We start from the raw sequence: 144179 nt of genomic DNA on the forward strand, positions 1-144179 counted from the left end.
GAAGTGGCAAGAGCAAAATAGGACCAAATGCAGGAGGTGCTGACCCTGCGTCATCGTCTGTCTACATAAGGCCTCGAACGCTTAGTTTTCTAGGAGTTGGCAAACCGCTTTTAAAGGCAGAGCATCAGGAAAAAGTTTTGTCTTACATTGCTGACTCAGCCTCCAGCTCTATCGCCTCCTCTTCTTCAGTTGTAAAAAGTAAAAGCACTGAGTCGTCATTGGAGGCTCATGTTCATGAACCACACCTTTCCTTGTGTCCTTCACCCCAACCAAGATTGAAGGATGACGCAGGCCATACTACTGATTACTCCATGGAGCTGTTTTCACATACCATGCCTGGATTATCAAGTCAAATGGTGAATTACCCAGGCCAAGATGAATCTGACATGGAGTGCACTGATGCACAGCCGCTGATGGATGATTCTGCTGGTACATTCACTCAGAGCACTACATTGTCCTCGCAGTGTACAGAGCCAGATTTTGACCCTGATGAGACTCAGGTGCCCCTTCCCGCACACTATACCACCATACACGGTGACACAGAGAAAGGTGCACATGACATAGAAGAGGAGGTGATGGATGACCCAGTTGTTGACCCAGATTGGCATCCATTGGGGGAAGAGGGTGCTGCTTCCAATAGCTCAGATGAGGAGCATCCACAGCAGACATCGACATCGCAACAGCTGTTATCTGGCAGGTCCGGAGCACTCCAAAGACAGGTTCCAAACATCAAAAGAGTTGCTGGACAGCTTGTCCAGAGGGTCAAAAGATCACAGCGTGCTAGGCCGCAAAATGTCTGCCAAAGTAGGAAGAGTGCAGTGTGGCAGTTTTTTGACCAAAATCCTCATGATCAGGCCAAGGTTATCTGTAAGAAGTGCGCAAAGACCTTTAGCCGAGGGAAAAATCTGAAAAATTTGAATACCAGTTGCATGCTTAGACATTTAACCAGCATGCACTTGCAAGCATGGACACAACACCAAACCTCAAGTGCCACATGTGCAACTGATCACAATGAAGGTAGTCAGCAACGCTACATTGTTTCCCCCACTGTAAGCCCACCGGTTAGCACAGCAGCAAATGTTGAGGTGTCGTTGCAAGGCCACAGCAGTCAGGGAATCCCACTGTTATATCAACGAAAGACTGATTCTAGGCCATCAGAAAGAACACCAACTCCATCACCATCATCAAGCCTCTCTCAGTCCGCCCTGTCCACCGCTACTTCCACCATATGCAGCTCTCAAGTCCAGCTCACCCTCCCAGACACTATGAGTAGGTCAAGAAAGTACTCAGTCTCTCATCCGCGTACACTGGGTTTGAACGCCCACATTGCCAAACTAATCTCGTTTGAGATGATGCCCTTTCGGTTGGTGGAAAGCACAGCTTTCCGCGAACTCATGGCCTATGCAGTACCACGCTATGACCTACCCAGTCGCCACTTCTTCTCTCGCAAAGCCATCCCAGCCCTCCACCATCATGTGAAAGACCGCATTGTCCATGCACTCAAGCAGTCAGTGAGCGGAAAGGTGCACCTCACAACTGATGCATGGTCCAGTCGGCATGGCCAGGGCCGTTACGTGTCCATCACTGCGCACTGGGTTAATGTGGTGGATGCAGGGTCCACAGGGGACAGCGGTGGTGGGACAGTGCTGCCTAGCCCACGGTCTAGGAAACAGTTGGCTGTAGGCGTTCGACCATCCTCCTCCTCCTCCTCCTCCAGAAGCGACAGCTCGTCCACAGAGCGCAGTCGTACGAGCACTCCAACTGCAGCTGCCACTGTTGCACACGATGTGGCCCCCTATCGAGCAGCTAGTGGAAAGCGTCAGCAGGCTGTGTTGCAGATGATGTGTTTGGGCGACAGACACACCGCCGAGGTGCTGGCCGAGTACTTGAAGCGACAAACTGAGTCATGGCTGGGCAGTGTACATCTTGAGGCAGGCAAGGTAGTTAGTGATAACGGCCGTAATTTTGTGGCAGCCATAGCCCTTTCAAAACTCAGCCACATACCTTGCTTGGCTCACACCTTGAACCTGGTGGTGCAGTGCTTCCTCAAAAATTATCCGGAGTTAACAGCCCTGCTCCAGAAGGTGCGAAGACTGTGCGCGCACATCCGCCGGTCGCCTGTACACTCCGTTCGTATGCAGAAGCTGCAGCGATTGCTCCACCTTCCCAACCACCGCCTCATTATCGACATTGCAACAAGGTGGAACTCCACCCTGCACATGGTGGAGCGGCTGTGCGAGCAGAGGCAGGCCATAATGCATTTGTGGGAGGATACACGGCCAGGCACTTTGAGAGCAGACATGGAGTTGACAGGCATGCAGTGGTCGAAGCTGAAAGACCTTTGTAAAGTCCTTCAGTGTTTTGAGGAATGCACACGGCTGGTAAGCGCAGACGACGCCATCCTAAGCATGAGCATCCCACTTATGCGTCTGCTCATGCAAACTTTGACGCACCTTAAGGAGCAGGCGTCTGCAGCCAATGTTGATGAGGAGGAAGAGGAGGAGGGAATCCTTGATGACATTCAGCCATTGTCTGCTCAGGGACCTCTCCTGGACGAGGTGGAGGAAGAAGAGGAGGAGGAAGAGGAGGATGATGGGGATGATTACTTAGGGGAGGAGGATGCATCTCGTGGGGCAAGTGAAAATGTTGGCGTGGCAAGGTCTGGTACAGGGTTTGTGCATGACTGGAGGGATGTGGATTTGCCAGAAAGTGCTCCTCCACCCAGCACTCGCAGTGCATCATTGACACCGGGAACATTGGCCCACATGTCAGATTATGCCTTGCGGATCCTAAAAAGGGACCCCCCGCATTGCCAAAATGATGAACGATGACGACTACTGGTTGGCCAGCATCCTGGATCCACGCTATAAAGGCAAATTACAAAACATCATGCCACAGGAGAACCTTGACCTAATATTGGCTAATAAACAAGCAACTCTGGTAAATCGGTTGCTTGAGGCATTCCCAGCACACAGCAGCAGTGATGGTTCTCACACGAGCCGTACGGGCCGGGGGCAGCTTGGCAGAGGTGTTCGTGGTGCACACAGCAGAAGTGGCGTTGGAGACAGGGGTTTCATGACAATGTTGTGGACTGATTTTTCAAATACCGCTCACACAACTGGTAATACTGCATCGATGGAAAGTGACAGGAGACAGCAGTTGTCAACTATGGTTACAAACTACTTTTCCTCCCATATCGATGTTCTCCCACACAGGTCATTCCCCTTTGACTATTGGGCCGCTAAACTGGACACCTGGCCTGAATTGGCCCAATATGCCTTACAGGAGCTCGCTTGCCCAGCTGCAAGTGTGCTATCGGAAAGAGTCTTCAGTGCAGCTGGATCAATCCTGACAGAAAAAAGGACCCGTCTGTCAACCCAAAATGTGGATGATCTAACCTTCATTAAAATGAACCACGCATGGGTTTCCAAGGATTTTGTCCCACCTTCCCCTGATGACACATAGGGTGACAGAAAAATGGCTTGCTTTGGTCCACCTCTTCCTGGTACTTCACCTATTTCGCCTTTTGCATCAGTTGAATGTCCAACATCAACATATGCCATTCTAAAACTCCCTAACTGTGCTGCCTCCCCCCCCATGGCCGGGGTCACCACCTAGCGCACGACACCGTGCGAGTGCCGTTGCCCTGGACAGGTGGGTAGGCCGACTCTTGGGCGCGGGCACTGGCACAGGGTCCCTCATAGTGCAATCAAGTGTCTCTGACGGTGGTGGTGCACACCCGCCGTCAGACACACCGCCGTACTATGAGGGGCCCAGTGCCAGTACTGACGCCCACGAGTGGGCCCCCCTTGCTTGGCCAGGGCCCCAGCATTTGCAATCTTTACCTCTCCCTGCTCCTCCGCTGTGTAATCTGGGCCATCAAATCCATACTGTGCCTGACACCGTCTGAGCCTGCCTCCTGATGTATAGACATATATTTTGAATGTGTATGCTATCCATACATGTTATCCAGGGATACGGTACCCTTTCTAACCTTTGTGCAATGACGTGCAATCCATACTGGGCCTAACACCGTCTGAGCCTGCCTCATGCTGTATAGACATATATTTTGAATGTGTACGCTATCCATACATGTTATCCGGGGATACGGTACCCCTTCTAACCTTTGTGCAATGACGAGCAATCCATACTGGGCCTAACACCGTCTGAGCCTGCCTCATGCTGTATAGACATATATTTTGAATGTGTACGCTATCCATACATGTTATCCGGGGATACGGTACCCCTTCTAACCTTTGTGCAATGACGTGCAATCCATACTGGGCCTAACACCGTCTGAGCCTGCCTCATGCTGTATAGACATATATTTTGAATGTGTACGCTATCCATACATGTTATCCGGGGATACGGTACCCCTTCTAACCTTTGTGCAATGACGTGCAATCCATACTGGGCCTAACACCGTCTGAGCCTGCCTCATGCTGTATAGACATATATTTTGAATGTGTACGCTATCCATACATGTTATCCGGGGATACGGTACCCCTTCTAACCTTTGTGCAATGACGTGCAATCCATACTGGGCCTAACACCGTCTGAGCCTGCCTCATGCTGTATAGACATATATTTTGAATGTGTACGCTATCCATACATGTTATCCAGGGATACGGTACCCTTTCTAACCTTTGTGCAATGACGTGCAATCCATACTGGGCCTAACACCGTCTGAGCCTGCCTCATGCTGTATAGACATATATTTTGAATGTGTACGCTATCCATACATGTTATCCGGGGATACGGTACCCCTTCTAACCTTTGTGCAATGACGTGCAATCCATACTGGGCCTAACACCGTCTGAGCCTGCCTCATGCTGTATAGACATATATTTTGAATGTGTACGCTATCCATACATGTTATCCGGGGATACGGTACCCCTTCTAACCTTTGTGCAATGACGTGCAATCCATACTGGGCCTAACACCGTCTGAGCCTGCCTCATGCTGTATAGACATATATTTTGAATGTGTACGCTATCCATACATGTTATCCGGGGATACGGTACCCCTTCTAACCTTTGTGCAATGACGTACAATCCATACTGGTCCTAACACCGTCTGAGCCTGCCTCATGCTGTATAGACATATATTTTGAATGTGTACGCTATCCATACATGTTATCCAGGGATACGGTACCCTTTCTAACCTTTGTGCAATGACGTGCAATCCATACTGGGCCTAACACCGTCTGAGCCTGCCTCATGCTGTATAGACATATATTTTGAATGTGTACGCTATCCATACATGTTATCAGGGGATACGGTACCCCTTCTAACCTTTGTGCAATGACGTGCAATCCATACTGGGCCTAACACCGTCTGAGCCTGCCTCATGCTGTATAGACATATATTTTGAATGTGTACGCTATCCATACATGTTATCCAGGGATACGGTACCCTTTCTAACCTTTGTGCAATGATGTGCAATCCATACTGGGCCTAACACCGTCTGAGCCTGCCTCATGCTGTATAGACATATATTTTGAATGTGTACGCTATCCATACATGTTATCCGGGGATACGGTACCCCTTCTAACCTTTGTGCAATGACGTGCAATCCATACTGGGCCTAACACCGTCTGAGCCTGCCTCATGCTGTATAGACATATATTTTGAATGTGTACGCTATCCATACATGTTATCCGGGGATACGGTACCCCTTCTAACCTTTGTGCAATGACGTGCAATCCATACTGGGCCTAACACCGTCTGAGCCTGCCTCATGCTGTATAGACATATATTTTGAATGTGTACGCTATCCATACATGTTATCCAGGGATACGGTACCCTTTCTAACCTTTGTGCAATGACGTGCAATCCATACTGGGCCTAACACCGTCTGAGCCTGCCTCATGCTGTATAGACATTTATTTTGAATGTGTACGCTATCCATACATGTTATCCGGGGATACGGTACCCCTTCTAACCTTTGTGCAATGACGTGCAATCCATACTGGGCCTAACACCGTCTGAGCCTGCCTCATGCTGTATAGACATATATTTTGAATGTGTACGCTATCCATACATGTTATCCAGGGATACGGTACCCTTTCTAACCTTTGTGCAATGACGTGCAATCCATACTGGGCCTAACACCGTCTGAGCCTGCCTCATGCTGTATAGACATATATTTTGAATGTGTACGCTATCCATACATGTTATCCGGGGATACGGTACCCCTTCTAACCTTTGTGCAATGACGTGCAATCCATACTGGGCCTAACACCGTCTGAGCCTGCCTCATGCTGTATAGACATATATTTTGAATGTGTACGCTATCCATACATGTTATCCGTGGATACGGTACCCCTTCTAACCTTTGTGCAATGACGTGTAATCCATACTGTGCCTAACACCGTCTGAGCCTGCCTCATGCTGTATAGACATATATTTTGAATGTGTATGCTATCCATACATGTTATCCGGGGATACGCTACCCCTTCTAACCTTTGTGCAATGACGTGCAATCCATACTGGGCCTAACACCGTCTGAGCCTGCCTCATGCTGTATAGACATATGTTTTGAATGTGTACGCTATCCATACATGTTATCCGGGGATACGGTACCCCTTCTAACCTTTGTGCAATGACGTGCAATCCATACTGGGCCTAACACCGTCTGAGCCTGCCTCATGCTGTATAGACATATATTTTGAATGTGTACGCTATCCATACATGTTATCCGGGGATACGGTACCCCTTCTAACCTTTGTGCAATGACGTGCAATCGATACTGGGCCTAACACCGTCTGAGCCTGCCTCATGCTGTATAGACATATATTTTGAATGTGTACGCTATCCATACATGTTATCCAGGGATACGGTACCCTTTCTAACCTTTGTGCAATGACGTGCAATCCATACTGGGCCTAACACCGTCTGAGCCTGCCTCATGCTGTATAGACATATATTTTGAATGTGTACGCTATCCATACATGTTATCCGGGGATACGGTACCCCTTCTAACCTTTGTGCAATGACGTGCAATCCATACTGGGCCTAACACCGTCTGACCCTGCCTCATGCTGTATAGACATATATTTTGAATGTGTACGCTATCCATACATGTTATCCAGGGATACGGTACCCTTTCTAACCTTTGTGCAATGACGTGCAATCCATACTGGGCCTAACACCGTCTGAGCCTGCCTCATGCTGTATAGACATATATTTTGAATGTGTACGCTATCCATACATGTTATCCGGGGATACGGTACCCCTTCTAACCTTTGTGCAATGACGTGCAATCCATACTGGGCCTAACACCGTCTGAGCCTGCCTCATGCTGTATAGACATATATTTTGAATGTGTACGCTATCCATACATGTTATCCAGGGATACGGTACCCTTTCTAACCTTTGTGCAATGACGTGCAATCCATACTGGGCCTAACACCGTCTGAGCCTGCCTCATGCTGTATAGACATATATTTTGAATGTGTACGCTATCCATACATGTTATCCGGGGATACGGTACCCCTTCTAACCTTTGTGCAATGACGTGCAATCCATACTGGGCCTAACACCGTCTGAGCCTGCCTCATGCTGTATAGACATATATTTTGAATGTGTACGCTATCCATACATGTTATCCGTGGATACGGTACCCCTTCTAACCTTTGTGCAATGACGTGCAATCCATACTGGGCCTAACACCGTCTGAGCCTGCCTCATGCTGTATAGACATATATTTTGAATGTGTACGCTATCCATACATGTTATCCAGGGATACGGTACCCTTTCTAACCTTTGTGCAATCACGTGCAATCCATACTGGGCGTGAGAACGGCTGGCGAGCTGTTAAGCAAGCTACAGCACCTGTCCAGACAAGTACAGGGATTCCCTAGCGAGGAGACTTATTTGATTGTTTTCTATGTTGGGACAGCAATTTTTGGGGAGCACTATACTCTGGAGAATGATAGATGGGGCCCACCATACACTGGAACATTCCAAAGGTGGACATCAGACACTGGAGCAGCATTTACAGGGCCCATTATACACTAGAGCATTAGAAATGGGGCCCATTATGTTTGGAGCATTATTTGGGCCCATAAGACAGTGGAGCTTCATCCATGGGGACCAACATATACTGTAGCATTATGTGGAGCTCATCATATACTGTTTCAAACATTATATGGGACCAATGATTTTGTATGGAGAAATAGATGGGCCTCGTCATGAGATGTAAAAAGTGAGGTATTTTTCATTGTACTATACCGCTATTTCTCTGCCGTATCGGAGCATGATGAGTTGTGGTATGTGTTAAAGGGGCGCTCTTTCGCCCAGGGCACATGAAAACCTGCCAGCCAGGGAGCCAGCCCTCCCCCCCCCACAACTTTAGCCAAATAACCCCCATTTTTCAGTGCGTAACTTGTATTATGAAGTTAATTAAGGTTGACAAGCTTAAGTAAGAAGAATTGATGCTTTTGGCATTCAAATGGGCACTGTAGGTGTGTTTCCTGTCCTCCTCTCACTGCTGACTTTTATTCCCCATTGACTTACATTGGGTTTCGTGTTTCGGGACGACCCCGACTTTTCCCTATAATCGGACGATCTTGCTCGACCCGACTTTTGGAAAAGTCAGGTTTCACGAAACGAAACGCGACCCTAAAAAAGCAAAAGTCGCTCAACTCTAGTCGCAACTAATGCAGCTACCTCGGTCTTCACTGGAGCCTCTAATGGTGAGGTCAGTCTTTTGCAGCATGTAGCTGCCAGGTGTCACTCCAGGGTGGTGTCTGGCTGTGGCTGTTGATCCCACTGGGGAACAGTACGCTAGGACTGGTGCAGGCGGCAGGCACGACTAGCAGACAGGCAGGTCAGCACAGCAGGTACAATTGAGACACAGGAAGGCAGGCACGGCTGAGAAACAGGCAGGTGGGCACGGCTGAAACACTGGCAGGTGGGCATGGCTGAGACAGTGGCAGGCGGACACAGCTGTGTTGTGAGTTTATTTTCCTCTTCGCCATTGAGGTCTGATGAACTCCCTCTTCTGGTGAAGGAAGGTAGTGAGGCTGATTACCAAGCACCTGGGTATGATGATGATGACTGGGTGACGGGAATTGCTGACTGGATATAAGGCAGCCTACGCCCTTCTGCCTTGCTGGTGATCTCTCTGAGGGATTCTAGGAGACCAGTCTGATTCCTGCTCCTCAAAAGCTAAGTTTTCTGCACTGCTTTTTGCATTTGTGTTTTGTTTTGTTTTGTCTTGTTTTTCTGAATTTCTGCCATTCCTTGCTGGGGTGAGTTGAATTCCTTTTTGCTCTGTCTTCAGAAAATACCTGAGTGCTGATATAGTCTTTGTGAAGCCTAGCATCTTCAGGGCCTTTTTCCCTATCAGCCTGTTGGCCCTTGTTTTGATAGGGTTTTTGGCAGATTGCAGACAGCAGCTTTCCTATCCTGTCCTATTTAGTTAGCTTGGGCCCCATCATTTGCTCAGCCTATCTTTCTATCTGTGTGAGTGTTTTTTAATCTTGCTTCACCGTCATTATATGTTGGGGGCTGCCTATTGCTTTGGGGTCTGCTCTGGGGCAGTTTAGATTTCCCTTTCTGTCTTTAGGCTATGTAGTTTTCCGGCTGTGATCGAGGGGTCTAGGGCACCGTAGGAACCCCCCATGGCTACTGCTAGTTGTTGCTGATAGGTTCAGGGGTCTGCAATCCGATAGCTGCCAACTTCTCTGGTTTTCTGGACTTAGCTAGTATTTCTGTTTTTGCCTCCTACGGTGACTCATCATAATAGAATCACCAGCCATACCGCAGATTCTAGGGTACTCAATAGCAGGAAAGAATTGTAAAAAAAAAAAAAAAAATGCGTATATTCTTTCCTCTATATCTCTGAGGCTGTAGGGGGAATTTTTTTTCTCTCAATGGAGATAAAGCAATTGTCTGATCGTGTGGAGCAGTTCGCTGCGGAAGTGCGGGGAATTTCCACCTACCTTGCTTATTCACATGCGGCTGAACCAAACATCCATACTCCTGATGTGTTTTTTGGGGATCGGTCTAAATTTTTGAATTTCAAAAATAATTGTAAATTATTTTTTGCCTTGAAGCCTAACTCATCAGGGAGCTCTGCGCAGCAGGTTAAAATTGTCATCTCTTTGCTGCGTGGCGATCCCCAGGATTGGGCGTTTTCTTTGAAATCAGATGATCCTATTCTGACTAATGTGAACGTATTTTTTCAAGCCTTGGGGTTGTTGTATGACGAACCTAATGCTATTGATCAGGTTGAAAAGACCCTGTTGGCATTGAGCCAGGGTCGAGATTCTGCAGAATTGTACTGTCAAAAATTCCGAAAGTGGGCGGTTCTTACTACCTGGAATGATAATGCCTTGGCAGCTCTCTTTCGGAAGGGTTTGTCAGAAGCCATAAAAGATACTATGGTGGGATTTCCTGTTCCCTCTGGTCTTGACGATTCTATGTCATTAGCCATTCAGGTTGATCGGCATTTACATGAACGCAGGACTGCATGAGAAGTGTTGCCACCTGTTGAACAAGTGTCTGAACCTATGCAATGTGATAGAGTTTTGTCCAGGGAGCAACGTCAGAAGTTCAGAAGGCGTAATAAGCTGTGTTTTTTTTGTGGAGATGCCTCGCATATTATTTCTGTCTGTCCTAAACGAGAGAAACGTTTTGCACACACGTTTTCTGTGGGTGGTGTTCAACCTAAGTTTCTTCTGGCAACTACTCTGATCTGCTCCCTGTCCACATTTTCCGCCAAGGCTTTTGTGGATTCGGGAGCAGCCCTGAACCTAATGGACTTGCATTTTGCTAAACGTTGTGGATTTCCGATGACATCTCTGCGGACGCCTATCCCTTTGAGAGGGATTGATGCCACTCCTTTGGCGAAAAATAAACCTCAGTTTTGGACCCAGGTGATAATGCGGTTCGCCCCAGACCATCATGAAAATTGCAGATTTTTGGTGTTGCATAATTTGCATGATACCATTGTTCTGGGGTTTCCCTGGTTGCAAATTCATAATCCAGTTTTGGATTCGAAACCTGTGTCTGTGGTGAGTTGGGGTTGTCGGTGTGCCCTTAGTGAGGCTCCGGTTTTTTCCACCTCTCCTCAGTCGCATGATGTTCCTGACTATTTGGTGGACTCTTATGATGTATTTAGTGAGAATGAGTCTGCTTCTTTGCCTTCTCATAGGAATTATGACTGTGCAATTGAACTGAGCCCGGGGTGTAAATTTCCCAAGGGTCGGCTCTTCATTTTATCTGTACCCGAGCACGAGGCTATGCGATCCTATATTAAGGAGGCGTGGGAGAAGGGTCATATTAGACCATCCTCTTCACCCTTAGGTGCCCGTTTTTTTTTTTTTCGTGGCCAAAAAGGATGGTTCATTAAGGCCTTATATTGATTATCATGCCCTCAACAAAATTACTATTAAATATCAGTATCCGTTACACCTGATTTCGGATCTATTCTCCAGAGTTAAAGGTGCTTGCTGGTTTACCAAGCTTGACCTCAGGGGGGCGTATAATCTTATCCGCATTAAGCATGGGGATGAATGGAAGACAGCGTTTAATACTCCGGAGGGACATTTTGAGTACCTGGTGATGCCTTTTGGGCTCACTAATGCCCCTTATGTCTTCCATTGCTTCATGAACAACATTTTCCGAGACTTTGTGGATACATTTTTGATTATCTATCTGGATGATATTTTGATCTTCTCCAAGGATTGGGATTCTCATGTGGAACATATTCGGACTGTGTTCCGGATCTTGAGGGAGAATTCCCTGTATGTCAAAGGATCGAAATGCCTTTTTGGGGTACAGAGGATTTCTTTTTTGGGATTTATTTTGTCTCCGTCAACTATTGAAATGGACCCGGCCAAGGTACAGGCCATTTATGATTGGGTTCAGCCCACTTCTTTGAAGGCCCTCCAGAAGTTTTTGGGTTTTGCTAATTTTTATCGGAAATTTATAGCAAAATTTTCTAGTATTGCCAAGCCATTGACTGATCTGACTAAGAAGGGTGCTGATGTGTTGAATTGGTCTCCGGAGGCTGTTTCTTCCTTTCAGGAACTGAAGCGAAGATTCACTTCTGCCCCGGTTTTGCGGCAACCTGATGTCTCACTCCCGTTCCAGGTAGAGGTGGACGCTTCTGAGATTGGTGCAGGAGCTGTTTTGTCCCAAAAGGATCCTGTAACATCTAAAATGAATCCCTGTGCTTTCTTTTCCCGAAAGTTCTCTCCATCTGAACGTAACTATGATGTGGGGAATCGGGAACTGTTAGCCATGAAATGGGCATTTGAGGAGTGGAGACATTGGTTGGAGGGAGCTAAACATCAAGTCATGGTCCTCACTGACCACAAGAATTTGATTTACCTGGAGTCGACCAAACGCTTTAACCCTAGACAGGCTAGGTGGGCCTTGTTTTTTACACGTTTTGATTTTGTGGTCTCTTTTCTTCCTGGCACTAAGAATGTCAAGGCTGACGCTCTCTCTAGGAGCTTCTTTGTTGATTCTCCTGTGGTGACCAAGCCTGCTACCATCTTAGGCGAAGGGGTAGTTCTTTCTGCCATCTCGCCCGATTTGAGACGTGCTCTGGAAGAGTTCCAGGAAGACAAACCTGAGCGTTGTCCCAGGGAAAAGTTGTATGTTCCTGACCAGTGGAAGAAGAGGGTGATGTCTGAAGTTCATTGCTCTGCATTGGCTGGTCATCCAGGTATTTTTGGTACTAGAGATCTGGTGAGTCGCTCTTTTTGGTGGCCCGCCTTGTCTCGTGATGTCAGGAATTTTGTGTAGTCCTGTGGGACTTGCTCCCGGTCTAAACCTTGTTCTCGCTCTAGTGGGTTGTTGATGCCTTTGCCGGTCCCCAGGAGGCCATGGACCCATATTTCAATGGATTTCATCTCTGATATGCCTGTCTCTCAGAGAATGACTGTTATTTTGGTGATTTGTGATAGGTTCTCTAAGATGGTTCATCTTGTACCACTCCCTAAGTTGCCATCTTCCTCTGAGTTGGTGCCCCTGTTTTTGCAACAGGTGGTTCGCTTACACGGGATTCCTGAGAACATTGTATCTGACAGAGGAGTTCAGTTTGTGTCTAGATTTTGGAGGACTTTCTGTTCCAAGCTGGGAATTCAGTTGTCCTTCTCCTCTGCTTTTCACCCTCAGACCAATGGGCAGATGGAGAAAACAAACCAGACCTTGGAGTCATATTTGAGATGTTTTATTTCCGCTGATCAGGATGATTGGGTTTCATTTTTGCCCTTGGCCAAATTTGCTTTAAATAATAGAGCTAGTTCTGCCACTTTGATGTCACCATTTTTTTGGAACTTTGGGTTTCATCCTCGATTTTCTTCAGGGCAGGTGGAGACTTCTGCCTGCCCAGGTGTTGACACTGTGGTGGAGAGAATGCACCAGATCTGGGACCAAGTGGTGGATAAGTTATCTCTCTCCCAGGAAAAGGCCCAGAGGTTTTCCAACCGACATAAGACCATTGGTCCCCAGTTTAAGGTTGGTGATATGGTTTTGTTATCATCAAAAAATATCGCTATGAAGGTGGCTTCTCCTAAGTTTAAGCCTAGATTTATTGGACCTTATAAGATTTTGGAGATTATTAATCCGGTCTCTTTTTAGTTGGCTCTTCCTGTCACATTTAAAATCCATAATGTGTTTCTTAAGTCCTTGTTGAAGAAGTTTGTTGAACCAGTAGTTCCTGGGGTGGTGTATTGGTTGAAGGTAACATGGAAAATGAGGTAGAGAAGATACTGGATTCCCGTCTGGCTAGACGGAGACTCCAGTATTTGGTTAAGTGGAAGGGTTATTGTCAGGAGGATAATTCCTGGGTCTCTGCCTCTGATAGTCATGCCAAAAGATTGGTGCGTGCCTTTCATCGGGCTCACCCTGATCGCCCTGGTGGCGTGGATGAGGGTTCGGTGACCCCTCCTCAAGGGGGAGGTACTGTTGTGAGTTCATTTTCCCCTTCACCATTGAGTTCTGATGAACTCCCTCTTCTGGTGAAGGAAGGTAGTGAGGCTGATTACCAAGCACCTGGGTATGATGATGATGACTGGGTGACTGGAATTGCTGACTGGATATAAGGCAGCCTACGCCCTTCTGTCTTGCTGGTGATCTCTCTGAGGGATTCTAGGAGACCAGTCTGATTCCTGCTCCTCAAAAGCTAAGTTTTCTGCACTGCTTTTTGCATTTGTGTTTTGTTTTGTTTTGCCTTGTTTTTCTGAATTTCTGCCATTCCCTGCTGGGGTGAGTTGAATTCCTTTTTGCTCTGTCTTCAGAAAATACCTGAGTGCTGATATAGTCTTTTTGAAGCCTAGCGTCTTCAGGGCCTTTTTCCCTATCAGCCTGTTGGCCCTTGTTTTGATAGGGTTTTTGGCGGATTGCAGACAGCAGCTTTCCTATCCTGTCCTATTTAGTTAGCTTGGGCCCCATCATTTGCTCAGCCTATCTTTCTATCTGTGTGAGTGTTTTTTCATCTTGCTTCACCATCATTATATGTTGGGGGCTGCCTATTGCTTTGGGGTCTGCTCTGGGGCAGTTTAAATTTCCTTTTCTGTCTTTAGGCTATGTAGTTCTCCGGCTGTGATCGAGGGGTCTAGGGCACCGTAGGAACCCCCCACGGCTACTGCTAGTTGTTGTTGATAGGTTCAGGGGTCTGCAATCCGATAGCTGCCAACTTCTCTGGTTTTCTGGACTTAGCTAGTATTTCTGTTTTTGCCTCCTACGGTGACTCATTCATAACATGGCTGAGACACTGGCAGGTGGGCACGGCTGACTGGGAAGGCACTGGGACACGAACAGGAAGGAGTAGTGCATGGAAGAGGTAGAGGCCTGTTCACGCAGGAGGTGCTGGTACTGGTACAGGAAAGATGGAATTATAGATGGGTATGAAGGAACAGGTTTGGACCTGTTCACACTGGAGAAGAACAACAAGGCTGCAGAGCGGAGCTGCAGTTAGCAGCAAGAGGTTCTGCAGTGGCAGAAGCAGAATGAAGCAGAAGCGCAGGAGTGCGGAGCACAGGCAGAGCCGGAAGAGTGTGGACCACAGGCAGAGCTGCAAGAGTACAGAGCAGGCAGAGCCGCAAGAGTACAGGGCAGGCAGAGCTGCAAGAGTGCAGAGCACAGGCAGAACCACAAGAGTGCGGAGCACAAGCAGAGCCACAAGAGTGCGGAGCACAAAAAAGACGGAGAGGACACAAGGAAAGACACAGCGGGGAAAGGAGCCACAGACCATGAGACCGAGAGACAGAGGTAGGACTGAGTTCAGACAAGGTAATGGTGCGAGACAAGGTACTAGAACAAAGACACAGAGACTCGGATATAGTGCCTCCTGAAGGGAAGAGAGAACAGGTACGAGACAAGTCAAGGAGCTATAGCACAGGGACCTCTTATGAATGGGCACCAAGGAGAATAGCAGGCCCAGGCTAAGCCAGAGAAAACCAGAGAGGTTGGTAACTAAGCGGATGCAGACCCCTGATCCTGTCCACACAACTAGCAGTAGCCGTGGAGCGTACCTACAATGATCCTAGACGCCTCGGCACAGCCGGAGAGCTAACTAAACCTAAAGCAAGAAAGGGGAAATCTAAACTGCGCCTTGGCAGACCCCAAAGGAATAGATAGCCCCCAAACATATATTGTCAGTGAGACAAGATGAAAACACAAACGCAGGCAGAAAAATAGACTGAGCAAACGATGGGGCCCACACTGACTAGACAGGACAGGAAAGGAAAGACACTGTCTGCAAACACGCAAAAAACCCTGCAAAAGTCCAACACGTCTGATGCAAAAAACACTGAAGTCACACGACTTCGCCCCCCACTATATCACCACTCTGGCATATTCTGAAAGCAAAGCCAAAAGAGACCAATATAAAACGGGACAAAACAAACTGGCACATGCAGTAACATATGGGCGGTGATTCAGCATAGCCCCAGCCGGAGCTAGCTGACCCACACAAAGCAGAGATAAACAAAACCAGATCAAATGCAAGCAGAATAGCAAATCAACCACTTAGCTGAACATGCAGAGAAAAATCAGGAGACATCAGACCTCAGGAGGCGCAGGAAAATATCACCAGCAGGGATAGAGGAGTCAGCAGTCTTTAATTCCAATCAGAAACCCCAGATCTCCAATCATCTTCCTCATTATCAGGTGGCAAGCCTCTGTCAAGCAGATCAGCTCCACTACCTCCAGTAACCACCAGAGGGAGCCCAGAAAGAGAATTCTCAATCTGACCAGCTCCACTATCTTCAGTAGAGATGAGCGACTTTGCCTTTTTTCAGGTCGAGTCGGGTTTCATGAAACCCAACTTTCGCAAAAGTCGGGTCGAACGCAATCGGCCGATTATCGTGAAAAGTCGAAGGCCGACTGAAACACGAAACCCAATGCAAGTCAATGGGGAAGAAAAGTCGGCAGTGAGTGGAGGACAGGAAACACACCTACAGTGCCCATTTTAATGCCAAAAACATCAATTCTTATTAATTAAGCTTGTCAACCTTAATTTACTTTATAATAATAGTTAGGCATTGAAAACGGGGGGTTAATTGGCTAAAGTTGTGGGGGGGGCAGTAGGGCTGGCTCCAGATTTTCGTGGGCCCAGGGCCAAAGAGTGTCACTGGGCTCCTTTAACACATGCCACAATTCATGATCCTCTGATACGGCAGAGAAATAGCCGTATAGTACAATGAAAAATACTTCTCTTCTTACATCACATGACTGATATCCATTTTAAATTCTACAATAGCTCCAAAAATGGACAGTATATTTCTTCATACAGTATTATGGCCACCGCATAGTGCGCCATACAGAGTAATGAGGCCCATATATTTCTCTATTCAGGATCATTGGTCCCATATAATGTTCGATACAGTATATGATGAGCTCCACATAATGCTACAGCATATATTGGTCCCGATGGATGAAGCTCCACTGTCTTATGGGCCCAAATAATGCTCCATATATAATGGGCCCCATTTCTAATGCTCCAGTATATAATGGGCCCTGTAAATGCTGCTCCAGTGTCTCATGTCCCCCATTTGGAAAGCTCCAGCATATGATGGGCCTCACGGATGATGCTCTAGTGTACGATTGGTCCAAATAATGCTCCATATATAATCTGCCCCATTTACAATGCTCCAGTATATGATGGGCCCCATGGATGATGCTCCAGTGTCTTATGGGCCCAAATAATGCTCCATATATAATGGGCCCCATTTCTAATGCTCCAGTGTATAATGGGCCCTGTAAGTGCTGCTCCAGTGTCTGATGTCCACCTTTGGAATGCTCCAGTGTATGGTGGGCCCCATATATCATCCCCCAGAGAATAGTGCTCCCCAAAAATTGCTCCCAACCTTTAAAACAATTAAATAAGTCTCCTCGCTAGGGAATCCCCGTACTCTGGACTCCTTGTTGTCCCCATCTTCCATCTCTCTGCACTTGGACTGTTTAGGCACATTTTTTTTTCTTCTTCCCTGCCTAACGCTCTCCCTTATTCAGAATCAGCAGCAGCAACCTCTCCCTATGCTAAGATCGGCAGAAGTCACCGGATCTCTTTGGGACAAAACGGCTCCTGCACCAATCTCAGAAGCATCTACCTCCACCTGAAATGGAATTGAGACATCAGGTTGCAGTAGAACGGGAGCAGAAGTGATTCTCCGCTTAAGCTCCGGAAATGCTGAAACTGCTTCTGGAGGACAATTCACCACTTCAACGCCCTTTTTGGTCAAATCAGTCAGTGGTTTAACAATACCAGAAAAATTACTTATAAATTTATGGTAGAAATTAGCAAAACCCAAAAACTTCTGGAGAGCCTTCAAAGAAGTGGGCTGAACCCAATCATAACTGGCCTGTATCTTGGCCGGTCCATTTCAATAGCCGACGGGGACAAAATGAATCCCAAAAATGAAATCCTCTGTACACCAAAGAGGCACTTCGATCCCTTAACATACAGAGAATTTTCCCTCAAAATCCAGAACACAGTCCGTACATGTTCCACATGAGAATCCCAATCACTGGAAAAGATCAAAATATCATCAAGATAAATGATTAAAAACTTATCCACAAAGTCCCAGAAAATATCCTTCACATTGCAGCCATTTACGACCAAAGAGTGGTCGTAAATGGCTGCACATCCAGTTGGAAGAATGTCTCAAGTGGGGTACCACAGGGCTCTGTCCTGGGCCCTGTATTGTTCAACATCTTTATCAATGATTTAGATGAAGGAATTGAGGGTAAACTGATTAAATTTGCTGATGACACAAAGCTAGGAGGGATAGCTAATACTAGAGAAGAGAGAGAGAGGATTAAAAAAGATATAAATAAACTGGAGAAGTGAGCAGCAACTAACAGAATGGTTTTTAACAGGGAAAAATGCAAAGTACTACATCTGGGCAATAAAAATGAAAAAAGCATATACTGAATGGGAGGAACAGGGCTAAGCAACAGCACATGTGAAAAAGACTTGGGTATACTAATAGATCACAGACTGAATATGAGTCAACAGTGTGATGCAGCAGCAAAAAAGGCAAATGCAATTCTAGGATGTATTAACAGTAGCATACAGTCTAGATCACGTGAAGTCATTATTTCCCTCTACTCCTCTTTGGTCAGACCTCATCTGGAATATTGTGTCCAGTTTTGGGCACCACATTTTAAAAAAGACATCAACAAACTGGAGCAAGTTCAGAAAAGAGCGACCAGAATGGTGACCAGTCTGCAAACCCTGTCTTATGAGGAAAGGTTGCAGGATTTGGGAATGTTTAGTTTGCAAAAGAGAAGACTGAGAGGAGACTTAATAGCTGTCTACAAATATCTAAAGGGCTGTCACATTGTAGAGGGATCAACTTTATTCTCATTTGCACAAGGAAAGACTAGAAGCAATGGGATGAAACTGAATGGGAGGAGACACAGATTAGAGATTAGAAAAAACTTTTTGACAGTTAGAGTGATCAATGAGTGGAACAAGCTGCCACGAGAAGTGGTGAGTTCTCCTTCAATGGAAGTCTTCAAACAGAGGCTGGTGTCATGTCGGACGCTGTTCACACCACAGCGTCCGGCAGGCAGAGGTAGTTCCACCTCCAGCCACTATAGCCTCAGTGGCACCGGCCTGATCTTCAGGCTCTCGGGGGTTAATCCTGCTGGAGACCAGGTTGGATGGTTAGTCACGCCCACGGTCTTTAAATAGTCATGCTGGCCTATGGGCGTCGCCGATTATAGCTTGTGTTTCATACCAAGTTGTTCCGGTCTGGAGTGGAGGTGTTGCAGAGAGAGAGATTCGTATCTGGTGTCGTATGATCCGTCGTTATCTTTTCTCCTTCCCATATTTGTGTTTAGTTGTGCCCTGTTCACATTACTGTATATTCCTGTGTGTGTGTGGCGCAGTGCAGTTTAAGTTCTCCCTGTCTGTCTTTATTTGTGTGGGGGCTTTGGTGGTGTGTCTCCTCACTGGGTGGAGGGTGGAGGGTTAAGTGCAGGGCTGAGCAGGAGACAAGGAAAGGTTGGAGGCTCAGGCATTTGCACCATCAGCAAAAACCCTGGGTTGAGGGTCAGACAGGGTTTTCCCTAGTTATAGGGACATCACAGGGCCCCCGGGTATTATAGCCTTAGTGGGACTAAGCCCCACGTGACAGCTGGACAGACATCTGACTGGGATGATTTAGCGAATCCTGCTTTGTGCAGGGGGTTGGACCAGATGGCCCAGGTGGTCCCTTCCAACTCTACGATTCTATGATTCTATGAAAAGATTGGAAGACAGAAGGGGCATTAGTGAGCCCAAAAGGCATCACCAGGTACTCAAAATGTCCCTCCGGAGTATTAAACGCCGTCTTCCATTCATCCCTGTGCTTGATGCGAATAAGATTATATGCACCGCTAAGGTCAAGCTTGGTAAACCAACAGGCACTTTTAACTCTGGAAAATAAATCAGAAATCAGGGGTAATGGGTACTGATATTTAACAGTGATTTTATTAAGGGAACGATAGTCAATACATGGTCTTAATGAACCATCTTGGCCACACAAAAAACCCAGCACCTAAAGGTGAAGAGGATGGACTAATATAACCCTTCTCCAATGACTCCTTGATGTAAGATCACATAGCATCATGTTCGGGTACCGATAAGTTGAAAAGCCGACCCTTGGGAAATTTACACCCGGCCATTAACTCAATTGCACAGTCATAACTCCTATGAGGAAGCAAAGACGCAGACTTACTCTCACTGAATACATTAGAAAAATCAGCCAAATAGTCAGGAATATCATGAGACTGGGGAGAGGTGGAGAAAACATGAGTGTTACTAAGAACACATTGACAACCCCAACTCACCACAGACACAGATTTCCAATCTAAAACAGGATTATGAGTTTGCAACCAAGGGAAACCCAGAACAATAGTATCATGCAAATTGTGCAACACCAAACATTTTACAATTTTCTTGGTGGTCCGGGCCGACCAGCATTATCACTTGGGTCCAAAACTGGGGTTTATTCTCCGCCAAGGGAGTAGCATCAATACCCCTCAAAGGGATAGGAGTCCACAGGGGTATCATGGGAAAACTACAATGGTTAGCAGAGTCCAAATCCATCAGATTCAAAGCTGCTCCTGAATCAACAAAAGCCTTAGGCTACTTTCACACATCAGGTTTTCGGCGTCAGGCGCGATCCGGCGTCGTGCCGGAACGCCGGATCCGGCAAATGTTTAGTAAAACCGGATGTGACGGATCCGGTTTTCTGCCGGATCCGTCTTTTTCTTGACAGACAAAACCGGATCCGTCTCATCCGGTTCATCCGTTTTTCTATCCGTTTTTCGACGGATTACGCCGGATCCGGTTTTTAAAATTGACCCTTGTGGCCTTCCGAACGGGATTGGCTACTGGAAAACTATATATAGCATGTTCCTACAGCCCTTCTTTGACAGGTTGTAGAGGAGAAAGTGCAGGTTGGAGAGAACAGCAAGTTACTGGCGAAGATGGATGTTGTCATTGGAAATATTTTGAAGAATTTGGCGGATTTTACAGCGGAGGCAAATCGTTTGAGGGTGATTGTTCTGGAGAAGGAGAGAGCGAGACAGCAGCGCATCAGGCATCGTAGACGACGTTTGTGGATCCACCCCATCACAGCCAAGAGAATGACGCGTGGGGTCTATTCTACACTATGCATGGACCTTCGACGAAACCCGGATAAATTTTTTGGATATGTTAGGATGAAAATGGAGAATTTTGATTACTTGGTGGAGCGCATTGCACACCTCATAAGAAAAGCGGACACCTATTGCCGCTTCTCTGTTTCACACGCAGAGCGTCTGATGGTGACTTTAAGGTAAGCCACATTTATTGGATATGATCGCATCAGAGCACACTTTCACTGCAATCTTGTTGGTGGTAATTTGTATCTCCAAGTGTTATAGGTCAGTTTTGGTATGTAATGCTGTGATTTCAAACTAATTTATTGTTTTTTAATTCCCCACAGATTTCTTGCAACTGGAGAATCCCTTTCGTCACTGCATTTCCAGTACAGACTCGGGATTTCCACCATATCTGGAATTGTGAAGTACACATGCCGTGCACTGTGGGACTCCTTAGCTGAAGAGTTTTTACCAGAGCCCACAACAGAGAGGTGGATTGAAATTGCTGACAAGTTTCAACAGATATGTCAGTTTCCAAACTGCTTGGGCGCTGTGGACGGGAAACATATCCGCATTGTAAAGCCAGCTGGATCGGGATCGGAATATTTCAATTACAAGAAATATTTTTCAATTGTCCTCATGGCCATCGCTGACGCGGAATACAAATTTATTGCGGTTGATATTGGGGCCTATGGCCGCTCCAATGACTCTCAAGTTTTCAAACTGTCTGCCATGGGGCGTAAACTGTATGGAAACACCTTCCAGTTCCCACCACCTAGACCGCTGCCGCAAACATCTGGTCCACCTATGCCATTTGTCTGTGTAGGGGATGAAGCCTTCCAGCTGTCAGAACACCTTTTGAAACCGTACTCTAGCAGAGGATTGACAAGACCAAAACGCATTTTTAATTACCGCCTCACAAGAGCAAGAAGAATGGTTGAATGTACCTTTGGTATTCTGACAGCCAAATGGCGGGTCCTATTGACTGCGATCAACCTCAAGACAGAAACTGTGGACGAGGTGATCAAAGCGTGCGTGGTACTCCACAATTTTGTTATCTGCAAGGAACCCATTTCCATTGAGGACACCTCTGAAGAAACCACCTTGCAAGATTACCATGACATTACCACTAGAAGTTCTGTGACGGTTTCAGTAATGAGGGACAATTTTGCACTATACTTTATGTCACCTCAAGGCAGAGTACACTGGCAGGATGACAGAGTGTGAAAGATTTGTGCCCTAACCAAACTTGTGTACCTTCTGTACCAACAGTATATACCTTTGCCAACCAAAGTTGGCTATCTTGTCATGGTCTCTATTTTTAGCTTTAGGCCACAGGTGTGTACCTGGTTGTGTTTTATGCAAAGTATTTCACCTTTTAACAAAAGTTGTGTACATTGTTAGGAAATCACCAACAATAAACACAACTTTTTAGGTGAAATACTTTGCTTCAAACACAACCAGGAACACAACTGTGGCAAAAAGCTAAAATTTACCCAGTTATATACCTAGTTTTGAATACCATTTCACCTTTTAAATACCCTGTATTTAACCTTTTTCGCCGCAGAAAGAAATGACAGACAACCAGTGTAAAATAATTTAACTTTTATTGAAAAATGTTTTTTTTAGTAAACTTTTTTAAAATTTTAATAAACTTGTTTAATAAAACTTGGAAACTATAAAACTGAAACCATAAAACTGGTCATTTTTATTTAAATACACACATTATAATTCTGTGTAGTGTGTGGTGGAAATACTGCTGTAGGGGCTGCGGGACACTTCGACACTGGGAGTGTGGAGAGAGGACTGGGATCGTGGTGGGGAAGGAACAGTTAGAGGTGAAGGTGTGGAAAAAACTATAGAATGGGTGGACATGTGGGAAGCAGAAGAGGTGGTGGGTGGTGGAGTGGAGGGTTGGGCAGGGACTGTAGGAGCAGATGATGTTGATGGCAAGTTGTATGGGGAAGGAGTTTGGTACGGGGCAGGTTGCTGGAAGTGGGGAGATGTCTGGTACGGGGCAGGTTGCTGAAAGTGGGGAGATGTCTGGTACGGGGCAGGTTGCTGGAAGTGGGTAGATGTCTGGTACTGGGGAGGTTGCTGGCACTGGGGAGTTTGCAGGTACTGTGGAGGTTGCTGGTACTGGTGAGGTTGCTGGTGCTGGGGAGGTTGCTGGTGCTGGGGAGGTGGATGGTGCTGGGGAGGTGGATGGTGCTGGGGAGGTGGATGGTGCTGGGGAGGTGGATGGTATGTAATAGGAGGGGGAGGATGGAAAGTGGCTGGAGGTGGATGGTATGTAATAGGAGGGGGAGGATGGAAAGTGGCTGGAGGGGGTGTAGATGTAATAGGAGGGGGGAGGATGGAAAGTGGCTGGAGGGGGTGTAGATGTAATAGGAGGGGGAGGATGGAAAGTGGCTGGAGGGGGTGCAGGTGGAGGAACTACTGTGGTGGGAGGAGGAGGAGGTTGGGAGGTAACTTGCTGGAGAGCAGCGTGGCATGAATGCATTACATGCATCTGCTGGGCAGGAGAGAGCGTTTCCATGCGCTCCACAACAGACCTGAAAAAGGTGTGGTTTGGCGAAGATCTTGCTTCTGAATGCATGGTTTGCAGAAGTGTCTTCACCTCCAGAATGCTGGAGTTGATCTGCTGATAGCCTGCGGAGATTTGCTCTGACAAGACTTTTAGACAGTTCTGGAAAGATGCATTCAGATGCAAGAACTCTGGCGCATAAGTCTTTTCCTGACCCCTCTGCCGCTGCTGCCCAGTACCCGCAGGTGTACTAGAGGTGGCAGGGGCAGAAGGGTGGGGTAAAGGGAAAGCGATCTCCTCACGAGCAGCTTCATGTAATGTAGGCGGCCACGATGCTCCTGTGCTGGTGGATGGGACAGATGGGTCGAATGTGTTGGAAGGCTGGGAAGGTGCAGATGTACCGGGGCGGTCGAAGTGTCCCTCGGTGCCGGTCTCCTCAGGGATCGCCTCAGAAGGGTCCAATCTTGCCGGCTCCCGAGTGCTGCTCACCGTGCTGTGGAATAAAGAGAAAAAAAAACAATTAAAATACTGACATGGTATGGCCCTGGCTGAAAAAAAAATTTACATCTAACATTTTTTTTCACATGTGGTGTGTAATATTTACCTTCTGGTGACCATTGTTTCCCGGAGGAACGACAGGGCTTCTGCGTACTTGTACTTGCTCCTGCGTCCTCCAGATCCACTCGGGGCCCGCATCTCTTTATTGAACTCCTTCTTGAAACGATCTCTCACAGACCGCCACCGATTCACAATTCTGTTCCCTGAAACGAGAAAGGAGTGGTTAGTATACAACATCAGTGTTTCCCAAACTCCAGTCCTCATGGTCCCCAGGGGTCATGTTTTCAGGATTTCCATAGTAAATAGAAATCCTGAACACATGATCCGTGGGGACCACGAGGACTGGAGTTCGGGAAACACTGGTTTACATCAAGCAACCGGTACTGTATATACTTACGCTTTTTAATCTGGGCCCGAGCTTCGAGGTCCTCCCAGCGGCCCACAAGGAGCGAACAGATTTCCTCCCAGAGTCGTCGGGTAACGATCAGGTCAGCGTGGCGGCGGTCAGCCATATTCCAGAGCGGCTCCCTTTCTCTGACGAGATCGATGAGGCGGTCCACATCAATCCCTCCATCCTCACCGTCAGAGTCGGGAGCACGCTGTGAAGGCTGTTAAAGAAAAAGACAAAAATAACATAATTAGCCTCCACAAAAGAAATGAAATAAAAAGTGCAAAAAAACAAAGCAAAAATATTTATACTTACACGCTGGTGACCGCCGCGTTGCTGTCGCCGACGACCCTGGGAGGCACTGTGAGGACCTCTTGGCCAAGCACCAGATTGGGAAGACTAGAGAAGAAAACAAAAAATGTTATGTCTTTGGATGTAGGCATTTGTTTGCTGTGTGTGGTCTGCAGAACATTGTTTTCTATGTGTTGTGTGTAGTGTGATGTTGTGTTTCTGCGTTTGATGCAAAAAACTTACCAATTGTGAGCCCACTCCAGGTGTCTGTCCACCCCTTCCTTCTTCTTCTGGGAGCTCCTCTTCATCTTGTGATTCCTGTTTTGAAATAAAAGGCAATGAATAGACATATATTACAGAGAAGATGGATTTTGGAAATAAAAACTTACCGTCAAACGCTGACGATGCGAGGGAGGGCTCCCAGAAGATGATGTGCTGTCTTCCTGGTGGCCACACTCCATGCCTGTGGGTGGTGTTCCAGCTGCTGCCATTGCTGCTGCTGCTGCTGCATCTATTGGGCGGCTGTTGAATAAAGAGAAACAAAGGGCCAATGAATATCTTGATATTCAATAGCCCTAGTTTGGAGGAATGGGTGATTTGATAATTACCGTCTCTCATCTGCTGCTGGACTCCCCTCCCGTTGTTCAGCATGCTGCTCCAATTGGGGTGGTGCTGATGGTGCTGCTGCAGATGTCTCCTGCCTTCTCCTGCGCCTGGTTGCTGTCTTGGGTGGCATGTTGGGTGTGGCTGTGGGTCCCACTGTCTTGCTTTTATATATGTCTTGTGGGCAGAGCTACTGAGCTTTCGCCGGATCCGGCGCATTGCGGCGCTCATAGGCTTTCATTGTGTGAAAAAGCCGGACACGCCGGATCCGGCGTGTCCGGCTTTTACGCCGGAGACAAAAACCGTTACAGTCACCGTTTTTTCCAGACGCCGGATCGCGACACATTGCGACACATTGCCGGATCCGGCGAAAACCGGATGAAACGCATGGCCATCCGGCGCGATCCGGCGCAAATGCAAGTCAATGGGGGGGGAAACCGGATCCGGCATTGCATTTCGCCGGATCCGGTTTCTGTCAAAAGCGCCGGATCGCGCCTGACGGCGAAAACCTGATGTGTGAAAGAGGCCTTAGTGGGAAATGTAGACAAGGAGCAGATCAGGGTAATCGCCAAAAGGAACTTAGGCTGTACACTGCCCACCGCAAATGTGTGAGCAAAACGCTTTTCTCGTTTAGGGCAGACAGCAATAGCTTGATAGGCGTCCCCACAGAAAAAACACAACTTATTACGCCTTCTAAACTCCTGACGTTGCGCCCTAGAAAAAACCCTATCACATTGCATGGGTTCAGAAGTTCGTTCCAAAGGCGGCAACGCCTCTCGTGCAGTTTTACGTTCACGTAAACGCCGATCAATTTGAATGGCCAATGACATAGAGTCGTCAAGACCAGAGGGAACAGGATATCCCACCATAACATCTTTTACGGTTTCTGCCAAACCCTTCCGAAAGAGAGCTGCTAGGGCATCGTCATTCCATTTAGTAAGGACCGCCCACTTTTGGAATTTTTGACAATATAACTCTGCAGAATCCTGACCCTGGTTCAATGCCAATAAAGTTTTCTCAGCTTGATCAATAGCATTAGGTTCATCATACAACAACCCCAAGGCTTGAAAAAACGCGTCCACATTAGCCAGAATAGGATCTCCGGGTGTCAAAGAAAAGGCCCGATCCTGGGGATCGCCGCGTAGTAGGGAGATAACAATTTTAACCTGCTGCACAGAGCTCCCCGATGAGTTGGGTTTCAAAGCAAAAAATAGTTTACATTTATTCTTAAAATTCAAAAATTTAGACCGATCCCCAGAAAACACATCAGGAGTAGGGATTTTTGGTTCAACAGCAGATGATTGAGCGAGATAGGCAGAAATTCCCCGCACTTCAGCAGCGAACTGCTCAACACAATCAGACAATTGTTTAGTCTCCATTTAGACAGAAAAAAATATCCTCCTACAGCCCCAGAAAAAAGAGGAAAAAATATATGAAAAAAAAAAATTCTGACACTTTTTTTAAAAATTCTTTCCTGCTTTAGAGTACCCTAGAGTCTACAGTTAGGCTGGTGATTCTGTTATGAATTGGCACCGAGGAGGATGGCAGGCCCAGGCTAAGCCACAGAAAACCAGAGAGGTTGGTAACTAAGCGGATGCAGACCCCTGATCCTGTACACACAACTAGCAGTAGCCGTAAAGCATACCTATGATGATCCTAGAAGCCTCAGCACAGCCGGAGAGCTAATTAAACCTAAAGCAAGAAAGGGGAAATCTAAACTTCCCCGGAGCAGACCCCAAAGGAATAGATAGCCCCCAAACATATATTGTTGGTGAGACAAGATGAAAACACAAACGCAGGCAGAAAAATAGACTGAGCAAACGATGGGGCCCACACTGACTAGACAGGACAGGAAAGGAAAGACACTGTCTGCAATCACGCAAAAAACCCTGCAAAAGTCCAACACGTCTGATGCAAAAAACACTGAAGTCACATGACTTCGCCCCCACTATATCAGCACGCTGGTATATTCTGAAAGCAAAGCAAAAAGAGACCAATATAAAAGGGGACAAAACAAACTGGCACATGCAGTAACATATGGGCAGTGATTCAACACAGCCCCAGCCGGAGCTAGCTGACCCGCACAAAGCAGAGATAAACAAAACCAGATCAAATGCAAGCAGAATAGCAAATGAACCACTTAGATGAACATGCAGAGAAAGAGCAGGAGACATCAGACCTCAGGAGGCGCAGGAAAAAATCACCAGCAAGGATAGAGAGGAGTTGGCTGTCTTAAATCCCAATCAGAAACCCCAGATCTCCAATCGTCTTCCTCATTATGAGATGGCAAGCCTCTGTCAATCAAATCAGCTCCACTACCTCCAGTAACCACCAGAGGGAGCCCAGAAAGAGAACTCTCAATCTAACCAGCTACACTATCTTCAGTAATCACCAGAGGGAAGCCAGAGAGGGAATTCACAACAGGGACCAGGATATTCTGCCTCCTGGAGGGCGGACGGACAGGTTCAAGGCAAGGCTAGGAAGAAGGACACAGAGACCAGTATATTCTGCCTCCTGGAGGGCAGACAGACAGGTACAAGATACAGGACTAGGAACCAAGCCTCCAGAGAAGGCGAAACACAGGACAGGACCTGGCAACTCAGCAGCAAGACACTAACTGAGTAAAGGCATTGCACAGGCAGCTTCCACCGGGTGGAGCTGCCCTAAATACTAGAGGCCTCTTGGTGATTGTCCGGGAGCACATTAGGCAGGTGCACACTGATTCCATAAGAACCAGAGTGTGCCGGTACCGCCCCCCTATGTACACAGCCAGGAAGCATGCAGAGAGCAGGCAGGAAGCAAGAGGCACACAGCATGAACTCAGAGTATGGCTTGGAGCAGTGAGTAAGTTGGTGTGTGGGGGATGGGAGGCCATGCAGTGTTGTTACACAGTCGCCGGGTGATAGGACTGCTATCCAATCATTGCTCATGCTGTTACTGTATATGTGACAGCAGATATAGCCAGATGGCAGTAGAAGTCCCATCAGACGATGCCTCCCTACACACAGACCCGCAAACAGCCGTGCACACACCTGCAGACCCTCACATACACATGCAGACACACATAGGCACCCGCAGACAGACTCGCGCATATTCTCCGCTCACACATAGACTCCACCCACACACACAATTCTCCTCCCACACACTCTTCCTCCTGCCTTTTTGCAGCGTTTTTAGCACGCACATCCACAGCAAATCCGCAAACCTTTTTACATCTGAGGTTTTGCTGCGGATTTGACTGACGCAATGGAAGTCAATGGGTGCAGAAATGCTGCAGAGCCGCAAAAAGAATTGACATGCTGTGGAAAATAAAGCGCTGCGAATCTGCACAGATTTATCTGCAGCATGTGCACATCAATTCTGGATTCCCATTGATTAACATTGTTTGGGCACTACATTGCTGATTTGGTGCAAATGCGCTCATCAAAGACACTGCGGATCTGCAACAAAATCAGCAACGAGTGCACATAGCCTATGACTTCAGAAGGAGTAGGAGACTGCTACCTCCACTGTTCAGTTTCCTCAGCACAAAGAAGAAGGATCCCAGTAAAGGATGTTCTCTATGTTCCCAGCCTTGAAAGCAATCTTCTGTCAGTAAAAAAGCTCATGCAAAAGGGGAATGTAGTTACTTTTAAAGATAACAGCTGCATCATCTCAAAGAAGGGTCACACTCTTGCAGAAGGAAAAATCCAAGATGAACTTTATCAGCTAAATTGCAAATAGAGAGTGTACAGTGCTAGACAAGATCTACATAAGAACTGTAACCATGTATGGCACAGACGTCTTGGGCACAGAGACCTAGAAGTAGTAAGGAAGCTAGCTCAGCTTGCAAATGGTATTGAAATCAATCTGTGTAGTCAAATGATGAAGTGCACTAGCTGTCTTAATGGGAAAATGTCCAGAAAATCCTTTCCTAAAATAAGCACCACTAGATCTGCACAGCCTCTGGATCTGATACATACAGATGTATGTGGTCCAATGAGTGTTGAAACTCCTAGCAAGAAGAGAGATTTTCTCACATTTATTGATGACTACTCCAGATATACAGTCACCTACCTGCTTCACAGTAAGGATGAAGTTCCACAGAAACTTGAAGAATATCTTACTGTAGTGTTTAACAAATTTGTAGGAATACCAGAAGCTCTGCGTTCACATAATGGAACCGAATATGCAAGTGGTAAGGTGCAAAGTAGAGTTGAGCGAAACGGGTCGAAAAAATTCAAAAGTCGCCGACTTTCACCAAAGTCGGGTTTCATGAAACGAAACCCGACCTCATCATGAGGTCGGCCACGAGGTCGGCAACTTTAGCGCCAAAGTCGCGTTTCAAAACATGCTTCAGCGCCCTTTTTCAGCCAATGAGGAAGAACGGACACTGTGGGCAAGGTGATGACATAGGCAGCGGTCCCCACCATCTTTGAGAAGGGCAAGCAAGTGATTGGCTTGCTTTGGGGGGCGTCACAGGGGGTATAAAAGGGCGTGCACGCCGACCGCCATCTTACTTCGGCTGATCTCAGTATAGGGAGAGATGCTGCTGCTGCAGATTCTGTAGGGAGAGCGTTAGGCAGGGAAGAGGAAAAAAATTCAGCTGCTGCTGCTAGCGATTTTGCCTGTACAACACACCAGTCACTGTGCAGTGCAAGGGGAGGCTATATTTTGGTGGATCAGCTCTATTGGTTGTTAGGCTGCCTTATAAGGCTACCAGATAGCTGCATTGCTGGTTTCACACTGCTTTGCAAACTGCTTTTTTAAAAGCAATCCTTTTTTTTTGTCCTGTGAGATACTGAGCGTGCATTTTTTCACACCGTACAGCGGTGTACGCTCTTCTCTCAGTACCGTGTAACGGCTGTTATCACGGCCACAGTGAAGCTAAGGGTGTGACTCTGTAAGGATATGTCGAGGAGTTGTTCCATTCTTACAGACCTCCACCTTATAGTTTTGTCTGTTTTTCAAACAGTCTAGTCTATTTGCTGTTTGATTACATTCAAAACTATAGAGAGACAGCGTGTGTCAGTCCGTATACTAAAAAACACGGAGCTTGACAATTTAACATACACCGGACAGCGGTGTACGTGCACGCTGCTCTCTCAGTACCGTGTAACGGCTGTTATCACGGCCACAGTGAAGCTAAGGGTGTGACTCTGTAAGGATAAGTCGAGGAGTTGTTCCGTTCTTACAGACCTACACTCTAGGGAGATTCCAATCCTGCCCTGTCCTATATAACATTTTTCACACCTGCCAAATTCATCCTGTCATACAGCGGTGTGATATACACTGGGCCTGACACAATACACCAGTGTCCAGAAGTGTGTAAGGACATTCCATTTCTCCCGTCCAATATAACATTTTTCACACCTGCCAAATTCATCCTGTCATACAGCGGTGTGATATACACTGGCCTGACACAATACATCAGTGTCCAGAAGTGTGTAAGGACAATCCATTTCTGCCGTCCTATGTCACATTTTTCACACCAGCCAAATTCAGCCTGTCATACAACGGTGTGATAAACACTGGCCTCACACAATACATCAGTGTCCAGAAGTGTGTAAGGACATTCCATTTCTCCCGTCATATATCACATTTTACACACCAGCCAAATTCAGCCTGTCATACAGCGGTGTGATATACATTGGGCCTGACACAATGCATCAGTGTCCAGAAGTGTGTAAGGACAATCCATTTCTGCCGTCCTATGTCACATTTTTCACACCAGCCTAATTCAGTCTGTCATACAGCGGTGTGATATACATTGGGCCTCACACAATACATCAGTGTCCAGAAGTGTGTAAGGACAATCCATTTCTGCCGTCCTATGTCACATTTTTCACACCAGCCTAATTCAGTCTGTCATACAGCGGTGTGATATATATTGGGCCTCACACAATACATCAGTGTCCAGAAGTGTGTAAGGACATTCCATTTCTCCCGTCATATATCACATTTTACACACCAGCCAAATTCAGCTTGTCATACAGCGGTGTGATATACACTGGCCTGACACAATACATCAGTGTCCAGAATTGTGTAAGGACAGTCCATTTCTCCCATCATATATCACATTTTACACACCAGCCAAATTCAGCCTGTCATACAGCGGTGTGATATACACTGGCCTGACACAATACATCAGTGTCCAGAAGTGTGTAAGGACATTCCATTTCTCCCGTCATATATCACATTTTACACAACAGCCAAATTCAGTCTGTCATACAGCGGTGTGACATACATTGGGCCTCACACAATACATCAGTGTCCAGAAGTGTGTAAGGACAATCCATTTCTGCCGTCCTATGTCACATTTTTCACACCAGCCTAATTCAGTCTGTCATACAGCGGTGTGATATACATTGGGCCTCACACAATACATCAGTGTCCAGAAGTGTGTAAGGACAATCCATTTCTGCCGTCCTATGTCACATTTTTCACACCAGCCTAATTCAGTCTGTCATACAGCAGTGTGATATACATTGGGCCTCACACAATACATCAGTGTCCAGAAGTGTGTAAGGACAATCCATTTCTGCTGTCCTATGTCACATTTTTCACACCAGCCTAATTCAGTCTGTCATACAGCGGTGTGATATACATTGGGCCTCACACAATACATCAGTGTCCAGAAGTGTGTAAGGACATTCCATTTCTCCCGTCATATATCACATTTTACACACCAGCCTAATTCAGCCTGTCATACAGCGGTGTGATATACACTGGCCTGACACAATACATCAGTGTCCAGAAGTGTGTAAGGACATTCCATTTCTCCCGTCATATATCACATTTTACACAACAGCCAAATTCAGTCTGTCATACAGCGGTGTGATATACATTGGGCCTCACACAATACATCAGTGTCCAGAAGTGTGTAAGGACAATCCATTTCTACCGTCCTATGTCACATTTTTCACACCAGCCTAATTCAGTCTGTCATACAGTGGTGTGATATACATTCGGCCTCACACAATACATCAGTGTCCAGAAGTGTGTAAGGACAATCCATTTCTGCCATCCTATGTCACATTTTTCACACCAGCCTTATTCAGTCTGTCATACAGCGGTGTGATATATATTGGGCCTCACACAATACATCAGTGTCCAGAAGTGTGTAAGGACATTCCATTTCTCCCGTCATATATCACATTTTACACACCAGCCAAATTCAGCTTGTCATACAGCGGTGTGATATACACTGGCCTGACACAATACATCAGTGTCCAGAAGTGTGTAAGGACAGTCCATTTCTCCCATCATATATCACATTTTACACACCAGCCAAATTCAGCCTGTCATACAGCGGTGTGATATACCCTGGCCTGACACAATACATCAGTGTCCAGAAGTGTGTAAGGACATTCCATTTCTCCCGTCATATATCACATTTTACACAACAGCCAAATTCAGCCTGTCATACAGCGCTGTGATATACATTGGGCCTCACACAATACATCAGTGTCCAGAAGTGTGTAAGGACAATCCATTTCTGCCATCCTATGTCACATTTTTCACACCAGCCTAATTCAGTCTGTCATACAGCAGTGTGATATACATTGGGCCTCCACAATACATCAGTGTCCAGAAGTGTGTAAGGACATTCCATTTCTCCCGTAATATATCACATTTTACACACCAGTCAAATTCAGCCTGTCATACAGCGGTGTGATATACACTGGCCTGACACAATACATCAGTGTCCAGAAGTGGTAGGAGAATTAAATTCTCCCCTGTCCTATATACACCTTGTACCTTGTTTTACAGTTCCATATTGTTGGTGGAATTGTGGGTACATTTTTCAAAAAAATGAGGAAGTGTGGTGTAAGAGGCCGTGTTAGTGGGCGGGGGTTGCCAGATGTTAATGATGGTGTTGGTGTTGGATCTGCTGGTAGTGGCAAAAGCAAAATAACACCTAATGCAGGAGCACGACATTGTCCTCGCAGTGTACTGAGCCAGATTCTAACCCTGATGAAAGTCAGGTGCCCCTTCCCGCATACTACACCACCGTACACGGTGACACAGAGGAAGGTGCACATGACATTTAAGAGGAGGTGATGGATGACCCAGTAGTTGACCCAGATTGGCATCCATTGGGGGAAGAGGGTGCCGCTGCCAATAGCTCCGAAGAGGAGGAGGAGCATCCGCAGCAGGCATCGACATCGCAACAGCTGTTATCTGGCAGGCCCGGAGCAGTCCAAAAACGGGTTACAAAAGCCAAAACGTTGCTGGACTGCTTGGTCAGACGGTCAAAATAGCACCGCGTGCAAGGCCTCAAAATGTCTTTCATAGTAGGAAGAGTGCAGTGTGGCACTTTTTTGAACAAAATCCTAATGATCAGGCCAAGGTTATCTGTAAGAAGTGCGCAAAGACCTTTAGCCGAGGGAAAAATCTGAAAAATTTGAATACCAGTTGCATGCTTAGACATTTAACCACCATGCACTTGCAAGCGTGGACAGAACACCAAACCTCAAGTACCACATGTGCAAATGCTCCCAAAGAAGGTAGTCAGCAACGCTACATTGTTTCCCCCACTGTAAGCCCACCGGTTAGCACAGCAGCAAATGTTGAGGTGTCGTTGCAATGCCAAAGCTGTCAGGGAATCACAATGTTATATCAACGAAAGACTGAATCTAGGCCATCAGAAAGAACACCAACTCCATCACCATCATCAACCCTCTCTCAGTCCGCCCTGTCCACCGCTAGTTCCACCATAGGCATCTCTCAAGTCCAGCTCACACTGCCAGAGACTATGAGCAGGACAAGAAAGTACTCATCCTCTCATCCGCGTACACTGGGTTTGAACGCCCACATTGCCAAACTAATCTCGTTAGAGATGATGCCCTATCGGTTGGTGGAAAGTGCAGCTTTCCTCGAACTCATGGCCTACGCAGTACCACGCTATGAACTACCCAGTCGCCACTTCTTTTGTCGCAAAGTCATCCCAGCTCTCCACCTTCATGTGAAGGACCGCATTGTCCATGCACTCAAGCAATCAGTGAGTGGAAAGGTGCACCTCACAACTGATGCATGGTCCAGTAGGCATGGCCAGGGCCGTTACGTGTCCATCACTGCGTACTGGGTTAATGTGGTGGATGCAGGGTCCACAGGGGACAGCGGTGGTGGGACTGTGCTGCCTAGCCCACGGTATAGGAAACAGTTGGCTGTAGGCGTTCGACCCTCCTCCTCCTACGCCTCTAGAAGCGAAAGCTCGTCCCCAGAGCGCAGTCGCAGCAGCACTCCACCCGCAGCTGCCAGTGTTGCACACGAGGTGTCCCCCTATCGATCAGCTAGTGGAAAGCGTCATCAGGCTGTGTTGAAGATGATGTGTTTGGGCGACAGACACACCGCGGAGGTACTGGCCGACTATTTTCAGCAACAAACTGAGTCACGGCTGTGCAGTGTACATCTTGAGGCAGGCAAGGTAGTTAGCGATAACGGCCGTAATTTTGTGGCTGCCATAGCCCTTTCAAAACTCAGACACATACCTTGCTTGGCTCACACCTTGAACCTGCTGGTGCAGTGCTTCCTCAATAATTATCCAGAGTTAACAGGCCTGCTCCAGAAGGTTCGAAAACTGTGCTCGCACATCCGCCGGTCGCCCGTACACTCCAGTCGTATGCAGAAGCTGCAGTGATTGCTACACCTTCCCAAGCACCGACTAATTATCGACGTTGCAACAAGGTGGAACTCCACCCTGCACATGGTTGAGCGGCTGTGCGAACAGAGGCAGGCCGTAATGCATTTGTGAGAGGATACCCGGACAGGCACTTTGAGGGCAGACATGGAGTTGACAGGTGTGCAGGGGTAAAAGCTGAAAGACCTCTGTAAAGTCCTTCAGTGTTTTGAGGAATGCACACGGCTGGTAAGCGCAGACGACGCCATCATAAGCATGAGCATCCAACTTATGCGTCTGCTCATGCAAACTTTGATGCACATTAAGGAGCAGGCGTCTGCAGCCGAGGTTGACGAAGAGGAAGAGGAGGAGGAAATCCTTGATGACAGTCAGCCATTGTCTGCTCCGGGACCTCTCCTGGACGAGGTGGAGGAAGAAGAGGAGGAGGAGGGTGATGATGGGGATGATTATTTAGGGGAGGAGGATGCTTCTCGTGTGTCCAGATAAAATGTTGGTGTGGCAAGGTCTGGTACAGGGTTTGTGCGTGACTGGAGGGATGTGTATTTGCCAGAAAGTGCTCCTCCACCAAGCAGTCGCACTGCATCATTGACACCGGGAACATTGGCCCACATGTCAGATTATGCCTTGCAGATCCTAAAAAGGGACCCCCGCATTGCCAAAATGATGAACGATGACGACTACTGGTTGGCCAGCATCCTGGATCCACGCTAAAAAGGCAAATTACAAAACATCATGCCACAGGAGAACCATGACCTAATATTGGCTAACAAACAAGCTACTCTGGTAAACCGGTTGGTTGAGGCATTCCCAGCACACAGCAGCGGTGATGGTTCTCACACGAGCCGTAGGGGCCAGGGGCAGCTTGGAAGAGGTGTTCGTGGTGCACACATCAGAAGTGGCGTTGGAGACAGGGGTTTCATGACCATGTTGTGGACTGATTTTTCAAGTCCCGCTCACACAACTGGTAATACTGCATCGATGAAAAGTGACAGGAGACAGCACTTGTCAACTATGGTTACAAACTACTTTTCCTCCCATGTCGATGTTCTCCCTCACAGGTCATTCCCCTTTGACTATTGGGCCGCTAAACTGGACACCTGGCCTGAATTGGCACATTATGCGCTACAGGAGCTCGCTTGCCCAGCTGCAAGTGTGCTATCGGAAAGAGTCTTCAGTGCTGCTGGATCAATCCTGACAGAAAAAAGGACCCGTCTGTCGACCCAAAATGTGGATGATCTATCCTTCATTAAAATGAACCATGCATGGGTTTCCAAGGATTTTGTCCCACATTCCCCTGATGACACATAGGTTGACAGAAAAATGGCTTGTTTGGTCCTCCTCCTCCTGGGACTTGAACAATTTCGCCTTTTGCATCAGCTGAATGTCCAACATCAACTTATGCCACATTCTAAAACTCCCTAACTGTGCTGCCTCCCCCCCATGGCCGGGGTCACCACCTAGCGCACCAAACCGTGCAAGTGCCGTTGCCCTGGACAGGTGGGTAGGCCGAATCTTGGGCGCGGGCACTGGCACAGGGTCCCTCATAGTGCAATCAAGTGTCTCTGACGGTGGTGGTGCACACCCGCCGTCAGACACACCGCTGTACTATGAGGGGCCCAGTGCCAGTACAGATGCCCACGAGTGGGCCCCCCTTGCTTGGGCAGGGCCCCAGCATTTGCAATCTTTACCTCTCCCTGCTCTTCCGCTGTGTAGTCTGGACCGTCAAATCAATACTGGGCCTGACACCGTCTGAGCCGGCCTCCTGATCTATAGACATATATTTTGAATGTGTACACTATGCTATCCATACATGTTATCCGGTGATACGGTACCCTTTCTCACCTTTGTGCAATCACGTGTAATCCATACTGGGCCTGAGAACGGCTGGCGAGCTGTTAAGCAAGCTACAGCACCTTTGGTTTGCACACGTAAGTTTTTCATTTTTTCAGGAATGATGGTTAGGCCTAATTCCGGAACTGCTGTTGACCTGCACTTACTGGGAAATCATCGTTCACGGGTAATAATTGTAATCCCAGATCCCCATCACTAACGGTGTTCAGCGGGTTATCTGCACCTGTAAGCGACAAACGCTGGCCCTTTCAGTGTAGTGCACATGCAGCCACGGACATGTAAGGGCATGACACACCAGTTATTGGCCAATCTCATGTGCCAGAGCCTCGCGTGTCCCTCTAGTAAGCCGGACTCGGACCGCGGGGCATGACGGAGTCTCGTTCGTTAACGGAATTAAGCTTGCAATGTGTGCATCTTTTTTGTTGCTGGATGGTTGAGGTTGCCCGTGTTGAGTCAAATTACGCCGCAGGCTCCACTCCTGGTGGTGCCCTTCTGGACATTCCTTTAAGGTTCAGCTTTGCAACCATACTGCCCACATAAAACAAACACTTTGCCTTCATGAACACTGTTTGGAGGGTCGTGACTCGTGGGAATAACGCCGCCCAATCAGTTAACCTGCTAGAGAGATCTGTTGTGAGTTCATTTTCCCCTTCGTCACTTGGGTCTGGTGAACTCCCTATTCTGGTAAAGGAAGGTAATGAGCCTGATTATCAGGCACCTGAGTCTAATGAGGATGACTGGCTGAGTGGAGTCACGGACTGGATATAAGGCTGCCGACGCCCTTCTGCCCTGCGGGTGAGTTCTCTGTAGACTTCTAGGACACCAGTCTGATTCCTGCTCCTCTAAAGCTAAGTTTTCTGTTTTGCCTGTTAGCTTTTTTGTTTTGTTTTTTGTTTTCCTTGCTTTTCAGTATTCTGCCATTCCCTGCTGGGGTGAGCTGAATCTCCTTTTGCCTGTAGCTCTGTCTTCAGTATATTCCTGAGTACTGACATAGCTTTTTTGAAGCCTAGCGTCTTCAGGGCCTTTTTCACTGTCAGTCTGTTGGCTCTTATTTTCATAGGGTTTTTCACGGATTGCAGACAGCAGCCTTCCTGTCCTTTTCTATCTAGTTAGCTTGGGCCCCTCTTTGCTCAGTCTATCTTTCTGTCTGTGTTAGTATTTTCATCTTGCTTCACCGTCATTATATGTTGGGGGCTGTCTTTTGCTTTGGGGTCTGCTCTGGGGCAGTTCAGATTTCCCCTTTCTTTCTTTAGGCCTATTTAATTCTCCGGCTGTGATCGAGGGGTCTAGGGCATCGTAGGAACCCCCCATGGCTACTGCTAGTTGTGTTGATAGGTTCAGGGGTCTGCAATCCGATAGCTGCCAACTTCTCTGGTTTTCTGGACTTAGCTAGCATTTCTGTTTTTGCCTCCTACGGTGACTCAATGATAACAGAGATCCTTTGTTGCTCCCAAGCATGACATCACACTCCCTAGGAGGAAGGTAATGCCACTGTGGCGACCGTACTCCAGGGGGCGACACAAGTGCACTGATACCCAGCCACTGCTCGATGAATCTGCTGGTACATTGACCCAGACCACTACATTCCCCTCGCACTCTACACGGCCTGAATCTGACCCTGATGGAACTCAGGTTACCCTTCCCATATACTGTTCCATCTTACACGGTGACAAAGAGGAAGCTGCAAATGAAAGTGCAGGTTCGGCCCACCCGCCGTCAGACACACCACCGTACTATCAGGGGCCCTTTGCCAGTGCCGTCACCAACGAGTGGGCCCCCCCTGCTTGCTCAGGATCACAGCACTTGCAAGGTTGAAATACTGTGCAGTGAGATGGAAGATGGGGATGACGAGGAGTCCAGACTAGTACAGGGATTCCCTAGTGAGGAGACTTATTTAATTGTTTTCAATGTTGGGACAGCAATTTTTGGGGAGCACTATACTCTGGAGAATGATAGATGGGGCCCACCATACACTGGAACATTCCAAAGGTGGACATCAGACACTGAAGCAGCATTTACAGGGCCCATTATACACTAGAGCATTAGAAATGGGGCCCATTATGTATGGAGCATTATTTGGGCCCATAAGACAGTGGAGCTTCATCCATGGGGACCAACATATACTGTAGCATTATGTGGAGCTCATCTTATACTGTTTCAAACATTATATAGGACCAATGATTCTGTATGGAGAAATAGATGGGCCTCGTCATGAGATGTAAAAAGTGAAGTATTTTTCTTTGTAGTATACCACTATTTCTCTGCCGTATCGGAGCAGCATGAGTTGTGGTATGTGTTAAAGGGGAGCTCTTTCGCCCAGGGCACATGAAAACCTGGAGCCAGCCCTACCCCCCCACAACTTTAGCCAGATAACCCCCATTTTTCAGTGCGTAACTAGTATTATGAAGTAAATAAAGTGTGACAAGCTTCAGTAATAAGAATTTATGCTTTTGGCATTCAAATGGGCACTGTAAGTGTGTTTCCTGTCCTCCTCTCACTGCCGACTTTTCTTCCCCATTGACTTACATTGGGTTTCATGTTTCAGTCGGACCCCCGACTTTTCCCTATAGACGGCCAATTTCGTTCGACCCGACTTTTGCGAAAGTCGGGTTTCGCGAAACCCAACTCGACCCGAAAAAAGGCAAAGTCTCTCATCTCTAGTGCAAAGCATTTTGAAAAAGGATAGAATCGTGTTCCAGAATACCATTCCATACAACCCAGAACAAAATGACACTGCAAAGAGAAAGAACAGTACTCTCTGTGACAGTGGAAGAAGTATGTTGTTTGATGCGAATCTACCTACAGCGTATTGGGGAGAAGCCATCCTGACTGCTTGCTATCTTCAAAACAGAGTGCCAGGTAAAGCCACAAATAAAACTCTATATGAGCTATGGAACTGCCAGAAGCCTAACCTGAAGCACGTCAGATATTTGGAAGAAAAACGTTTCTGTATGTTCTGTGAGAATCATGTGGGAATAGTGGATGAGGGCAGGTATATCTCGCCCAGATTCCTTTCCTATGTGGCCTAGTCTGGTCAGTATCGCACCTGCTTACTAATGGATAATGGGAGGTGGATATAAAAGGATGCCAGGTGGTTGTGTGAGTGTCTCAGCCTGGGAACACAGAGAGCCTGTCTGTGTGTGAGACACACGTGAGTGGAAGCAGTGCCCACTGCAACTGTGGTTTGGCTGGACGGGAGAAGCCCGCCAGTTGGTAGTTAGGTTGTCCATTATTTAGTTAGTGCCGGACAGGCAAGGATTTGTTTTATGTTTTATTTCTTTATGCATTGCTTTACCGTTAATAAACCTGACCCAGGGTCAGTTATACACGAATCCCAGCTCTGCGCCTGAGTTTCATGCTGAACGCACGTGACCTTTGACCCCAGCAAAGGCGATCCCGGAGTGTTTTATCACATTGTGGTGGAGAACGCGGGCATCACGTTGCAAGCATGAGCATGGAGGACGTGGTGAAAGCGCTGGTACAGTCCACCGCCGTCCAGCAAGAAGCTAATCGGGTGATGATGGCCCAGCTGAAGTAGTTGGTGGACATGACAGCTACCGATCGTTCGCTTCTCCAGCAGGTGGCGCAGCGCCTGGCAAGCCTACATGAGGTTAACCTGGAATCCGAGTCGAGAGTGATTCATGTGAGTCGGTACTGGCAGAAGATGACGACCGAAGATGACGTCGAGGCATACCTGACCACGTTTGAACGGACGGCGGTACGAGAAAAATGGCCGAAGGCACGATGGGCTGGCCTGATTGCCCCGTTTCTTTCCGGTGAGGCCCAAAAGGCTTATTATGACTTAGAGCCTGAAGCTGCGCAGGACTTTGACAAATTGAAAGCTGAGATCTTGGCCCGGCTGGGAGTGACGACCGCTGTCCGTGCACAGAGAGTGCATCAATGGACTTATCAGCCGGATAAACCACCGCGTTCCCAGATGTTCGACCTGATCCACGTGACGAAGAAATGGCTACAACCCGAGGTGTTGACAGCGCCAGAGATAATCCAGAGAGTCGTCATGGACAAGTACCTGAGAGCTCTACCACCAGCCCTGAGGAAGTGGGTAAGCCATGGAAATCCTACGACGGCAGATCAACTGGTGGATCTGGTTGAACGTTACTCCGTGGCGGAAGGACTCCGAGACGACGTTACCCCACCTCGTTCTTCATCATCTCCACGTGGAACCGGTAAGACTGTTCCAGGGAGTAGGGGAGATGGAAAAATCCCTAAGACAGTGGGGGAGGAAAATGGAACTGCCCGCACTGCGAGGCCGAGAGTAACGAACTATGGTCTAAGCAAGGGGCCCGTTAGGTGTTTCCGCTGCCAAGAGATGGGACATATTGCTGCGAACTGTCCGGTCACTACTGAACCCATGCAGTGCGACGTCACAGACTCTAAAAACCGCATGTCTATGGTTGCACGGGTAGTGAGTGTGAATGCCGGTCAAAAGGATGCGGAAAAACACTTGTGTGATTTAACTGTTGATGGCAAAAATGTGGTGGCATTGTTAGACTCGGGAAGTGTGGTGACTCTGGTGAAGGCCAGTCTGGTGTCAGCCCCGACTGGACCATCAGACAAATTTTCTGTAACGTGTGTGCATGGAGACACCTGTTCGTACCTCACCACGGTCATATATATTACTACTTCCTATGGGTCTGTGCAACATAAAGTGGGACTCGTCCCGGCGTTATTGCATGATGTTATCCTGGGCCGGGATTTTCCCCACTTCTGGCAATTGTGGGAGAATCAGTTGATGCCCTCGGGTAATAGTGTACATGATTCTTCTCCCAGGGAGCGTGTGGGTCCCGAACCCCTGGAAGAGGTCTCCCCGGAAGACTCGGGGGAAGAGTCTGCGGGAAATGACCTGCAGTTCCCGTTTTCAGTCATGGCGGGTGATAATGAGGAGACCGGGGAAGAGGAGGAGGCCGACAGCCGTCCACCTCCCCGTTTGCCGGATTTAGAAGTTCAGAAAGATGACTTCCAAAGCGAGCAAATAAAGGATCCTACCCTTTCTCAGGCTAGGACAAATGTAAAAGTGATAAATGGGGTACCCGTAGAACCTGGCTCTAGGCTGGCATATCCTTACATGGTTCTGGAGAATGATTTACTCTATCAGATAGAGAAAAAGGGGGAGGATACGGTGCAACTATTAGTCGTGCCAAAACCCTACCGGCGGCAGGTGCTGGACCTGGCCCACGGACATGTGATGGGAGGTCACCTGGGAGTCCAGAAAACCACCGAAAGGACATTACACTGTTTTGTTTGGCCAGGCATGCATCACGATATTCGTGTATATTGTGAGTCTTGTCCTGACTGCCAAGCCTCTGCACCTAAGCCCCGGTTCTGTAGCCCTTTGGTACCCCTACCTATTATTGAAGTCCCGTTTGAGAGGATTGGGATGGATTTAGTTGGGCCCCTTCCACGGTCTGCACGTGGACACCAACATATCCTGGTCATCTTGGATTATGCCACTCGTTACCCAGAGGCCATCCCTTTCGTAACACGGCCACCAAGACGATTGCCAAGGAACTGGTGCATGTGTTTAGTCGGGTCGGTATACCGAAACAGATACTCACCGACCAGGGGACCCCCTTTATGTCCAGGGTAATGAAGGAGCTCTGCCGGTTGTTACAAATCGAACCGTTACGCACATCCGTGTATCACCCTCAAACAGACGGGTTGGTCGAACGGTTCAATAAAACTCTGACGCAGATGCTGAGAAAGGTGATAGACAAGGATGGGAAGAACTGGGACTATTTACTTCCGTATTTGCTTTTTGCCATCAGGGAAGTACCCCAGTCTTCCACGGGATTCTCGCCTTTCGAGTTATTGTACGCCCGACGTCCTCGCGGACTATTAGACGTTGCAAAAGAAACCTGGGAGGGTCAGGTCACTCCGTTTAAAACAGTGATAGATCACGTCACACAAATGCAGGACCGTATTGCGGCTGTTTTGCCTATCGTCAAAGAACACATGATACAGGCTCAAGGAGCCCAAAAAAGAATCTATGATAGGGGCGCCAAGATCCGTACGTTTGCACCCGGAGATAGGGTGTTGATCCTGGTCCCCACGGTGGACAGTAAGTTCCTGGCAAAGTGGCAGGGCCCCTTTGAGATCAAGGAAAGAGTTGGTGAAGTAAATTACAAAGTATACCAGGCAGGTAAACGGAAACCTGAACAGATTTATCATGTAAATCTGATAAAGCCCTGGAAGGATCGGTCTGCCTTGTCAGCGGAGCTGGCCCGTCCCGTCTGCTCACATACCGTACCGGAGATACGGGTTGCAGAGACTCTCTCGGAGCGGCATAAGACTGAGGTCAGGCAGTTTTTACTTCACAACCAAAAGTTTTTCTCAGAAAAACCCGGGCAGACTACGCTAATGAAACATGACATCATAACGGAACCTGGTGTCACAGTTCACGTGAAACCCTACAGAATTCCGGAAGCGCGCCGTGAAGCCGTTTCCCGAGAAGTGAAGGCAATGTTAGAGTTAGGTGTCATTGAGGAATTGCACAGTGCTTGGTCCAGCCTGATTGTGTTAATTCCTAAACCGGACGGCACAATCCGGTTCTGCAATGACTTCAGGAAACTGAATGCGGTCTCAAAATTTGATGCCTACCCTATGCCCCGGGTCGACGAGTTAATAGATCGGTTAGGTAAAGCCCGATATATTACGACCCTAGACCTAACAAAGGGGTATTGGCAGATCCCTCTGGCGGAGGCTGCCAGAGAAAAGACGGCATTTGCTACGCCGGAAGGTCTATTTCAGTATGTGTATATGCCGTTTGGACTGCACGGAGCACCGGCGACCTTCCAGAGACTGATGGATCGAGTCCTGAGGCCACATAGGCAGTACGCTTCGGCCTATTTGGACGACATTGTCATTTACAGCTTGGACTGGGAGACTCATCTCCAGAAAGTACAAGCTGTGATTGACGACCTGTGGGAGGCAGGTCTAACCGCGAACCCCAAGAAATGTCACATCGGGCTAGAAGAAGCCCGGTATTTGGGGTATGTAATTGGGAGGGGTGTTGTTAAACCCCAGGTTGATAAGATTCAGGCGGTTCAGGACTGGCCACAACCTGTCAACAAGAAGCAGGTGCAAGCCTTCCTGGGGATCGCCGGCTATTATCGCCGGTTCATACCCAATTTTGCAGCCATCGCTACCCCCCTGACGGATCTTACAAAAGGGAAAGACTCCATCATGATTAAATGGAGTTTAGCGGCTGAAGAAGCCTTCCATAGCCTAAAACGGGCACTTTGCTCTCAGCCCGTACTGGTGACTCCGGACTTCCGCAGCGAGTTTGTGGTACAAACGGATGCCTCTGATACCGGTATCGGGGCCGTACTCTCACAAGTGAGGGACGGAGTGGAACACCCAGTCCTCTATCTCAGCAGGAAGCTGAATAAACACGAGCAAAGGTATGCAGTCGTGGAAAAAGAGTGCCTAGCCATTAAGTGGGCTCTAGAGGCCCTCAAATATTACCTGGTGGGCCGAAAGTTCAAGCTGATCACTGACCATGCCCCTCTCAAGTGGATGCACTTGAACAAGGAATGGAATAGTCGGGTGACCCGGTGGTTCCTTGCCCTGCAGGCCTACACTTTTACGGTGGAGCACCGCCCAGGGGTACAGATGGGGAATGCAGATGCCCTGTCCCGAGTGCACTGTTTGGCGGGTGTCATTGCTCGACCGGAGTGGTCTGAGCAGAGGGGGGGGATATGTGAGAATCATGTGGGAATAATGGATGAGGGCAGGTATATCTCGCCCAGATTCCTTTCCTATGTGGCCTAGTCTGGTCAGTATCGCACCTGCTTACTAATGGATAATGGGAGGTGGATATAAAAGGATGCCAGGTGGTTGTGTGAGTGTCTCAGCCTGGGAACACAGAGAGCCTGTCTGTGTGTGAGACACACGTGAGTGGAAGCAGTGCCCACTGCAACTGTGGTTTGGCTGGACGGGAGAAGCCCGCCAGTTGGTAGTTAGGTTGTCCATTGTTTAGTTAGTGCAGTTCAGGCAAGGATTTGTTTTATGTTTTATTTCTTTATGCATTGCTTTCACCGTTAATAAACCTGACCCAGGGTCAGTTATACACGAATCCCAGCTCTGCGCCTGAGTTTCATGCTGAACGCACGTGACCTTTGACCCCCAGCAAAGGCGATCCCGGAGTGTTTTATCACAGTTCCCAAAGAAAACGTTCCAAGTGGGAATCACATGCAAAGCAAAGAGTCCTGGTGGACTATAGCGAAACTCAAATGGGATACAGAATCCTACATTCAGAGAGCAACAGAGTAACAATCAGCAGAGATGTAGTGATTGATGAAATCTCTGTATCGCTAAAATTCCATGAAGTTACACCAGTTATTCAACCTAAGAAGCAAGAACAAGAATCTCAATTACTAAACCTAGCCGCCGAAAAGGAAAACACTGAAGTATGGATAAGCTCTGAAGCCACTAAGGAAGACACAGAAGAACCAAGTCACCCTCCAGTCAGGAGATCAGAAAGGCCAAACAAAGGTATCCCAGCTAGACGCCTTTCTTATATGGTCAGAACACTTCCTGAACCAGAGCCACAGTCATGGCAAGAGATGCAAAAACTGCCTGTTCATGAGAAGCAGAGGATAAATGCTGCTAATGAAGAGATGGAGTCCCTTCACCAACTCCAGACATGGGAGCTTACTGAGCTACCACAAGGAAAAAGAGCTATCGGATTTAAGTGGGTCTTCAAAAACAAATGACTCAGAAGGTAAAGTTCACCGGTTTAAGGCAAGATTGGTCGAAAAAGGGTACTCACAAAAGTATGGTGAAGATTATGATGCTACATTTTCTCCAGTTGCGAAGCAAACCACATTCAGAACTTTAACCCCTTACTGCCATGTGACGTACTATCCCGTCCATGTGCCCTGGGACTTAATTCCCAGGGACGGGATAGTACGTCACAGCGATCAGCCGCGCCCACGTGGTGAGCGCCGCTGATCGCGGCCGGGTGTCAGCTGATTATCACAGCTGACACCCGACACAATGTGTCAGGGGCGGTCACAGACCACCCCCGACACGTTAACCCTTTACACACCGCGATCAAACACGATCGCGGTGTACCGGGGGTTAAAGGGAAGCATCGGCAGGGAGGGGGCTCCCTCCATGCTTCCCTGATCCCCCCACAGCAGCGCAATGTGCAGCGCTGCTGCAGGGGCTCCATCCCTGCAGGTCCCCGAGCTGGCTTCCTCAGTGCCTGCAAAGCGCAGGCATGAGGAAGCCAAATGCAGTGCCTGTGACAGATCGCTGATCTGTCACAGTGATCTGTGATGTGACAGATCAGCGATCTGTCACATGACAGGTATGTCCCCCCTGGGACAATGTAATAAAGTTAAAAAAAAAGTGTAAAAATAATTTTAAAAAAATCGCTAAATAAATTAAAAAAAAAATATTCCCTAATAAATTCATTTTTTGGAAATAAAAAAAAAAACAATAAACGTACACGTATTTGGTATCGCCGCGTCCGTAACGACCCGCCCTATAAAACTGTCCCATTAGATAACCCCTTTATTGAAACCCCTTAAAAAATAAAAATAAAAAACGAAGCAAAAAATAATGATTTATTATCATGCCACCGAACAAAAAGTGCAATAACGCGCGATCAAAAAGACGCATATAAATATCCATGGTAACGCTAAAACTTCATCTTGTCCTGCAAAAAACGAGCCACCATACAGCATCATCAGCAAAAAAATAAAAAAGTTATAGCTCGCAGAATAAAGTGCTGCAAAAATAATTATTTTTTATATAAAATTGTTTTCATTGCATAAAAGCGCCAAAACATAAAAAAAGATCTAAATGAGGTATCGCTGTAACCATATTGACCCGAAGAATAAAACCGCTTTATTAATTTTACCGCACGCGGAACGGTGTAAACGCACCCCCCAAAAGAAATTCATGAAAAGCTGTTTTTTTGTTCATTCTGCGTCCCAAAAATCGGAATAAAAAGCTATCAAAAGATGTCACATGCCCGAAAATGGTACCAATAAAAACGACAACTCGTCCCACAAAAAATAAGACCTCATATGACTCGGTGGGTCAAAATATGGAAATATTATAGCTCTCAAAATATGGTGATGCAAAAACTATTTTTACAATAAAAAGCGTCTTTTAGCGTGTGACAGCTGCCAAATATAAAAACCACCATAAATAGTAAATGAACCCCCTGTCATCACCCCCTTAGTTAGGGAAAAATAATAAAATTAAAAGAAAATGTATTTATTTCCATTTTCCCATTAGGGTTAGGGCTAGGGTTAGGGCTGGGACTAGGGTTAGGGCTGAGATTAGGGTTAGGGGTGTGTTGGGGTTAGGGTTGGAGTTATAATTGGGGGGTTTCCACTGTTTGGGCACATCAGGGGCTCTCCAAATGCAACATGGCGTCTGATCTCAGTTCCAGCCAATTCTGCGTTGAAAAAGTCAAATGGTGCTCCTTCCCTTCCAAGCTCTGCCATGCGCCCAAACAGTGTTTTACCCCCACATATGGGGTATCAGCCTACTCAGGACAAATTGGAAAACAACTTTTGGGGTCCAATTTCTCCTGTTACCCTTAGGAAAATAAAAAATTGGGGGCAAAATTATCATTTTTGTGGAAAAAAATGATTTTTTTATTTTCATGCCTGGGCGTTATAAACTTCTATGAAGCACTTGGGGGTTCAAAATGCTCACTACACATCTAGATAAGTTCCTTGGGGGGTCTAGTTTCCAAAATGGGGTCACTTGTGGGGAGTTTCAATAGTTTAGGTACATCAGGGGCTCTCCAAACGCACATGACACCCGCAGAGCATTCCATCAAAGTCTGCATTCCAAAACGTCACTACTTCCCTCCCGAGCCCCGACGTGTGCCAATACAGTAGTTTTCTCCCACATATGAGGTATCAGCGTACTCAGGACAAATTGGACAACAACTTTTGGGGTCCAATTTCTCCTGTTACCCTTGGGAAAATAAAAAAAAATTGGGGACTAAATGATCATGTTTGTGGAAAAAATATGATTTTTTTATTTTCATGTCCGGGCGTTATAAACTTCTGTGAAGCCCTTGGGGGTTCAAAGTGCTCACCACACATCTAGATAAGTTCCTTAGGGGGTCTAGTTTCCAAAATAGGGTCAATTGTGGGGGTTTCCACTGTTTAGGTACATTAGGAGCTCTCCAAAAGCAACATGACACCCGCAGAGCATTCCATCAAAGTCTGCATTCCAAAATGTCACTACTTCCCTTCCGAGCCCTGACGTGTGCCCGTACAGTAGTTTTCTCCCACATATGGGGTATCAGCGTACTCAGGACAAATTGGACAACAACTTTTGGGGACCAATTTCTCCTGGCACCCTTGGGAAAATAAAAAAATTAGTGACTAAAAGATCATGTTTGTGGAAAAAATACGATGACGCAGGCTCAACACCTCCTGCCTTAGCTGCTACTGTGCTTTTGCCACTACCAGCAGATGAACCACCACCATCAGCACAGCTGGCCCCACCACGCCCACGTCCGCGGCCTTTTCCTCCAAACTTCAAAATTTTGCAGAAAATAGACCCAAAATAACATCAGATATATGGCACTGTATCAGAAGCGTACAGCTCTATTCAGTCAAAGGATAATTGTCAATCTCCCTATATATTCCATCAGTCACACAGAGACGCTCACAGGCTCAGTATGGATTAGACAAGAATATAAAAATTAGACAAAGTGTACAGTATCATTAGATAGCAGGTATATATAGTATAGTTTAAACATTCTAAATCTCCGTAGATATTTGAGGAGGCACACACAGACACTCTCAGGCTCAGTATTGGATTACAACACAATCTAAAAAGCCGTAAAACGGTAATGGATCTCAAGAGTACAGCTGTACACAGTGTAGGTGTCATTGTTGTCAATTTCAGTATTTATTTCCACAGTCAGAAAATAACTCTCACTTGGTCAGTTTGGATTAGACCAGAATATAACAAGCAGTAACTGGGTAATGTATCCCAAGCGTAGAGCTGTATACAGTGTTGGGGTAATTTTTAAATGTACATCTAAATTGCAGGAGTAACCCATAGACACTCACACGCTCAGGATGGATCACACCACAATATAACAAGAAGATCCGCAAGAAATAATCACACATGTGGGACAATGTTCCAGGTGTCAATGATACACTTAGAGTGTTGGTTGGAGGAGGACTTCCTGGCAGAAAAGGTACAGTATCACCAGATACCAGGTATATATAGCATAGTTTAAACATTAACAATGTACTTCGATATATCAGGAGTAGTGTTGAGCCACCCCGCTAGTGTTTTGGTTCGTCGCACAGGACGCAAGTTCGTCGAATGTTCGTCGAACGTTCGAAGAACACCGTCGAACCCCATTCAAAACAATGGCAGGAAAACACAAACACATAGAAAACAATTACAAAACACCTTTAAAGGTGTCCCAAAGCAGACAAAATGCTCAGAAGACAAAAATAACATATGGAAAAGGGCAACTACATTTAGAAAAGAGGTGGAGGAGTAAAAGGAGGAGGTGGAGGAGACAGAGATATAGGCTTGTCATGCCCTTATGAAGTCCAGAAAGGCTGGAATAAAAATGTAAAATACAAACCAAAAAAAAAAAAATTTCTGAAATCGAACACGATCATATACCGTCGGACTGCCCACCAATAAATTATGGCAACTGCTGATGGGGCGGCGTTATTCCCACGAACCTCCAAACAGAGTCCATGAAGGCAAAATGTTTGGTTTTCGGGGGCTGTATGATTGCAAAGCTGAACCTTAAAGGAATGTCCAAAAGGGCACCACCAGGAGTGGAGCCTGTGGCTTAATTGGACTCCACCCAGGAAATCACAACCACACAAGCTACAGAAAAGATGGACAGATTGCAAGAAAAGCTTTTGATACGGTGCCACACAAAAGGTTGATACATAAAATGAGAACAATGGGGATAGGGGAAAATATGTGTAGGTGGGATAAGAGCTGGCTCAGGGATAGGAAACAAAGGGTGGTTATTAATGGAGCACACTCGGACTGGGTCACGGTTAGCAGTGGGGTACCACAGGGGTCAGTTTTGGGCCCGCTTCTTTTTAACATATTTATTAATGACCTTGTAGGGGGCATAGAGAGTAGAATTTCAATATTTGCAGATGACACTAAACTCTGCAGGGTAATTAATACAGAGGAGGACAATTTTATATTACAGGAGGATTTATGTAAACTAGAAGCTTGGGCTGATAAATGGCAAATGAGCTTTAATTGGGAAAAATGTAAGGTCATGCACTTGGGTAGAACGAACAAGTTGTATAATTATGTGCTTAATTGTAAAACACTGGGCAAAACAGTCACTGAAAAAGACCTGGGTGTATGGGTGGACGACAAACTCACATTTAGTGGCCAGAGTCAAGCAGCTGCTGCAAAGGCAAATAAAATAATGGGATGCATTAAAAGAGGCATAGATGCTCATGAGGAGAACATCATTTTACCTCTATATAAGTCACTAGTGCGACCACACTTAGAATACTGTGTACAGTTCTGGTCTCCGGTGTATAAGAAAGACATAGCTGAACTGGAGCGGGTGCAGAGAAGAGCGACCAAGGTTATTAGGGAACTAGGGGGTCTGCAATACCAAGACAGGTTATTACACTTGGGGCTATTTAGTTTGGAGAATCGAAGGCTTAGGGGTGATCTTATTACAATGTATAAATATATGTGGGGACAATACAAAGACCTTTCTAATGATCTTTTTACTCTTAGACCTGTGACGGGGACAAGGGGGCATCCTCTACGTCTGGAGGAAAGAAGGTTTAAGCATACTCACAGACGCGGATTCTTTACTGTAAGAGCAGTGAGACTATGGAACTCTCTGCCATATGATGTTGTAATGAGTGATTCACTACTAAAATTTAAGAAGGGACTGGATGCCTTTCTTGAAAAGTATAATATTACAAGGTATATACACTAGTCTCCTTAATATTGCGTTGATCCAGGGAGCTAGTCTGATTGCCGTATGTGGAGTCGGGAAGGAATTTTTTCCCCCAATGTGAAGCTTACTGTTGCCACATGGGTTTTTTTTGCCTTCCTCTGGATCAACATGTTAGGGCAAGTTAGGATAGGATATGGGTTGAACTGGATGGACTTAAAGTCTCCCTTCAACCTTAATAACTATGTTATGAAGGCTGCTGTCTGCAGTCCATGAAAAACCCTATGAAAATAAGAGCCAACAGACTGACAGTGAAAAAGGCCCTGAAGACGCTAGGCTTCAAAAAAGCTATGTCAGTACTCAGGAATATTCTGAAGACAGAGCAACCGGCAAAAGGAGATTCAGCTCACCCCAGCAGGGAATGGCAGAATCCAGAAAAGCAAGGAAAACAAAAACAAAACACAAATGCTAACAGGCAAAGCAGAAAATTTAGCTTAAGAGGAGCAGGAATCAGACTGGTGTCCTAGAAGTCCACAGAGAAATCACCCGCAGGGTAGAAGGGCGTCGGCAGCCTTATATCCAGTCCGTGACTCCACTCAGCCAGTCATCCTCATTAGGCTCAGGTGCCTGATAATCAGGCTCATTACCTTCCTTTACCAGAATAGGGAGTTCACCAGACCTCAGTGACGAAGGGGAAAATGAACTCACAACAGAAGCCATTGATCATCTGAAGCTAGAGCCCGGCCAGCGGGACAGGGCATAGCTACGTCTTAACCATCATCTATCAGTTCAACAAATTTGTAGTGGCAGTCCCAGTGAAGGATTTGACAGCCCAGACTACACAGCGGAGGAGCAGGGAGAGGTAAACATTGCAAATGCTGTGGCCCTGCCCAAGCAAGGGGGCACATTCGTGGGTGTTGGTACTGGCACTGGGCCCCTCATAGTACGGCGGTGTGTCTGACGGCGGGTGTGCACCCCCACCGTCAGAGACACTTGTTTGCACTATGAGGGACCCTGTGCCAGTGCCCGCGCCCAAGATTCAGCCCACCCACCTGTCCAGGGCAACGGCACTCGCACAGTTGGGTGCGCTAGGTGGTGATATGGCATATGTTGATGTTGGACATTCAGCTGTTGCAAAAGGCGAAATTGGGCAAGTGCGAGGAAGAGGAGGACCAAAGCAAGTCATTTTTCTGGCAACCTAGGTGTCATCAGGGGAAGGTGGGACAAAATCCTTGGAAACCCATGCATGGTTCATTTTAATGAAGGTTTGATCATCCACATTTTGGGTAGACAGACGGGTCCTTTTTTCTGTCAGGATTGATCCAGCTGCACTGAAGACTCTTTCTGATAGCACACTTGCAGCTGGGCAAGCGAGCTCCTGTAAGGCATATTGTGCCAATTCAGGCCAGGTGTCCAGTTTAGCGGCCCAATAGTCAAATGGGAATGACCTGTGCGGGAGAACATCGATATGGGATGAGAAGTAGTTTGTAACCATAGTTGACAACTGCTGTTTCCTGTCACTTTCAATTGATGCAGTATTACCAGTCGTGTGAGCGGGACTTGAAAAATCAGTCCACAACATGGTTATGAAACCCCTGTCTCCAACGCCACTTCTGATGTGTGCACCACGAACACCTCTTCCAAGCTGCCCCCGGCCCCTACGGCTCGTGTGAGAACCATCACTGCTGCTGTGTGCTGGGAATGCCTCAACCAACCGGTTTACCAGAGTTGCTGGTTTGTTAGCCAATATTAGGTCAAGGTTCTCCTGTGGCATGATGTTTTGGAATTTGCCTTTATAGCGTGGATCCAGGATGCTGGCCAACCAGTAGTCGTCATCGTTCATCATTTTGGCAATGCGGGGGTCCCTTTTTACCATCTGCAAGGCATAATCTGACATGTGGGCCAATGTTCCCGGTGTCAATGATGCACTGCGAGTGCTGGGTGGAGGAGCACTTTCTGGCAAATCCACATCCCTCCAGTCACGCACAAACCCTGTACCAGACCTTGCCACGCCAACATTTTCTCTGGACACACGAGAAGCATCCTCCTCCCCTAAATAATCATCCCCATCATCATCCTCCTCTTCCTCCACCTCGTCCAGGAGAGGTCCCGGAGCAGACAATGGCTGACTGTCATCAAGGCTTCCCTCCTCCTCTACCTCGGCTGCAGACGCCTGCTCCTTAATGTGCGTCAAAGTTTGCATGAGCAGACGCATAAGTGGGATGCTCATGCTTATGATGGCATCGTCTGCGCTTACCAGCCGGGTGCATTCCTCAGAACACTGAAGGACTTTACAGAGGTCTTTCAGCTTCGACCACTGCACACCTGTCAACTCCATGTCTGCCCTCAAAGTGCCTGCCCGTGTATCCTCCCACAAATGCATTACGGCCTGCCTCTGTTCGCAAAGCCGCTCAACCATGTGCAGGGTGGAGTTCCACCTTGTTGCAACGTCGATAATTAGGTGGTGCTTGGGAAGGTGGAGCAATCGCTGCAGCTTCTGCATACGACTGGAGTGTACCGGCGACCGGTGGATGTGCCAGCACAGTCTTCGAACCTTATGGAGCAGGCCTGTTAACTCCGGATAATTATTGAGGAAGCACTGCACCACCAGGTTCAAGGTGTGAGCCAAGCAAGGTATGTGTCTGAGTTTTGAAAGGGCTATGGCTGCCACAAAATTCCGGCCGTTATCACTAACTACCTTGCCTGCCTCAAGATGTAGACTGTCCAGCCATGACTCAGTTTGTCGCTGAAAGTAGTCGGCCAGTACCTCCGTGGTGTGTCTGTCGCCCAAACACATCATCTGCAACACAGCCTGCTGACGCTTTCAACTAGCTGATCGATAGGGGGACACCTCGTGTGCAACACTGGCAGCTGCGGATGGAGTGCTCGTGCGACTGCGCTCTGTGGATGAGCTTTCGCTTCTGGAGGAGGAGGGTCGAACGCCTACAGCCAACTGTTTCCTATACCGTGGGCTAGGCAGCACTGTCCCACCACCGCTGTCCCCTGTGGACCCTGCATCCACCACATTAACCCAGTACGCAGTGATGGACATGCAACGGCCCTGGCCATGCCTACTGGACCATGCATCAGTTGTGAGGTGCACCTTTCCACTCACTGATTGCTTGAGTGAATGGACAATGCGGTCTTTCACATGAAGGTGGAGGGCTGGGATGGCTTTGCGAGAAAAGAAGTGGCGACTGAGTAGGTCATAGCGTGGTACTGCGTAGGCCATGAGTTTGCGGAAAGCTGCGCTTTCAACCAACAGGTAGGGCATCATCTCTAACGAGATTAGTTTGGCAATGTGGGCGTTCAAACCCAGTGTACGCGCATGAGAGGATGAGTACTTTCTTGTCCTACTCATAGTCTCTGGTAAGGTGAGCTGGACTTGAGAGCTGCATATGGTGGAACTAGCGGTGGACATGGCGGACTGAGAGAGGGTTGATGATGGTGATGAAGTTGGTGTTTTTTCTGATGGCCTAGATTCAGTCTTTCGTTGATATAACATTGTGATTCCCTGACTGCTTTGGCCTTGCGACGACACCTCAACATTTGCTGCTGGTGGTGTGCTAACCGGTGGGCTTACAGTGGGGGAAACAATGTAGCGTTGCTGACTACCTTCTTTGGGAGCAGTTGCACATGTGGTACGTGAGTTTTTGTAGTCCATCCACGCTTGCAAGTGCATGGTGGTTAAATGTCTAAGCAAGCAACTGGTATTCAAATTTCTCAGATTTTTCCCTCGGCTAAAGGTCTTTGCGCACTTCTTACAGATAACCTTTGCCTGATCATTAGGATTTTGTTCAAAAAAGTGCCACACTGCACTCTTCCTGCTATGGAAGACATTTTGAGGCCTTGCACGCTGTGCTATTTTGACCATCTGGCCACGCTGTCCCGTAACCCGTTTTTGGACTGCTCCGGGCCTGCCAGATAACAGCTGTTGCGATGTCGATGCCTGCTGCGGATGCTTCTCCTCCTCTTCTGAGCTACTCGCAGCGGCACCTTCTTCCCCCAATAGATGCCAATCTGGGTCAACAACTGGGTCATCCATCACCTCCTCTTCAATGTCATGTGCACCTTCCTCTGTGTCACCGTGTATGGTGGTATAGTATGCGGGAAGGGGCACCTGAGTTTCATCAGGGTCAGATTCTGGCTCAGTACACTGTGAGGACAACGTAGTGCTCTGAGTGAATGTACCAGCAGATAAATCTATCAGTGGCTGTGCATCAGTGCACTCCATGTCAGATTCATCTTGGACTGGGGAATTCATGATTTGACTTGATAACCCAGGCATGGTATGAGAAAAGAGCTCCATGTAGTAATCTGTAGTGTGGCCTGCCGCATCCTTCACTTTTGATAGGGGTGAAGGACACAAGGAAAGGTGTTGTTCCTGACCAGGAGCCTCCACTGACGAAGCAGTGCATTTATTTTTTGAAACTTCAGAAGAAGAGGCGATAGAGCTGGAGGCTGTGTCAGCAATGTAAGCCAAAACTTGTTCCTGAAGCTCAGGCTTTAAAAGCGGTTTACCTACTCCCAGAAAAGGGAGCCTACGAGGCCTTGTGGAGCCAGACAATGACGCCGGCTCACCACCTCCTGCCTTAGGTGCTATTGTGCTTTTGCCACAACCAGCAGAAGCACCACCACCAACACCACCATCAGGACCGGCTGGCAACCCCTGCCCACTTCCACGGCCTCTTCCACCATACTTCTTCATTTTTTTGAAAAAGGTACCCAAAATAACAACAGCTATATGGTACTGTAAAACAAGGTAAAGGGTCTATAGAGTATTGGTGAGAATTTGAATCTCACTGTAGATTGGAGGACGCTGAACTATTGTCTCGGGCCCAGTATAGATTACACCGCAATGTGACAGGCAGAAATTGGCTGGTGTATGAGAAGGCAAAAGCTGTATAGGGTATTGGTGAGAATTTGAATCTCAATGTAGATTGGAGGACGCTGAACTATTGTCTCAGGCCCAGTATAGATTACACCGCTATGTGACAGGCAGAAATTGTCTGGTGTATGAGAAGGCAAAAGCTGTATAAAGTATTGGTGAGAATTTGAATCTCACTGTAGATTGGAGGACGCTGAACTATTGTCTCAGGCCCAGTATAGATTACACCGCTATGTGACAGGCAGAAATTGTCTGGTGTATGAGAAGGCAGAAGCTGTATAGAGTATTGGTGAGAATTTGAATCTCAATGTAGATTGGAGGATGCTGAACTATTGTCTCTGGCCCAGGACAGATTACACCGCTATGTGACAGGCAGAAATTGTTTGGTGTATGACTAACTACAAGGTGTATATAGAATTGGGCAGAATTGGAATCTCCCTAGAGTGTAGGTCTGTAAGGACGGACAAACTCCTCGGCTTTTCCTTACAGAGTCACACACTTAGCTTCAATTTGGCCGTGATAACAGCCGTTACACGGTACTGAGAGAGGAGCGTGCACATACACCGCTGTACGGTGTATGTAAAATTGTCAAGCTCCGTGTTTTTGTATACGGACTGACACACGCTGTCTCTCTCTAGTTTTGAATGTAATCAAACAGCAAATATACTAAACTGTTTGAAAAATGGACAAAACTGTAAGGTGTAGGTCTGTAAGAACAGACAAACTCGACTTTTCCTTACAGAGTCACACACGTAGATAGCTTCAATTTGGCCGTGATAACAGCCGTTACACGATACTGAGAGAGGAGCGTGCACGTACACCGCTGTACGGTGTATGTAAAATTGTCAAGCTCCGTGTTTTTGTATACGGACTGACACACGATGTCTCTCTCTAGTTTTGAATGTAATCAAACAGCAAATAAACTAAACTGTTTGAAAAATGGACAAAACTATAAGGTGTAGGTCTGTAAGAACGGACAAACTCCTCGACTTTTCCTTACAGAGTCACACACGTAGATAGCTTCAATTTGGCCGTGATAACAGCCGGTACACGGTACTGTGTGAGGAGCGTACACCGCTGTACGGTGTGTGAAAAAATGAATGCTCAGTAGCTCACCAGGACAAAACAATAAAATTTGGATTGCTTTGAAAAAAGCAGTTTGCTCAGCAGTGGGCACACGGCAATGCAGCTACCAGGTAGCCTTATAAGGCAGCCTAATAACCAACAGAGCTGATGCACCGAAATATAGCCTCCCCTTGCACTGCACAGTGACTGCTGTGTTGTACAGGCAAAATCGCTAGCCGCAGAATCAGTTTTTGGTATCTTCTTCCCTGCCTAACGCTCTGCCTACAGAATCAGCAGCAGCAGCTCTCCCTATTCTGAGATCAGCAGAAGATGGCGGTCGGCGTCCCCGCCCTTTTATACCCCCTGTGACGCCACACAAAGCAAGCCAATCACTTGCAGGCCCTTCTCCAAGATGGTGGTGACCGCTGCCTATGTCATCACGTTGCCCACAGTGTCCGTTCTTCCTGATTGGCTGAAAAAGGGCACTGAAGCATCTTTTGAAACGCGACTTTGGCGCGATAGTCGCCGACCTCGTGGCCGACCTCACGCTAAGGTCGGGTTTCGTTTCATGAAACCCGACTTTGGCGAAAGTCGGCGACTTTTGAATTTTTTCGACCCGTTTCGCTCAACTCTACTGGCGTCACTGTCTTCGCCATCGGACGTATTGACCGTCAACAGGAGTCAGGGCTGCGACTGCTCCGACTTCCTCTCCATGTTCCATTTGTTGGAAAGCGGGAACAGTGACGCCAGCGCTGATCGGGCGCCACACTCCGATGTCGCAAGCAACGGGAAAGCGAGTGCTGACACCGCTGGAACGGGAGCGGAGGTGTTTTTCTTTTGGGATGGGGAATGAGGACGGTCAGTCCTAGCAGTACACAACCCCTTTAATTAAAATCTGATGAAAATTAGAAAAAAAATAGTCAAAAATTTGTAGCTGCAACGTAGACGATTTTGCACACGCTCGTCCGCAGTCTGGGGAGGCGGGTGACAGGAGAGCGGTGGGGCAGCACATATAACCGGCCGTGCTGGCCGTGACACGTATGATCGGCCCGGTACTAGCCGGCAGCCCTCCAGCACCACCAGTAACCCGTGAGCTGCCAGCACGAACACTGCACAGATCTCCAGGGTCCATTGCAACGTGGCGCACTGGCCCCGCCTAGTCATTGAGACACAGCTGACCAATCAGAAGCTTTGCAACAATGGCGACGGCAGTATGTGTTCTAGCACGCTATTGGCTGAGAGCAGGTTCCCATCTCTGCCCGGATCAAGTAAGTACAAATCTGTAAATGCTCAGTGTAGGTGTCAGCCCGGCCGGGTGAGCGGGGACCGGGGGCGTGTGAGGGCAGCGGCCGGCATCGGCGTTTGCTAGCTGCCCTGCAGTGCTCACTGACAGACTGCTGGATATCTCCATGTACTCTATGCATTGGGCTGTGCTGAGCGCCCACTGAATGGGTTCATGAATGTGCCGAGGATGGTCGGCGCCAACAGGGGTTTGCTGGTCTGCTCCTAGATGTGTCTGGTGGTATGCACAGAGCGTGCCCAGCTCCTAGATGTGTCTGGTGATATGCACAGGAGTGTGCCCAGGGTGGTCTGTGCCTAGATGTATCTGGTGGTATGCACAGGAGTGTGCCTGGGGTGGTCTGGTGGTATGCACAGGAGCGTGCCCAGGGTGGTCTGCTGCTTGGTGTGTCTGGTGGTATGCACAGGAGCGTGCCCGGGGTGGTCTGCTCCTAGATGTGTCTAGTGGTCTGCAGAGGAGTGTGCCCAGAGTGGTCTGCTCCTAGATGTGTCTGGTAGTATGCACAGGAGCGTGCCCGGGGTGGTCTGCTCCTAGATGTGTCTGGTGGTATGCACAGGAGCGTGCCCAGGGTGGTCTGCTCCTAGATGTGTCTAGTGGTCTGCAGAGGAGTGTGCCCAGAGTGGTCTGCTCCTAGATGTGTCTGGTAGTATGCACAGGAGCGTGCCCGGGGTGGTCTGCTCCTAGATGTGTCTGGTGGTATGCACAGGAGCGTGCCCAGGGTGGTCTGCTGCTTGGTGTGTCTGGTGGTATGCACAGGAGCGTGCCCAGGGTGGTCTGCTCCTAGATGTGTCTAGTGGTCTGCAGAGGAGTGTGCCCAGAGTGGTCTGCTCCTAGATGTGTCTGGTAGTATGCACAGGAGCGTGCCCGGGGTGGTCTGCTCCTAGATGTGTCTGGTGGTATGCACAGGAGCGTGCCCAGGGTGGTCTGCTCCTAGATGTGTCTAGTGGTCTGCAGAGGAGTGTGCCCAGAGTGGTCTGCTCCTAGATGTGTCTGGTAGTATGCACAGGAGCGTGCCCGGGGTGGTCTGCTCCTAGATGTGTCTGGTGGTATGCACAGGAGCGTGCCCAGGGTGGTCTGCTGCTTGGTGTGTCTGGTGGTATGCACAGGAGCGTGCCCAGGGTGGTCTGCTCCTAGATGTGTCTAGTGGTCTGCAGAGGAGTGTGCCCAGAGTGGTCTGCTCCTAGATGTGTCTGGTAGTATGCACAGGAGCGTGCCCGGGGTGGTCTGCTCCTAGATGTGTCTGGTGGTATGCACAGGAGCGTGCCCAGGGTGGTCTGCTCCTAGATGTGTCTAGTGGTCTGCAGAGGAGTGTGCCCAGAGTGGTCTGCTCCTAGATGTGTCTGGTAGTATGCACAGGAGCGTGCCCGGGGTGGTCTGCTCCTAGATGTGTCTGGTGGTATGCACAGGAGCGTGCCCAGGGTGGTCTGCTCCTAGATGTGTCTAGTGGTCTGCAGAGGAGTGTGCCCAGAGTGGTCTGCTCCTAGATGTGTCTGGTAGTATGCACAGGAGCGTGCCCGGGGTGGTCTGCTCCTAGATGTGTCTGGTGGTATGCACAGGAGTGTGCCCAGGGTGGTCTGCTCCTAGATGTGTCTAGTGGTCTGCAGAGGAGTGTGCCCAGAGTGGTCTGCTCCTAGATGTGTCTGGTAGTATGCACAGGAGTGTGCCCAGGGTGGTCTGCTCCTAGATGTGTCTAGTGGTCTGCAGAGGAGCGTGCCCAGAGTGGTCTGCTCCTAGATGTGTCTGGTAGTATGCACAGGAGCGTGCCCGGGGTGGTCTGCTCCTAGATGTGTCTGGTGGTATGCACAGGAGCGTGCCCGGGGTGGTCTGCTCTTAGATGTGTCTGGTGGTCTGCAGAGGAGCGTGCTCAGAGTGGTCTGCTCCTAGATGTGTCTGGTGGTATGCACAGGAGCGTGTCTGGTGGTATGCACAGGAGCGTGCCCGGGGTGGTCTGCTCTTAGATGTGTCTGGTGGTATGCACAGGAGTGTGCCCAGGGTGGTCTGCTCCTAGATGTGTCTAGTGGTCTGCAGAGGAGCGTGCCCAGAGTGGTCTGCTCCTAGATGTGTCTGGTAGTATGCACAGGAGCGTGCCCGGGGTGGTCTGCTCCTAGATGTGTCTGGTAGTATGCACAGGAGCGTGCCCGGGGTGGTCTGCTCCTAGATGTGTCTGGTGGTATGCACAGGAGCGTGCCCGGGGTGGTCTGCTCTTAGATGTGTCTGGTGGTCTGCAGAGGAGCGTGCTCAGAGTGGTCTGCTCCTAGATGTGTCTGGTGGTATGCACAGGAGCGTGCCCGGGGTGGTCTGCTCCTAGATGTGTCTGGTGGTATGCACAGGAGCGTGCCCGGGGTGGTCTGCTCAGGAGCGTGCCCGGGGTGGTCTGCTCTTAGATGTGTCTGGTGGTATGCACAGGAGTGTGCCCAGGGTGGTCTGCTCCTAGATGTGTCTAGTGGTCTGCAGAGGAGCGTGCCCAGAGTGGTCTGCTCCTAGATGTGTCTGGTAGTATGCACAGGAGCGTGCCCGGGGTGGTCTGCTCCTAGATGTGTCTGGTGGTATGCACAGGAGCGTGCCCGGGGTGGTCTGCTCTTAGATGTGTCTGGTGGTCTGCAGAGGAGCGTGCCCAGAGTGGTCTGCTCCTAGATGTGTCTGGTGGTATGCACAGGAGCGTGCCCGGGGTGGTCTGCTCCTAGATGTGTCTGGTGGTATGCACAGGAGCGTGCCCGGGGTGGTCTGCTCTTAGATGTGTCTGGTGATATGCACAGGAACGTGCCCAGCTCCTAGATGTGTCTGGTGGTATGCACAGGAGCGTGCCCGGGGTGGTCTGCTCCTAGATGTGTCTGGTGATATGCACAGGAACGTGCCCAGCTCCTAGATGTGTCTGGTGATATGCACAGGAACGTGCCCAGCTCCTAGATGTGTCTGGTGGTATGCACAGGAACGTGCCCAGCTCCTAGATGTGTCTGGTGGTATGCACAGGAACGTGCCCAGCTCCTAGATGTGTCTGGTGATATGCACAGGAACGTGCCCAGCTCCTAGATGGGTCTGGTGATATGCACAGGAACGTGCCCAGCTCCTAGATGGGTCTGGTGATATGCACAGGAACGTGCCCAGCTCCTAGATGGGTCTGGTGATATGCACAGGAACGTGCCCAGCTCCTAGATGGGTCTGGTGATATGCACAGGAACGTGCCCAGCTCCTAGATGGGTCTGGTGATATGCACAGGAACGTGCCCAGCTCCTAGATGGGTCTGGTGATATGCACAGGAACGTGCCCAGCTCCTAGATGTGTCTGGTGATATGCACAGGAACGTGCCCAGCTCCTAGATGTGTCTGGTGATATGCACAGGAACGTGCCCAGCTCCTAGATGTGTCTGGTGATATGCACAGGAACGTGCCCAGCTCCTAGATGTGTCTGGTGATATGCACAGGAACGTGCCCAGCTCCTAGATGTGTCTGGTGATATGCACAGGAACGTGCCCAGCTCCTAGATGTGTCTGGTGATATGCACAAGAACGTGCCCAGCTCCTAGATGTGTCTGGTGATATGCACAAGAACGTGCCCAGCTCCTAGATGTGTCTGGTGATATGCACAGGAACGTGCCCAGCTCCTAGATGTGTCTGGTGATATGCACAGGAACGTGCCCAGCTCCTAGATGTGTCTGGTGATATGCACAGGAACGTGCCCAGCTCCTAGATGTGTCTGGTGATATGCACAGGAACGTGCCCAGCTCCTAGATGTGTCTGGTGATATGCACAGGAACGTGCCCAGCTCCTAGATGTGTCTGGTGATATGCACAGGAGCGTGCCCAGGGTGGTCTGCTCCTAGATCTGTCTGGTGGTATGCACAGGAGCGAGTCCGAGTGGGTCTGCAAGATGTATCCGATGGTATGTACATGAGTGTGCCCAGTGTGGTCTGCTCCTAGATGTATCTGGTGATATGCACAGGAGCATGCTTGGGGTGGTCTGCTCCTAGATATATCTGGTGGTAGGTATGCACTGGAGCGTGCCTAGGATGGTCTGCTCCTAGATGTGTCTGGTGGTATGCACAGGAGAGTGCCCAGGGTGGTCTGCTCCTAGATGTGTCTGGTGGTATGCACAGGAGAGTGCCCAGGGTGGTCTGCTCCTAGATGTATCTGGTGGTATGCACAGGAGTATGCCCAGGGTGGTCTACTCCTACAGTGCTGTACAAATTTATTGGGACAAAGCATTTTTTTTTAAGTAAAATCTTAAGTTGGTTACCAGTCAGTGATTAAAACCAGTTTGAACTGCTTTGAACTGGTACTCACACCTGTTCAAAGCAGTTAAACTGGTTAGAATCACTGACTGGTAACCAACTTACGATTTTACTTAAAAAAAAAAAAAAATGCTTTGTCCCAATTAATTTGTACAGCACTGTAGATGTATCTGATGGTATGCACAGGAGTGTTCCCGGAGTTGTCTGCTCCTACATGTATCTGGTGGTATGCACTGGAGCGTGCCCGGGGTGGTGTGCTCCTACATGTATCTGGTGGTATGCACTTGAGCGTGCTCGGGGTGGTCTGCTCCTAGATATATCTGGTGGTATGCACTGGAGCGTGCCCGGGGTGGTCTGCTCCTAGATATATCTGGTGGTATGCACTGGAGCGTGCCCGGGGTGGTCTGCTCCTAGATATATCTGGTGGTATGCACTGGAGCGTGCCCGGGGTGGTGTGCTCCTACATGTATCTGGTGGTATGCACTTGAGCGTGCCCGGGGTGGTCTGCTCCTGGATGTATCTGGTGATCTGTACAGGAGCATGCCCAGGGTGGTCTGCTCCTTGATGTATCTGATGGTATGCACAGGAGTGGTCTGCTCCTAGATGTATCTGGTGTTATGCACAGGAGTGTGCCTAGGATGGTCTGCTCCTAGATGTGTCCGGTGGTATGCACAGAAGCGTGCCCAGAGTGGTCTGCTCCTAGATGTGTCTGGTGGAGTGTGCCCGGGGTGGTCTGCTCCTAGATGTGTCTGGTGGAGTGTGCCCGGGGTGGTCTGCTCCTAGATGTGTCTGGTGGTATGCATAGGAGTGTGCCCGGGGTGGTCTGCTCCTAGATGTGTCTGGTGGTATGCACAGGAGCGTGCCCGGGGTGGTCTGCTCCTAGATGTGTCTGGTGGTATGCACAGGAGCGTGCCCGGGGTGGTCTGCTCCTAGATGTGTCTGGTGGTATGCACAGGAGCGTGCCCGGGGTGGTCTGCTCCTAGATGTGTCTGGTGGTATGCACAGGAGCGTGCCCGGGGTGGTCTGCTCCTAGATGTGTCTGGTGGAGCGTGCCCGGGGTGGTCTGCTCCTAGATGTGTCTGGTGGTATGCACAGTAGCGTGCCCAGAGTGGTCTGCTCCTAGATGTGTCTGATGGAGCGTGCCTGGGGTGGTCTGCTCCTAGATGTGTCTGGTGGTATGCACAGGAGCGTGCCCGGGGTGGTCTGCTCCTAGATGTGTCTGGTGGAGCGTGCCCGGGGTGGTCTGCTCCTAGATGTGTCTGGTGGTATGCACAGGAGCGTGCCCGGGGTGGTCTGCTCCTAGTTGTGTCTGGTGGTATGCACAGGAGCGTGCCCGGGGTGGTCTGCTCCTAGTTGTGTCTGGTGGTATGCACAGGAGCGTGCCCGGGGTGGTCTGCTCCTAGTTGTGTCTGGTGGTATGCACAGGAGCGTGCCCGGGGTGGTCTGCTCCTAGTTGTGTCTGGTGGTATGCACAGGAGCGTGCCCGGGGTGGTCTGCTCCTAGATGTGTCTGGTGGTATGCACAGGAGCGTGCCCGGGGTGGTCTGCTCCTAGATGTGTCTGGTGGTATGCACAGGAGCGTGCCCGGGGTGGTCTGCTCCTATATGTGTGTGGTGGTATGCACAGGAGTGTGCCCAGGGTGGTCTGTGTCTAGATGTATCTGGTGGTATGCACAGGAGTGTGCCTGGGGTGGTCTGCTGCTTGGTGTGTCTGGTGGAGCGTGCCCGGGGTGGTCTGCTCCTAGATGTGTCTGGTGGTATGCACAGGAGCGTGCCTGGGGTGGTCTGCTCTTAGATGTGTCTGGTGGTCTGCAGAGGAGCGTCCCCAGAGTGGTCTGCTCCTAGATGTGTCTGGTGATATGCACAGAGCGTGCCCAGCTCCTAGATGTGTCTGGTGGTATGCACAGGAGCGTGCCCAGAGTGGTCTGCTCTTAGATGTGTCTGGTGGTCTGCAGAGGAGCGTGCCCAGAGTGGTCTGCTCCTAGATGTATCTGGTGGTCTGCAGAGGAGCGTGCCCAGAGTGGTCTGCTCCTAGATGTGTCTGGTGGTATGCACAGGAGCGTGCCCGGGGTGGTCTGCTTTTAGATGTGTCTGGTGGTATGCACAGGAGCGTGACCGGGGTGGTCTGCTGCTAGGTGTGTCTGGTGGAGCGTGCCCGGGGTCGTCTGCTCCTAGATGTGTCTGGTGGTATGCACAGGAGCGTGCCCGGGGTGGTCTGCTGCTAGGTGTGTCTGGTGGAGCGTGCCCGGGGTGGTCTGCTCTTAGATGTGTCTGGTGGTATGCACAGGAGCGTGCCCGGGGTGGTCTGCTCTTAGATGTGTCTGGTGGTATGCACAGGAGCGTGCCTGGGGTGGTCTGCTCCTAGATGTGTCTGGTGGTATGCACAGGAACGTGCCCAGCTCCTAGATGTGTCTGGTGGTATGCACAGGAACGTGCCCAGCTCCTAGATGTGTCTGGTGGTATGCACAGGAACGTGCCCAGCTCCTAGATGTGTCTGGTGATATGCACACGAACGTGCCCAGCTCCTAGATGTGTCTGGTGATATGCACACGAACGTGCCCAGCTCCTAGATGTGTCTGGTGATATGCACAGGAACGTGCCCAGCTCCTACATGTGTCTGGTGATATGCACAGGAACGTGCCCAGCTCCTAGATGTGTCTGGTGGTATGCACAGGAACGTGCCCAGCTCCTAGATGTGTCTGGTGGTATGCACAGGAACGTGCCCAGCTCCTAGATGTGTCTGGTGGTATGCACAGGAACGTGCCCAGCTCCTAGATGTGTCTGGTGATATGCACAGGAACGTGCCCAGCTCCTAGATGTGTCTGGTGATATGCACAGGAACGTGCCCAGCTCCTAGATGTGTCTGGTGATATGCACAGGAACGTGCCCAGCTCCTAGATGTGTCTGGTGATATGCACAGGAACGTGCCCAGCTCCTAGATGTGTCTGGTGATATGCACAGGAACGTGCCCAGCTCCTAGATGTGTCTGGTGATATGCACAGGAACGTGCCCAGCTCCTAGATGTGTCTGGTGATATGCACAGGAACGTGCCCAGCTCCTAGATGTGTCTGGTGATATGCACAGGAACGTGCCCAGCTCCTAGATGTGTCTGGTGATATGCACAGGAACGTGCCCAGCTCCTAGATGTGTCTGGTGATATGCACAGGAACGTGCCCAGCTCCTAGATGTGTCTGGTGATATGCACAGGAGCGTGCCCAGGGTGGTCTGCTCCTAGATGCGTCTGGTGGTCTGCTCCTAGATCTGTCTGGTGGTATGCACAGGAGCGAGTCCGAGTGGGTCTGCAAGATGTATCCGATGGTATGTACATGAGTGTGCCCAGTGTGGTCTGCTCCTAGATGTATCTGGTGATATGCACAGGAGCATGCTTGGGGTGGTCTGCTCCTAGATATATCTGGTGGTAGGTATGCACTGGAGTGTGCCTAGGGTGGTCTGCTCCTAGATGTATCTGGTGGTATGCACAGGAGTATGCCCAGGGTGGTCTGCTCCTACAGTGCTGTGCAAATTTATTGGGACAAAGCATTTTTTTTTTAAGTAAAATCGTAAGTTGGTTACCAGTCAGTGATTCAAACCAGTTTGCACTGCTTTGAACTGGCACTCACACCTGTTCAAAGCAGTTAAACTGGTTAGAATCACTGACTGGTAACCAACTTACGATTTTACTTAAAAAAAAAAATGCTTTGTCCCAATTAATTTGTACAGCACTGTAGATGTATCTGATGGTATGCACAGGAGTGTTCCCGGAGTTGTCTGCTCCTACATGTATCTGGTGGTATGCACTTGAGCGTGCCCGGGGTGGTGTGCTCCTACATGTGTCTGGTGGTATGCACTGGAGCGTGCCCAGGGTGGTGTGCTCCTACATGTATCTGGTGGTATGCACTTGAGCGTGCCCGGGGTGGTCTGCTCCTGGATGTATCTGGTGATCTGTACAGGAGCATGCCCAGGGTGGTCTGCTCCTTGATGTATCTGATGGTATGCACAGGAGTGGTCTGCTCCTAGATGTATCTGGTGGTATGCACTGGAGCGTGCCCGGGGTGGTCTGCTCCTAGATGTGTCTTGTGTTATGCACAGGAGTGTGCCTAGGATGGTCTGCTCCTAGATGTGTCCGGTGGTATGCACAGAAGTGTGCCCAGAGTGGTCTGCTCCTAGATGTGTCTGGTGGTATGCACAGGAGCGTGCCCGGGGTGGTCTGCTTTTAGATGTGTCTGGTGGTATGCACAGGAGCGTGACCGGGGTGGTCTGCTGCTAGGTGTGTATGGTGGAGCGTGCCCGGGGTGGTCTGCTCCTAGATGTGTCTGGTGGTATGCACAGGAGTGGTCTGCTCCTAGATGTATCTGGTGGTATGCACTGGAGCGTGCCCGGGGTGGTCTGCTCCTAGATGTGTCTTGTGTTATGCACAGGAGTGTGCCTAGGATGGTCTGCTCCTAGATGTGTCCGGTGGTATGCACAGAAGTGTGCCCAGAGTGGTCTGCTCCTAGATGTGTCTGGTGGTATGCACAGGAGCGTGCCCGGGGTGGTCTGCTTTTAGATGTGTCTGGTGGTATGCACAGGAGCGTGACCAGGGTGGTCTGCTGCTAGGTGTGTATGGTGGAGCATGCCCAGGGTGGTCTGCTCCTTGATGTATCTGATGGTATGCACAGGAGTGGTCTGCTCCTAGATGTATCTGGTGGTATGCACTGGAGCGTGCCCGGGGTGGTCTGCTCCTAGATGTGTCTTGTGTTATGCACAGGAGTGTGCCTAGGATGGTCTGCTCCTAGATGTGTCTGGTGGTATGCACAGAAGTGTGCCCAGAGTGGTCTGCTCCTAGATGTGTCTGGTGGTATGCACAGGAGCGTGCCCGGGGTGGTCTGCTTTTAGATGTGTCTGGTGGTATGCACAGGAGCGTGACCGGGGTGGTCTGCTGCTAGGTGTGTATGGTGGAGCGTGCCCGGGGTGGTCTGCTCCTAGATGTGTCTGGTGGTATGCACAGGAGCGTGCCCGGGGTGGTCTGCTGCTAGGTGTGTCTGGTGGAGCGTGCCCGGGGTGGTCTGCTCCTAGATGTGTCTGGTGGTATGCACAGGAGCGTGCCCAGCTCCTAGATGTGTCTAGTGATATGCACAGGAGCGTGCCCAGAGTGGTCTGCTCCTATAGGTGTCTGGTGGTATGCACAAGAGCGTGCCCGGGGTGGTCTGCTCTTAGATGTGTCTGGTGGTATGCACAGGAGCGTGCCCGGGGTGGTCTGCTCTTAGATGTGTCTGGTGGTATGCACAGGAGCGTGACCGGGGTGGTCTGCTGCTAGGTGTGTATGGTGGAGCGTGCCCGGGGTGGTCTGCTCCTAGATGTGTCTGGTGGTATGCACAGGAGCGTGCCCGGGGTGGTCTGCTGCTAGGTGTGTCTGGTGGAGCGTGCCCGGGGTGGTCTGCTCCTAGATGTGTCTGGTGGTATGCACAGAGCGTGCCCAGCTCCTAGATGTGTCTCGTGGTATGCACAGGAGCGTGCCCAGAGTGGTCTGCTCCTATAGGTGTCTGGTGGTATGCACAAGAGCGTGCCCGGGGTGGTCTGCTCTTAGATGTGTCTGGTGGTATGCACAGGAGCGTGCCCGGGGTGGTCTGCTCTTAGATGTGTCTGGTGGTATGCACAGGAGCGTGCCCGGGGTGGACTGCTCTTAGATGTGTCTGTTATGCACAGGAGCGTGCCCGGGGTGGTCTGCTTTTAGATGTGTCTGGTGGTATGCACAGGAGCGTGCCCGGGGTGGTCTGCTGCTAGGTGTGTCTGGTGGAGCGTGTCCGGGGTGGTCTGCTACTAGATGTGTCTGGTGGTATGCACGGAGCGTGCACAGCTCCTAGATGTGTCTGGTGATATGCACAGGAACGTGCCCAGGGTGGTCTGCTCCTAGATGTGTCTGGTGGTCTGCTCCTAGATCTGTCTGGTGGTATGCACAGGAGCGAGTCCGAGTGGGTCTGCAAGATGTATCCGATGGTATGCACAGGAGCGTGCCCAGGGTGGTCTGCCCCTAGATGTATCTGATGATATGCACAGGAATGTGCCCAGGGTGGTCTGCTCCTAGATATGTCTGGTGTTATGCACAGGAGTGTGCCTAGGATGGTCTGCTCCTAGATGTGTCCGGTGGTATGCACAGAAGTGTGCCCAGGGTGGTCTGCTCCTAGATGTATCTGATGGTGTGCACTGGAACGTGCCCGGGGTGGTGTAAGCCTAGATATATCTAGTGGTGTGCACAGAAGCGTGTCTGGGTTGTTGTGCGCTTTAGCATGCCTGTGGTGGCCTGTGCCAAGATGTCTTTCGTGGTTTGTGACTGAGCAAACCTGGGGTGGTCTGCACCTCAGTATGCCTGGGGTGGTCTACAACTGAGCATGCCCGGCGTGGTCTCTGCCAAGATGTCTGGTGGTCTGCCTCTGATTGTGCCTGGAGTGGTGGTACACCAAGATTTATCTACAGGTCTGCAACGGAGTATGCCCGGGGTTAGGGGTCTGTCTGGTGGCCTGTGCCTGGGTTGGTCTGCACCAGGTTGTGTGTGGTGGAAAGCCCTTAGGGTATGTGCACATGCTGCGGTTTTGGCCCTGCAGAACAGCAGTTCCGCAGACATGGTACTTTACCATGTTAGCCTATGGGTTTTCAAAACCGCAGTGCTCATGCTGCGGTTTTTTACCTGTGGGAAAGCTGCGTTTTTTTTTTCCGCAGCATGTCAATTGTTTCTGCGGATTCTGCTGCAGTTTGCCACCTATTCCATTGTCCAGGTATCAAACGCAGGTCACTTAACCTGCGGTTTTACCTGCGGTTCCGCGGGAAAAAACCCGCAGGTGAATCTGCAGTGCGTGCACATACCCTTAGTGTTCCCATGGTGGTCTGCACTCGAACTTGCTTACTTGTTTGCATTCCTTTGTCTGGTGATCTGTGCCTTTTTCTACTCTGGGATGGTGGTCTACATCCTTTTTTTTTTTTTTTTTTTTTTCATGGATTGCACTTGGTGGTATTAACCTGACTCTAGGGGTGATGTCTCCTGTTTGGCTACTTTCACACGTCATTTTTTTTCCGACAGGCAGGATCTGGCGTAAATTGTGGAAAACTGATCCGTTTTTCCGCCGGATCCGTCTAGCCGGCTTGTAATGGATGAGGGCCTCACTATATCTGTTTCCTGGGGCTGGCCAATTAGATCTGAGCATGCTCAGACTTGAAAAACCAGATCCGGTGGCCGGATCTGTCTTTTTCCGGATTCGGCGCATTCTGGCGCCCATAGACTTGCATTGTAGCAAAAAGCTGGAAGCGCCGGCGCTGTCTGGTTTTTCGCCGCAGACAAAAAACGTTACTTGAGATGTTTTTTCCAGACACCAGAATCAAAATTTTAGCCAGATCCGGAAGAAACGGGAGGCCATGCGGCGCGATCCGGCGTTAATACAAATCAATGAGAAAAAACGTTTCCGGCTGTAGATTTCACCGGTTCCGATTTTTGTAAAAATAGCCGGATCCTGCCTGTCGGAAAAAACCTGATGTGTGAAAGTAGCCTTAGTTGATGAAGTAGTGTAGGGTTGGCATCTTAGCCTAATCATTGGATTGTTCACAGAGTGAGAATGTCATGAATGAAGAGGGTGTAGGAGATTGTGTGAGACTGTACTGAGAAGTGTCCAGGATTATATGAGGAGTGCAGACAGCGCAAGAGAAAGAAGGAAACGATCCATCAAGGTCATAGGCATGTCTAGGATGTTACCTGCCGGTGTATCAGATGTGTCCACATATGTAAGAGCTGAAGACCCATGAGCTGGTTGTACATAGTAATATAGTTATTAAGGTTGAAGGAAGACTTTAAGTCCATCTAGATCAACCCCATATCCTATCCTAACTTGCCCTAACATGTTGATTCAGAGGAAGGCAAAAAAAACCCCATGTGGCAAACGGTAAGCTTCACATTGGGGAAAAAAATTCCTTCCTGACTCCACATACGGCAATCAGACTAGCTCCCTGGATCAACGCAATATTAAGGAAACTAGTGTATATACCTTGTAATATTATACTTTTCAAGAAAGGCATCCAGTCCCTTCTTACATTTTAGTAGGGAATCACTCATTACAACATCATATGGCAGAGAGTTCCATAGTCTCACTGCTCTTACAGTAAAGAATCCGCGTCTGTGAGTATGCTTAAACCTTCTTTCCTCCAGACGTAGAGGATGCCCCCTTGTCCCCGTCACAGGTCTAAGAGTAAAAAGATCATTAGAAAGGTCTTGGTATTGTCCCCGCATATATTTATACATTGTAATAAGATCACCCCTAAGCCTTCGATTTTCCAAACTAAATAACCCCAAGTGTAATAACCTGTCTTGGTATTGCAGACCCCCTAGTTCCCTAATAACCTTGGTCGCTCTTCTCTGCACCCGCTCCAGTTCAGCTATGTCTTTCTTATACACCGAAGACCAGAACTGTACGCAGTATTCTAAGTGTGGTCGCACTAGTGACTTAGATAGAGGTAAAATGATGTTCTCCTCATGAGCATCTATGCCTCTTTTAATGCATCCCATTATTTTATTTGCCTTTGCAGCAGCTGCCTGACACTGGCCGCTAAATGTGAGTTTGTCGTCCACCCATACACCCAGGTCTTTTTCAGTGACTGTTTTGCCCAGTGTTTTACAATTAAGCACATAATTATACATCTTGTTCGTTCTACCCAAGTGCATGACCTTACATTTATCCCTATTAAAGCTCATTTGCCATTTATCAGCCCAAGCTTCTAGTTTACATAAATCGTCCTGTAATATAAAATTGTCCTCCTCTGTATTGATTACCCTGCAGAGTTTAGTGTCATCTGCAAATATTGAAATTCTACTCTCTTATGTCCCCTACAAGGTCATTAATAAATATGTTAAAAAGAAGCGGGCCCAATACTGACCCCTTTGGTACCCCACTGCTAACGGTGACCCAGTCCGAGTGTGCTCCATTAATAACCACCCTTTGCTTCCTATCCCTGAGCCAGCTCTTAACCCACCTACACATATTTTCCCCTATTCCCATTGTTCTCATTTTATGTATCAATGTTTTGTGTGGTACCATATCAAAAGCTTTTTGAAAAGTCCATGTACACCGCGTCCACTGCATTCCCTTGGTCCAGTCCTGAACTTACCTCTTCATAAAAGCTTATCAGATTAGTCTGACAGGAACGGTCCCTTGTAAACCCATGTTAATATTGGGTCATGAGGTTATTCTTCTCCAGATACTCCAGTATAGTATCTCTTAGAAAACCCTTCAGGATTTTACCCACAGTTGAGGTTAAACTTACTGGCCTATAATTTCCAAGTTCAGTTTTTGTCCCCTTTTTTGAATATTGGCACCACATTTGCTATACGCCAGTCCTGTGGTACAGACACTGTTATTATGGAATCTTTAAAGATTAAAAATAATGGTCTATCTATGACTGTGCTTAATTCCTGCAGTACTCGGCGGGTGTATCCCATCCGGGCTCGGGGATTTGTCAATTTTAGTGATTTTTAGACGCCGCCGTACTTCCTGCTGGGTTAAGCAGGTGACGTTTAATGGAGAATTTTATCCCTGATCATGCTATCCGTCATGGGATTTTCTTGTGTAAATACTGTTGAAAATGGTCATTAAGCATATTGGCTTTTTCCTCATCCTCATCCACCATTTCACCCAGACTATTTTTAATGGGACCAACACTATCATTTTTTAGCTTCTTACTATTTATGTAGTTAAAGAATATTTTGGGATTATTTTTACTTTCTCTGGCAATGAGTCTCTCTGTCTTGATTTGCTTTTTACAGAATTTATTTAATTTTCTGTGTTTATTGCCTACAGGCGTACTGTATGGCTTTGGGGCATGGAGAACCGATGCATCTTGAGTGGTAGTTGTTGGGTCAACCATTTGCTGCCCAGCCAGTCCTTATAGGAATCGTCCATGATTCTCACTGAGCATTCGCTTTTATTATTCTTTTATATATCATATTTCACAGTACATTACAGATATCATCACTGTCCCCATTGGTGTTCACAATATACAGTGGGGCAAAAAAGTATTTAGTCAGTCAGCAATAGTGCAAGTTCCACCACTTAAAAAGATGAGAGGCGTCTGTAATTTACATCATAGGTAGACCTCAACTATGGGAGACAAACTGAGAAAAAAAAATCCAGAAAATCACATTGTCTGTTTTTGTTTCATTTTATTTGCATATTATGGTGGAAAATAAGTATTTGGTCAGAAACAAGCAAGCAAGATTTCTGGCTCTCACAGACCTGTAACTTCTTCTTTAAGAGTCTCCTCTTTCCTCCACTCATTACCTGTAGTAATGGCACCTGTTTAAACTTGTTATCAGTATAAAAAGACACCTGTGCACACCCTCAAACAGTCTGACTCCAAACTCCACTATGGTGAAGACCAAAGAGCTGTCAAAGGACACCAGAAACAAAATTGTAGCCCTGCACCAGGCTGGGAAGACTGAATCTGCAATAGCCAACCAGCTTGGAGTGAAGAAATCAACTGTGGGAGCAATAATTAGAAAATGGAAGACATACAAGACCACTGATAATCTCCCTCGATCTGGTGCTCCACGCAAAATCCCACCCCGTGGGGTCAGAATGATCACAAGAACGGTGAGCAAAAATCCCAGAACAACGCGGGGGGACCTAGTGAATGAACTGCAGAGAGCTGGGACCAATGTAACAAGGCCTACCATAAGTAACACACTACGCCACCATGGACTCAGATCCTGCAGTGCCAGACGTGTCCCACTGCTTAAGCCTGTACATGTCCGGGCCCGTCTGAAGTTCGCTAGAGAGCATTTGGATGATCCAGAGGAGTTTTGGGAGAATGTCCTATGGTCTGATGAAACCAAACTGGAACTGTTTGGTAGAAACACAACTTGTCGTGTTTGGAGGAAAAAGAATACTGAGTTGCATCCATCAAACACCATACCTACTGTAAAGCATGGTGGTGGAAACATCATGCTTTGGGGCTGTTTCTCTGCAAAGGGGCCAGGACGACTGATCCGGGTACATGAAAGAATGAATGGGGCCATGTATCGTGAGATTTTGAGTGCAAACCTCCTTCCATCAGCAAGGGCATTGAAGATGAAACGTGGCTGGGTCTTTCAACATGACAATGATCCAAAGCACACCGCCAGGGCAACGAAGGAGTGGCTTCGTAAGAAGTATTTCAAGGTCCTGGAGTGGCCTAGCCAGTCTCCAGATCTCAACCCTATAGAAAACCTTTGGAGGGAGTTGAAAGTCCGTGTTGCCAAGCGAAAAGCCAAAAACATCACTGCTCTAGAGGAGATCTGCATGGAGGAATGGGCCAACATACCAACAACAGTGTGTGGCAACCTTGTGAAGACTTACAGAAAACGTTTGACATCTGTCATTGCCAACAAAGGATATATCACAAAGTATTGAGATGAAATTTTGTTTCTGACCAAATACTTATTTTCCACCATAATATGCAAATAAAATGAAAAAAAAACAGACAATGTGATTTTCTGGATTTTTTTTTTCTCAGTTTGTCTCCCATAGTTGAGGTCTACCTATGATGTAAATTAAAGACGCCTCTCATCTTTTTAAGTGGTGGAACTTGCACTATTGCTGACTGACTAAATACTTTTTTGCCCCACTGTAAATCCCCTATCACTGTCTTTTGGTGTGTGAGAGGAAACTGGAGGAAACCCACACAAACGCGGGGAGAACATGCAGCTCCAAGAAAGAAGATAAAATGACCCTCACCGTTCTTGTATGCAGAGCGACCATCTTGCTCTTGCGTCCTGCTGGCTCCATTGCTGCATGTTTGCAACTGATATTTGGTGAATGGCGCTTTTTCTCCTTACTTGGACTTACTGCCATTGTTTATGTCCAGCACCACGAGATCAATTTCGCTATATTGTGTCTCCTCTCCATTTTGATTATAGCAAGTTTTCAAAGAACTTGTTTGGAAAAAGTCACTTTGCACAAACAAATCTCCTGACACATCATACTGTTCTTGGGGGGAGGATTTGAACCCAGGACCCCAGTAGTGCAAATATTTGCCCCTGTTGCATCAGCAGCTCTACCACCCAACTTGCAGACCACGTTCAGGGTCAGATCAGACCATCAAAGTCTCTTGCTTTCACATGGCTCCACAAGGGTTAACCAGGGTCTGGTCTCTTTTGCCCCCTCCCATGTCCCCCAATCTTTGATTCTCCTCCTTACGTAGTATATACAGTAACATGGACCTGTGCACTTCCAGTTCCAGCACTGCTGTGATGCGGAGGGAGATGCAGCCTGAAAGTCTCCTTTACATCTTGCTACTATGTGCTGGAGAGATCCTCGCCAAACCCATGTTTCGGAAGGAGAGGATCCGCCTGGACCCTGAACTCAAAACACAAATCCATGAAGACAACCAGAGCTTCCAAATGGATCACGAGGCTTTCCTGGGGAAGGATGAGGCCAAGACCTTCGACCAACTTACATCAGAAGAAAGCAAAGACCGACTGGGGTGAGACTCGCAATCCTGTTTATAATGGGGCCAGAAAGCTGCACTAGAAGTTGGGTGGCAGTCAGGAGGCTTGATTTCTGGCTGACCGCCCCTCTGGGAACTGTAGTGGCAGTCATCATGACCGCTCCATATGAGGGGGGAGTCTGTCACCTCAAAATCAGGGCTGTGGAGTCAAGAGTTGGAGTCGGTGTCATGGAAATTTAAAGAGATGGAGTTTTGGCTTACCGACTCCACAGCCTTGCTCAAAATGGCAACTTCCCTGTCTAAACACTTATATAGGGGACCTGGCTCCTTAGGTCATACTAGGCATGTATCGTTTTACTTAAAATTTGATTTTTTTTTTTTTTTAAACAAAATATTATTTGATATGCAAATGAGGACGCTTGTTCTTTCAATAAAATCAGTGTTTTATCAGAAGGAGATGATCGCTACATGACTAGGTATCTTGTGCCTCTTAGTCAACTGCTCTGTATGACCCCACCCCCAACACTGACTACTTTCTGTGTACAGTGTGCATTCCTATTGGTATGGGTGGGGTTACACCGCTCAGCATTCAGAGCACCACTAGATCTGTAGTACAGAAAACTGTCAGTTTTTCACAACTGCTATACCCAGTAAACGAAGTGACGCATCAATGGAATCAGGATCTCTGCCTGTACATCATTTTGCTTTTAGATGAGGTAGCAAAAACCTGATGACGGATTCCCTTTAATACCTCGCCAATTTTGGGCTTTTAGGACAAAACATTTTTTTTCTTTTCATTGTTGCTTTCTAGGAGCCATACTGTATTTGTCAGTAGCGCCATTTTTAGATACATCTCAAGTGAGCTGACCTTCCCCAAGTTACATTTTTTTTCTCCCAAACACTGTTCCCTTTAATTGACATAGGATATTGTCATTATTACAATGACCTGTAGAACTAGATCACTATTTCTTGGTTTTTGTGTTACTACTTTTACACACACATAGGTGTAGGAGCGGCTGCCATATTACAGACTCGATATCATTTTTTATTTTGACATGGATAATGTAGGAAGGATTATTTTTTTTTTTCAGGACTGACTGTACTTTTCATTGATGCCATTTTCGTGTCTATGCAACTTTATCACTTTTTTTTGTTTTCTTTTTTTGTGAGGCTGGATGAGCAAAGCCAGAAATATTTATGTTTCCCCTTAGGCCGGGATCACACATGCGAGAAATACGGCCGAGTCTCGCATGTTAATACCCGGCACTGCTGCCAGCACTCGAGAGCGGAGCCTGCGGCTCCATGTATTGCTATGCGGCCACACGCTCCGCTCCGAGTGCCGGTGGCAGTGCCGGGTATTAACATTCGAGACTCGGCCGTGTTTCTCGCATGTGTGATCCCGGCCTTAGAGTCTTCAGCGCAAGATTAATAATGGTATAGTACGGGTCCATACAATTAAAACGATACTCAATATTCTTCTAGACAGTACAACATGAAGGCTATAGATTGAAAATGGTGCCGAATTTCTTAATGCAACACAATTTAAAAAATGTATTTTTTTGCCCAAAATATTTAAAAACTTTAAAAATGGCCCTGAAAGTGTCAGCCCATGGGGGTCTTTGTAGTGGAAACATGTATAGAAACAAAATAAATCTTCATATTTCTAAATCATATTTTTCTTCCTAGCAATATAGTTGACAGGATTGACAGCGACAGTAATGGGCTAATTAGCACTGAGGAGCTGACGGCCTGGATTAAGCGGGTCCAGAAAAGATACGTCTACGAAAACGTGGCTCGAGTGTGGAAGGACTATGACGTCAATAATGATAACCACATATCCTGGGAAGAGTACAAGCAAGCCACATATGGGTATTACTTGGGTAAGTTGCTTATTGTATGTATTCTATTGCTGACTCACTAATATATCAAGATGGTTTTTGAAGAAGGTGTCTTTTTTATTATTTTTTTATAAAGAAAGCCAATTTTTTGTGATATTTCTTTATTTTTGTTCTTTTATCCCAACATCTCAAAATTCATACTTTTTTTTGTCACTATAGGGGTGTTGGGGATTATTTTTTATTTTTTTTTTTTTTCCATTTTGAGGTCCATATAATGTATTGTATACGGTAGTTTTAAAGGGAATCTGTCACCTATTTTTTCACATATAAGATGTGGCCACCGCCATCAGGGGCTTATCTACAGCATAATGCTGGGGAGGGTGACTGGAGGGATTCTGCTCCCTCTGTAAAACCATTAGCATGAACAGTGGCATGCTACCCTGGCCATCTACAATCCTGGCCATTAGAGCAGCATGTCTGCAGTATATACAGCTGAAACCTTCAAGATATTAAATACTGGTGCGACATGCATCGTTAACTAACCCTCCCACCATGATGTGACAGTAGGACCTTTTACCAAATTTTTCACATTGCACTGGCACACCATGTAATAGTGACGCAGAGAGGAATATGCCTTAACTTTTTTTTTTTTTCTCACTTCTCTATGGTCAAAGTATTTGTGTGCTAATGAGTAAATACACACTTAGACTTCAAAAATGTGTCAGTTTTTCACAGGGGCTATTTACTACTTCATCCTCTTGAAAACCCACTAATCAAAAGCAGGCAGCAACACTCAGAAACACATGCTGCCCACAATAATTTAGGGCAGATTTCTTACTACATGAGCTGTAAGAATACAACTCTGGTCTCCTGGTCTAACCTCCTACATGACTAGAAAGTACAGATCACTAACCCTTTTCAGATAAGGTCCCCATGGGGGGAGAGGCAGCACACCTAAGTTTAGCTATGTGATATTACAAACCCTTTTATTAGCTCTCCTCATCTCATAGTGCTGTTCCCCCACACTGCCTATCTAGATATGTATCAGTAATCACAGTTATGTCTGTCGTGTGTAACTTGTAATCCATTTGCAGTGACATGAGAGCAGGCTGGCATAATACATCATTGAGGAGTGTTCCAGAGAAGTGACTTCTGTGTGAGCTGTAATGACAGCCCTGATCCCGCTGCAGAGTTAGAATTGTGATGCTGACTCGCTCAAAAATCAGGAGAGAAGAAGGCTTTGTAAAATGACACTGCTAAACTCAGCATCACTTTCTAATCATGCAGGGGGTTAGACCAGGAGATCAGAGCTGTATCCTTACATCTAACACTGAGAAACCTGTTCTGAGCTATGGTAAGGGTGTGTTCGTCTTTCCTTTTGAATGTTACTGATTGGTTAAAGGGTTGTACAGATTTTCAAGAACATGGCTGCTTTCTTCCAAAACTGTGCCACCATTGTCTGCACAACTTATTTCAATTGAGCTGGAATACCAGACACCACTAATAAACCGGTGTGGAGACATTACAGGAAGAAAATGGTCATGCTTTGTAATCCTGATCAACCCTCCCACTCAGATGGACATTTGCAGGATGTTTTCACTGACAGCAAGCAGTGATCTTGAATGTGGTTAGGATTGAGCGAGGAATCTATTTGGATGTCAAGAGATGAATCTGTTAGCATAACTTCTCACCCTGCAGTCTTTAAATAAGCCTAGACACCCCCTTGTTTAAAGGTGCTTGTCAGTGAAGATTTCTGATAATCTCATTAATTTCTGTGTCCCTATATCTGTGCAGCAAACCCTGAAGAGTTCCAGGACGCAGCCGAACAGTTTAGCTTCAAGAAAATGCTTCCTCGGGATGAAAGGAGGTTTAAACAAGCTGACCTCAATGGAGATCTTGAGGCAAATCGGGAAGAGTTCACTGCTTTTCTTCACCCAGAAGAATTTGAGCACATGAAGGACATTGTTATATTGGTACGAGCACGTTCCTGGCTTCTAATACTAGCTTTAGGTCAGTGGCTCCACATCTGAAGTAAGCTCAGAATAGTTGCAGGAGCAGGTATAAAAGCGAGCAACTTCAGTAGAGTAATAGCCATTATGTTAAGGGGTTCTCCAGGGCTAGATCACCGATAACCTTTCCTTAGAATAAGACTGTATGTGATCAGGGGTTTGGACCTGCCTCTGAGGTAAGGCGGGTCAGAAGTTAGCTGTGTAGTCATGGAGAGCACCTTAAAGACATTTTAATGTCCATTCCTGTGACTGGGGATGTTAGAGAAAAAGCAAGAGGTGGTGGCAACAAGTGAGGGTGAGCTGGCGGGTCTGTCGCTCACCTGATTAGGTTGTGTAGCGCAACTACGTGAAGAGTGATGTATAATCCAATCATGGCTGCTGCTTTGGCCACTGTAATCCCACCAAATGGAGAGAGGAGTGTGGTGGATCCTGGGCGCTGCCACTGACAAAAGGTTAATCCAGGTAGTAAGTATAAAAAAAAAAAAACTTCCAGTTTATGGACATGTGTTTTAGAGTAGAACCTGCTCCTTCATCAGGCATCTGATGATCATCGGGTGTCTGGGACATCAGTAGGTTCTACTCTGAAACACTGCAATAATTTGTAGTTTTTTGTTTTTTATTATACTGGCCGCCTGCAAAAACCTTTTGTTAGCTGCAGCACCTGTGATCCGCCTAACTCTTCTCCTTTTTACGTGATTGTGATGCTGGGACTCGTCATCGGCTGCCCTAAACAGCTTTGTCTAAATTGTGCAAATCTATTACTTGGGGCCTTTGTTTGCTTAAAAGTTTAGAGTGCCAGGTCATTTAGAGTATTTGGGTCACTTCTTTTATGGCGATGATGAGCATTCATCTTCCCTCCGTATAGGTCTGTTTTAGTACAGTCATGGCCAAAAGTGTTGGCACCCATGAAATCGATCCAGAAAATGAAGTATTTCACTCAGAAAAATTTCACTCAGAAAATTATCGCAATAACACGTTTGTTTCTGTTGGGTGTATTGGAACAACACAAAAAAAAAAGAAGGCAAATTGGACATCATTTGACACACAGCCCCAAAAATAGGCCAGACAAAATTGTTGGCACCTTTCCAAAATTGTGGGTAAACAACTTTGTTTCAAGCATGTGATGCTCATTCAAACTCGCCTGTGGCAAGTAACAGGTGTTGGGCAATATGAAAATCACCTGAAACCAGATAGAAAGGGGAGAAGGTGACTCAGTCTTTGCATTGTGTCTGTGTGTGCCACACTAAGCATGGAGAACTGAAGGAGAAGAGAACTGTCTGAGTACTTGAACAAAAATTGTTGAAAATATCAACAATCTTAAAGGGAACCGGTCACCAGTTTTATAATGGATCAACTAAAGCGATCGCCTTATTCAGCGTCTGTGCTGCATTCCGTATACGGTTATATAACTCCCTGCCTCACCCTGTATACCCTCCAAAAAACCTTTTGAAGTTCTCCTGCGCTTTGTTAATCCTGTCAGTCCAATAGGCATCCTTTCTATGTTCTCTATTCTTCCTCCCTGTTGCTGCTCGCCATCCTCCTGTGTCATCCACATTGCTGGGCAAAAACTTGCCGATGCGCACTATGTTTGCTCTACTGCAGACAGAGCGAAAAACATAAGTGCGTATGCCCACATTAGGGTAAAACATAGTGTGCGAACAGAGATTGCTCTGCAGATTTTGCCCGGCAATATGGATGACGCAGGAGGCATCATTCGCGTCAATCAAAGCAGAAGGATGGCGAGCATCAACCAGGAGGAAGAATAGAGAGTACGGAAAGGATGCCTATCGGACCCACAGGATTAACACATAGTTTGGGATAACTTCAGAAGGTTTTTGGGTGTATATACAGGGGGGGGGGGTAGTCAGGGGGTAGTCAGGGGGTTATACACAGTGCCATGCGAAAGTATTCGACTCCCTGGAACTTTTCAACCTTTTCCCACATATCATGCTTCAAACATAAAGATACATTACCAAATGTAATTTTTTGGTGAAGAATCAACAACAAGTGGGACACAATTGTGGAGTTGAACAAAATTTATTGGTTATTTTAAATTTTTGTGGAAATTCAAAAACTGAAAAGTGGGGCGTGCAATATTATTCGGCCCCTTTAACTTAATACTTTGTTGCGCCACTTTTTGCTGCGATTACAGCTGCAAGTCGCTTGGGGTATGTTTCTATCAGTTTTGTACTGAAATTCTTGCCCATTCTTCCTTGGCAAACAGCTCGAGCTCAGTGAGGTTTGATGGAGATGGTTTGTGAACAGCAGTTTTCAGCTCTTTCCACCGATTCTCGATTGGATTCAGGTCTGGACTTTGACTTTGCCATTCTAACACCTGGATACGTTTACTTGTGAACCATTCCATTGTGAATTTTGCTTTATGTTTGGGATCATTGTCTTGTTGGAAGACAAATCTCCGTCCCAGTATCAGGTCTTTTGCAGACTCCCAACAGGTTTTCTTCAAGAATTGTATTTGGCTCCATCCATCTTCCCATCAATTTTAACCATCTTCCCTGTCCCTGCTGAAGAAAATCAGGCCCAAACCATGATGCTGCCATCACCATGTTTGACAGTGGGGATGGTGTGTTCAGGGTGATGAGCTGTGTTACCTTTACGCCAAACATATCGTTTGGCATGGTTGCCAAAAAGTTTGATTTTGGTTTCATCTGACCAGAGCACCTTCTTCCACATGTTTGGTGTGTCTCCCAGGTGGCTTGTTGCAAACTTTAAACAACACTTTTTATGGATATCTTTGAGAAATGGCTTTCTTCTTGTCAGTCTTCCATAAAAGCCAGATTTGTGCAGTGTACGACTGATTGTTGTCCTATGGACAGACTGTCCCACCTCAGCTGTAGATCTCTGTAGTTAATCCATAGTGATCATGGGCCTCTTGGCTGCATCTCTGATCAGTCTTCTCCTTGTTTGAGATGAACGTTTATAGGGACGGCTGGGTCTTGGTAGAATTGCGCTGATCTGATACTCATTCCATTTCAATATGATCGCTTGCACCATGCTCCTTGGGATGTTTAAAGTTTTGGAAATCATTTTGTTTCCAAATCCAGCTTTAAACTTCTCCACAACAGTCTCACGGACCTGCTTGTTGTGTTCCTTGGTCTTCATGATTCTCTCTGTGCATCAAACAGAACCCTGAGACTATCACAGAGCAGCTGCATTTATACGGAGACTTGATTACACACAGGTGGATTATATTTATCATCATTAGTCATTTAGGGCCACATTGGATCATTCAGAGATCCACAACGAACTTCTGGAGTGAGTTTGCTGCACTGAAAGTAAAGGGGCCAAATAATATTGCACGCCTCACTTTTCAGTTTTTGAATTTCCACAAAAATTTAAAATGACCAATAAATTTCGCTCAACTTCACAATTGTGTCCCACTTGTTGATTCTTCACCAAAAATTTACATTTGGTATCTTTATGTTTGAAGCATGATATGTAGGAAAAGGTTGAAAAGTTCCAAGGAGCCGAATACTTTTGCAACGCACTGTAACTGTTTATGGAATGCAGCACCCATGGTGACAAAACTGGTGACTGGTTCCCTTTTAAGATTGCAAGTCCATCTCCAGAGATCTTAATGTTTCTTTTGTCCATGGTGTGCAACATAATCAAGAAGTTTACAACCCATGGCACTGTAGCTAATTTCCCTGGATGGCAGAGAAAAATTGATTAAAGGTTGCATCGCAGGATAGTCCGGATGATTGATAAGTAGCCCCAATCAAGTTCCAAAGAAATTCAAGCTGTCCTGTAGGCTAAGGGTGCACCAGTGTCAGTTTGAACTATCCGTCAACATTTGAATGAATGAAATGCTATGGCAGGAGACCCAGGAGGACCCCACTGCTGACAGACATTAAAAGCTAGACTGCAGCTTGCCAAAATGTAGGTAAGTAAGCCAAAATCCTTCTGGGAAAGAGTCTTGTGGACAGTTGAAACCAAAACATAGAGCATTTTGGTAAAGCACATCATTCTACTGTTTGTGGGCCTCATTCAGTTTTCCGTAAAGTATAGAACACCGTACATACCGTCAATTATGGTGGAGGTTCAAAGATGTTTTGGGGTTGTCTTGCTGCTTTTGTCACTAGTACCTAAACTGTGTGCAAGGCATCATGAAATCAGAAGATTACCGCAGGATTTGAGGTTACAATGTAGTGCCTAGCATCTGAAAGCTGGGTTTGCGTCCTAGGTCATGGGTCTTCCAGCAGGACAATGACTCCCAATCCTCCCAGAAATGGATGGAAACAAAGCGCTGAAGAGTTCTGAAGTGGCCAGCAATGAGTCCCGATATAAATACCATTGAACATATGTGAATAGATCTTAAGATGTCTGTTGGGAGAAGGCACCTTCAAATGTGAGAGACCAGGAGCAGTTTGTTAAAGAGTGGTCCAAAATTCCAGTTGTGAGGTGTAGGAAGCTTGTAGATTGTTGAAGGAATCTATTGATGTCAGTTATTTATTCCAAAGGGTGCACAACCAAATATTAAGTTGACGGTGCCAACAATTTTATTTGGCTGAATTTGAGGTTTTGCGTAAAATTATGTCCAATTTGCCTTTATTCAGTTGTTTTTTTTTTTTTTGTTTTGTTTTTTTTGTTTTGTGGTGGTTCAATACAGACAAAGGAAATAAACGTGTGTATCAAAACGTGTTTTTGCGATAATTTTCTGGAAGAAATGCTTCATTTTCTGTCACAATTTCAAAGATGCCAACACTTTCGACCATGACTGTAAATATTTATATTCCCTATTAAATAACCATTTCTAGTCTTTTCTGTGTCTTGCTGTCCACGTTATTCTTCCCAGAATTTTATGTGTATAATGACAAATTGATGTTACCATTCTCCTTGTTAAAGGGCGTTTTCCTACCTAGTCCAGGGGCTGCTTAAGACATCCATGAAAATCGGTCTGAGCAAAGACTTTAATGTGCACAGTGGGCACAAGTTGCCGAAACGTAACAGTGTCATATGTCGATTAGGCTGTGATAATCTGGACGGGACAGGCACGACCTGGTTTGCACAGATGTGTGAAGCGGTTCTTACACTGTTACGACTACTTGGATAATGTAAGACTGTGCAGGGACAAGCCTCTAACCGGTAACACCCAGTTACCAATTTACTCAGACAGTTCTAATAGGAATAATAGAGGAAAGACACAACACAAAGGTGTAAGAAAAGTTGCTCTACGATTATATTATGGGGAATGATGTCCGGATAAAAGTTGAGATGTGTGAGAATTTGCCAAAGAAGCATCGTCTAGATAGTTAAATGTTAGAGCATCTGACAACTGGAGATTAACCAATTTTTTTTTTTTTTTTTTTTTTTTACATCTGTGGTAGAGACTTTGTTTAAAGACCGGGAACTAATTAAGTTGAGGAAACGTTTCTAGCAGCAAGAAGTGTATGACCGATATACAATGTGCTTTTGCAGGAAACCCTAGAAGACATTGACAAGAATGGAGACGGGTTTGTGGATGAAGATGAATATATTGGTAAGTTCTCCTGATCTATGTATGGTTTTATAAGAAAGTGCTCTTATTCCACTTTGTGTCCCATGTGCTGTGTGCTGCACTTGTTGAAGTGACTTGAGCCAAGACTCGCTGGAAACTTTTCGGCATGTATAAATTTAACTTTGCGGGTTTTCTCCCCCAATATTGGAGACTGGCTCACAGATGTTGTAGTAAGCCTGCCCTCAGTCATGCAGGAGAGAAGAACATGACTGCATATGTACTGCGAATTGGTGTGGTCTAGTGATGAGTGAGTATACTCGTTGCTCGGGTGATCTCCGAGTATTTGGAAGTCCTCAGAGATTTAGTTTCTGTTGCCGCAGCTGCATGATTTGCGGCTGCTAGACAGCTTGAATACATATGGGAATTCACTAACAAACAGGCAAACCACCCACCCGAACATGCTCAGGAAAAACCCAAGCAACGAGCATATTTGCTCATCACTACTGTGGTCTCAGCATCTGATGCCTTATCGACGGATGAACGGCGACAAACTGGAAGTTGTAAAGGACTTCATCTTACTCCGATCAATGATCACTCAAGATGCAGAGATGACACCGGAAGTCAGTAGGAGAAAAGCTGTGGGCAAATCAACAATGAAGTCACTGGACAAAGATTACAAATTGATTAATATTTCACTGGCAACGGAGACAAGGCTCGTACATGCAGTGGGTACGGAAAGTATTCATACCCCTTTAAATTTTTCACTCCTTGTTACATTGCGGCCATTTGGTTAATTCAAAAAAGTTCATTTTTTTTTTTTCTCATTAGTGTACACTCTGCACCCCATCTTGACTGGAAGAAAAAAAGCAGAAATGCAGAAAATTTTGCAAATTTATTAAAGAAATACTGAAATATCACATGGTCATAAGTATTCAGACCCTTTGCTCAGACACTCATATTTAAGACACATGCTGTCCATCTCCTTGTGATTCTCCTTGAGATGGTTCTACTCCTTCATTGGAGTCCAGCTGTGTTTAATTAAATTGATAGGGCTTGATTTGTAAAGGCGCACACCTCCTCACAGCTCACAGTGCATGTCAGACCAAATGAGAATCATGAGGTCAAAAGAACTGGCCAAGGAGCTCAGAGACAGAATTGTGGCAAGGCACAGATCTGGCCAAGGTTACAAAAGAATTTCTGCAGTACTCAAGATTCCTAAGAGCACAGTGGCCTCCATAATCCTTAAATGGAAGAAGTTTGGGACCACCAGAAGTCTTCCTTGACCTGGCCGTCCAGCCAAACTGAGCAATCGTGGGAGAAGAGACTTGGTGAGAGAGGTAAAGAAGAACCTCAAGATCACTGTTGCTGAGCTCCACAGATGCAGTAGGGAGATTGGAGAAAGTTCCACAAAGTCAACTATCACAGCAGCCCTCCACCTGTCCGGCCTTTATGGCAGAGTGACCCAACGGAAGCCTCTCCTCAGTGCAAAACATATGAAAGCCCACATAGTTTGATAAAAGAAAAAAAACACATGAAAGCCTCCCAGATTATGAGAAATAAGATTCTCCGGTCCGATGAGATGAAGATAGAACTTTTTAGTGATAATTCTAAGTGGTATGTGTGGAGAAAACCAGGCACTGCTCATCACCTGCCCAATACAATCCCAACAGTGAAACATGGTGGTGGCAGTATCATGCTATGGAGGTGTTTTTCAGCTGCAGGGACAGGACGACTGGTTGCAATTGAAGAAAACATGAATGCGGCCAAGTGCAGAGAGATCCTGGATGAAAACGTCTTCCAAGAGTGCTCTGGACCTCAGACTTGGCCGAAGGTTCACTTTACAACAAGACAAACAGCTAAAATAACACACAGCTAAAATAACAAACGCGTAGCTTCAGAACAACTCTGTGACCATTCTTGACTGGCCCAGCCAGAGCCTTGACTTAAACCCAATTGAGCATCTCTGCAGAGACCTGAAAATGGCTGTCCTCCAACGTTCACCATCCAGCCTGACGGAACTGGAGAGGATCTGCGAGGAAGAATGGCAGAGGATCCCCAAATCCAGGTGTGAAAAACTTGTTGCATCATTCCCAAGAAGACTCATGACTCTACTAGCTAAAAGTATGCTTCTACTCAATACTGAGCAAAGGGTCTGAATACTTATGACCATGTGATATTTCAGTTTTTTCTTTTTAATAAATTTGCAAAAATTTCTACGTTTTGTTTTTTTTCAGTCAAGATGGAGTGCAGAGTGTACATTAGTGAGAAAAAATGAACTTTTTTCAATTTACCAAATGGGTGCAATGAAACAGAGTGAAAAATTTAAAGAGGTCTGAATACTTTCTGTACCCACTGTAGTATGGTCTTTTCCATGGTAACTGGAGAAGATCATGATCGGAAAAATAGAAGGAACAAGGCGAAGAGGAAGACTAGCAAACCGATGGCTTGATACAATAAAGAGGTCCACTAGCATCTTTGTCGCCACGACTTACTTTCACAAGATCAATCTTCCTACAGAGCGTTCATACATCAAGTCGCCATGACTCGTGCCTGAGCCGAAGGCTGTCTCTCACATTGCTTTCATATGTCATGTGTTCTTTGAAAGTGCAATTAAAGGGAATCTGTCACCCCCTGGACTAATTTAAGCTATTACAATGGGCTCTTCATCGATCTTCTGTGCTATTGCGCAGTGTCTCGCCTGCACAGAAGATCGCATAGAAGGGCGGATAAGATGCCCATAACTGCGTGAGTGCACAGCGCATGCACTGGATTACGGCACCACAACTGCACATCACAGGGCAGTGTGACGAGCATGGGAGGGTGGTGGTATGAAGAGAGGAGGCACCGCACACCCCGAGCCTGGAAAAAATCATATAGACCACAACTATACAGGCAAGACTGGTCTAACCTTTCTATTACCTGTATGCCCATAGTAATAGCTTAAATTTGTCCAGGGGGTGATGTATTAAAGCAAAAGCAGCCAGGGTTTTTAAATTGGCCAAATTCTAGAAGTTTAAAGGGAATCTAACAAAATTGGTAGCACTTATCTACGTAAGCCCCTACTCCACTGCTCCCCTCTTGTGTTTCTTGACATGACTGCGAGATGTCCCATCTGTAACACGTCTGTTCCATCAATATGCATACGGTCCTTGTCTCCAAAGATGTGTAAAATATGGCTATTTTTTTCCTTTCTTCCTTGAAAAAAATGTTTTTTTTTGCCTACTGATTGTTGCAAATTGGAAGTAATCCCAAGTACAGCACCAAGACAAAAGGGGGCGCTATTTCCAAATAAAGATCCAGTCATTCTGGGATATTCATGGTTGCTATCTTTGTAGACTTGACAAGCAACAGACTTCGTTCCAAAGCCGTAAAAAATAAAATAAAACAAAATTTAAAAAACCCACCCGTACGGAAAGTTTGGACTGCTCACCAGATTTGACTGCTCACACTGAGAAGTCAAACCTGGCTTTTCTTACATATATTTAAATCTATATACATCTGATTTGAAATAATGCAGGTGCGCTTAAATTAGACCTATAATTGTGTCCCTTTTGTATATGATGAAATGAAGCAGAAATCCATCTGACTATAAGAGCAGACAAGCGGTCTCCCAAGATGTTTAATGGGCTTTTGGCAATTAAAATGTTTCTTTGGTCAAAGTTCTCTCTCGGCTGGTGCTTACCTACCGCCCTGCTGTTATCCCAGCGAGCGCAAAGTAGTCCAAATTGTGTATATTGTGTTGTGTACAATGTCACAGTGCTGTAGAAGTCAGCACCCCACTCGGTAATGACAGGATGTGTTCCCAGAGTGGTTTCAGTACTGGAGAGAGGTAAAGTAATTTAATTTAGGTGTTGATCAAGAATGTTGTTTTCGCAGCGGTAGAGAGACAAAAAATGACATTCTGTTATTTCAGGTTTACACATTTTTTTTCTGCGGCCAAATCAAAATTGACATAATGAGACCTTTGCTTCCTGTGTGATTTTCATTTCCAGCCTCACGTTCTTGCAACACAAATGAAGCCGTTTTAATAATGCATATTTTTGTATTTTATGTTTTTTTTTTTTTTTTTTTTTTTTTTTTTTTTTTTTTGCGATGTCTACTAATGGTTGCCATACATGGAAATATTGGCATCACGTTTTGTGTGCATTCTTTAATATTTGGCCACTGCTTATGAGTAATTACAGCATGAGGGTTTTGTAGGCACGGCTTCTGCCTCATAAGTAAGTGTGTGTTCACATGCTGTAGATTTTCGGCGTGGATTCTGCATTGAGGATCGGCAGCAGTTTCCAGCCAATAAGGGTCTATAGGGTTTTAAAAGCATAATGGCAGAAAAGATCTGTGTGGGATTGAGGGCATAATGCAGATTTTCTGATGTGCAGCGCGCCGACGCAACCAAAATGCAGCAGGTTGCGTTTGGCGCAGGTCGGCGCACCGTCAAAAGGACGCATGCGCCGCCAAACGCATACTGCGCACGGCCTGCGCCCCCTGTGATAAAGATAGGGGGCGGAGCTACCGGCGGGGGCGCGGCAGGGGTGGGGCTTAGCGGCGGCCGTGCGCAGGCCGTCGCTGCGCTCCAAAACGCTAGTGTGAAACTAGCCTTACAGATTTTTAGCGTTGACATCACCCTTTGTAATGTCTAGTTAAAGGGGTAGTCCGCAGGCTTGGTTGTAACTTGCTGATCTGTGGGTGTCCCCGGATGGATCAGAGGATTTTTATCCCAGTTATGAAATGTGCTGCAGATCAGGTACCAGACCACCTTTCTGTTCTCTAAGGGGCTGCTGGAAAAATATGGTCACATTGCTTGGTAGCCCTTTAGGGAGTGAATGGATTCGCGGTTGCCCTTCCTTGGTAACAGTGATAAAGGAGCCCCATTCACAGCAGGTGGACTCGCACTGATCAATAAGTTATCACCTATCGCAAGGACAACCAGAGAACCCCTTTAAATCCATCCCAAGATTTTGTTGTGAATTGGCTCTGGTTTACAATGGCTGATCTTATGGCCTTCTGGAGCCGGGTCTATAGCATTATCTCTGCAACCTTGAATGGTCGTATTATTTAATCACTAAATAAGCTTCAGTATTTGATACATGTATCTTCCAGGCTTCCTCTTTGAAGGTGGAGATGAAGAATGTTATTTGTTTGGTAGAATTGCGTTTTTTGTACCATGTGGTTATATGAAGCTTTGTGTAATGTATGTTCTTGGGGAGAAGCGATACTGCTCAGATTCCAGCTACTGTCCTATCTGCAGCCGCTGTACATGTCTGCAAAGCTACAGAGTTGCTTGGAAAAAATATGAACCATTATGATGGAGAGGAGGGAGGTGCAGCTGCAGCGTCTCTCTCTGCTTTGTTTCTGTAACGTGCATGTTGTCCACTGACACAAAGTACATCATAATCACGCATGTTTGGTCTTATGCTTCCTGTTTATCACTAAGGGCTTTTTCACATGTTGCATTTTTGCCAAGTTGTTTTTCCATGCAGGAAAAAAAAAAGCAGTGTTTTTATTGAATCACAAAAGTAAATATTTCTAGGCTCTCGTGCACATGCTGCTTAGTTTTTCCCTGCATATTTGAGCCATTAAAATTTTTTTTTTTTTTTTTTTTTACAAGTGTGCAGCATGTTCCTCCTTTCAGCATTTTTCACCCATTCAAATGAATTAGATAAAAAAAGCATAAAAAATTCTGCAAAAAATGCATGTATTTTACGCAGAGGTTTTACGGTCAGCAGAAAAATCTGCTGCAAAATCCAAACTTTCATATAGCCTTAGGTATGCTACATTCTACTGTAGATCGTATAAGCAATCCTTACCTCACCGCTAATGGCATTACTACTTGTTTGTTGGGATTAGGCCGGGGTCAGACAGGTGAGAAATTCGGTCGAGTCTCGCATGTCAATACCCGGCACTGCCACCGGCACTCAGGACCGGAACGTGCAGTTGCATAGAAATACATGCAGCCGCACACTCCTGTCCGAGTGCCGGCGGCAGTGCCGAGTATTGACATGCGAGATTCGTGAGTTTCTCGCATGTTTGACCCCGGCCTTATATAAAGCCTCTGACTGGGCAGGTCAGGTTTGCTTCATAGATGTAGTCATGCCCCTTGTCAGCAGGAATTCAGCGCAGAAGGACTTGGGTACTCTGGTTACTAGTAAGTAACTACTCAATGTCTGACAGCAGCTGCAAAAGCAAATGAGAAAGGAAAACCAGTGATTGCGATCCCAGTGTTACATTTACTCTTTGTAGATTCCTAGTAAAACCACATAGACACCAGCAGCGTCGGACTGGAACACCTTGGGCCCACCAGAGAAAATCATTCTTGGGGCCCACTATGTAGCTGCATAGAGTTAAATACCAGACCACCAATTATGTGGTAAAACACGCTAATATCCGGGTATAATATAAGGTTGTACATGTCTTAATTATGTAGCAGGAGTTGGGGTAGCCCCCTCATAGAATATAAAGCAGCCCCCTCACATAGTATAATGCAGCCATCTCATAGAATATAATGCAGCCATCTCATAGAATATAATACTGCCCCCCTCATAGGGTATAATGCACCCCCTCATAGGGTATAATGCACCCCCTCATAGGGTATAATACTGCCCCCCTCATAGGGTATAATACTGCCCCCCTCATAGGGTATAATACTGCCCCCCTCATAGGGAATAATGCACCCCCTCATAGGGTATAATACTGCCCCCCTCATAGGGTATAATACTGCCCCCCTCATAGGGTATAATACTGCCCCCCTCATAAGGTATAACACTGCCCCCCTCATAGGGTATAATACTGCCCCCCTCATAGGGTATAATGCTGCCCCCTCATAGGGTATAATGCTGCCCCCTCATAGGGTATAATGCTGCCCCCTCATAGGGTATAATACTGCCCCCTCATAGGGTATAATACTGCCCCCTCATAGGGTATAATACTGCCCCCTCATAGGGTATAATACTGCCCCCCTCATAGGGTATAATACTGCCCCCCTCATAGGGAATAATGCTGCCCTCCTCATAGGGTATAATGCTGCCTCCTCATAGGGTATAATGCTGCCCCCTCATAGTGTATAATACTGCCCCCCTCATAGTGTATAATGCTGCCCCCCTCATAGTGTATAATACTGCCCCCCTCATAGTGTATAATACTGCCCCCCTCATAGTGTATAATACTGCCCCCCTCATAGTGTATAATACTGCCCCCCTCATAGTGTATAATACTGCCCCCCTCATAGGGTATAATGCACCCCCTCATAGGGTATAATGCTGCCTCCTCATAGGGTATAATACTGCCCCCCTCATAGGGAATAATGCACCCCCTCATAGGGTATAATGCTGCCCCCTCATAGGGTATAATACTGCCCCCCTCATAGGGTATAATACTGCCCCCCTCATAGGGTATAATACTGCCCCCCTCATAGGGTATAATACTGCCCCCCTCATAGGGTATAATACTGCCCCCCTCATAGGGAATAATGCTGCCCTCCTCATAGGGAATAATGCTGCCCTCCTCATAGGGAATAATGCTGCCCCCCTCATAGGGAATAATGCTGCCCCCCTCATAGGGAATAATGCTGCCCCCCTCATAGGGAATAATGCTGCCCTCCTCATAGGGAATAATGCTGCCCTCCTCATAGGGTATAATGCTGCCTCCTCATAGAGTATAATACTGCCCCCCTCATAGGGAATAATGCTGCCCCCCTCATAGGGAATAATGCTGCCCTCCTCATAGGGTATAATGCTGCCTCCTCATAGGGTATAATGCTGCCCCCTCATAGGGAATAATGCACCCCCTCATAGGGTATAATGCTATATAGATATATAGATATAGAGTTAGATAGATATAGATAGAAAGATAGATGTAGAAATAGATAGATATAGAGATAGATAGTAGATAATGAATAGAAAGTAGATAATGGATAGATATAGAAAGATTCATAGAGAGAGAGAGAGAGATAGATAAATAGATAGAGATAGATAAATAGATAGAGATAGATAAATAGATAGAGATAGATAAATAGATAGAGATAGATAAATAGATAGAGATAGATAAATAGATAGAGATAGATAATAGAGATATACAGATATATTATTATTATTATTATTATTATTATTATTATTATTATTATTATTATTATTATTATTATTATTATTATCATATATAGATATAGAGATAAATATATATAGATACATGGCTATAAATAAAAATAGATATAGAGATAGATAGAGATAGATAGATATAGAGATAATAGATATAGAGATAGATAGATATAGATAGAAAGATAAATGTAGAAATAGATAGATATAGAGATAGATAGTAGATAATGGATAGATATAGAAAGATTCATAGAGAGAGAGAGAGAGATAGATAGAGATAGATATATAGATAGAGATAGATATATAGATAGAGATAGATATATAGATAGAGATAGATATATAGATAGAGATAGATATATAGATAGAGATAGATATATAGATAGAGATAGATATATAGATAGAGATAGATATATAGATAGAGATAGATATATAGATAGAGATAGATATATAGATAGAGATAGATATATAGATAGAGATAGATATATAGATAGAGATAGATAAATAGAGATAGATAATAGATAGAGATATACAGATATAATATTATTATTATTATTATTATTATTATTATTATTATTATTATTATCATAGATATAGAGATAAATATATATAGATACATGGCTATAAATAAAAATAGATATAGATAGATATAGAGATAGATAGATATAGAGATAGATAGATATAGAGATAATAGATAGAGATAGATAGATATAGAGATAGATATAGAGACAGATAGATATAGAAAGATAGATATAGAGATAGATATAGAGATAATAGCTAGATATAGAGATATGTATAGAGATAGATAGATATAGAGTTAGAAAGATAGATATAGAGAGATATAGAGATAGATAGATGGATAGATATAGATAATAGAGATAATAGATAGATATAGAGATAGATGGATATATCAATAGATAGATAAAGAGAGATAGAGATATAGATTGATAGATAATGAGATATAGAGATAGATATAGAGATATAGTGTTAGATAGAAAGATAGAGATAGATATGGATATAGAGATAGATATGGATATAGAGATAGATATGGATATAGAGATAGATATGGATATAGAGATAGATATGGATATAGAGATAGATATGGATATAGAGATAGATATGGATATAGAGATGGATATGGATATAGAGATGGATATGGATATAGAGATGGATATGGATATAGAGATGGATATGGATATAGAGATGGATATGGATATAGAGATGGATATGGATATAGAGATGGATATGGATATAGAGATGGATATGGATATAGAGATGGATATAGAGATAGATATGGATATAGAGATAGATATGGATATAGAGATAGATATGGATATAGAGATAGATATGGATATAGAGATAGATATGGATATAGAGATAGATATGGATATAGAGATAACGGATATAGAGATAATATATAGATAGCTATAGAGAGAGAGATATAGAGATAGATATAGAGAGAAACAGATATAGATATAGAGATAGATATGGATATAGAGATAGATATGGATATAGAGATAGATATGGATATAGAGATAGATATGGATATAGAGATAGATATGGATATAGAGATAGATATGGATATAGAGATAGATATGGATATAGAGATAACGGATATAGAGATAATATATAGATAGCTATAGAGAGAGAGATATAGAGATAGATATAGAGAGAAACAGATATATATATATATAGAGATAGATATAGAGATAGATATAGAGATAGATATAGAGATAGATATAGAGATAGATATAGAGATAGATATAGAGATAGATATAGAGATAGATATAGAGATAGATATAGAGATAATAGATATAGAGATAGAAAGATAGATATACAGAGAGATAGATATAGAGAGAGATAAATAGATAGATATAGAGAGAAATAGATATAGAGATAATAGATATATATAGAGATAGATAGATATAGATATAGAGAGAGATAGATACAGAGAAAAGATATAGAGATAAATAGATAAAGATAGATATAGAGATAGAAAGATAGATATAGAGATAGAGCGATAGATATACAGAGAGATAGATATAGAGATATATAGATAGATAGCTATAGAGATATAGAGATAGATATAGAGAGAAATAGAGATAGATATAGATATAGAGATAGAGCGAGAGATATAGATATAGAGATAGATAGATACAGAGAAAAGATATAGAGATAGATAACGGATAGATAAATAGATAGATAGGTATAGAGATAGATAGATATAGATATTAGATAGATATATATATATAGATAAAGATAGATAGATATAGATGGTAGCTAGATAGATAATAAATATAGAGATAATAGATATAGAGATAGATAGAGTAAGATAGATAGATATAGAGATAGATAGACATAATAGATATAGAGATATATAGATAGATAGATATAGAGATAGATGTAGGATGTAGAGATAGAAAGATAGATATAAAGATAGAGCGATAGAGATAGATATAGAAATAGATAGATATAGATAATAGATAGAGATAGAAAGATAGATAGATATAAGAGAGAGAGAGATATATATATAGAGATAGATAGATAGAGAGAGACAGAGAGAGCGAGAGAGATATAAAAAAACAAAACAAAACACAATACTCACCTCTCCTCCTCGCTCCCACGCTGATCCCGGCTTCAGTGTCAGGAGCTGCCCCCTCTGCCAGACACACAGCGGGTGCGTGATGTAGTGACGTCATCGCCCACTGGCTGTGAGCCAGGAGCAGAGAGGACTGAGGGTGGCGCCGGCCCTGATTTACAGCTGTAGTCTGCAGAGCGGCTTACTGGGCTGGGGGCGGGGCCTCTGGGGGTGTGGAGTCCTGAAATGATATTCACTGCTTCGCAGTGAATATTCATTTCTCTTTAGCAGCGGGGACAGGGGCTCCTGCCTCCTGACACCCGCTGCTACTCCGCTGGCAGGGGCCCCCATAGCAGCTGCATGGTGTTTGACACACCACTGGCTGGGGCCCCTGGAGCAGCGGGGGCCCTAGGCAACTGCTGGCCCTGTATGCCAGCAGGTGCCAGGGCCCACCAGATGCCAGGGCCCACCGGAGAATCCACCGGTTCCCCGGTGGGCCAGTCCGACGCTGGACACCAGCCTGATTGGGCGCAGGGCTCGCGTGTCATAACATCCGCACGTGAGCTGCTGGAACGGCGCGGTACGGAAATCATGTTTTTTATTGGGTCAAGCATGGGGGAATGAGAAAGGGTTAGTAGTGGTCAATTCCTTGTAAATATGAGACTGTTTTAAGCCCCACATTGTAAAAAGTATATAGGAAAGATGAAGAGATCTTTTTTTATTGAAAATGTAGAAAAATAGGGGTTTGTAGGAAAAAAAAAATAACCCCTATGGGGACATCTCGTTTCCATATATAGCCGCAGATCGGGACATTTTTTTTTTTTTTCCTCCCCCTCTTTCAACAGCCGTAGCGTTTTTTGTTTTTTTTTTAATTATTTTGTAGTCCACATAGATGTATAAGGGCTTCGCTCTTGCAGTACGAGTTATAGTTTTGAATGTCCTCATTCATTTTATCGTCCAATGTACAGGATGATAAATAGAATACAAGTGCTGTGAAATTGCCCCCCCCCCCCCAAAAAAAAAAAAAAACCCAAAAACAAACAAAAAAAAAAAAACGCAATTCTGCAATTTTTTTCTTTCCCACATTCATTGTGTGGGAATAATGACCTGCTAGTATGATTCTTTTAATATATTCACACATGCGGTATATAATTTTAAACCTCGTGAGTGCCATTACAGGACTTGAACCTGCTATCGTCTGATCACTTACAATTTTTAGTTTTTCAAATAAACTCCATAAATGGTATTGTCTCATGGCCAATGGATCACTGCTATCAATATCAAATACCTGTGATAATTAGTTTGCCAGGTGAGCCCAATTAAAGGAAATCTACTAAGTAAGGACATTCCACATTATTAAGCAGACCACAGGTTTCAAGCAATATGGGAAAGAACAAGGATCTGTCTGCTCCCGAAAAGCGTCAAATAGTGCGAAGCCTTGGAGAATGTATGAAAACATTAGATATTTCACGAAAAATTAAGCGTGATCATTGTACTGTGAAGAGATTTGTGACTGATCCAGAGCACTGAAACTTTTCAGACAGATAATGGCATAATAAGAAAAGTTTCTCAGACAAATTCATTGGATTAAAAGAGCAGCTGCAAAAATACCAGTATAAAGTAGCAAAAAGGTATTTGAAGTTGCTGGTGCCTCTAGTTCCACTAACCTCAAGGTTTAGGGTCCTCCAGAGGCTTGCAGTTTTGCATAAACCTGCTATTTAGCCACCCCTAAACAGTGCTCACAAGCAGAAAAGTTGGTTGGTGGTCCCATACATACATGAAGACTAATATTAAAAGTCTAGTCTACTGAGGAGTGGCGTGCGACCCTGGATGATCCCGATTGATGGTTGGTGGATGGACACAATGTCCCAGCAAGGCAGCAACATCTGCAAGGAGGTGGCGGATTCATGTGCAGAAAGCTGGAAGGCTATGTTCCTTCTAGGTTCTCAGACGTCCTGCATCCCGGCAGTCCTGTGGTCCCAGTTCCATACTAGAGCCTTACAATGGGATGTGTTAAGAAACCTATTTTCCCTTAGAGGACACAGAAAGGGATAGGGTCATCCTTCCTGTCATCAATGCAGTCCCTCCCTTGGTGGCTGGATGTCCCTAATCTGTCCGGGGGGGGGGGTTTCCTGGGTGAATGAAATCTCACAGGTGGTCACCACGGATGCAAGCCCCATCTAGAAGACGTATAAATCTAACTTGAAGGGATTGTTTGCAGTTGAATTGGCAGTAAGGAGGCTCCTAGTGTCCCTACATGGTCATCATGTCAGGATTAGAGATGAGTGAATTTATTCGGATTTGGTTCTAAATACGATCGGAATCGAATATTGTTTTAGCAATATTAATCAAACACAGCTGAACGTCATTAGTCAATGGGAGTAGAAATTACCAAATATGTTCAGAACCGATCATAGGACATACTGTATATTCGGGCCGAATAGTGTTCTAATATGGCACCTTTGGAAGAAGGATGCTCCAGGCTGTGGTCCCTCCATAAAGTCTTACTTTTTTCTTTGTAATTCTCTTGTGGTGCTGTCATGGGTGATCATTTAAAGTCTTAGTTGCTTACCGGTAATGGAATTTTTCAGAACCCATGACGGTATCCTTTAGTTTCCCTCCCATCACATATGGGTGAGCACTTTTCACTAGTGTATAAGTTCACATTTTTTATTGTGATATGTCGTGCGGGTAAAAAAAATTTTTTTCTTGCGGTAACCATTGAAGGTGCTCTCGTGCACCATAATCCAACTGATGCGTGAGAGTGGTGCTGCCCTTTTATGCCTGTAGGTTTCCTATCCTTTGAAGGGTGAATCCCGTCTCTCGTGGTGCTGTCATGGGTTCTGAAAAATCCTGTTACCAGTAAGTAACTAAGGCTTTCAGGATTCCAAACTTCAGCTTTGCTTCTGCCACAGAAACATGAACAACGCAAGGTGTTAGGTGACCAATACAAGACCTATATGAAACCAAAACCAATTTTGGGGCAAAGAGCATTTTGATCAAGTTATTTAGTTGAAAAATATTGTCTGAACAAAAGTTACTATTCTGAATGAAAATAATAGTTTATGAAAAAATACATAATTACAAATGCAACAGTGGGGGGACTTGAATTGGTCAGGCATTTACCCAAGACATTGGCAGAAAGCATTTAGTTTGTAGGACACTTTACTTTCACACTTTGGTCGGCCCTTGAATTGGTCAGGTATTGTTCAATTTCACATCTTGGTCAGCCAATGTTGTGTTTTTTTTTTTTTTTTTTTGACATATCACTAATTAAGCTGTACTAATACTAACTGCCTTCCTCAGGTGAGGAGACGAAGACATTATAGTTTAACCACTTAGTGAAGGAGCCAAATTTAAAAAATCTGAACAGTGTCACTTTATATGGTAATAACTCTGGAACGCTTCTACAAATTCCAGTGACTTTAATAATTTTTTTGCAACACATTTTACTTTATGATAATGGTAGATTTAAGTTGATACCGTAAGTTTTTTGTTTATTTATAAAAAATATCAGAGATTTGACAAGTGTAAAAAAAAATTAGCAATTTTCAAACTTTGATTATCCCTTTAATTCTTAGTCCTACCACAGCAAAACATTATTATTAACAATAATAATAATTTTCATTTTTATAGTGCCATTTTTTTCTATGGCGCCTTACATGTGAAAAAGGGGCATACATAGATAAGTATCATAAACATGAGTAATACAAGGCACACACAAGTATAGAGGGAGAGAGAACCCTGCCCGCGAAGGTTCACAGTTTACAGGGGATGGGTGAGCATACACTAAGAGAGGGTAGAGCTGGTTGTGTGGCGGCGGTTCATTAGACTGAAGATCGCAGTAGGCTTGTCGGAAGAGGTGGATCTTCAGGTTCCTTTTGAAAATTTCCATGGTAGGAGAAAGTCTGATGTGTTGGGGTAGAGTTCCAGAGTATGAGGGAAGCACAGGAGAAGTCTTGTATGCGATTGTGGGAAGAAGAGAGTGAGTGGAGTGGAGAAGGAGATCTTGAGAGGATCGAAGTTCGCGTGTAGAGAAGTACCGGGAGACCATATCACACATGTATGGAGGAGACAGGTTGTGGATGGCTTTGTATGTCATAGGGCTTTAAACTGGAGCCTCTGGACAATAGGAAGTCATTGAAGGGCTTGGCAGAGAGGAGAGGTTGGTGAAAAATTGGGAGACAGTTGAATTAGTCAGGCAGCAGAGGTTAGGGTAGATTGGAGTGGTGCTAGAAGGGAGACCAGAGAGAGGTTGCAATAGTCAAGGCGGGAGATGATGTGCACAAGCGTCTTTTCAGTTTCTTGGTCAAGGAATGTACGGATCGGGAAATATTTTTGATTCGGCCGGTAGGAGTCAAGGGCTTGGATATGTGGCTTGAAAGAGAGGGCAGAGTCGAGGATCACCCTGAGGCATCGAGCATGCGGGACTAGGAAAAGTGAGCAGCCATTGACATTGATGGTTAGGTCCGATGGGGGGAAAGATGATGAATTCTGTTTTGTCCATGTTCAGTTTTAGAAAGCGAGCAGAAAAGAAAGATGAAATAGAGGACAGACATTGTGGGATTTTGTTCAGCAAGGAGGTGATGTCAGGCCCAGATAGGTAGATCTGCGTGTCATTGGCGTAGAGATGATACTGCAAACCGTGGGATTCTATGAGCTTTCTCAGGCTGAAGGTGTAGATGGAGAAGTGTAGGGTCCTAGAACTGAGCCTTGGGGGCGAGGTGAGGAGGTGGTGAGGGAGACACTAAATGTCCGGTCTGTTTAGATAAGACGATATCCAGGATAGGGCAAAATCTGTGATGCCAAGAGATGAATCTGTAACAAGAATGGTCCACAGTGTCAAAGGCAGAAGACAGGTCCAGGAGAAGGAGGACAGAGTAGTGTTGCTTGCTCTTGGCGATAAAAAGTAATTGGTGACTTTAGTTAGGGCAGTTTCAGTTGAGTGATGTAGTCAGAAACCAGATTGTAAGCAGTCAAAGAGGGGAGCAGGAGAGGTGGGAAGACAGTTCAAGATGGACATACTGTTCCAGTAGTTTTGAGGCATAAGGGAGAAGTGATATCGGGCGATAGCAAGACACAGAGGATGGGTCGAGGGAGGACTTTTTGAGGATGGGTGTGATCAAGGCATGTTTTAAGGATGAGGGGAAGATACCATTTGCAAGTGAAAGGTTGAAGAGATGTGTTAGAGTTTGGATGAAGACTGGCGAGGTTAGGCATGAGATGGGATGGGAGCTGGTCAAGCGTGCAAGTGGTGAAATGTGATCTTAATAGAAGGGTGAAGAGCTGATCTTCTGTCATAGTGGAGAAGCTTGGAAGAACAGGTGGGCGGAGCTTTGCGGAGGAAGTCCGCAACTCTGCCAAACGCAAATGTGAAGCCGACCATAGATAGTCAGATGACAAGGAAAGCTGAGTGGGTTGAAAGCATACCTCCTGGTTCTGAGAACATGGTGCTTCAAATGTGGTGTTTAGCAATCCACACTGTGGGAAGCCTTGTGTGGGACTCGCCATTCTTACTGTTACAATGTGTGTGAAACATTAATAACATTTCCCTCATGCCTGCTTTACATCAGCACCATTTCTAAAATATTCCTTTATTTTGTTAGCATTTTTGGAGATTTAAAAATGTAGCAACAATTTTTCATTTTTTCATGGAAATTTACAAAATTATTTTGTTTTAGGGACCTATCCAGGTTTGAAGTTACTTTAGGGGTCCTATATATTGGAAAACCCCCAAAGTGATACCATTTTAACCCCTTAAGCCCCAAGGGTGGTTTGCACGTTAATGACCAGGCCAATTTTTACAATTCTGACCACTGTCCCTTTGAGGTAATAACTCTGAAACGCTTCCATGGATACCGGTGATTCTGACATTGTTTTCTCGTGACATATTGTAGTTCATGTTAGTGGTAAAATTTCATTCAAATAACTTGCGTTTATTTGTGAAAAAAACGGAAATTTGGCGAAAATTTTGAAAATTTCGCAATTTTCCAACTTTGAATTTTTATGCCCTTAAATCACAGAGATATAGCACACAAAAAACTGAATAAGTAACATTTCCCACATGTTTACTTTACATCAGCACAATTTTGAAACCAAAATTTTTTTTTGTTAGGAAGTTATAAGGGTTAAAAGTTGACCAGCGATTTCTCATTTTTGCAACACCATTTTATTTTTACGGACCACATCACATTTGAAGCCACTTTGAGGGGTCTATATGATAGAAAATACCCAAAAGTGACACCATTCTAAAAACTGCACCCCTTAAGGTGCTCAAAACCACATTCAAGAAGTTTATTAACCCTTTAGGTGCGTCACAGGAATTTTTTGAATATTTAAAAATAAAATGAACATTTAACTTTTTTTCACTAAAAAAATACTTCAGGTTCAATTTTTTTTAATTTACCAAGGGTAACAGGAGAAATTAGACTGCAAAAGTTATTGTGCAATTTGTCCTGAGTACGCCGATACCTGATATGTGGGGGGGGGGGAACCACTGTTTCGGCGCATGGCAGACCTCAGCAGGGAAAGAGCGCCATTTGACTTTTTCAATGCAAAATTGGCTGGAATTCAGAACAGACGCCATGTCGTGTTTGGAGAGCCCCTGATGTACCTAAACAGTGGAAACCCCCCCCCCCCCCCCCCAAGTGACCCCATTTTGGAAACTAGACCCCCCCAAGGAACTTATCTAGATATGTGGTGAGATCTTTCAACCCACAAGGGCTTCACAGAAGTTTATAACATACAGCCGTACAATTAAAAAATCATATTTTTTCCACAAAAATGATCTTTTCACCCTCAATTCTTTTTCCAAGGGTAACAGGACCCTAAAAGATATTGTGCAATTTGTCCTGAGTGCGCTGATACCCCACATGTGGGGGTAAACCACTATTTGGGCGCATGGCAGAGCTCGGAAGGGAAGCAGCGCCATTTGACGTTTTTGGCTGGAATTGAGATCGGACACCATGTCGCGTTTGGAAAGCCCCTGATGTACCAAAACAGTAGAAACCCCCCCCCCCCATAAATGACCCCATTTTGGAAACTAGACCCCCCAAGGAACTTACCGTGTTTCCCCGAATATAAGACAGTGTCTTACATTCTTTTGACCCCCAAAAGTCCCACTATGTCTTACTTTCGGGGTATGTCTTATATTAGAAAAAAAAAAATGACGATTTTTGTTTTAACCAAAAAATAACATTTATTAACAAGCTGAATAGTGTGGTGTTCACCACAAAACAGTTTTATTAAACCAAGTGCCCAAGAAAGTGCCAAGAATGTCTTGTTACAACCGTATCATGACGGTATTTCCATGTATAACATGTAAAACATTTAAAACAATGAAAAACGGTAACAATGAACAGTCTGAATAAGTTATACTGGAAGATAAAACAAGATTTATTCGATGACAACCATGTCGTCATCATCTTCAGGAACGTCATCGTAAACATCCACACTCTGAGGTTCCTGTGGATTTTCTTGGGACTCTCGGGAATCCATTTCCGCCTGAATCATTGGCCCATATCTCTCATGGGTAGCAATGGCACTGTCCTGAAATGAGCAGGCCTTGTCCAGGTAGCCAGCTCGCAGTGCATTTTCAATGCAGGTGTCACTGATCTTATCCCATGAATTCTTCACCCAGTTCACAATCTCAGGCAGTTTTGGCTTAACAAAGTTCCCACGTACGTTCCTCTCCATACGGTTTTCAATGTAGTCATTGATTTCCGCACGCAGATTGTCCTTGAAGGGCTTGTTTATGGCGATATCCAGAGTCTGGAGATAAGCCGTCATCCCTGCCGGAATCATGATCTGGTCAATACGTCGCTCATGAAGGAAGTTTTTCATGTCTTTAGCCCGGTGTGTGCTGGCTGCATCCCAGATCAGCATCCCTCTTTTGCTCCCTCGCATAACAAGCGGCAGCATTAAATCAAGCCACTTCCTTATAACCGCTTGTGTGGCCCAGGCTTTTTCCGTTTCCAGCACATAAATACCAGAAACCCGCTCTATCTTGTCCTTCTTGCCCTTTGAAATCAGCAAAGGTGTGACTTTAGTGCCATCCAGACGAATCGCCAAAATGCAGGTGACACGTGCACTTTCATAAGCGGTGGAGGGAACGTACACTGAGGAGGCACCTCGTTGATCAATGGTGGTTTGAGCTGCTTGGCCCATGAACACAGCAGTTTCATCCATGGCGATCATGTGGCAAAGATTGTATTTGGAGAAGTCAGTGTCATCCACAAACTTCTTGTAGGCAAATGCACGTTTCACAATCTCTGCATCTTCCAGCCTAAAGAGGGTCGTGGATCTTCTCAGAGACAGGTCATTGCGTTCCATGAAGTTATCCACCCAGTGCTGTGACGCCTTGAATTGTTCAGGGGTAATGTCAAACTGTGGTGCCACAGCAAGGGCATACTCCTGAATCTGAGCCCTGGTCACCACCAATGTCTTCGCTCTCCTGTCAGCAACCCACTCACACACCAGGCTTTCCAGCTCGGGATACATTGGCTGCCGACCACATCCAACCTTCCGCCTTTTAGCCATTCCACTCTCCGCTTTCTCACTCAGGTTAGTGTATTCTGCACGCCATTTTTGGAACAGTCGGTGATCCAACATCTTCTCCTTGCAGAACTCCACTACATTTTTGCCCCAAGATTCTTCAACCATGGCTTTTTTATACTCCACAGAGTAGCTCTTCCTTTTACTCGGACCGGAACCACTCATGTCTGGGGGCAAAAATATAGCGTATAAGCATTGCTTATGGTTCCGTATCACAGTCACCCATACAGTCCCATACAGTATCCCACAGCAGCCTGCCATACAGAAGGGTTGCTGCCATTACAGTACGGTATCTCACAGCCTGCCATTGTACAGTATCCCACAGCCATTGCTTACCGGATGGCGATTCCTCTGCGGTGCGGGACAGGGCAGGGCAGGCTTCTTCTTCCTCGTGCAGGGGGACACTGGCCAATGAGCGGTGACGTCAGGGCGGCGGCCGGCGGGCGGGCTCACAGAAGCCGCTGGGCCAATCAGAGAGGCCCTGACTTCTGCCCGGGGGACACAGGGGGACACAGGCACCGGTACCAGTATGTTAAACCTAATGCATTATACCGGTACCGCACAACGTCTTACTTTCGGGGCACCGCTGATCCGCTATGTCTTATAAACGGGGGATGTCTTACATTAGGCATCCCCCATTATTCCCCTAGTACGTCTTACATTCGGGGGTGTCTTATATTCGGGGAAAGACGGTATCTAGATGTGTGGTGAGCACTTTGAACCCCCCAGTGCTTCACAGAAGTTTATAACGCCCGTGCGTGAAAATACAAAAATCTTATTTTTTCCACAAACATCATCTTTTAGTACCCATTTTTTTTTTATTTTCCCAAGGGTAACAGGATAAATTGGACCCCAAAAGTTGTTGCCCAATTTGTCCTGAGTACGCTGACACCCCATATGTGGGAGAAAACTACTGTATGGGCACACGTCGGGGCTCGGAAGGGAAGTATTGACGTTTTGGAATGCAGACTTTGATGGATTGGTGTGCGGGTGTCATGTGCGTTTGGAGAGCCCCTGATGTACCTAAACTATTGAAACTCCCCACAAGTGACCCCATTTTGGAAACTAGACCCCCCACGGAACTTATCTAGATGTGTGGTGAGCACTTTGAACCCCCAAGTGCTTCACAGAAGTTTATAACGCCTGGGCGTGAAAATAAAAAAATCATTTTTTTCCACAAAAATGATATTTTTGCCCCCAATTTTTTATTTTCCTAAGGGTAACAGGAGAAATTGGACCCCAAAAGTTGTTTTGCAATTTGTCCTGAGTATGCTGATACCCTATATGTGGGGGTAAAACACTGTTTGGGCGCATGGCAGAGCTTGGAAGGGAAGGAGCACCATTTGACTTTTTCAACGCAGAATTGGCTGGAATTGAGATCAGACACCATGTTGCATTTGGAGAGCACCTGATGTGCCCAAACAGTGGAAACCCCCCAATTATAACTCCAACCCTAACCCCAACACACCCCTAACCTGAGCCCTAACCCTAGCCCTAACCCTAACCCTAGCCCTAATGGGAAAATGGAAATAAATACTTTTTTTAAATTTTATTATTTTTCCCTAACTAAGGGGGTGATAACGGGGGGTTTGATTTACTATTTATGGCGGTTTTTATGTTTGGCGGCTGTCGCACGCTAAAAGACGCTTTTTATTGTAAAAATAGTTTTTGCATCACCACATATTGAGAGCTATAATTTTTCCGTATTTTGACCCACCGAGTCATGTGAGGTCTTATTCTTTGCGGGACGAGTTGACGTTTTTATCGGTACCATTTTTGGGCACGTGACATTTTTTGATCGCTTTTTATTCCGATTTTTGGGTCGCAGAATGAACAAAAACCAGCGTTTCATGAATTTCTTTTTGGGGGGTGCGTTTACACCGTTCCGCGTGCGGTAAAATTGATAAAGCGCTTTTATTCTTCGGGTCAGTACAGTTACAGCGATACCTCATTTAGGTCGTTTTTTTATGTTTTGTCGGTTTTTTGCAATGAAAACAATTTTATATAAAAATAATTATTTTTGCATCGCTTTATTCTGCGAACTATAACTTTTTTATTTTTTTGCGGATGATGCTGTATAGCGGCTCGTTTTTTGCGGGACAAGATGACGTTTTCAGCGGTACCATGGATATTTATATGTGTCTTTTTGATCGCGTGTTATTGCACTTTTTGTTCGGTGGTATGATAATAAATCATTATTTTTTGCTTTGTTTTTTATTTTTATTTTTTAAGGGGTTCGCTAAAGGGGTTAACTAATGGGACAGTTTTATAGGGCGGGTCGCTACGGACGCGGCGATACCAAATGTGTACTTTTTTTTTTTATTTTCAAAAAATGAATTTATTGGGGAATATTTTTTTTTTTTTTTAAATTATTTTTACACTTTTTTTTTTTTTTTTTCTTTATTACATAGTCCCAGGTGGGACATCACTGTCCTGTTACAGATCGCTGATCTGTCACATCACAGATCACTGTGACAGATCAGCAATCTGTCACAGGCAGTTCTGCAGACTTCCTCATGCCTGCGCTTTGCAGGCAGTGAGGAAGTCCGCTCCCTACAGGCCCCCGAAGGCCCCCGTCGCCATCTTGGATCCGGGGGCCTGTAGGGAAAGAGCCCCCCGCAGCAGCGCTGCACATTGCGCTGCCGTGGGGGGCTCAGGGAAGCACTGAGGGAGCCCCCTCCCTGCCGATGCTTCCCTTTAACTCCCGGTACACCGCGATCGTGTTTGATCGCGGTGTACAAGGGGTTAACGTGTCGGGGGCGGTCCGTGACCGCCCCTGACACATTGTGCCGGGTGTCAGCTGTGATAATCAGCTGACACCCGGCCACGATCAACGGCGCTCACCACGTGGGCGCCGCTGATCGCATTAGACGTACTATCCCGTCCTTGGGAATTAAGTCCCAGGGCACATGGACGGGATAGTACGTCTAATGGCAGAAAGGGGTTAAAAACAACACCCCCTGACATACTGAAAACTGCTGTCAGGTAGTTTATTAACCCTTCAGTTGCTTTTCAGGAATTAATACAAAGTGGCATGATAGGAATGAAAAAGTGGTGCCAATGAGTTTAAAGAGGGAGCCCCCACACTCTTGTAACCATTTATATGATATAGTCATTATTGACAGCAGCAGCATCTAATGGGTTAAACAGATATGGACAGTGCCAACACTGATCATAGCTGATTCAGCAAATTGTCAGCCATAGTGTACAGCCAACGGCTGCTGGATTGTCACCTGTATGGGGATGCTAGTCTCTTATATCTCAGGTCATTTAAAAGACGTATTGACGGTCATTAAGGGGTTAAACTTGGGAAAATCGCAAAAATAAATGGGTTGCACATACTGCTGTACATCTTTGTTTTTAGCAAAAAAAAAACAAAAAACAAAACCTTGTATCAACTTTTCTTTGCTGCTTTTTGCACTGGCTCATCTTTTTATGGGTTAAAAAAAGCTGCAGAAATGCTAAAAAAAAAAATAAATGCAGTTTTCCATTTCAGTCAGGAAAAAAAATGTATGAGCTTTCTGAAATCTGAGCTTTTGCTGGTACTGTAAAACACACCTTAAAATTTACATAAAAAAAACACGCAGAAACCCAACATTTGAACATAGCCTTAGGCAAAACCTGCTCTCTTGGCAGTATGGAAACTGCTTACAAAAAATAGGTTTTGCTACTTTTTTTTTTTTTTTAAAGTTACATTTGTCTCTTGTGCATGCTGATAAAGTTTAGTGTCCCCAAAATAACATGATGCAACTTCCTGAGGTTTTTGCGGTAAAACCGGATACCTTCATTTTTGCACTTTATTTCTGTGGATGAAAAAATGCTGAAAGTGACATACTGCAGTTTTCAAAAAATGCAGCAGTTTTCCAATTCAGTCAGGAAAAAAAAAAACAATGTATGTGCATGAGATTTCTGAAATCTCCTAGCTTTTTCTGGTACTGTAAAACATAGTTTACAGTTTTTCATAAAGTAACGTGTGAACATAGCCTTAGGCAGCATAAATATAACTATTATTACACCGCGTATAACGTGCTGTAGAGAACCTTTGCCGACCTGTGATTAACTCTGGGGAAACAGAACTGTCCTCTTAGTTGATTGCACTTTTCAGAAAGCTTGAGGTTTAAGGGATTATGATGCCTTTCATTTGTGTTTCCTAATTTTCTACATCTGGTGCTAGTCTTTCACTGTATCTTTTGCCGGCTCTGACTCCTCCTCTTTTCCCCTTACTATCCTCAAATGGTTCCTCAAGGCTCAGTCCTAGGACCACTCCTCTGCTCTTTATACACCGCCCGTATTGGACAAACCATCAGCAGATTTGGTTTCCAGTAACATATCTATGATGACACCCAATTATACACATTGCTCCCTGACATCACCCCCACCTTAATGCAAAGTACGAGGAATTCTCTGTCTGTTGTCGCTAACATCATGTACTCCCTCTATCTGAACAATCTCTCCAAAACTGAACTTCTTGTGTTTCCTCCCTCTACTAACCTACCTATACCCGATATTGCAATTACCTTGGGTGGTTCGACCATAATTCTCAAGTGGCATGCTTGCTGTCTTGGGATCATATTTGACACACAACTTTCTTTTGTTCCCTATATCACTCACTAGCTCATGTTACCTGCATCTTAAAAACATCTCCAGAATCCGACCTTTTCTCCCCTTTGAAATTGCAAAAAGTCTTAATGTCGCTTTTAGTTATTCTCGCCTGGACTACTGCAACTCTCTCCTGACCGGCCTTCCTGTGACCTAACTTTCTCCTCTTCAAACCTGAATGCAGCAGCCAGGGTCTTATTTCTGTCCTGCCACTTCACCGATGTCTCCACCTTGTGCCAGTCATTACACTGGTTGCTAATCTGCTACAGAATACAATACAGACTTCTCTCTCACCAGAAAGCTCTCCACAGTTCTGCAATACCTACCGGTGGCATCTGATCTGAGACTAATATCTAGCCCCCATGATTTTAAGGGTGCTTTAAAAAACACATCTCTTTAGAGAGGCCTATCACTTCAAGTCATTAACTCTCCCCTGTTCCTTCTAAATGTTAATCATAATCTGCTCCTTCCTATTCATCTGTCTTCACATCCTCCATGCACCCAATAGCACTTGGTAACTGCACTTTGACAGATCCTGGCTGATGACCAGATCAAAACATTTATTATTAAGACAGTTGGACCATACATGACAAGTGCCTTCTACCTATTGCGACCTCAAACCCACACCTCCCCCCATATTTCCTTTATAGATTGTAAGCTTTCTGTTAAGTCCATAAATCACCCAGTGCATCCATGATAAGCTTTGCAGACAGAACCGTTTAAATGATCGGTGGTCTGGGGACAAAGACCCCCACTGTTCAGCAGTACTCTTTTTAAAAGGGGTCAAATAAGAACACGAAAAGTTAAATTAGCGTATGTATACTTTTTTTTTTTTTTTAAATATTTTTATTGGTTTACGTGTACAAACATGCAAAGCTTTTTTTTCAGGCGGAAAACTCTTCAGCCCTCTTTTGCCCTGAAGCGTATTAATAAATATATATATATATATATATATTAATTTCTGCTCCACCCCCCCATGACTGCACCATTAGAGAGAGAGGATCCGCCATTCAAGGTCAGGAAACCTACAGATAAAAAGGGTGGTGCCTCTCCCTCACATCAGTTGGTTTCTTATCCTTGACAAGGAACTTTCAGTGAGGCGTATCTGAAGACACAAGATTGATTATAGACGTCGCTTTGGGCCTGGCCAAACTGATCCAGGCAGTGGGGGTGCCCCTGCCTTGGCTGGTGCAGTGTTCTGAAGCACCACCGCTGGGTCCAGAGGACCATCAGGGATGTGCGGGGGAGCACAGCCGCACCACCACACTCCGGCTGCTGGGCATCTTGTTCTGCATATGAGTGGGGACACTCCGGAGGCACTTCCTGATTACTCAGTTGGTGGGGTCAGGTGACCGCAAGTCATTTCCGGCAACGTAGCTAGAAAAAATCCTGAGGGAACGAGCCGGAGGCTGCTTGCCTTAAAAAGGCAGTGGATCACTGGAATAGCGTTCCGAGCAGCTTAAAGTGGTCCCCTCTAAGTAGACAGGTAACCATAGAGCCTAAAGAACAACCACAACAGCAGCTAACTAGAGCAGAATCCGCAGCAGTAGAGGCAGCAAAAAGTGCGGCAGCACGAAGAATGATCTTGTCGTCGTGAATTTTCCAGTGGAGGAAGTGAACGTTCTGGCAGCAGTTCTACTCGGCACAGCAAAGGCTCCAGTGTGGTGGACGTTTCTCCGGCCTCCAGAGGAGATCTATCAGTGAATATGATCCCTCCTCCTAAACCGGTACACCTGGTTGCCTCTGATTGGTAAGTGATCTTTGTGAAAGTCCACTTTCCAGTTTGGGTCCCTTTTTGTCTCATTTATTTAAGGAATGAAGTGCGTAGCGAAGACTAAACACAGGAGTTGTGCACTCTGCATTGAAGAGTTGCCCATTACCTGGGTGAAAAAACTGTCAATCATGCATAGAGCAGATGCTTCGTGAGGAATCCTCAAATTTCACCTCAAAACTAACATCCATAATCAAAACAAAGGTCAAAAACACTTTTAAATCCCTGTCCCAAGGAGGTAGTGATAAAAAAAAAAAAACAGTCCAGAAAAGGATGCCCTGAATCGAGGACCAGTAGTTCAGAAGAAGAACATAGGAATACTGGTTCATCGGATTCTTCCTCCTCATCAGAAGAAGATTTGGAAGGGCGCCATTGTTTTCCAGAGGAAGAAACAGTCTTGCAAAAGCTGTTAGATCTACAATGGGAGTGATGGACCCTCTTCCAGATAGTTCCTTACCAGGACATAATGTTTAGCCAGCTTGGACAGAAAAGGCTTCTGTCATTCCCTATTAATGAGAAAATACGGTCTGTAATTGAAAGAATGAAATAAAAACAAAGGAAATATTCTTCTATCCCATCCATCAAAAGGAAATATCCTTTTGACAATGCCGTGTCCTTATCCTGGGACAAAGCTCCAAAACTAGATGTAGCTATTGCTAAATATTCCAAGAAGTTTACCCTTCCGTTTGAGAACATGGTAGTGTTAAAAGATCCCCTGTATAATAGATGAAGGTCTGAAGCCAGTTATAGTACCAACCTGCACGGCTAGGTCATTAACGATCTGATTAGAACCTTAGAAAAGTAACTCGGGGACAAGGTATCGAGATAAAGTATGTTTTCATTCCCTTAAAGGGAATGTGTCACCCCATTTTAGCCCTATAAGCTGCGGCCACAGCCATCAGGGGCTTTAATGCTGTAGATAAGCCCTCGATGAAACCTGAATGATAAGAAAAACACGTTAGATTATACTCACCGGGGGGGCGGAGTCAGGTGCGGTGGGTGTCGCGGCCCGATCCGGCGCCTCCCATCTTCATACGATGATGTCCTCTTCCTTGCTACTCCCTCGGCTCCTGTGCAGGCATACTTTATCTGCCCTGTTGAGGGCAGAGTAAAATACTGCAGAGCACAGGCTCCGGGAAAGGTCAGAGAGGTCCGGCGCCTGCGCACTGCAGTACTCTGTCCTGCCCTCAACAGGGCTGATAAAGTACGCATGCGCAGGAGCCGAGGGAGAAGCAAGGAGGAGGACCTCATCGTATGAAGATGGGAGGCGCCGGACAGGACCGAATGCCGGGGTGAGTATAATCTAACTTTTTTTTTTTTTTTTTTTATCTTTCAGGTTACATCGGGGGCTTATCTACAGCATTACAGAATGCTGTAAATAAGCCCCTGATGGTGGTGCCGGCAGCTGATAAGGGAAAAATGGGGTGACAGACTCCCTTTAATGTGAGGGGCTGCTGCATTCCTGGCCGATGAGTCTGCCGATTCTGTTAGATTAGCAGCCAGATCGTCGGCTTTCTCCAAAGCTAGAGGGTTCTACGTGCTGCATAAGTGTTGGCCGAGGATCTTCAGATGAAATCAAAAATTATACTTCATTCCCTGAGAAGGTGACTTTTTTCAGACCAACATTGGATGACATCCTTGAAAAGGCGGGTGATTGTAAAATGAGATTCCCAACCTCTCTTTCCCCACATTGAAAAAGTTGTTTCAAAGCAGGAAATTTAATTGCAGAAAAACAAGGCGAATGGGTAGTAAGGCAGTCCATATTCGATCAATTGTAGAAATGTGATGCCTTCCAGCTATAAGTCTTTGTGCCAACAGCCAGAATAAAAGCGTCTTGTTCTTTAGATTTCAGGGGAACCCTTGGGCTCTGGATGTCTGCATGATTCTGTGGAATCAGTCTGGCCTATACCTACACCCCCCCCCCACCCTGGTTAACCTGATCCTTGCTGTTCAAAGAAAATTCAGAGAGGACCGAGCAAGAGTAATTCTGATTGCTCCCTTGCGGCTAAGAAGGACCTGGTTCTCCTGGCTGAGGATGGTGTCTGAGGATGGTGTCCATCAACCCCCTGGATACTCCCGGAGATTCCGAATCTTCTCTCCCAGGGGCCGGTATGTCACCTTCAGGCAACAAATTTACACTTGACCGCTTTGAATTTGAGAGGACACTCCTGAGGTACAGAGGTTTTTCCCCTAATTTGATTTCTACACTACTCCCAGAGTAGCTGTCACCACCAAAGCTTATGGAAAAACTTGGCAGAAGTTCCTGTCCATCTAGGGGGCCAAAGTACAGGTGGGTGAACCAATTACAGCCATCCTGGAGTTTCTACAAAAGGGTTAGGACAGGGTCTTGCTACCACTTAAAAGTCCAGGTCGCGGCGTTAGGAGCCCTGTATAATTGTGATTTCGCAGGCAAGCGATGGGTGGCTAGATTTATTAGAGCCTCTGCTAGATTTAAACCCATTGTTAGCCAGAGATTGGCACCTTGGGATTTAAATTTAGTGCTATTGGCCTTAACTAATCCTCCATTTGAACCTTTCGATTACATATCCCTTGGGATTTTATCTCTTAAAACACCTCTTCTAGTGGCATTAACATCAGCTCGCAAAGTGAGCGATATTCTGGCCCTCTTTGGAGGCCCCCCTTTACTCAGATTTTAGAGGATAAGGTCATTCTTAAACCAGACCCAGTCTATCTACCTAAGGTAGCGTCACATTTCCATAGATCCCCCAGAAAGTAGTCCTTCCATCCTTTTGCTCCAACCCCAAAAATACCAGGGAAGAAAATCTTTATACGTAAGAAGGTGTCTGGTTCAGTACCTATTGGCCACTTATAGTTGTAGGAAGTATAGGTCTCTTTGTGTTTTCAGGGGCCTAGAAAAGGGGTCAAGGCCTCAAAAGGCACATTGGCAAGATGGATAAGGGAGGCAATCTCTCTAGCCTACTTGTTGAGTGGCAATGTCATCCTGGAGGGATTAAGAGCTCACTCTACAAGAGCATAGGCAACCTCTTCGGCAGAGAAATTAGATGTTTCCATAAATCAAATCTGTAAGGCAGCAACATGGTCCTCTCCCTATACCTGTTGCGAACACTCTCGGTTGGATCTAGTCTCTTCCTCTGATCTTACCTTTGGGAGAAGGCTTCTGCAGGCTATGGTCCCTCCCTAAAATATAATTCTCTACAATTCTCTCCGTGGTGCTGTCATGGGGAAGGAGAAAGACGTTACTTTCAGGTAACAGGATTTCTCGGAGTCCATGACGACACTCTTATAAAGTATTCTCTCCCGTCACATGTGGGGGGCACACTTTTTTTGTTATTTTATGTGTAGATCGCAGGGTGTTTCCTTATATGCATTAAAGTTAGGATGTTCATTATTGTAATAACCTGGTGGTCCTCTCATGCTCTGTAAACTAATTGATGCGAGGAAGAGGTATTGCCCTTTTTATCTGTAGGCTTCCTGTACTTGAAGGACAGATCCTCTCTCTCCGTGGGCCGGGGCTGGTCCCTGCAGGCCGGGTATTCAGACAACGCACTTTGGTGCTGGTTCGTTACTGCTGATCTGAGCCTGAGAGGGAGTGCGCTGTTATTGTGCACATCGCACAGTGCGCGTCGTTCAGGGACTTGCCCAGCCCCTGAAACAATCATCACTGATGACACATCGTTGCAGAGAGGGAGCAGAGGCTGCGGCAGTGACCACAGCCTCTGCCCCCTAATTAAGCTTCATTTGAGTATCCCAAAATGATCTGGGATTCCCAGATGGAGTCCTCAAAAAGGAATTAGGAAAAAATAAAAATAAAGCAATTAGTGTAATTAAGAAAGCATAAAGGAGTTCTTAATTCGGGTATATTAGAAAATAGTTTAAATCATGGCATCAAGTCGATGGGGATTTAGGATGTAAATTAATTTGGATTTCGGACCCCGCCCTTAATGGTTTAATATTGAACCTGCTTATGCTGCATTAATTTTACTAGTTTTCTTTTGATCTGTGTGTTTAAAGCAGTAATTGACCGCCTTTTTATCTGCAGCGGATATGTTCTCACATGAAGAGGGATCCCCAGAGCCTGACTGGGTAGCCACCGAACGGGAACAGTTTTCAGATTTCCGTGACCTTAACAAGGATGGAAAAATGGACAAAGATGAAATCCGACACTGGATTCTTCCTCAAGATTATGACCATGCACAGGCCGAAGCCAGGCATCTAATATACGAGTCTGATGTGAACAAGGTATGCTACTGTAGGTGTAATGTAATAATGTCCTGGAAGACCTAGCCAGAATGGACACTTTTCCGTTGATTTGGTTTTAACCTCTCTGCCCTAGAGGCTAAGCTCTAATTACAAGGGTTATCACCTTGAACCAACTCCTCCTACTAATCTGTATTGATTAGATGATTAGAGCTGTGTGTTAAGGCCCTGTCTCGCATAACGAGATCGTTAGTGAGATCCCTGAAGCGTCACAGGTTTTGTGACGCAACAGTGATCTCGCCAGCGATCTCGCTACATGTGACACATAGCGGCGACCACCCCCCCCCGCTGGATATCGCTGATCGTGCTCGAATGTCCTAGGCCATTTTTTGATCATTGGCATCCCGCTGGCCAGCATGCATCGCTGTTTGACGCCAACGAGCGACCTAGTTGGCGACGCATAACTTGGGGATGCAGGCGTGAGTCGTCAGAATAACTGCTGTGTGACAAGGTCCCAACGACCGCCGAGGTCGATATACAGATTGCCATGTCGTTGAATAGATCTGCCTGTTTGACAGCTTACTAGCGACCATGTAGCAACGTACCAGCGATCCTTACCAGGTCGTATCATTGTCGGGATCACTGGAGCGTCGCTATATGTAACGGGACCCTTAATGAAGTAACATCCCACTAGTCTTTGCCTTACTTTGAAATCTAGCCCCATATAATGAGGTTAGGACGCCATAAGATTGTTTTCTATAGCGCCTGACCTCTAGAGTGTGACCAATACATGAAAACTAAATGCTGTAAATGTATACTTTACAAGACAGTGTGAACTTTAAACTTCCGATACAAATTAGACTAATGTTGGCTGGACTAGCCAATAATGAAAGATTTGTCCAACAGTCTAATGTCTGAACAACCGTTTTGGCTGAACCAACAGTAGCGATCTACTGTGTATGAGCAGCCTTCAACTATACTACTACAAAAATGCCTAAGCTAATGATTTTACACCCTTTTGTGCCAGAAATGCCACAAAATGTTCATATAATAGGCCATACCTCATTTCTGCAAACTTTTTTGCTGCGTGAGAAAGTGTCTAAAATTTGAAATGTAGGAAAGCCAGAAGATTGGGAAGGTGGATGCCAGTACACAGACTGGCAGGGGCCAGAAGATTGGGAAGATGGAAGCCAGACTGGCAGGGGGCCGGAAGATGGAAGCCATAAAGGGGGCTTTACACAGCGATATCGCTAAATCGTCACCGATTTTATGACGCAGCAGCGATATCGCTAGCGTTATCGCTAAATGTGATACTTGCCTTCGACCGGCTCCCCTGCTGGTTATCGCTGATCGCGCTGGTCCATTTCTCGTCGTCGGCTTCCTGCTGGTGCCGACGAGCGAGCCATGGACGCAGGTGGAAGACGGACACCCTCGCCGCGTCTGTAAGGTAAGTGCGACCACTGCTGTTTCAAAACCGCAGCATGTCAATTCTTTGTGCGGATTCTGCAGCGGTTTAGCACCTGATCAATGACAGGTGTCAAACCGTAGGGGAAAACCGCAGACTAAACCACAGAAAATTTGCAGATAAGCAGGATTTACCTGCGGATTCTCCCAAATCTGCGAGGAAAAATCTGCAGCATCTTCCACTATTGTGTGCACATACCCTTACAGGTGTGGCAGGGCCTCGTGAACCAGACAGCTAGCCTCGCTCTTAGAGTTCAGTAAAGCAGAGGTTCCAGGACAAAGTTAGGTTTAAAGCTGTGGTTTTGCCTTTCATCAATTGTTGATTCAGTCATTTGTAAAAGTTTATATTTCTTGTTTTTCTTATTGCAGGACAAAATGTTGACCAAAGATGAGATCATAAAAAATTGGAATATGTTTGTGGGTAGCCAGGCCACCAACTATGGAGAAGACCTCACCAGAAATCATGATGAGTTGTGATGAGAGGGAAAGAACTGATTAGATATTTCTATGTCCTAGTATTTGCACCATCACACACTATATTCATTACCTCAGAATGGGTAGCATTACCCAACATTTTAGTGTTTTGAAAAAGATCTATGAATAGATTTTTAATGTGATTTACAAAAAATGCTTCAGTGGTTTTTATACTTTTTTCTTCCACCCGGAATAATGTATTAAAGCAAGTAAATTGCTTAAACATATGTGAATATTGAGGTTATTTTTCATTTTTAAATGCTTTCAGCCATGTACAGATGTCATTTTCTGAAAGTATTGTCAGACCGATTTACTTACCCTAGAATATTAGTTTTTGTTCTGTTACTAAATATTGCAGCTGGAGATTTGAATGTAACAATAGCAGATTAACACCAGTATTTTATTAAAGGTTTTTGTTATTTAAAAAAAATTATTCTTTCAGAAAATCATGTCAAGAAATCGTTGAAATTTGATGAAAAAAATTAAATGTTCACTGCCAGTTAGATGTCGGGTTACCCCATTACTATTCTCTATGAAGAGGGGAAAGTGTAGGAGGAATGAGGAATACTCAGCACACTAAGTAGCAGGCAAATCTAGCTGCAGCTTCAAGCATCTGTGTGCCTTACTCCAGTGTTGGATTCACAGCCACACAGCTTAATATGCATTATAATGTCCTCTGTGCTACTGCTCCCTCACTCGGTGTACTAAAAGCAGGAATCCAGCTCTGTGTACTGTATGTGGAAGACATAGCAGCTAGTCTGCACTCCCCAGCTCTCGGAAATGAAAATGACAGAAGCCGTTGAAGTCAGAAATGATGGTGGAAAATGCAGGCTAGAAGTCATAATGGCTACAAATTGTTATGCCTCACGTACACACACATGACAGGATATTCTAAAATGTTACCTGAAACTATAGGTACGTTTTTAAATCAAAGTAAAAATGTCCAATTTTTCGATGTAGTGACTGAAATGCTAAAATGTAGGGTGAATATGGTTGGAAACATAACAGTACCTCTTAGTACCTTCACAGCTAATGCAATTAAATATTGTATATAGTTTGTGCCAGAAATTTAGAACAAAATATAGTAAACCTGAATGGCTGCCTTTTAATTTTTTTTTTTAATAATTAAATTAATGAAACTTACATTTTAACAGAACCTGAAGCAGATCTGTTACCAGATTTCTTAATTCAAAGTCCGACATAACTAAATCAATCTTGGACCTGGTTGGGCTGGTGTAATTTGAAAATCCATGGCAGAATGTTAAAAAGGATTAGTCGGCCAAATTGTAATTGTTTTGCCTACCTGACCTGATTGAAAGCTCAGTCTTCCTGCTGCTTCTGAGATCCTGGTCAGTACAAGCTGCAGCTGTCTGAACCTTAATACTCTGGTGGATTTAAACAGAGCTAACTTTAACCCCTTACTGACACTGGACGGTTTAGAGCGTCCGATGTAAGTATCCCCCTGTTTGAAGTGGGCTCCAGTGGTGAGCCCACCTCAATACCGGGACATGTTAACTGTTTTGAACAGCTGACATGTGCCCGCAATAGCCGCGGGCAGAATCACGATCTGCCCCCGGCTATTAACAAGTTAAATGACGCTGTCAAACTATGAAAGCGGCATTTATCAAGCGCTTCCAGCCATCTGGCCGCAAATATGCTCACTGGTGACCCGCGTCATGTGATATCACGGGTTATCAGTGTGTTGGCATGACAACCAGAGGTCTCCCTCTATGGTTGTTGATGCCAGATTGCTATGTGCGCCACCTGGTGGTCGGCGTTCATAGCAAGTCTGTAATTCTGCTACATAGAGGCGATCTGCTCATCGCCTATATGTAGCAGAGCCGATGGGGCTATGGCAGCTTCTAGCCTCCCATGGAGGCTATTGAAGCATGCCAAAAGTTAAAGAAAAATAGTTTTAAAATTTAAAAATAAAAATATACCGTATATACTCGCGTATAAGCTGAGATTTTCAGCCCTTTTTTTGGGGCGGAAAGTCCCCCTCTCGGCTTATACGCGAGTCCTATACCAGGGGGTCGGAGGGGGAGCGGGGGTGTCCGATCATACTTACCCCCTCCCTGGCGTGCTCCCTGCAGCCCGCCCGCTTCTCCCAGGTCTCAGGCTCCTTCCTGCAGTGGTTGTGTGGTACCGCTCATTAAAGTCATGAATATGCACATATTTATGACTTTAATGAGCGGTACCACGTGACTGCTGCAAGGAGGAGCCTGAGACCGGGAGAAGCGGGGCTGCAGAGACCGTGCCAGGAGAGGGTAAGTATATGCTATATTTACCGATCCCTGGTCCATCGCTGCGCGCTGCTCTGCTGTCTTCCGTCCTCTGTCTGTGATGTTCAAGCAGACGGCATGATGACGTAATCAGTGCGCGCCCTCTGCCTGAACGTCACTGACAGAGGGACCCGGCAGACACAGGGGAGCAGCAATGTACGGAGGATCGGTAAGTATCACCAGTGCCGGGGTCCTGAGACAGTGGTGACCCCGGCACCTGGCCCCCCGCAACAGAAAGTTGTGTTTTTTTTTTTTTGTTTTTTTTTTTTTTTTTTTTCTTTTCTTTTTTTCTATTTGCGGTAGCAGCAGCATATGGGGGGTATACTATGGAGCACCATATGAAGCCGCATATGGGGGGTATACTATGGAGCACCTTATGGGGCAGCATATGGGGGCATAATATATGGAGCATCTTATGGGGCAGCATATGGGGGCATAAACTATTGGTCATTTTACGGGGCAGCACATGGGGGCATAATCTATGGAGCAGCATATGGGGCCCATCATGAACTGTATGAAGCATTATATGGGGCTCCTGATTCATATGGATATTCAAAAACATCCTGCTGATGTAACATAGTTATTAAGGTTGAAGGAAGACTTTAAGTCCATCTAGTTCAACCTACAGTCATGGCCAAAAGTTTAAAGAATGACACAAATATATTTTCACATGATCTGCTGCCCTCTGGTTTTTATGTGTGTTTGTCAGATGTTTTTATCACATGCAGAAATATAATTGCAATCATATTATGAGTAACAAAAGGTTATATTGACAGTTAGAATGAGTTAATGCAGCAAGTCAATATTTGCAGTGTTGACCCTTCTTCAGGACCTCAGCAATTCTCCCTGGCATGCTCTCAATGAACTTCTGGATCAAATCCTGACTGATAGCAGTCCATTCTTGCAGAATCAATGCTTTTATTTTGTCTGAATTTGAAGGTTTTTTTTTCCACCCGGCTCTTGATGATTGATCACAAGTTCTCAATGGGATTAAGATCTGGGGAGTTTCCAGGCCATGGTCCCAAAATCTCTGTTTTGTTCCCTGAGCCATTTAGTTATCACCCTTGCTTTATGGCAAGGTGCTCCATCATGTTGAAAAAGGCATTGTTGATCGCCAAACTGCTCTTGGACGGTTGGGAGAAGTTGCTCTTGGAGGACATTCTGGTACCATTCTTTATTCATGGCTGTGTTTTTAGGCAAGACTGAGAGAGAGCCCATTCCCTTGGCTGAGAAGCAACCCCACATATGAATGGTTTCAGGATGCTTGACAGTTGGCATGAGACAAGACTGGTGGTAGCGCTCACCTGGTCTTCTCCGAATAAGCCGTTTTCCAGATGTCCCAAACATTCGAAAAGGGGATTCATCAGAGAAAATGATTTTACCCCAGTCCTCAGCAGTCCACTCCCTGTACCTCTTGCAGAATATCAGTCTGTCCATGATGTTTTTCCTGGAGAGAAGTGGCTTCTTTGCTGCCCTCCTTGAGACCAGGCCTTGCTCCAAGAGTCTCCGCCTCACAGTGCGTGCAGATGCACTCACACCTGCCTGCTGCCATTCCTGAGCAAGCTCTGCACTGCTGGTAGCCCGATCCCGCAGCTGAAACTCTTTTAAGAGACGGTCTTGGCGCTTGCTGGTCTTTCTTGGGTGCCCTGGAGCCTTTCTGGCAACAAGGGAACCTCTCTCCTTGAAGTTCTTGATGATGCGATAGATTGTTGACTGAGGTGCAAGCTTTCTAGCTGCGATACTCTTCCCTGTTTAGGCCATTTTTGTGCAGTGCAATGATGACTGCACGTGTTTCTTTAGAGATAACCATGGTTAACAGAAGAGAAACAATGATGCCAAGCACCAGCCTCCTTTTAAAGTGTCCAGTGGTGTCATTCTTACTTAATCATGACAGATTGATCTCCAGCCCTGTCCTCATCAACACCCACACCTGTGTTAATGGAGCAATCACTGAAACGATGTTAGCTGGTCCTTTTAAGGCAGGGCTGCAATGATGTTGAAATGTGTTTTGGGGGATAAAGTTAATTTTCTAGGCAAATATTGACTTTGCAAGTAATTGCTGTTAAGCTGATCACTCTTTATAACATTCTGGAGTATATGCAAATTGCCATTAGAAAAAATGAAGCAGTAGACTTTGTAAAAATTAATATTTGTGTCATTCTCTAAACTTTTGGCCATGACTGTATATCCTATCCTAACTTGCCCTAACATGTTGATCCAGTGGAAGGCAAAAAAAACCCAAGTGGCAAACAGTAAGCTTCACATTGGTGAAAAAAATTCCTTCCCGACTCCACATACGGCAATCAGACTAGCTCCCTGGATCAACGCAATATTAAGGAGACTAGTGTATATACCCTGTAATATTATACTTTTCAAGAAAGGCATCCAGGACCTTCCTAAATTTTAGTAGGGAATCACTCATTACAACATCATATGGCAGAGAGTGCCATAGTCTCACTGCTCTTACAGTAAAGAATCTGCGTCTGTGATTATGCTTAAACCTTCTTTCCTCCAGACTTAGAGGATGCCCCCTTGTCCCTGTCTCAGGTCTAAGGGCCCCGTCACACATAGCGACGCACCAGCAATCCCGACAACGATATTACCTTGTCAGAATCGCTGGTGTGTCAGGCAGCTTCACCAGTGATCAGCACCAGCGACAGGAGGGTAACAAGCGACGCACGTCGCTTAGGCTAGTTTCACATTTGCGCTTTTGAGCGCAGCGACGGCCTGCGCACGGCCTCCGCTAAGCCCCGCCCCTGCCGCGCCTCCGCAGGTAGCTCCGCCTAACGGCGCATGACGCTGCATGCGTCCCCTCTCTTTATCACTGAGGCGCAGGCCGTGCGCAGTAAGCGTTTGGCGGTGCATGCGTCCTTTTCACAGTGCGCCGAGCGCAACCAAACTGCAGCAGGTTGCGTTTGGTGCTGGTCGGCGCACCGTCAAAAGGACGCATGCGCCGCCAAACGCATACTGCGCACGGCCTGTGCCCCCAGTGATAGAGAGGGGACGCAGGACGAATGCAGCGTCATGCGCCGGTAGGCGGAGCTACGGCGGGGCTTAGCGGTGGCCGTGCGCAGGCCATCACTGCGCTCAAAAGCGTAAATGTGAAACTAGCCTTAGTTACCAGCGCGCTGGTGCAGGGAGCTGGTAACCAAGGTACACATTGGGTTTCTAAGCAGTGCACGTCACTTAGGCCTCTTTCACACTTCCGTTTTTTACAATCAGTCACAATCCGCCAGGTTTTGAAAAAAAACGGATCCTCAAATTTTTTTTGAGGATCCGTTTTTTTCCCATTGACTTGCATTAATGGCGGATTGTGACGGATTGCTGTCCGTTGCATCCGTTTTTTGTGAGGATCCGCCAAAAGTTGCTGTCCGTCACCATCCTCAAAAATTTCCAAACGGAGCTTGTAACGTTTTTTCCTCTGGCGGATCCTGCAAACAGTGATTTAACCCGAATTTCTTTCTGGGTGCCGGACAAAAAAAAAAAAAAAAATCTCTCTCTCTCTCTGTCTCTCTCTCTCTGTCTCTCTCTCTCTGTCTCTCTCTCTCTGTCTCTCTCTCTCTGTCTCTCTCTCTCTGTCTCTCTCTCTCTGTCTCTCTCTCTCTGTCTCTCCTTCTCTCTCCTTCCCGGCCAGCGATTCCTTTACATTTCTTCATTTTCAGGATCCGTCTGAAAACGGATCCTGTGCCAGCCGTTCACATCAGATGAGAACGGATCTGCTTGTCCGCCTTTTTGGCGGATTATAACTGATGCAAAAAACTGAAGTGTGAAAGAGGCCTTAGAAACCCGATGTGTACCTTGCTTACCAGCTCCCTGCACCAGCGCGTTAGTAACTAATGTACACATCGGGTTTCTGAGGCTATGTGCACACGTTGCGGATTCCGCTGCGTTTTTTTCCGCGCGGAAACGCAGGTAAAGCCGCAGGTAAAGTGACCTGCGGTTTGGTCTGCGGTTTCACACCTCTACTATGGTAGAGGTATGAAACCGCACAAACAATTGACATGCTGCGGTTTGTAAACCGCAGCAAAACCGCGTGGAAAAAACCGCACCGTCAGCACAGCGTCTTTGAAACCTCATAGGGTTTTATTGTACTGTACTTGGTCAGCGGAACTGCTGCGTTTCCGCAGGGGTAAAACCGTTGCGGAAACGCAGCAGAAACCGCACCGTGTGCACATAGCCTAAGCGCTGCGCGCCGCTTAGAAGCACAACGTTTACCTTAGTTACCAGCACGCTGATCGCTGTCACCCGCAGCAATACGTGCTGGCCAGCGGGAGACCAGCGATCAAAAAAATGTCCTGGCCATTCCAGGACAATCAGCGATAACCGGCAGGGGGGCTGGTCGCTGGCCAGTGTCACACACAGCGATCTCGCTGGTGAGATCGCTATTGCGTCACTAAACTTGTGAGTCAGCAGCTAGCGATCGCTGTGTGATGGGGGCTTAAGAGTAAAAAGATCATTAGAAAGGTCTTTGTACTGTCCCCTCATCTATTTATACATTGTGATAAGATCACCCCTAAGCCTTCGATTCTCCAAAGTAAATAACCCCAGGTGGTAATAACCTGTCTTGGTATTGCAGACCCCCCTGTTCCCTAATAAACTTGGTCGCTCTTCTCTGCACCTGCTCCAGTTCAGCTATGTCTTTCTTATACACTGGAGACCAGAACTGTACACAGTATTCTAAGTGTGGTCGCACTAGTGACTTATATAGAGGTAAAATTATGTTCTCCTCATGAGCATCTATGCCTCTTTTAATGCATCCCATTATTTTATTAGCCTTTGCAGCAGCTGCCTGACACTGGCCACTAAATGTGAGTTTGTCGTCCACCCATACACCCAAGACTTTTTCAGTGACAGTTTTGCCCAGTGTTTTACAATTAAGCACATAATTATACATCTTCTTTGTTCTATCCAAGTGCATGACCTTACATTTATCCCCATTAAAGCTCATTTGCCATTTATCAGCCCAAGCTTCTATTTTACATAAATACTCCTGTAATATAAAATTGTCCTCCTCTGTATTGATTACCCTGCAGAGTTTAGTGTCATCTGCAAATATTGAAATTGTACTCTCTATGCCCCCTACAAGGTCATTAATAAATGTTAAGAAGCGGGCCCAATACTGACCTTTGCGGTACCCCACTGCTAACCGTGACCCAGTCTGAGTGTGCTCCTTTAATAACCACCCTTTGTTTCCGATCCCTGAACCCACTTACACATATTTTCCCCTTTCCCCGTTCTCATTTTATGTATCAACCTTTTGTGTGGCACCGTATCAAAAGCTTTTGAAAAGTCCATGTACACCATGTCCACTGAATTCCTTTGGTCCAGTCCGGAACTTACCTCTTCATAAAAGCTTATCAGATTAGTCTGACAGGAACGGTCCCTTTATAAACCCATGTTGATATTGGGTCATGAGTTTATTCTTCTTCAGATACTCCAGTATAGTATCTCTTAGAAAACCCTCCAGGATTTTACCCACAGTTGAGGTTAAACTTACTGGCCTATAATTTCCAAGTTCAGTTTTTGTCCCCTTTTTGAATATTGGCACCACATTTGCCATACGCCAGTCCTGTGGTACAGACTCTGTTATTATGGAATCTTTAAAGATTAAAAATAATGGTCTATCTATGACTGTACTTAATTCATGCAGTACTCGGGGGTGTATCCCATCTGGGCCCGGGATTTGTCAATTTTAGTGATTTTTAGACGCCGCCGTACTTCCTGCTGGGTTAAGCAGGTGAGATTTAATGGAGAATTTTTTCCCTGATCATGTTATCCGTCATGGGATTTTCTTGTGTAAATACTGTTGAAAAAAGTCATTTAGCATATTGGCTTTTTCCTCATCCACCATTTCACCCAGACTATTTTTAAGGGGGCCAACACTATCATTTTTTTAGTTTCTTACTATTTATGTAGTTAAAGAATATTTGGAGATTATTTTTACTTTCTCTGGCAATGAGTCTCTCTGTCTCAATCTTTGCTGTCTTGATTTGCTTTTTACAGAATTTATTTAATCTTCTGTATTTAGTTAATGCCTCATCACTACCTACTTGCTTTAATTCTCTAAATGCTTTATTTTTGTCACTTATTGCTCCCCTTACAGCTCTATTTAGCCATAGTGGTCTCCTATTTCTAGCATGTTTATTCCCATACGGTGTATATTGTGCACAGGTTCTATTCCGGATGCTAATAAACGTCTCCCATTTTATTTGTGTACTTTTATGTCTCAGGATATCATCCCAGTTAATTGCACCAAGATCATCTCTCATCCGTTGGAAATTTGCTTTCCTGAAGTTTAGTGTCCTTGTAACCCCTCTACTACACATCTTATTAAAGGATACATGAAAACTTATTATCTTGTGATCACTATTACCCAAGTGACCCCCAACCCTTATATTTGATATGTCTCAATTAATTTTACTTTTTATTGGTATTGGTATTTTTATTTTTGAAATTTACCAGTAGTTGCTGCATTTTCCACCCTAGGCTTATACGCGAGTCAAGAAGTTTTTCCAGTTTTTTGTGGCAAAATTAGGGGGGGGTCGGCTTATACACGAGTATATACGGTAAACGTTTAAATCACCCCCCTTTCGCCCCATCTAATATATAAAGCTCAAAGTGTGTATGTGTTTGTGTGTATGTTTGTATGTCCGGGATAGGCATCCGCACCGTCGCAGCTACAGCCACAAAATTTGGCACAGTCACAAGTCTGGACCCCGAGAGCGTCCTAAGCTATGTTGTGAGGCGAAATTTTAACCCCGCGCGTTCCAATTCAAACAATTTTGCCCCTATCTACATACTGGGGGAAAAAGTGTGTGCGCGTCAAGCCCCGCCCCTCATTATGATGTCACAATGCCCCTATTTGCATACTGGGGAAGCAGTGTGTGCGTGCCAAGCCCCTCCCCTCATTATGATGTCACAATGGTTGCCATGGCGACGCTGATGTTGTCATAGGTTGCAAGCCCCGCCGCCGCTCATTATGATGTCATAACGGTTGACTATGGGATGGAGGATGTGTAATGGGTATATGGGCACTTGACTATGGGATGGAGGATATGTATGACGGGTATATGGGCACGGGACTATGGGATGGAGGATGTGTGATGGGTATATGGGCACTGGACTATGGGATGGAGGATATGTATGACGGGTATATGGGCACGGGACTGAGATGGCTGATATGTATGATGTGTATATGGGCATGGGACTATGAGATGAAGGATGTGTGATGGGTATATGGGCACTCGACTATGGGATGGAGGATATGTATGATGGGTATATGGGCACGGGCCTATGGGATCGTGGATATGTATGATGGGTATATGGGCACGGGACTATGGGATGGAGGATAATTATAATTTTCTATAACTAACCACAGTTAGTTACTATGCCCGGGCAGCGCCGGGCTCTTCAGCTAGTTCAAAATAAAACAATAAAAAATCAAACCTACACATATTTTGTTTTGCAGCATTCAGAATCGCCCGATCTATCAATAAAAAAAAAAAAAAAAAAAAAATTAACCTGATCGCTAAACGGCGTAGCAGAAAAAATATCAAAACGACAGAATTACGTTTTCTTTAGTCGCCGCAACATTTCATTAAAATGCAATAACAGGTGATCAAAAGATCGTATCTGCACCAATATGGTATCATTTAAAATGTCAGCTCAGCACGCAAAAATAAGCCTTCACCCAACCCCAGATTTTGGAAAATGGCGCATTTTTTTTTTTTTTTTTTTTTTTTTAGCAAAGTTTGTAATTTTTTTTTCACCACTAAGATAAAAAAGAACCTAGACCGGTTTGGTGTCTGAACTCGTAATGACCTGGAGAATCATAATGGCAGGTCAAGTTTTAGCATTTAGTGAACCTAGCAAAAAAAGCCAAACAAACAAGTGTTGGATTGCGCTTTTTTTTTTTTTTTGCATTTTCACCGCACTTGGAATTTTTTTTCTTCCCCGTTTTCTAGTACATGACATGGCAAAACCAATTGTGTCGTTCTGAAGTACAACTCGACCAGCAAAAAACATAAGCCCACATGGCCATATTGACGGAAAAATAAAAAAAAGTAATGGCTCTGGGAGGAAGGAGAGTTAAAAATGAAAGCGCAAAACCGGAAAAAAAGCTCCAGTTATGAAGGGGTTAATATTGGGATTGTAAAGCCAATCTTGCATGCATTCTCATCAGCCTTCACACCAGCCTCATCAGGTCTAAGGTCTACTTTACCTATTACGGATCATGCCTAATTTGATATTCATATCCACAATTTTTTTTTTCTTTTGGGGGGTGGGGGGGGATACATACAACATAATAACCTTGGTTAATGTATTATGGGAGGAAATGCAAAAAAAACAATTATCCCACAGTTTTTGCCATTTCAAATTTCACACTTCATTTGCTGCACACATATAGTGTAGCGTTATTCTGTGTGTCAGGAAGATTGTGGCAACACCCAGTTTGTCGTTTTATCAGGTTCGTGCTATAAATACAATTAAGGTTTTTGTTTTTTCTGTCCCCATTTTTTGAGTCAGAAGGTTAAACATTTCTCCATCAACTAAGCAGTATCGTAACTTATTTTTTGCGTAACTAGATGCAGTTTAAAAGGGTACACGTGACTCGTCACTATTAGTGAGGTGGAATGAACAGACTAAAACAAAGTAATGTAATTTTGATATACTTTTTAAAGCTTCGTTACTTATTGTACACCAATATAATAAACATGCTAACTTTTTTATTCTGCAGGTTGATAAAATAATGACCGTATCAAATTTTATTTTTTTTTTTTTTGTTTTACTGCTTGGATTAACCCCTTAACGAGCTCCGATGCGCCTTTTAACGGCGGCAGTTGAGGGTACTTGTTCATCAGCGCCGCTTTTTAACGGCACTGAGAAATAAGGTTATAGCGCCTCCAAAAATCTCCATGGTCTCGGCTACCGGGAGTAGCTGAGACCATGGAGAACATGATTTGTGTTGATTTTTACCGTCCCCCAGTGTTGCGTAACGGCGACCGCAAAAAGTCAGATTTCCCATTTAATTTCTCCTCTGATATCATCTAGCAAATCAGAGGAGAGAGAAATGGGGTCCCCCGAGCCCCCCTTTTACCTCCGTTGTCCCTGGACCCTCCTGCATCCCTCAGTCCTGTCCCCTGGCAGTCGGCATCTTCTGAGAAGAAAATGGTGGGCACATGCGCAGTGTGCCTGCTGAAATTTGCCGGCCGACAGCAATAGGAAATTTTTCTTGTTTAATTTTGATCTCTGTGATAAACCCATTCGTAGTGCTAAAAGTAAAAAATAGTAAATCAAACCCCCCTTTATTACCCCTTTAGTTAGGTAAAAATAATAAAATAAAAAAAATGTATTGATTTACATTTTTTCCGTTAGGGTTGTGGGGTTAGGGGTGTGTTGGGCTTATGATTGGGGGGTTAGGGGTGTGTTGGAATTGGGGTTGGAGTTAGGATTGTGGGGGTTCCACTGTTTAGGTACATTAGGGGGTCTCCAATCACGACATGGCACCCAACGGTGCTCCCTCCCTTCTGAGCCCTGCTATGCGCCCAAACAGTGGCTTTCCTCCACATACGGGGTATTGGTCTACTCAGGAGAAAATGGACTGCACAATTTGTTGTGCAATTTCTCCTGATAGCCTTGTGAAAATAAAAAATAAATTTTGTAACACCACTCTCTGATTTAAGGTTACAAAAATTTAAAAGTTTTCAAATTGAAAAAATTTTCAAACTTTTTTGCCAAATTTCCATTTTTTTCATAAACGCTAGTTATATTGAATAAATTTTACCACTATCGCGAAGCACAGAAGAACAATATGTCATGAAAAAATATTCTCAGAATCAGTGGGATCCGTTGAAGCATTCTAGAGTTATAACTTCATGAAGTGACAGTGGTCAGAATTGTAAAAATTGGCATGGTCATTAAGTACCAAATTGGCTCTGTCACTAAGGGGTTGAATTAAATGTTTGTATTTTGTTTTATATTTTGCTTTTTAGCAAAACATTTTCTGGAGACCCATAGGTTTTTTTTTTTCACAGATTTCTCACATAATGTGTTGCAGGATAACTTGTAATGTTTTATTTTTTGGTGGGTACGTACTCGAGCTGAGTGAATCGATTTTAATGTAAATCTAATTTGTGTAGAATATTTGAGGACTTGGTGAATTTCCCGACCTTGAACGTCTGGATACGTTCTTGTGATTTTTTTTTTTTGCGCGCACAGGAGCTGTGCATGTGCGATCGCCGCTGGGTATTTAGCTAATGACAGCTGGTTAACGTACAAACCCCTAATAAAATGAATAACTTAATTCATGATGTCCATTTTTCATAATCTTGTGAATATAGAATTGGCTCACACGTGGATTCCAGTGCAAAAAAGTGTTTTAATAGGGTACCCGGGACAAGCGCCGGAAGCCGTGTTATTGCTGGCACTCGCACTGCGCACGACAGACCGATAAACGGCCACAAGCAGCCTGCTCAGCTATTGGCTGTTTTTGCCGCATATTAAAAGTTCTCAGTGCATCACAGGGTACATTGAAGGTCATTCAGACCGAAACATCACTGTATGTACTGTACCCTATTAAAACACTTTTTTCTGCATTGGAATCCACGTGTGTGCCAAGTCTATATTCACAAGTTCACGGATTGGGACCCTACCTGTGCACCACCATTATTGAGTTGTGCCAACAGTCTCTATAAACATCTTTCATAATCTATCAGGCCGCCTGAGGAGCCGATCAGGTGAAACGCGTCGAGGCGGCTGACTTGAAATGTCTGGAGAAGTACTACACTTTTTACTAAAAATGATGATATTGTGATACCATGTTCATTATGTAAATCAGGATGTTGTGTTATCTGGCTGCAGGCAAGAGCACATATAGTCTGGTTATATCACTGGCTGCTCATTGAATCTTCATATACAGTTAACCTATATCTTTCTCCTAATTTAGGGCATCCCAGGGGCAGCCACCATGGAGCGGGAGCATCATGTTCGCCTAAATAGGGTGCCAACCTCCACTGATAGGCAAAGGCCTTTGAGTAGGTAAATAATAGGGTGCAGATAGGTAGAGAGTAGTGATGAGTGATTTCTTTTGTTCTCTTTTGTTTTGTGGGTTTGTGATGCAATAAACCCCATGAACTTTAAAAGGAACCTGCCTCCTGATTGACTCCCGTTGCACCTGAGCGAGGAAAAATCCCTACAATATAAAACTTAATGTTTGTGTGTGTGTGTATCACCAACCAATCACGAAGCATCTTTCATTTAAGCAGAGCTGTTCAAAAGAAGCTGAGCTATGATTGGTTGCTATGAGCAACAGTTTTCCTTGCAACAAATCACTAAGCATCTCTCATTTCACCAGAGCTGGTTAAAAGAAGCTGAGCTGTGATTGGTTGCTATGAGCAAGTTTTCCCACTTGACAATGCCTCAGCGGACACTGACGTGGTGGGAGAAATCTAGCATCCCCGGGAACATAAGCTCCCAGCCACAGTCTGCCCCCAGAAAGGAGCAGAGAGCACATGACAGAAATGAATCACCCCCTCCCATGCCTATATCCCCATCACACATCCTCCATAATATAGGCACATCTTCCCTCTTAAAGGGATCATTGGTATGGAAGTCAGAGCAAATCTATCCAGCGCTTTGGTTTTCACCCCAGGCCTCTTTTAAAGGGATCTCCGGTATGGGAGTTAGGACCGTTCCACTCAGCTCTGTGGTTCTGACCCCAGTTTCTCTTAAAGGGATCATTGGTATAAAATTTAGGGCAAACCACTCCGCTTTGGTATTGACCCCAGGCCTTTCTTAAAGGGTTCTCCGGTATGGAAGTCAGGGCAATTGCCTTCAAATGCTCTGGTACTGACCCCAGGCTCTCTTAAAGGGATCTCCTGTATGGAAGTTAGGGCAAATCCTCAGTGCTCTGATTCTGAACCTAGGGTTCTATTAAAGGGATCATTGGTATGCAAATCAGGGCAAATCCACTCAGCGCTTTGGTTCTGATCCCACTCTCTCTTAAAGTGATCCCCGGTTTGGAAGTTAGGGCAAATCCACTCAGTGCTCTGGTTCTGACCCAATGCCCCTCTTAAAGGGATCCCCGGTATGGAAATGAGAGCAAATCCACTTTGCGGTTTGGTACTGACCCCAGGCCTCTCTTAAAGGGATCTCCAGTATGGAAGTTATTGTAAATCCCTCAGCGCTCTGATTCTCACCACCCCAGGCTTCTATTAAAGGGATCATTGGTATGGAAGTCAGGGCAATTCACTCAGCACTCTGGTTCTGACGCCAAGCCTCTCTTAAAGGGATCCCCGGTATGGAAGTTAGGACCGTTCCACTTAACGCTCTGGTTCTGACCCCAGGCTGACGGGATGATGTGGGATATTAGGGGTAGTTGTCCGGTGGCTCTGGCTGACGGGATGATGTGGGATATTAGTGGTAGTTGTCCGGAGGCTCTGGCTGATGGGATGATGTGGGATATTAGGGGTAGTAGTCCGGTGGCTCTGGATGATAGGATGATGTGGGATATTAGGGGTAGTAGACCGGTGGCTCTGACTGACGGGACGATGTGGGATATTAGGAGTAGTACTCCGGTGGCTCTGGCTGATGGGATGATGTGGGATATTAGAGTTAGTTGTCCGGTGGCTCTGGCTGACAGGATGATGTGGGATATTAGGGGTAGTAGTCCGGTGGCTCTGGCTGACGGGACGATGTGGGATATTAGGGATAGTAGTCCAGTGGCTCTGGCTGATGGGACGATGTGGGTTATTAGGGGTAGTAGTCCGGTGGCTCTGGCTGACGGGATGGTGAGATATTAGGGGTTGTTGTCCGGTAGCTCTGGCTGACGGGATGATGTGGGATATTAGGGGTAGTAGTCCGGTGGCTCTGGCTGACGGGACGATGTGGGATATTAGGGATAGTAGTCCAGTGGCTCTGGCTGATGGGACGATGTGGGTTATTAGGGGTAGTAGTCCGGTGGCTCTGGCTGACGGGATGATGTGAGATATTAGGGGTAGTAGTCCAGTGGCTCTGGCTGACGGGACTATGTGAGATATTATGGGTAGTCCGGTGGCTCTTGCTGACAGGATGATGTGAGATATTAGGGGTTGTTGTCCGGTAGCTCTGGCTGACGGGATGATGTGGGATATTATAGTGAATGTGGCTATGCTATGCCCGGGCAGCACCGGGCTCTTCAGCTAGTAATTTTATAAAATCACTTCTGGTCTCATCTCTGACTAGAGGCAAACCTCTCCCCTACCAGCCCATCTTTTTTAAAAATCATTTCTGGTTAAGACCTTTTAATGTTTGTATTCCTTCCAACTGATTATTAAGGCTGTTCTATATTCGCTGTAAGGTTGCACCATGAACTGCAGATGGGATGGAGTCTTCTATAGTGATGAGGATATTCCATGTAGTTATTTTTACCAAAGCATAATAAAATATTTTTCTCATAATAAATTGCATTTGTTGCTTGCAGGTAAATATCGGGTCACCCAGCCAGAGTCAATTTAATTATGCTGCAGTTGTCGCACAATTTATGTCCCTCTATATCATTTGTAAATTGCATACATAAAAATTTAGTCAGTCTGAGAAGCAAGATAAAGTAAGAATAATTGTAGGAAGCATTAATGTTCTGATAAATGGGCTAATTTTAATTAACTACATGGAGGGAATGACTGCTTTTAGCCGCGGAGCAGATGTGCTACCAGCGCCTGATTTGTGATGGATAGAACTGGGCATTGTTCTGGTCTTGTAAACAATGCTGAGAATCCAAGCTCCAACAGCACTGACTTACAGGCAACCTGTCACTAGATTCTCCACGGGCAGCATGGATCAGACACTGGCCGCGTGATTGCAGCAAGGTTTACTCTGAAAAACCCCCCACAAAAATGAAAATATGACCCCCGACGTCTTTTAGTATAAAATTAATGTACAGGGGTATAAATACACTTTGGTCATTATACAAACATACATATACAATGCGGCGGCACACTGCTGTTAATGTAGACATGAACTCTTTGTATACACTTAAAAAATGGCTTTTCCTTGATAAAAAAAAAAGTTAACCAAGTACTTTGTGTTTTTCAACATGTATATCAGTAATGGGGTTCATGTATTCTTTAACTGCAGTGTGCGGAACCATTGTGTATGTATGTTTTACGCTAAAACATAGAAAACTTGGTATGAAGGGGCAGGGATAACATACAGTCAGGTCCAGAAATATTTGGACATTGACGAATATTTGTGATTTGGGCTCTATATGTCGTTTTTTTTTTTTTATAATGAAACTGAGATGCAATTGATGTGTAGACTTTCAGGTTTGATTAAAAAGGTTGATCAAAAGTATCCTGTGAAACATTTAAGAATTGCAGCCATTTTTTACAACGCTTTCATATTTCAGGAGTTCAAAAGTAATTGGACAATTAACCTTGCCAGAAATAAAATGATCATTTTTAATACTTTGTAGAGAACCCTTTGCAGGCAGTGACTGCCTGAAGTATAGAAGCCATGGACGTCACCAAACACTGAGTTTCCTTCTCCGTGATGCTTTGCCGCCTTTACTGCAGCAGCCTTCAGTTGGTGCTTGTTTGTGGGTCTTTCTGTCTTAAATATTGTCTTAAAGGGGTAATCCACTACTTAGAAAACCCTTTCTCATTCCTGGATCTAATCTTAAGTTATGTCACCCGAGCGCTGTACCCAATCAGCGCCGGTGTCACAGTCCTCGTCTTCAGATGGATTGAACAAACAGGAAGTAAGAGCTGCGGCTGTTATCTGAAAGTTTTTTTTCTTCAAGATGGTAAGGATTCTATAATCATCCACCACTGCTGTTTTCCATGGGCGCTCAGGTCTTTTTGATTTGTTCTCCTTCTTTTTTTATTTTTAGGCAGAATGTACTAAACTATTGATTTGGCTGTTCCTAGCAGTTCTGCTATTTCTCTGATGGCTTTTTTTTTAGCCTAATATAAAGGTCTGTTTGTCTCCAGTTGAGAGCTCATTTGACCGCATGTTGTGGGTTCACAGTAACAACTTCCAAATACAAATGCAACACCTGTAATCAGCTCCAGACCTTTTACCTGCTTAATTGATAATGCAATAACAAGAGCATAACCCATACAACCAATTAAAGAGTTTTTGAGAGAATTATCTAATTACCGTATATATTCGTATATAAGCCAAGTTTTTTTTAGCACTTTTGTGTGCTGAAAACGCCCCCCTCGGCTTTTACACGAGTCAATTGTCCAGAAAGCTTGCGGGGGAGGGGGAGCGGCTGAGCAGCGGGTCACAGGAGGTAGGAGCCGGCGGCTGTCACTGTCAGCTGCTAAAGAAAAATGAATATTAATTTCTTTTATAGCAGCACACAGTGACAGCCACTGGCTTCTAGAATACATCCTACTCACCCACCAGCATGCCCTTGCAGCGTCTCGGTGGTCCCAGCATCTTTGCAGCATCTCCATGGTTCCAGCTTTCAGCAGCTCTTCCAGCGCGATCACGTGATGCCGCTCATTAAGGTAATGAATATGCATGTATCTCCACTCCCATAGGCGTGGAGCGCATATTCATTACCTTAATGAGCGGTGCCACGTGATCACACCGGAAGAGCTGCTGGAAGCCGGGACCATGGAGATGCTGCGAAGATGCTGGGACCACTGAGATGCGAGGGCACGAGGGTGGGTGAGTAGGATAGGGGATAAGGAGCCATACATACCAGGCCGGAATGGGGGAGCCTTCCATAGCAGGACAGAGACCCGGGAGTCATGCATAGCAGGACAAGGACCAGGGAGCCATGCATACCAGGACAGTGATGGGGCAGCCATGCATACAAGGACAGGGATAAGGGAACAATGCATAACCGGCTTATACTCGAGTCACTAAGCTTACCCTGTTTTCCGTGGCAAAACTAGGTGTCTCGGGTTATACTTGGGTCGGGGTATACTTGAGTATATACTGTACTTTTGGTCCCTTTAAAAAGCAGCAGCTACAATTGAAAGAGCTGTAATTTCTAAACCAATTAAGATGTGAATACCCCAGCGGTAGAGGAGATTGACAGCTTTTTGGCAGAGATACAGCTTCCCAGGCTCCCAGCGGTGGATCAGAGGCTTCCTGAGGAGCCATTTGCCTTTGAGGTACTTGACGCCGCCCTGGCTTCTATGCCTAATGGTAGAGCCCCTGGAGTGGATGGGATTTCGGGGGAAGTGTACAAAAAAATATAAGGAGACGATGCTTCCTGCCTTGCTGGAGGTGTATGGTGCTGGTTTGGTGGAGAGGGAGCTGCCACGGTCCATGTGGGAGGCAATAATTGTAGTGTTGCCAAAGCAGAGAAAAGATCTGGAGGATCCAGCTTCAGATCAACCAAATTTGCTATTAGCGACACACATTAAACTCCTGGCTAAGATGCTGGCTAACCGTCTTAATAAGGTAATAACAACAGTAATACATCAGGACCAATCCGGGTTTATGCCTAATATTTCTAGAGCAAACAATCTTAGATGGTTGTTTCTTAACATGCAGGGAAGAGCGGATAATGTGGGTCAGAGGGTTGTGGTGTCCTTAGACGATGGGGTACCTGTGGGCATTAATGAGGACAATGGGTCTTGGTGAGACTTTTAAAGGTTGGGTGCAACTGTTATATGTGTCTCTGAAAGCTAAAGCACAGGTGAATGGTCTCTTGTCTGGGGACTTTCCACTGTACAAGGGAACGCGGCAGGATTGCCCTTTGTCGCCTCTGTTGTTTGCAATTGCAATAGAGCCTTTGGTAGCAGCAATACAAGGGGATGAAGCTATAAGGGGTTATAAATATGGAAGCCACGAGGAAAAGGTGGCCCTTTACGTGGACAATGTGCTATTACTCTTAGGAGATGCACGGGAATCTTTGAGGGTTGCTATGTATAGAAATACTACATTTGGGACTATCTCAGAACTATCCAATAATTGGGACAAGTCAGTGTTGCTCCCATTGGATGTGACAGCTCCCCTGACACTTGACCCTGAGATTCCTCTACAGGTGGTTAGTGAGTTCAAATATTTGGGCATTGTGATTTTGGCCAAGATAGAGGACTATGAGCGCCTCAATTTGACTCCTGCTTGGGAGATTTCAGCAGAAGATTGGGGTCTGAAAGAAGCTGTTTCTGTCGGCTGCAGGTAGAGTTAATTTGATTAAAATGATACTTATACCTCAACTATTCTACATGCTTCATAATGCTCTGGTGTGGTTGGCACAAAATAAATTTTATAGGATCAACTCTTTATTTAGGGATCTGATTTGGAAAGGTGGACGGGCACGCATTAAATTGGAACATCTGCAAAGACTGAAAGATGATGGAGGTTTAGTGGTCCCTAACCCATGGATATATTATGTAGCGTCCCAATGCCAACATATGGTGGGGTTGGGGAGAAATCAGACAAAGTACATCAGCTGGGATAATCACGGAATTTATAGTGGGGAGGGGTCCATTGTTAGCTAGTTTAGACACAGGCCAATTTAGACTAAGCCCTAATAAATTTCCAACTATTGTTATTGTTTAAGGTTGTTACCTAAAGTAAAAACAAAAATTTGTATTGGAAAATTTGTATTAGTCTGGAGCTTGTACCAAACTGTGTTACAATTTGAATATATGTTTTAATAAAAAATACTTGATTAAAAAAAAAAGATGTTAATACCCTCCCATTAAAGCTGAGAGTCTGCACTTTAAGCCCATATTGATTATATAACTGTATCTTGAATATGTTTTGGCAAACAGCTAAATGCCAAAACTTATCATTGTCCAAAAATCTTAACTGAACTGCATACATAGTACCTAAAGCCAGCTAGGGACTAAGTTTTCTCATGCTTGTATATAATGCCTTGTGAAAATATTCAGCTCCCCGGAACTTTTCAACCATTTCCCACATGTCATGTTTCAAACATAAAGATACCAAATGTAAATTTTTGGTGAAGAATCAACAACAAGTGGGACACAATTGTGAAGTTGAATGAAATTTATTAGTTATTTTAAATTTTTGTGGAAATTCAAAAACTGAAAAGTGAGGCATGCAATATTATTTGGCCCCTTTACTTTCAGTGCAGCAAACTCACTCCAGAAGTTCATTGTGGATCTCTGAATGATCCAATGTTGTCCTAAATGACTAATAATGATAAATATAATCCACCTGTGTGTAATCAAGTCTCCGTATAAATGCACCTACTATGTGATAGTCTCAAAGTTCTGTTTGAAGCACAGAGAGCATCATCAAGACCAAGGAACACAACAGTCAGGTCCGTGATACTGTTGTGGAGAAGTTTAAAGCCGGATTTGGATACAAAATGATTTCCAAACCTTTAAACATCCCCAGGAGCACCTTGCAAGCAATCATATTGAAATTGAAGGAATATCATACCACTGCAAATCTACCAAGACCCAGTTGTCATTCTAAACTTTCATCTCATACTTGGAGAAGACTGATCAGAGCTGCAGCCAAAAGGCCCATGATCACTCTGGATGAACTGCAGAGATCTACAGCTGAGGTGGGACAGTTTGTCCATAGGACAACAATCAGTCGTACACTGCACAAATCTAGCCTTTATGGAAGAGTGGCAAGAAGAAAGCCATTTCTCAAAGATATCCATAAAAAGTGTCATTTAAAGTTTGCAACAAGCCACTTGGGAGACACACCAAACATGTGGAAGAAGGTGCTCTGGTCAGATGAAACCAAAATCGAACTTTTGGCAACAATGCCAAGCGATATGTTTGGTGTAAAGGCAACACAGCTCATCACCCTGAACACACCATCCCCAGTGTCAAACATGGTGGTGGCAGCATAATGGTTTGGGCCTGCTTTTCTTCAGCAGGGACAGGGAAGATGGTTAAAATCTATGGCTAGATGGATGGAGCCAAATACAGGATCATTCTTGAAGAAAACCTGTTGGAGTCTCCAAAAGACCTGAAACTGGGACGGAGATTTGTCTTCCAACAAGACAATAATCCCAAACATAAAGCAAAAGCTACAATGGAATGGTTCACAAATAAACGTATCCAGGTGTTAGAATGGCCAAGTCAAAGTCCAGACCTGAATCAAATCGAGAATCTGTGGAAAGAGCTGAAAACTGCTGTTCACAAACGATCTCCATCAAGCCTCACTGAGCTTGAGCTGTTTGCCAAGGAAGAATGGGCAAGAATTTCAGTCTCTCGATGTACAAAACTGATAGAAACATACCCCAAGCGACTTGCAGCTGTAATCGCAGCAAAAGGTGATGCAACAAAGTATTAAGTTCAGTTTTTGAATTTCCACAAAAATGTAAAATAACCAATACATTTCGTTCAACTTCACAATTGTGTCCAACTTGTTGATTATTCACCAAAAATTTACATTTGGTATCTTTGTTTGAAGCATGATATGTGGGAAAAGGTTAAAAAGTTCCAGGGAGCCGAATACTTTTGCAAGGCACTGTATTAGCCACAACATACTGTGGACCTGTACATTAATTTTATACCAAAGGTGTGTGGGTCTTACCGTATATACTCGTGTATAAGCCGAGATTTTCAGCCCATTTTTTTGGGCTGAAAGTCCCCCTCTCGGCTTATACACGAGTCATATACGGGGGTCGGCGGGAGAGTGGGGAGTGTCAGAGACCATACTCCCTACTGGCACGGTCTCTGCAGCCCCCTGCTTCCCCCTTGATCTCAGTATCCCAGCTGTTCCTGCATTCAGCAGTCACGTGGTACCGCTCATTAAACTCATGATTATGCGCATATTTAATGAGCGGTACCACGTGACCACTGAATGCAGAAACAGCTTGGACGCTGACATCATGCTGGAAGCAGGGACTGAAGAGACCGGGCGCCAGGAGGACGGCGAGTATGACTGGGAGGATGGGGGAGCAGAGCAATACTTACCGCTCCCCGTTCCATCGCTGTCTCCCCGGTCCTCTGGCTGTGAGATTAGCGGAGGGTGCGGTGACGTAGTCAGTGCGTGCCCTCTGCTAACGTCACTACACAGGACCCGGAGACAGCAATGGAACCGGGAACGGTAAATATAGCCAGTGCCGGGGGCCTGAGCCAGCGGTTACACCGGCACCTGGCCCCCAGCAACGGAGAGGTGAGTGTGTGTGTTTTTTGTTTTTTTTTATATAGCAGCAGCGGCAGTATATGGGGGGTGCTTATATATGGAGCATCTACTTGGGCCACTATTAACCCTTGTGCAGCATATGGGGGGTGTTTATATATGGAGCATCTACTTGGGCCACTATTAACCCTTGTGCAGCATATGGGGGGGTATTTTATGTATGGAGCTTATACTTGGACCATTATTAACCCTTGCGCATCATATGGGGGGTATTTATGTATGGAGCTTCTACTTGGGCCACCATTAACCCCTGTGCAGCATATGGGGGGTATTTATGTATGGAGCTTCTACTTGGGCCACCATTAACCCTTGTGCAGCATATGGGGATATTTATGTATGGAGCATCTACTTGAGACAACATTAACCATTGTGCAGCAATATATGGGGGTATTTATACTTGGAGCATCTTGTTGGACCACAAATAACCCTTTTGCAGCATTTTATGGGGGTATTTATCTATGGAGAATCTTTTTGGACCACCATTAACCCTTGTGCAGCACCACCCTCGGCTTATACACGAGTCAATAAGTTTTCCCAGTTTTTTGTGGCAAAATTAGGGGGGTCGGCTTAAACACGGATCGGCTTATACACAAGTATATACGGTATTTGTTTTCTTCTTTGCATTACATATTACATTCATGCATACCCTTCCAGGGCTCAACACCCTTATCTAAACCTCTTTCCCAGAAAGGTTTTATTAAGAGTTAAACCTAGGTTCCCCATCTCTAAATCAGTTCTCATGAGGACTGTTAGGGCACATTAATAGTTGAGTCAGGGAAAATCCAAAATTAAGGTGCACCTTGTCATGGTGTGAATTAAGTACCTCACGTTAAGCTACGTTAAGTTTCACCCTTGTTTTGTTATCAAAGTTAAGAAAGAAGACATAGTGGACACAATTGTAAATAAAGTAGGTGATAATTTGCATTTATGGTACAACCCTTTAATGACAGGTCATCAAAACCCTCAGGTATTTCAAAAGTTATGGCAAAGGGTAGGTAGTCACTATTGGGGAGGGAGCACAACGTCTGAATAAAAAAAAAAATAATGAAGTGATTGATGAAGCCAAAGCAGCATATAAACTGCTGTAATGCAGCTGAATTTTCACATCTATGGTAAGAAAGACCTGGACTAATTTGTTTAAATTAAACTGTGAGGTTTGAGGTCTTGTGGCCACCTGCAACCATTTACATGTGTCTTACATCATTCAATTGGTTCTTCATTTTCCACTGCACATGAATATAAGGGATGGGTAAATATTCCAAATAAAAATAGTAGGGAACATGGGACAGGTGTCAAAATAAGATTTTGTCCATCTGACCACTATCATAGCAAACTTAAGGGACCGATAGGTGGTTGAGTTTTCATTGAAACTTCTACAATGGGCTCTAGAAGAGCTGGTCCCACCACTGATAGTCTCTTCTGTGATAAGTTAAGGGGGCTTTACACATAGCGATATCACTAGCAATATCGCTAAAGCGTCACCGATTTAGTGACGCAGCAGCGATATTGCTAGCGATATCGCTACATGTGATACTTACCTCCGACCGGCTCCCCCTCTGATTATCGCTGATCGCGCAAGATCGGCCGGGTCCATTTCTCATCGGCCGCTTCCTGCTGGGCTTCCTGCTGGCGCCCACGAGCGACGCATGAATGCGGGCGGGAGGACATCAGGATCGCCGCGTCTGAAAGGTAAGTAATGACCGCTGCTGCGTCGCTACATCGCTAGTAAGATCTGCCTGTTTGGCAGCTCACTAGCGACCATTTAGCGATGCACCAGCGATCCTGACCGGGTCGTATTGCGGTCGGGATCTCTGGTGCATCGCTAAATGTAAAGGGGGCTTTAGGCAGCAGAGAAGCTGGTTTACCTTTTAATTTAGAGGTAGAAAGGGCAAAGAAAATGTCTGGGGTCAGCCCACTACACCGGATGATACAGATAAGGTAAATCTATAGATCAGTCTATGTCACCTTTCTCCACAAAGTAGTATCTGAGTATGTTGATGTTTAATTGCTATGGTTTATTTTAGAATCCAGAATATTGTGAGGAAATGTTAATTGACTTGGAACAAATTAAATGTGATGGAAAATTTGAAGACATAAACGTTTCATGAATATTAATTGGATGCTAAATGTACCTTTTTGAGATTGTGTATATAATGTTTGTCATTTTTTTATTGTTTTAGGTTTTTTTTTTTTTACTTGTCTTTCTTAATTAAAGAATTCCTGTCTTTTTTCCTAATTTAAAAAGGTTCAACGTTTGGCATTTAATATAATATCTTTAAAAAGAATGGAATCAGGCTCTTTCTTCGTGTTCTATCCAACTGATGGAGATAATTATGAAATATGAAGATGTTGAACTTACTGCTGTTAAAAAGGACATTACAAAGTTACAAACGGAACTGAACAAATCTAATAAGGATGAAGAATTAGTAAAAAAAAAAATGATGAAAAACCTGAATAAATTAGAGGATAATATAGCGGAGATAAAAAAGATGAAATTTGAAAGAGATGTACGAGATTTTGAATTAGACCAAGTCTATACTTGGAAAAAGTCCAGAAATACAGACTTTTACCAAAAAGAAGGTTTAATTTTCAAAGACATGACCAGGGACGGAGAGTCAGCTTCACCAGTTCTTTTGATTCATCATCTGCCCATAACTCTTCTGAGGACTATTCAGATAATTCCTTGAATGGCCATAACAGTAAATTTAGAGGAAAGGACAAGTCGCTTAAGCCTTATACTAAGTTTTCAAAAAACGACGGAGAAGAGCGGGGAGGAAGCACAAGCGGACAAGATAATCAACTGAGGAACAGAAAGAAATATTAATCTGTCCTATCTAGTGTTGAGTGAACCGTCCAATATCGTGATATATCGGATCGGATCGGACCGATACCCAAAAAGTATCGGATATCGCTGATTCCGATACCGGAAACCAATGCAAGTCAATGGGACAGAAATATCGGAATTAAAATAAACCCTTTCTTTCCTTGTAGGTTAATTCTACATGAAGGAAAACAACTCAGAATAATGTAGAATGTATTGGGGGAGGTGGAGGAGACATTAAAGGCATAGATGTTTCGCCCAATCAAATGGAACAGCAGGAATTAATTTTTTTTTAAGACGTTCGGAGTTACAAAGATATTGACTGTTAACCTTTTTTATATTTTGTCAGATATGTATGTTTCACTACTTTCATGCTCTTCACCTTCTTTTTTACTTCTCCCACACTTTCTCCTTCATGATCCTCAGCAGGAGCAGCATCTTTTTCATCAACTTCTTCACCTTATTCATCTTCTTCTTCACCTTCTACCTATTATTCCTTTTATTCTTCATTTTGGCCTGCAGCAGCAGGCATTTTCCAGGTGCACCACAAGGAGGAACGGACTCACCCCCATACACTGCTTAGTCGTCTTCTGCTTATAATTTAGATAATATCTTTTGCTCTGATTTTTATAGTCTTATGCTTAATGTTTTTCTGCTTTTTGTTCTTCTGCTTTTTGTTCTTCTGCTTCTTGATCTTCTGTCTCTTGTTGTTCTGTATCTTGGTGGTTGTCTTCATGTTCTTTGTCCTCTTGGTCATCTTCTTCAGGGTCATCTTTTGGTCTTCTTCGGGGTGGTCTTCCTGGTCGTCGTCTTCAGGGTCATCGTTTTTGGGGTCGTCGTCTTCTTCGGGGTGGTCTTCAGGGTCGTCGTCTTCAGGGTCGTCGTCAAGGAGATCCAGAGTGATTACCAAAAACCATTTCAAAAAGCTTGAACTTGGAAATGTAGCAGAAGGTAAAAAGAAGGCTGAGGAACTGCCGAGAACCAGCTGATGGTACTGGAACCCGGATGGGTAGCAGAAGGAACAAGAGTCCATGGAACTAACGAGGACCAGCTGATGGTGCTGGAAACCAGAGGGGCAGCAGAAGGAACAAGAGCCAATGGCACTACCGCGGACCAGCTGACGGTGCTGGAACCTGGTTACTAAGCAGGAGGTACCTGTGCCAGAAAGCACTACCAAGGACTAGCAGACGTTGCTGGAACTCGGATACCGAGAAGGCGGCGCCAAAGGCACTGCCGAGAATCAGCTGACGGTACTGGAATCCGGACGGGTAGCAAACGGTACCCATGACAAAGTTGCAAGGTCGCGAGCTGGCCGCAATTACCGAAACCCACAGTCCTACAGGGGGTGCTTGTCCTATTGGCACTACGGAACCAGCCTTTATTGCCAGATCCCACAGCCAACATAGGAAGCCCCTAAACTGCAGGCACCATAGAGTCGGCTAACCCGACCGCAGCACGACAGGACAATGTTTTGGAAGCAAAGTGATGTTGACACTACCCGGAAACAGCTGGCGGGCTGGAAACAGGCTGGGCAGGAGGGAGTACCTGTGCCAAAGACACTGCCGGGAACCAGCTGGCGGTGCTGAAACCCAGGGTAAATAGTACAAACAGAGTGGAGACAGAGGCCTAATTAGAGCAAGTTTAAAATCTGTAGTTGTGTGAGTGTGGACTGAGCAGGAGAAATTGCCGGACACACAGCAGGGGATCAGCTGACGTTACTGAACCCCAGTAACACAGGAGCAAGTGTTGATTGTGCAGACGGCACTTCTGAGCAGCAACTGGTGGTGTTGGAGGCCAGGGTAAATACTAGAGACAGAGTGGAGCCAGAGGCCTAATTGGAGCAAGTTTGAAATCATAGAATCGTAGAGTTGGAAGGGACCTCCTGGGCCATCTGGTCCAACCCCCTGCTCAAAGCAGGATTCGCTAAATCATCCCAGTCAGATGTCTGTCCAGCCTCTGTTTGAAGACTTCCATTGAAGGAGAACTCACCACTTCTCGTGGCAGCTTGTTCCACTCATTGATCACTCTAACTGTCAAAAAGTTTTTTCTAATATCTAATCTGTGTCTCCTCCCATTCAGTTTCATCACATTGCTTCTAGTCTTTCCTTGTGCAAATGAGAATAAAGTTGATGCTTCTACAATGTGACAGCCCTTTAGATATTTGTAGACAGCTATTAAGTCTCCACTCAGTCTTCTCTTTTGCAAACTAAACAATCCCAAATCCTGCAACCTTTCCTCATAAGACAGGGTTTGCAGACCGGTCACCACTCTGGTCGCTCTTTTCTGAACTTGCTCCAGTTTGTTGATGTCTTTTTTAAAATGTGGTGCCCAAAACTGGACACAATATTCCAGATGAGGTCTGACCAAAGAGGAGTAGAGGGAAATAATGACTTCACGTGATCTAGACTGAATGCTTCTGTGAATACATCCTAGAATTGCATTTGCCTTTTTTGCTGCTGCATCACACTGTTGACTCATATTCAGTCTGTGATCTATTAGTATACCCAAGTCTTTTTCACATGTGCTGTTGCTTAGCCCTATTCCTCCCATTCTGTATATGCTTTTTTCATTCTTATTGCCCAGAATAATAAGAAATATTATATGAAAATAAGATAAGAAATAAGCAATAAGAAAAATCAGTAGTAGTGTGAATGTGGACGGAGCAGGAGATATTGCCGGACAGACAGCAGGGGAGCAGCTGGCGTTACTGAACCCCAATAACACAGGAGCTAGTGTTTTTCTCTGTGCAGACGGCACTTCTGAGCAGCAACTGGCGGTATTGGAGCCCAGGGTCAATCAGGGTGTAGGCTGAGGCCTAATTGGAGCAAGTTTAATATCTGATGTAGTTTGAATGTGGCAGGAGCAGCAGATATTGCCGGACACACAGCAGGGGAGCAGCTGGCGTTACTGAACCCCACAAACACAGGAGCTAGTGTTTTTCTCTGTGCAGACGGCACTTCTGAGCAGCAACTGGCAGTGTTGGAGCCCAGGGTCAATCAGGGTTTATGCTGAGGCCTAATAGGAGCAAGTTTAATATCTGATGTAGTATGAATGTGGAGGGAGCAGGAGACATTGCTGGACACACAGCAGGGGAGCAGCTGGCATTACTGAACCCCACAAACACGAGCTAGTGCTTTTCTCTGTGCAGAAGGCACTTCTGAGCAACAACTGGCAGTGTTGGAGCCCAGGGTCAATCAGGGTTTAGGCTGA

The 144179-nt window shown here is 45.6% G+C and overlaps 1 protein-coding gene across 2 annotated transcripts; it reads left to right on the forward strand.

Annotated features, from left to right (window-relative positions):
* Positions 1-57930: 57930 nt before the first annotated feature.
* Positions 57931-116214, forward strand: RCN1 (reticulocalbin 1). 2 transcript variants are annotated; one of them, XM_073576319.1, is made up of 7 exons: positions 57931-58083; positions 74568-74816; positions 76467-76660; positions 78413-78591; positions 84064-84124; positions 113689-113888; positions 115680-116214. In XM_073576319.1, exons 2-7 carry the CDS (start codon positions 74584-74586, stop codon positions 115785-115787), a joined length of 975 nt encoding a protein of 324 aa, XP_073432420.1. In that variant the 5' UTR covers positions 57931-58083; positions 74568-74583; the 3' UTR covers positions 115788-116214. The 2 variants fall into 2 exon arrangements, with proteins under 2 accessions (XP_073432420.1, XP_073432419.1); XM_073576318.1 differs by lacking the exon at positions 57931-58083 and adding an exon at positions 70188-70246.
* Positions 116215-144179: the final 27965 nt, after the last annotated feature.

Source organism: Dendrobates tinctorius, unplaced genomic scaffold, assembly GCF_039654945.1.
Source record: "Dendrobates tinctorius isolate UK_male_01 unplaced genomic scaffold, ASM3965494v1 ptg000048l, whole genome shotgun sequence".
Classification (NCBI taxonomy): domain Eukaryota; kingdom Metazoa; phylum Chordata; class Amphibia; order Anura; family Dendrobatidae; genus Dendrobates; species Dendrobates tinctorius.

Coding starts and splice junctions, on each gene's coding strand:
- RCN1 (XM_073576318.1), top strand. CDS start 70,203: ATGTTGATTCAGAGGAAGGCAAAAAAAACCCCATGTGGCAAACG. Junction 70,247..74,567: donor AAAACCCCATGTGGCAAACG/GTAAGCTTCACA, acceptor GTGCACTTCCAG/TTCCAGCACTGCTGTGATGC. Junction 74,817..76,466: donor GAAAGCAAAGACCGACTGGG/GTGAGACTCGCA, acceptor TTTTCTTCCTAG/CAATATAGTTGACAGGATTG.